General features: G+C 45.2%; 11 protein-coding genes and 1 pseudogene across 20 annotated transcripts in view; 8 read left to right on the top strand and 4 right to left on the bottom strand.

Moving 5' to 3' along the window:
- The window catches only part of LOC307091293 (adenylate cyclase type 2), a 16,597-nt gene extending 11,426 nt beyond the window's left edge, over positions 1–5,171 (bottom strand). The window contains exons 1-3 of the mRNA XM_079758240.1: positions 4,964–5,171; positions 2,476–3,993; positions 369–397 (exon numbers count right to left, since the gene is read on the bottom strand). Coding sequence (XP_079614366.1) covers positions 369–397; positions 2,476–3,153 — 707 coding nt within the window. The 5' untranslated portion in view covers positions 3,154–3,993; positions 4,964–5,171. The remainder of the gene's footprint in view (positions 1–368; positions 398–2,475; positions 3,994–4,963) is intronic.
- Positions 5,172–11,535: 6,364 nt separating this feature from the next.
- LOC307091292 lies at positions 11,536–17,004 on the top strand (annotated as a pseudogene). The gene is made up of 6 exons: positions 11,536–12,111; positions 15,423–15,568; positions 15,764–15,792; positions 15,995–16,059; positions 16,188–16,310; positions 16,624–17,004. The product of its transcript is annotated as an uncharacterized misc_RNA (transcript).
- Positions 17,005–19,196: 2,192 nt separating this feature from the next.
- On the top strand, positions 19,197–21,810 carry LOC307091408 (cerebellin-1; the record flags this gene model as incomplete). Its single annotated transcript, XM_079758374.1, has 3 exons — positions 19,197–19,505; positions 19,866–19,985; positions 21,613–21,810. The coding sequence occupies 3 exons, from the start codon at positions 19,197–19,199 to the stop codon at positions 21,808–21,810; spliced, it is 627 nt and encodes a 208-aa protein (XP_079614500.1).
- A 1,461-nt stretch (positions 21,811–23,271) lies between these two features.
- ripk3 (receptor-interacting serine-threonine kinase 3) lies at positions 23,272–29,567 on the bottom strand. Its single transcript, XM_079757637.1, has 13 exons — positions 29,436–29,567; positions 28,533–28,693; positions 27,743–27,908; positions 27,214–27,369; positions 26,943–27,091; positions 26,380–26,429; positions 26,117–26,272; positions 25,651–25,733; positions 25,252–25,315; positions 24,824–24,876; positions 24,441–24,492; positions 24,135–24,283; positions 23,272–23,852 (listed from the first exon to the last, which is right to left on the bottom strand). The coding sequence occupies exons 2-13, from the start codon at positions 28,685–28,687 to the stop codon at positions 23,649–23,651; spliced, it is 1,437 nt and encodes a 478-aa protein (XP_079613763.1). The 5' UTR covers positions 28,688–28,693; positions 29,436–29,567; the 3' UTR covers positions 23,272–23,648.
- A 454-nt stretch (positions 29,568–30,021) lies between these two features.
- On the top strand, positions 30,022–46,530 carry khnyn (KH and NYN domain containing). The gene is made up of 9 exons (XM_079758059.1): positions 30,022–30,564; positions 30,686–30,956; positions 31,667–31,801; positions 33,549–35,530; positions 36,085–36,215; positions 36,635–36,731; positions 36,958–37,065; positions 42,610–42,711; positions 45,339–46,530. The coding sequence occupies exons 2-9, from the start codon at positions 30,735–30,737 to the stop codon at positions 45,727–45,729; spliced, it is 3,168 nt and encodes a 1,055-aa protein (XP_079614185.1). The 5' UTR covers positions 30,022–30,564; positions 30,686–30,734; the 3' UTR covers positions 45,730–46,530.
- A 121-nt stretch (positions 46,531–46,651) lies between these two features.
- LOC307091239 (macrophage mannose receptor 1-like) lies at positions 46,652–65,327 on the top strand. 5 transcript variants are annotated; one of them, XR_013812722.1, is made up of 12 exons: positions 46,652–46,877; positions 47,253–55,301; positions 55,534–55,920; positions 56,038–56,391; positions 56,853–56,944; positions 57,550–57,624; positions 62,370–62,408; positions 62,656–62,734; positions 62,827–63,042; positions 63,160–63,516; positions 63,888–63,976; positions 64,673–65,327. XR_013812722.1 is itself a non-coding variant. In XM_079758179.1 (7 exons), coding segments are annotated over exons 2-7 (1,029 nt in total). In that variant the 5' UTR covers positions 46,652–46,877; positions 47,253–55,024; the 3' UTR covers positions 57,706–60,618. The 5 variants fall into 5 exon arrangements, 2 of the variants coding, with proteins under 2 accessions (XP_079614305.1, XP_079614304.1); XR_013812723.1 differs by having other exon boundaries at positions 62,656–63,042; XR_013812724.1 differs by having other exon boundaries at positions 62,656–63,053.
- A 750-nt stretch (positions 65,328–66,077) lies between these two features.
- Positions 66,078–67,939, bottom strand: LOC307091124 (G2/mitotic-specific cyclin-B2-like; the record flags this gene model as incomplete). Its single annotated transcript, XM_079758002.1, has 8 exons — positions 66,078–66,185; positions 66,271–66,381; positions 66,446–66,586; positions 66,759–66,995; positions 67,079–67,237; positions 67,314–67,577; positions 67,657–67,749; positions 67,907–67,939. 8 exons carry the CDS (start codon positions 67,937–67,939, stop codon positions 66,078–66,080), a joined length of 1,146 nt encoding a protein of 381 aa, XP_079614128.1.
- Positions 67,940–68,869: 930 nt separating this feature from the next.
- Positions 68,870–74,901, top strand: vbp1 (von Hippel-Lindau binding protein 1). The gene is made up of 6 exons (XM_079757978.1): positions 68,870–69,005; positions 69,553–69,677; positions 70,274–70,340; positions 72,268–72,366; positions 73,391–73,529; positions 73,933–74,901. Exons 1-6 carry the CDS (start codon positions 68,925–68,927, stop codon positions 74,004–74,006), a joined length of 585 nt encoding a protein of 194 aa, XP_079614104.1. The 5' UTR covers positions 68,870–68,924; the 3' UTR covers positions 74,007–74,901.
- Positions 74,902–78,397: 3,496 nt separating this feature from the next.
- rab39bb (RAB39B, member RAS oncogene family b) lies at positions 78,398–84,051 on the bottom strand (the record flags this gene model as incomplete). The annotated part of the gene is made up of 4 exons (XM_079757734.1): positions 83,896–84,051; positions 82,283–82,518; positions 79,144–79,324; positions 78,398–78,643 (listed from the first exon to the last, which is right to left on the bottom strand). The coding sequence occupies exons 2-4, from the start codon at positions 82,495–82,497 to the stop codon at positions 78,398–78,400; spliced, it is 642 nt and encodes a 213-aa protein (XP_079613860.1). The 5' UTR covers positions 82,498–82,518; positions 83,896–84,051.
- A 1,482-nt stretch (positions 84,052–85,533) lies between these two features.
- On the top strand, positions 85,534–89,301 carry LOC307090854 (ras-related protein Rab-38; the record flags this gene model as incomplete). Of its 2 annotated transcripts, XM_079757647.1 has the most annotated exons (5): positions 85,534–85,645; positions 85,876–86,078; positions 88,127–88,257; positions 88,385–88,534; positions 89,077–89,301. In XM_079757647.1, exons 2-5 carry the CDS (start codon positions 85,886–85,888, stop codon positions 89,299–89,301), a joined length of 699 nt encoding a protein of 232 aa, XP_079613773.1. In that variant the 5' UTR covers positions 85,534–85,645; positions 85,876–85,885. The 2 variants fall into 2 exon arrangements, with proteins under 2 accessions (XP_079613773.1, XP_079613772.1); XM_079757646.1 differs by having other exon boundaries at positions 85,612–86,078.
- Positions 89,302–99,776: 10,475 nt separating this feature from the next.
- LOC307091229 (phosphatidylinositol-binding clathrin assembly protein) overlaps positions 99,777–132,270 on the top strand; it is a 56,609-nt gene continuing 24,115 nt past the window's right edge. For 3 of the 4 annotated variants that reach the window (XM_079758160.1, XM_079758162.1, XM_079758161.1), the window contains exons 1-10: positions 99,777–101,152; positions 108,510–108,652; positions 122,287–122,362; positions 122,639–122,741; positions 122,888–122,981; positions 123,219–123,330; positions 124,005–124,111; positions 125,985–126,026; positions 128,304–128,386; positions 129,391–129,514. In XM_079758160.1, coding sequence (XP_079614286.1) covers positions 101,023–101,152; positions 108,510–108,652; positions 122,287–122,362; positions 122,639–122,741; positions 122,888–122,981; positions 123,219–123,330; positions 124,005–124,111; positions 125,985–126,026; positions 128,304–128,386; positions 129,391–129,514 — 1,014 coding nt within the window. In that variant the 5' untranslated portion in view covers positions 99,777–101,022. The remainder of the gene's footprint in view (positions 101,153–108,509; positions 108,653–122,286; positions 122,363–122,638; positions 122,742–122,887; positions 122,982–123,218; positions 123,331–124,004; positions 124,112–125,984; positions 126,027–128,303; positions 128,387–129,390; positions 129,515–132,270) is intronic. The other variant, XM_079758159.1, reaches the window with a different exon arrangement.
- On the top strand, positions 109,108–114,619 carry LOC307091232 (uncharacterized protein). The gene is made up of 8 exons (XM_079758167.1): positions 109,108–111,636; positions 111,725–111,781; positions 112,048–112,723; positions 112,865–113,052; positions 113,146–113,267; positions 113,359–113,587; positions 113,878–114,046; positions 114,147–114,619. Exons 4-7 carry the CDS (start codon positions 112,995–112,997, stop codon positions 114,042–114,044), a joined length of 576 nt encoding a protein of 191 aa, XP_079614293.1. The 5' UTR covers positions 109,108–111,636; positions 111,725–111,781; positions 112,048–112,723; positions 112,865–112,994; the 3' UTR covers positions 114,045–114,046; positions 114,147–114,619.

Below are 132,270 nucleotides of genomic sequence, written 5' to 3'. Positions count from 1 at the left end.
GAGAGAGAGAGAGAGAGAGAGAGAGAGAGAGAGAGAGAGAGAGAGAAGAGAGAGAGAGAGAGAGGGAGAGAGAGAGCGAGAGAGAGGGAGAGAGAGAGGGGAGAGAGAGAGAGAGAGAGAGAGTTTAAGATGCAATTGTTGTTTTTTGACAGTGAATGCAAACGACGTGCCCGTAGAAGCATGCAAATACAGTTACAGTAAGTACGGTCACAAAGACACACACACCTAACAAACACCTTATTGTTAATGTAAATGTAACAAAAAACACACACAAATAAGCTCACAAACATACACACACACACACACCACACACACACCACACATACAAACACACAAACACAACACACACACACTCCAAACCCAACTACCTCAGCTGGACGACTGGTACCCGCCATTGCTAAGAGCAAGCAAAGGTCGATCAACAAAGTCACAACGCTTCTCTATTTTGGGACCTCAGTGGAGGAACTAGCTCCCTGCCGATGTCAGGACCCGCAGAGTCGCTCACCAGCTTCCGCAAAAGACTCAAAACTCACCTGTTCAGAGTTCACCTCGACTCTGCATAGCCACCCAGCCCCTTCCGGCCACCATTGTACAGTGGGGCAAAAAAGTATTTAGTCAGCCTCCAATTGTGCAAGTTCTCCCACTTCAAAAGATGAGAGAGGCCTGTAATTTTCATCATAGGTATACCTCAGCTATGAGAGACCAAATGAAAAAAAAAAATCTAGAAAATCACATTGTCTGATTTTTAAACAATTTATTTGCAAATTCTGGTGGAAAATAAGTATTTGGTCAATAACAAAAGGTCATCTCAATACTTTGTTACATGCCCTTTGTTGGCAATGACAGAGGTCAAAAGTTTTCTGTAAGTCTTAACAAGGTTTTCACACACTGCTGCTGGTATTTTGGCCCATTCCTCCATGCAGATCTCCTCTAGAGCAGTGATGTTTTTGGGCCACACAGACTTTCAACTCCCTCCAAAGATTTTCTATGGGGTTGAGATCTGGAGACTTGCTAGGCCACTCCAGGACCTTGAAATGCTTCTTACGAAGCCACTCCTTCGTTGCCCGGGCGGTGTGTTTGGGGTCATTGTCATGCTGAAAGACCCAGCCACGTTTCATCTTCAGTGCCCTTGCTGATGGAAGGAGGTTTTCACTCAAAATCTCACGATACATGGCCCCATTCATTCTTTCCGTCACACGGATCAGACGTCCTGGTCCCATGGCAGATAAACAGCCCCAAAGCATGATGTTTCCACCCCCATGCTTCACTGTAGGTATGGTGTTCTTTGGATGCAACTCAGCATTCTTTCTCCTCCAAACACGACGAGTTGAGTTTTTACCAAAAAGTTATATTTTGGTTTCATCTGACCATATGACATTCTCCCAATTCTGTTCTGGATCATCCAAATGCTCTCTAGCAAACTTCAAACGGGCCCGGACATGCACTGGCTTTAGCAGGGGGACACGTCTGGCACTGCCGGATTTGAGTCCCTGGCGGCGTAGTGTGTTAGTGATGGTAGCCTTTGATACTTTGGTCCCAGCTCTCTGGAGGTCATTCACTAGGTCCCCCCCGTGTGGTTCTGGGATTTTTGTTCACCGTTCTTGTGATCATTTTGACCCCACAGGGTGAGATCTTGCGTGGAGCCCCAGATCGAGGGAGATTGTCAGTGGTCTTGTATGTATTCCATTTCCTAATAATTGCTCCCACAGTTGATTTCTTCACACCAAGCTGCTTACCTATTGCAGATTCAGACTTCCCAGCCTGGTGCAGGTCTACAATTGTGTTTCTGGTGTCCTTTGACAGCTCTTTGGGCTTGGTCATAGTGGAGTTTGGAGTGTGACTGTTTGAGGTTGTGGACAGGTGTATTTTATACTGATAAGGAGTTCAAACAGGTGCCATTAATACAGGTAACAAGAGGAGGACAGAGGAGCCTCTTAAAGAAGAAGTTACAGGTCTGTGACAGCCAGAAATCTTGCTGGTTTGTAGGTGACCAAATACTTATTTTCCACCATAATTTGCAAATAAATTCTTAAAAAATCAGACAATGTGATTTTCTGGATTTTTTTATTTCATTTTGTCTCTCATAGCTGAGGTTTACCTATGATGAAAATTACAGGCCTCTCTCGTCTTTTTAAGTGGGAGAACTTGCACAATTGGTGGCTGACTAAATACTTTTTTGCCCCACTGTATGTTGTAACATCCTGGCACTTAATGTACACACTTATTGTACACACTTAATCTACATTGCACTATTTCATAGTACGTCATTGTGTAGCATCTGCAGTAGCTGCTATCACTGCTGTACGCGGGGAATGGGTTAGCCTAGCGGTTGTTAGAACTTGCACTTGGCTCTATGAACGTCTTTACTGTACTGACAGCAATGTATTGTTCCACTTCTTATGACAAATGTACTTGTCGCTTTGGATAAAAGCGTCTGCTAAATGCCCAACATGTAACCCCCCCCCCCCCCCCCACCTTGCACATGGTGGGGATGAGGATGATGATGGTGATGGTGAAGAGCAGGGTGAGCAGCAGCCCGGGCAGCATGGCGGGGGTCTCCTCCAGGCACCGCAGGAAGCCTCGGCCCACCGCCCGGTAGCAGCAGCACAGGCTCAGGCTGCGCCCCGGCCAGCCGCCGCCGCCCTCCTCCGAGTCCTCGCCGCCCCGGTTGCCGTGGTTACACCGGCAGCACGTCGCCTGGTCCAGGCCGCATCGGACGCAGGAGTGGCCCCCCGAGGGCCTCCCGTTCAGCCCTCCGCCCCCGCCATCGTCCTCCGCTCGGGCCCACACGTCTTCCTTATCTTCTTCGTCTTTTCCGGCATTTCCGGCATTTCCGACTATTTTTCCGTCATCTTTGTCTTTTTCCGTGGAAGCATTGAGGTCGCCCCCGACTGGTGGGGCGACGTCCTCCGACCAATCGGACGCCTGGGTGGAGACCGGGGTTTCGTGCTCCGTGGGCGGAGTTGAGGGCGACGTCGACGACGTCTTTGGGTGGGCCTCGCGGGGTTGCGGAGCTAGCGCCGTTCTGGCCACGCCCACCTCTACGGAACTCGCCGAACCAGCGAGCCCCGGGGCGCCGGCGGGGTCGGTCGTGAGGTCCCTTCCTGGCGTAACGACGCCGAGGGGGTCCCGTCCCCCAGAGTTGTCCTGCATGGTGGGGGGGGGGGGGGGGGGGGGGTCTGTCCGTCAGTCTAGGGCGACCAACTCGCGCTGTGTCCGTCTGTCTGTCCTTGTCAGGGTCACCGGTGAAAAGGTCATTCTCTGTTCGGAGTTCTGTATGTCCGTCTGTCTGATTCTCTTTCTGTCTTCCTGTTAGCTTTGTCTGTTCATCTGTCTTTGTCTGTCTGTCAGCCTGCCTGTCTGTTTGTACATCTGCCTTTGTCTGTTTATCTGTCCTGTCTGTCTGTTTGGCAGCTTGTCCGTCTATCTGTCTGCTTGTCTCTCTCTTTCTCCCTCTTGGTCATCCTTTGTGCAGTCCTTTCAGCACACAGTAAAATCAATTATCACACTGTGAATAGAACGTCTCTCTCTCTCTCTCCCTCTCTCTCCCGCTCCTCTCTCCCTCTCTCTCTCTCCTTCTGTCTCTCCCTCTCTCTCTCTCTCTCCCTCTCTCTCCCCCTCCTCTCTGTCTCTCTCTCCCTCTCTCCCCCGCTCCTCTCTCTCTCTCTCCCTCTCTCTTTCTCCCTCTCTCTCTCTCCCTCTCTCTCCCGCTCCTCTCTCTCTCTCTCTCTCTCTCTTTCTCCCTCTCTCTCTCTCTCTCTCTCTCTCTCTCCCTCTCTCTCTCTCTTTCTCTCGTATCTTCCCAGGTCTTCAGTGCAGGTGGTCCTAGGTAGAGTGCCTCCAGACAGACCAGCTCAGGGGTCTACCGCGTTGTTGAGAAAGCCTTCTCCTTGGTGGCGTCGCGGGGCCGGGCTCCCTGACGTAGCCGTGCCGACCGGAGGGCTGGAGAATGAGTCCTCTGAAGGTTTCTCACAGGAAGGTGGCACGGCCCTGCTGTGAAAACAGAGGTGAGCTGTGCAGACAAAGAGCTCTGAACGAAATGTTAACCGCAATGCTTTTTATCCTGAAAATCACACAGAGGCACCTTATTCAAACCTGACAGCCAAACCCGAACAGGAAGTGGGATTGTATGGGAGCCTTGTTACCGCTGGAAATAAATATGCTGCGTTAAACCACAGCGGTGATGCAAACCAATAGATAACGCTGCCTCAATGCTATTGTAATGATGAATGCGTTGGGGCTCATTTCTCTTTTATGTAGAAACTTGCTCGACTGGCTTGTTAATAAACTTCTCATTAAAACACACGCGCGCGGGCACACATACAGGCACACACACACACACACACGCGCACACATAGGCAATCACACACACACACACATACACATACACCCCCCCCCCCCCCCCCCACACACACACACACACCTCAGCAGAAAGAAATGTGAGTGGCGCACCCAGACAGCATTTCTGCAAGTTCACCTTGTCTCTATAGTTCACCACATTTATCTTTCCCTCTCTACTTGAGACACATGTCACACATGACAAAAACAATACAAATACCCTAGTTTTGCTCCATATCGTATTGGCGCTACGGAAAAATAAATACAAAGACGTGCATGTGCCTATGATACACGCTTTACGCAAATCCCAGCGAAAACCCGTCCGCACGTTGTCATCGGAGCGTTGGTTTTAGTGACTTTATTCAACTTTATACGTTGAATAAAGTCACGAGTCGTTGTTTGTCTAAAGTCCCCCAACAATCTCCAACTTTATAGAAAGGCCTATTTAACAAACTTTATTCTATCACAGTTTATACTCGCATGTTACCCGGACGGATTCAGCATAACCTTACGAGATAGACTTAGAAAACGTTGTCTTATAAAAAGAATATTGTTTTCAATGGCGGTTTTAAAAGTAGGAATCGGTTATCTGAAAGTATGAACTACGAAGAAAGAGTATGACTACCTTCATCGGCGGAGCAACGGATGGAGACGTCTCCACAAACGGCCTTCCACGGCAGACTGACTTCAGACAGTGACAATTACCATCACGACAAGTCTCGTAAAAAAGAAGCCCAACCACATAACCAGTTAAAGGGTTGTTTCACGAACTAAACCAAACGTTAACACTGCCTTTACGTCTCTGGAGGTGCTCTCCGATCCGGTGCGTCATAGGCCCGTGCCGCGACTTCATTATTCACGATTCGCGCGCGAATTTCTCACGGCTTAGTGACAGGTCACGCGCATTAATAAAGCACAGAGGTCCCTGGCCGACTGTGTCTGAGATGAATGGGCGGAGGGCGCGCGCCCGATGCGGCGTCCGAGGAGGAGCGCATGTTGGTCTAGTCCGTACTATGCAAATATCAACAGAGGAGCCGCAGACGCACCAGTCAAAGGTCAAACCGCATTTATTATTTCCATTTGCAAACAGAAAGATTGGATAGAAAGGATGCCTTCTCTTCCTGTCTCCCTCCCCATACAATGCAGTGCGAAGGGTTTGCCTTTATTGGCATAGGAAACGTGCAATAATGTCCCAGCACAGAGGGTTATGAAAATAAATGTGAGTTAAACTTAAAATTAAAGATAAGTCAAAAACAACAATGATAACACATCTAAGTATCTTAATCCGACCACACACACATACACACACACACACACACACACACACACACACACACACACACACACACACACACACACACTAACTCAGTAACAGTAAGGTCTCTATTGTTATTATTCTACGCATTTGTGGGCGTGCACGCCATGTAGAGCTCCACTCAAAGAATGTTCCAGAAATAGTCGCCTTCTATTCTCCTCCATTGTCTAAGACACACCCGTTCAGCCTTATATACCGGTACACCTATTCTCAGAAACACCAATCTGATCACGATAGAGTGGCCATGGCCTCATGTACAGATGATCATTATTTGATGGCTACATAAGCAAAAGCATTGATGACAATATCAAACCACTATATAATATTGTTGTACTGGCCTGTAACAAGTAAAACTTTGCGGTGTTTCCTAGTTGTTACACCATTATCATAAACATCCATTTGTTGATGTCAAAGAATCTAACTCTACAAGATAGATAGCTAACTAACTAAACTAGCGAACTAGCTAACTAACTAACTAACTAACTAACTAACTAACTAGCCATAGCTATCTTACTAACTCACAGACAATTAAATAAACATCCCAGCCAACTGTAATCAACTAAGTACTAACTATAGGCTAAACTGAACGCGTAAAGTTTAATTCTCCCACACAATAATAAATAAGTTGACACCAATAATTAGACAATTAAAATAAATATCTGTACAGGTCAGTCCTTCACGTTGCGCTTGGAAGTTGCATAATAGCACTTTGCTCTGATTGTTTTAATAGGAAGGGTACAAAGTCCAGGTAGCCAGCATCACTAAACAGATGCTCTGGTTTCCAGACAATAGCGAGAAGAGGAGGTAATATAGAAAAGTGTTTGGTTAGTTAATATTCCCAGACTTGGGAAATATGTAATTATTATTTGAAAAATGTAGTTTTACATATTTCTTATAGCAATTTTCTATGAAGTGCAATTTAATTTAATTCAGCACATGTTACAGTTGACATAATCTCTTACCTACGATTTTTTTTTTACTCATACACGGTACACTGGTATATCTATATAGGCCTGTATACACGTATAACCATACCATAACCTAGTTGTCACAGGTAGCACTCAAATCAGCCTCTAGAGAGCGACAGAGTCAAATCCAACGACTGTTGACTTTGACGCCTGCAAAACTCCTCAACAATACTTTCCAGGAATTCGGAAACGTTCGCAGACGTTCGCAGACGTGCATGATTGCACAGTGCATGATTTAATTGAATACAGGGAGCATAATTGCTCACCTGTATTCAATTATGTTAGGGTTAATAACAGGTGTGAAATCACGAGACGGATTAGTGTTTTCAGTGAACATACTAGTGTGTAATACACTTAACTGATTGTGTGCAGTGAATACATCTTCATTGTGTGTCGTCAATATTTTATTTTTTGCTCTGGTTTGCCAAAGCCAGGGATGGAAACCAACGTAAATGGCCCCTCTTACATTTGCAAGCATCTTAAGGAATCGTTTAAACCAGGACTTGTATAAGGTATAACGGGACATAGGACATGGTTAAATGTATTGGTCTCTTTTGCCGTGTCACTCCAAAAGCACCTGACTGCAGCACGCAGATCGGGGTTGGGCTAAATGTGGCCCGGAGCTAAACGTTTGACTCCGCCTACGGACATAGTGGCGTAATATAATCTATATCAAATAGAGATTATAATCTAAATAGATTATAATATAATTATACAATCTATATCGATTATATTATAATTTCATTAAACTTCACAGGAAGAGCTATTAATTAAGTTAAATGTATTACTTGGCATTGTTTGATCAACTCTGTCCTGATATGTTACACCTCTGGTTTCAGGTCAGGATCAGGTCTGGTGGCACAATGTTGTTCTTTGGGAAAACATGTTTCTTTTTGTATCTTAAATGACAATACCAGCCCACATTATAATAGTAGTAATAATAATCAAAAAATATATATATTCACACCATAGCATTTTTTCAGAGAGTGACAAACAGTGGGCCTATATATAATGACACATGTTATTTTGTACACTCAATTATATTATCTAAGTCAAATAAACCAAAGACAGAAGACTTTGCATCATTGATTTATATTTTTACCCCATAGGCCTAAACATGTTTGATCTGTAAAGAGAAAAAATATAGATCTTATAGCCTAGTCAAGTACATTCCTGCTTCCATGAATGTTTTACAATGGCAAGTATCAAGGTATTTTGCTCTCCTGGTGGTATGATAAAACATTTAAAGGCACAAAGAGGTGTGAACAAGTTATTTTAATAAAATAATGGCAAGAAAATAGTAAAATGTTAGCAAATGCTATTAAGTAATGTCTCACCCTGACATCATTCACGCCAAGCTTCCTCCAGGGGCCGGGAGATAGGCTGTGCGGAATTAATCTGTACAAATAGTAATCTGAAGTAAATAAAAGTTAGATTGGCTTCATTAACTTCCATCAACTTTTGATTGAAAAGCATGCATAAACGCTTGGAACAAAGCTTGAACTGAATAAGGAAGGTTTTCATAACAGGCTCAAACAGAAATGCCCCACTCAAATAAGATATAGAGATCTCTTTAAGGAATCAAAATAGTTGTAATATGGAATGGAATATTTAGATCAAATAAAAACAGAACCATTGACCAGCCGAAGACCGCTCCTCCACGATGCACCGGTGTTGTGAAGAACAATGGCAGTCAGGGTATGTGGCGACTTCAAAGTCACGATTATTTCACTACTTTAGGCTGAGCAGCATGAGGTGCCATTTGTAAACCTTTGCTGCTCAAAAACGTGCTTCACTTGGTCCAGATTTAGCTCAAGTTTTGCCTAATTTTCCCGCATTTAGCAAATAAACACCCCCCTTTCAAAATGCACTGCAATTTTCCTTTCCCCTGTCAGGTACAAGGCCAGAGAGACAAATAGCCTAACTATGTTTCTTTGGTAACTTTGGTTTGACTCATCCCAGTATCGTTGATGCTTTGAATAACATCAATTATGACGTTGTCAAAACTGGTAGGCCTATAGGTGTTGTGAGTTAGATTAGATGTGTCTAATCTAACTCCGTATCCGTATGTGGTCCGACCGCATACCACCATCAGACATCCCCCCCTGCGATCAGCAGCGGTTTGGGTGATCCTGCATGCTTTCATCAGAACATTTCATCATAACTTATGAGTTCAGTGAGTGCATTTCTTATAAACGTGCTGATTAATCCTCTCCTCAGGGAATGTTCAGATGGCTTAATAGTCGCAACTCATGTCCTACAGGTTCAACCGACTGTCACTGGACAATCATGCACTATACACTGGGTTTTTGGATTGTCGGTGCCGTTAAAGTATCATTGATAATCGTTTAGCCCAGGGGTTTTCAAAGTATGACAGAGTGAGCCCCCCCTCAGAGAACAAATTTCAGCTGAGCCCCCCCCCCCAAAAAAATGTTCTAAATCCCTGTGTTTTGAAAGATCTTTTAATTATTTTAGACATTTTAAACATCTCTGATCATATCTTAAACATCTCTGATCATATTTTACACATTTTAAATATCTCTGATCATATTTTTGAAACATTTTAAAGATATTTTTGAAACATTTTAAAGATATTGTTGAAACATTCTAATCATCTTTGTGCGTTTTTAATTACATTTCTTAACACATTTTAACATCTTTATCTAAGCATGTTTTTGCTTAACGTTTTTTAAATACATTTGAACAGCTTAATCTGTAAACTGCCAGTTTAGCCTCCTTTTTAGCTCACCGCTACTTTAGTGGGAGCAATGAGTTTGCGTTTGACTTTGCGTCTTCGCGTTTTTTTCTGTTACTTTTTCTGGTTTATTTTTTCTCACGTCGCGCCCCCCAGGGGAGGCGCGCCTCACAGTTTGAAAACCACTGCTCTAGAAAGTGGCAGATTGTAATGAGCTAATACATCCTTATTAACTTTATGTTAAGATATGTCCTCAGTTGTATGTGATGTGGTTTTACATTGATATGTACTGATGTACTGTGTATATGCTTGTGCCACGGGGGGGCGCTATGGCGCAGCATCTGCCTCATTAGTTTATTGTTCCAGCTGAGATGCCGTAGTAGAACGCGGGAAAAATAGCAGCGTGACCGTGAGAATGATGTGTCCGCTGCAGTTACTAAATAAATATGCCGAAGGCTAAAGAAGACTCAACATCTTTTCTTCCGAATGCGACGTTAGCTGCAACAGTACAGTAACACAACTCAACGGGTTATGGGCCCAGGAGTCGTTCGGAAGATAAGTTTACCACCGACTAGAAAGTCGCAACCGCAACGGACTGCATGCTAACGGGACTGCTAACTAAGAAAACTAGCAAGCTAACATGGCGGAACAACGAAGGAGATTGTCTCGACTGACGTTCGACGGAGATGAGACTAAGTATGAGCTTTGGGAGACCAAAATGTTGGGACACTTTCATTTATCAGGGCTAAAGGACACTGTCAAGTTGTCCGTGTTTTTTGGTGTTTTGTACTTTTTCCCCAACTTGAAAGAGGAACTGACATCTATTGGAGGTTTTGGGAAAACTGGATTCTACTCAAAATGTAATGACTTGAGTCCCAGGTAGTGGCTACGTTTTCACTTTTCTTTCCTTTTTATTTTCAGTTAAACAGTAGCTTGCTATTTTCTCTTGCCATTAACCTTTAGTTTAAAAACCTTTAAAGATAAACAGAAACATAGAAAACACACATGAATATCAGCAATACACACCACAATAAACCGACACCAACATGTGCAAATAATTGACTTTCTCAGATATAAACTCTTGTACAAAATATACTGGAATTTTAAACTTAAAAAGTACACAAACAACGCAGAAATTACATTCTTCAATTGTGGAACATTCAATAATAAAATACTAAATGCATAAACCATCACTTATACAAAAATGGCTACTGCAGCCTCACCATCACCTTATTTCTAACAAGTGACAACTTAGTTAACAGTTTACGGTATAGGCAGACAACATTGGCATCCCCACTTGCAGCGAATGCTGCGGTTAGAAGCTATAAATAGCACAAACAACGTTACCGGAGCAGCGGCGGACTTTGATGGAAAAGATCGGAAGTAGGCTACATTCTCTTACCGGCTGCCTCTCCAGATTTCAAAGATGTTCAGTATGTACGATCCAAGAGATTTTAGTTTGCGCATTTGCTGTGGTTTTCTAACCACTCTCTTGTTCCCTCTCGTGCCTCCTTGAAGCTCAAGTGCTGCTCGTGTCTGCGTCGCGCGTATGACGTAGGTTATCTTTGCCGTTGGCCAGAACTTTGCGTCAACCATTAGTTGAGCTGGTGAGTCCTTCCGCTCCCAATTTAACATTAAATCACTATTTTTTTGTCCGTTAATTTCTTCTTTTTTTCCAGTTTATTTTCTTAAACCCCAAAGTAAAATTAAAACCACAGTTTGACTCGACAGACACTGTGTTAAGAGAACCGAGGACAGAAGTCGAGATAGCAGCAGATACAAAGAAAAATGCTGACGCTTATGCGGAGTTGATTTTGCTGTTAGATGACAAAAGCCTCTCATTAGTTATGAGGGATGCGCCCGATAATGGAAGAAAGGCTCTGCAAATATTGAGAGAGTATTATGCGGGGAGGGGAAAGCCCCGTATAATAAACTTGTACACCACGTTGACATCGCTACAGAAGGCTAACGATGAAAGTGTAATGGACTATATCATCAGAGCTCAAACCGCCATCACAGCACTGCGGAACGCGGGAGAAACGTTGGGAGACAGCCTGCTAGTTGCTATGGCTTTAAAAGGATTGCCTGAAAGTTTCAAGCCATTCGCAATACATGTGGCACATACAGACGATAACATCACGTTTGCAGATTTCAAGACTAAACTGCGTAGTTTTGAAGAGACAGAGAAGATAAAAGCAGCCGACTCCAACGATAGTGTGATGAAAACACAAGGGAAAACCGAATGGCGGCCAACCAAGACGAGCGCGCTTGGCTGGAACAAAGACGACTCAGAGATGGTGTGCTTCAAGTGTGGCACCAAAGGCCACAGAGCGAAAGCGTGTCGACAGAAAACATGGTGCAGTTTTTGCAGAAGTGACACACACAAAGACGCCACATGCAGGCGTAAGGACAAGGACAGTAAAGACAAAAAGGATGGTGTGAGTAAAGTTTCAGAAGACGCTGAGGAGAACTACATTTTCCAGGTGAGAGACGGAGGGATCCAGCGACAGCCGGCACGCCGCATCCAAGAGAGGGGCCTGATGGTGGACACGGGGGCTACCTCTCATATCGTCACAGACATCACCATGTTTAAAAGTTTCGACTGTGCGTTCAGGCCAGAGACGCACACGGTCGAGCTGGCAGATGGCACCCGGTGCAGCGGGGTCGCTCAGCGGAGGGGAAATGCTGAGGTTTCCCTCATCGACAGCAGAGGACAGCGACACAAGGCGACGCTGAGAGACGCTTTACTTGTACCGTCATACCCCCAATGCATCTTCTCGGTGAAGGCGGCGACTGCGAGTGGGGCTACAGTTGTCTTTAAAGAAGGTAAAGACGCCTTGATAACCAGAGACGGTACCAGATTTAACATTCATGTTTATGACAGGATGTATTATTTGCATACTGAAACTGAGTCTAATGATAAGTGTAATGCATGTCACGACATACAAGCATGGCATGAGATATTAGGCCACTGTAATTATGAGGATGTTCTTAAGTTACAGAATGTTGTTGAAGGTATGCAGATCAAGGGCAAAATGGGTAGGCCTGAACAAGAGTGTGAGGTGTGTATTCAGGGAAAGTTTGCCCAAACCAAAAATAGGGACCCTGATACTAGAGCAAAGGCTCCCTTACAGATGGTACACACAGACCTTGCAGGTCCTGTTGCCACAGAGTCGATATATGGCTACAAATATGCGCAGTCATTTACTGACGATTACTCAAGCGCAGTGTTTGTTTATTTTCTTAAAAAGAAAAGTGATGCATTACATGCTACGGAAAAGTTCCTAGCAGATATATCCCCTTACGGGAAAGTGAGGTGCCTGAGATCCGACAACGGAACAGAGTTTACATGCGGTGATTTTCAGGCACTGCTCAGGAAAAACAATATAAGACATGAAACGTCAGCTCCGTATTCCCCGCACCAAAACGGAACAGCAGAGAGGGGTTGGCGCACTCTTTTTGAGATGGGTAGGTGCATGATTGTTGAAAGTGCGCTACCAAAGCAGTTATGGCAATATGCAGTACAAACAGCGGCAATGGTACGCAACAGGTGTTATAACAGGCGTACAGGACAGACTCCTTATGAGCTGCTGACCGACAAGAAGCCCAATGTATCCAAAATGCAAAAGTTTGGGTCTGTATGCTACACCTACAAACAGGACAAGGGGAAACTTGATTCCAGATGTGACCAGGGGCGTTTTGTGGGTTGCGACGAGAACAGCCCGGCGTGTTTGATGTATCATCCAGATACGAACAGAGTTCAAAAGCACAGGCTAGTGAAGTTTGTGAGCAGGGCAGCTGTGGAAAAACAGACACAGACAGGTGAGCCAGATCCAAGCGATGGCGATGACAGTGTGAGACCCAGGACTAGAGAGATCACCCAGGGGATCAGTAGGAGTACAGAAAATGCTTCAGAGCCAAGTGTACGAAGTAGAAGTGCTCATGGTGATAGTCCAGGTACAGTAACACGGTCTAGTGACCATAATCACACACAGGAGAGTGCCACAAGTGGTGAACCCGAGAGTAGGAGATATCCAGCTAGAGAGAGGAGAACACCGAGTTACTTAGGTGACTTCATAACTGATGACTGTGTTCACGATGGGGTTCATATCACGGTAGACTACTGCTGCAGAGTGGTGTGTGGCATTCCACAGACATTTGGGGAAGCAATGGGGTCAGCTAACTCAAAGCAATGGGTAAAAGCCATGGATGAGGAAATTCAGTCCTTAAACGAGAACAATACCTTTACCCCGACAGCACTGCCAATAGGCAAGACAGTGGGGGGTAGGTGGGTTACGCTATTAAGACTGATGTAGACGGAAAAGACAAATACAAAGCGCGGTTTGTGGCCAAGGGTTACAGCCAGAAAATGGGAGTAGACTATGGGGAGACGTTTTCACCCACGGCAGACCTGACGAGTGTTAGAGTAGTGCTACAGAAAGCGGTACAGGAAAATTTACTCCTGCACCAAATGGACGTGAAAACGGTGTACTTGCACGCTCCCATAGACTATGAGATCTACATCAATCCACCAGAGGGTTATCAAGAGAAAGAGGATATAGTGTATAAGCTAGAGAAATCACTTTATGGTCTTAAACAATCTGGACGCACTTGGAATAGGATTTTACATAATTGTTTAACTGAGAATGGGTTCACACAAAACCTAGCTGACCACTGTGTTTATGCCCAAGAGTCAAATGAAGGGAAGGTGATCATAATCATATGGGTCGATGAGTTGATTATTGCGGTAAGCAATACAGAGAAACTGAAAAAGGTGAAAGAGATGCTGGCAGAACAGTTTAAAATGAAAGATTTAGGCAAACTAAAACATTTTCTGGGTATCGATTTCAGTCAGGCAGATGGATGTATAAAGATGTCACAGGAAAGGTATACTAACAAGATACTACAGCGTTTTAATATGCAAGACTGTAGGATCAGAGAGACACCCTGTGAGCAAAAGCTAGAGTATACTGAGGATGCAGTAAAGATGGAAGATGTCAGGCTGTACAGGGAGGCAGTAGGAAGTCTTATCTACCTAACTACTTGTACCAGACCAGATATAAGTTTTGTGGTGAGCAGGTTATCACAGTACTTTGCTGAGCCTACAGAGGAGCAGTGGGTCACTGGGAAGCACGTACTAAGATACCTCAAAGGCACTGCAGAGAAAGGGTTAAGTTTTAGGAGAGACGACAGTAAGGAGCTAGGTATACAGGCCTACAGCGATGCAGACTGGGTGGCTGATACCAGTGATAGACGCAGTACCACAGGATACTGTGTGAGTCTTAGTCAGAACAGCTCCCTAGTCTCGTGGAAGACTAGAAAGCAACCTACCGTTGCGCTATCCACATGCGAGTCAGAATACATGGCACTGGCATCCACCATACAAGAGTGTCTATACCTAGAGCAGTTATTGGGAGGCATAGATAACTACAAATACACACAAACTATAGTACATGAGGATAATCAGGGAACAATCGCTCTTGCCAAAAACCCTGTAAACAGAAAGAGGTGTAAACATATCGACATAAAGTACCACTTCATCAGATCTACTGTGAATGAGGGAAGAGTGACTTTGATGTACTGATAACATGGTTGCTGATGTGATGACCAAACCTGTGAATAAGTTGAAACTGGAGAAGTTTGCAGGTGCTCTTTTTGGGGATTGATATGTGTATGACAGGGGTTCACATTCATTCTGTTTTTATTTTGTTTTTGCTTAAGAGTATAGCAACCTGAGTTCAAGTGGGGGTGTTAAGATATGTCCTCAGTTGTATGTGCTGTGGTTTTACATTGATATGTACTGATGTACTGTGTCTATGCTTGTGCCACGGGGGGGCGCTATGGCGCAGCATCTGCCTCATTAGTTTATTGTTCCGGCTGAGATGCCGGAGTAGAACGCGGGAAAAATAGCAGCGTGACCGTGAGAATGATGTGTCCGCTGCAGTTACTAAATAAATATGCCGAAGGCTAAAGAAGACATTTTTTCTTCCGAATGCAACGTTAGCTGCAACAGTACAGTAACACAACTCAACACTTTAAAATAAGTAGTAGTAAGTCCTTACGAGTCTACTAAATCCATAACTCAGGACATTTCTCTGTCTTTCAGACTTTTCTTTCTATGCGCGACCCCCCGACCCACAGGAACTGGTCCAAGGTCCGTGTCCGTGACAACATATACGTGGGCGGGGCGAGGAGGGCCGTCGCCAAGATGGCTGACTTCTGCAGAGAGATGGAGAGGAGACTGTGCCCAAGGTAAGCCCGCTGTGTACAGATGAAACACAGCTGCAGTGTTTGGTGCTTGTTACTGTAATAATATAATGACTGTGATGATAATGGTGATTATTTACTAGCCCATTCTGAACATATTTTCAATTACAAGTGATGGGAGGGGAATTTTAACAGCTGTGCCTAATAAACAGTGACACTAAACCATGCCTTTTATGTTACAGAGATCCAAGTGATCAGCCAGTATGCAGGTGTGTTTTTATCTCTTTTTGCATGAATGCCTTAACATCTTTCACCCAGTCTGCCTGTCTATCTGAATAACTAAATGTCTGCCTGCCTGCCTGTCTGTCTGTCTGCCTGCCTGTCTGCCTGCCTGCCTGCCTGCCTGCCTGTCTGTCTGTCTGTCTGTCTGTCTGTCTGTCTGTCTGTCTGTCTGTCTGTCTGTCTGTCTAGATGATGTGATTCTAGACCCAGATACGGTGTGCTCTTTGTTGGCTCTTTCCCCTGACGAAAAGCAGGTGAGACGGATCAGATAAGAAGAGGAATGATGAGATGGTGATGGTAATGATGATGATGATGATGATGAGGAGGAGGACGATAACACAGAGATGGACACTCACAAGATAACTGCTCTGTTGTTCGTCAGGTGAGCCATAGCAACCAGAGGAACCCGAGTTGGTTGCCCAGCGACCCCCGAAGGTTCCAGTCGTGTGTGTGTGTCTTGGGAACACAGCCCATCAAGCAGGGGAGACACAGCTGGGCGGTGGAGGTACGATCGTCCTCTCATTTCTGAACATCTCCCCTCGCCTTGTCTCATCTCTTGTCTCCTCATCTCTCATCTCTCCTCCCCTCATCTAATAATAATAATAATAATAATAATAATAATAATAATAATAATAATAATAATAAAACATTGCATTTGTATAGCGCTTTTCTCGCAGTCAAAGCGCTTTACATAGGAAACAAACAACTAATAAATAAACAAAAAGAAATGCAAAGTTGATGGGGGGTGGGTGGGGGGTGGTCCAGGAGTAGGCAAAGGAGAAGAGATGGGTCTTGAGGTGGGACTGGAAGATGGTGAGGGACTGGGAATCGCGGAGTGGGACGTGGGCGTGGCCAGGGAGTCCATCAACAGGTAAGGAAGCGTCAGGGTGCTGCCCGATCACGGCTACTGGGCCATCTGCCGACACAAGGGCGGGGCCGTTGGCCCCTGCTCCGCCCCCCTCATCCAGCCCCGCCTCCAGGCTACCGCCCCACCACGGCGGGTGTGCGTGTTCGTCGACTACGAGGAGGGCTCGGTCTCCTTCTATGACGTCGACGCCCACGTGCTCGTGCACGCGTTCAGCGGCTGCCGTTTCACCGAGCCCCTCTACCCCTACTTTAACCCCTGTCTCCATGGCAACGGCAGGAACACCGTCCCCTTGGTCATCTGCCCCGTCGAGGGACAGGTGAAGGGGCAGTAGGCGGGGCCAGGGGTTGTCCCAACCTTTGCTAGCCCATGAATGACCCCATGTTTATCAGCTGCACGTTCTAGTACTGTGTTGCTAGCTAGTCATACAGCAGACGCTGTGGATGAGACATTGTGCACAACAGTTGTTCAACTGTAAGACTTGTTTGTGGCCACATTTGTTGCCAGAGAGACACAGATTATTAAACTACTAAGAACTGCCTTCGAAGCTGAAGCGCTTTGGCGGTTGTCTGTGGCCCATGCCTTGAAAGATCAGCCAAAAAGAAGATTAAGTCCCTTGGGGGAGAGATGTATCTAACAGATATGGGTGTGGTCAACCTGCCCTAGCAGACAGCAATAATATGTTTTTTCATAATGAGAATATTTCACCTCTCAGTGTTTACCCACTGTGTCATGGTTAACCTGAGCTGAGTACATTGTGGTTCATAGCTGGGTACATTATCAGGACACCAATTGAGAATACCAAGATGCATGCTACTCTGTGTAATTAACTGTTAATCATGATACTATCATGATTAAACACTTGTGATATAATATTTTACGGGGGATTATTGTGTGCTGCGTACTCATGTCTAGGTGTGTTTGTGTCTCCAAAGCTGTGACGTTTAAGGCGGAGAGGGAGAGAAGGGTAGATGGAGAAAGTGAGAGGGATTAGAGAGAGAGACAGAGGGAGGGATTGAGGGAGGGGTAGAGACGAAGGGGAGGTGTATGGTAGAGGCAGTGTATCCCTCGAGGTACAATACAACAACCTGAAGGCTTAGAGGCGCCGGAACATTAACCTGTAGAAAGGTAGGAGTTTAAATCTTGATCTTCACTTTTCCCAGCCAAAGAAATGATGTTGATTTTTCCTGTTGGATTGTACTACTGTGTTACCGTGGTTTCCCTGTGTCCTTGTATCTAATTGGTTGATTCATGTCACCTGGGATGATTAGTGATTGTGCTCACCTGTGTTCTTTGACAGTTTCTTTCCCTTATGGTCGGGTCTTCATGTTTCTGTGTGTGCGTCTGTATTCGTATGTGGGATGTTTTACTGTCATAGCACAGCAAAGCTCTGTTTTTACCCCTGCGATTTGGTTCACTCCTTACCTCGGTTGGCCAATGTGTGCATGTGTTTTAATGATTGATTGTGTATATACAGGCCGTTCAGAACTTTTCTATGGAATTTAACAAGTTATGAGGCTATTGTGAGGCCAACAACAGAAGTGCTGCATGTATTCTTATTCTGCTAAAACTATGAATTTATACTACAGTATGAATAGTAGTTTAATATAGACATAGTATAGTAGTACAGTAGTACAGGACAGCTAAATTTCTTGTGAAAAAATAAAATATATACAGTAGTTCTAGATATTGTGTGTGTGTGTAGGAATGTTTTCCCTCATGGACATGGTGAAGGGAGGGGTGGGGGGGTCTATAATGGTTACCAACAGATGGTGTCTCAGCGGTGGGCATGGTGCAGCTCTCCCTTCCCCCCCCCGGGTCCAGCTGCTCTGGTCCTCACTTTGGCCCTCTCTCCTCCAGGCTATGGCCTCAGCTCATCACTTCTTCGTCCTCTTTCTCCATCCTCCCCCTCTTCTTCTACTCTCCTTCTTCACCTTTTCTATCCACCCTTTTTATTTCCAATATACTTCATTACTATCGTGTTTGACCTTCAGATACACAGAACACATCAATGTCACTGAATGTTATCGTTTGATACTCAATGACCCTTATTGGAAGATAATGGCATCCACGGTTTGTTTTATTTCCTCTCCAGTGACTTACGGGTATCGTTAGTTAAACTACTGCCGGCAATTTTGTGGAAGTGCCAAAACCACAAAGCATCCATCTCGTATCCGGAGAAACTCAACCAACCGGTTCAACGTCAACACACCTCAATATTACTTCTCGTTGCCAAAATGCCTTCCGAGATAATGTTGTTGATGTGCACAGAGTGACAGCAGATATCTTTATCTCATCGAGCGAGCCGCAGGATTTGGAGGTTCCCAAGCACTGCGTGGTAAGCCGGTTTATGATGTTCTGTGCGAGTAGTTTTATGTCATTTTGTGTGCATTTTTCTATTGTGTATTGCCTTGTTGTACTTTCATTATATATTTTCACACTATCCTTTCTTCCTGACTGAGCAGCGCAACCGATTCCCGCCGGAGACGAATAAAGTTTTCTATATCTGAACCCGACACAGTCGCCATGGTGACCCTGGTCCCGCCTTCTCTGGCGCTTGTCCAAACCGTTCCTCTGCTCATATTGGTGCTGGGGTTCCTCCAATGGGGGCCTCCGGCGGTCGGGGCCCAGAACGACACGGAGCCACTGGTGCTGGAGGGGAAGTGTCTGGTGGTGTGTGACTCCGCCCCCTCGGCGGAACCCTCCTCCTCCGGCGGCGCCCTGGGCATGTCCGTCCGCTCGGGGTCGGGCCGCGTGGCGTTCTCCGCCGTGAGGAACACCAACCACGAGCCCTCGGAGATGAGCAACCGCACCATGACCATCTACTTTGACCAGGTGGGGGGGGTCCATGACCATCTACTTTGACCAGGTGGGGGGGGTCCATGACCATCTGGTCCATATACTCAACCAGGCGTCCCTCTCTGGTCTAGGAGTCTGTGTGTTTGCGTTTGTATGTCGGTGAGTGAGGAAGTGTTGCACGTGTGTGTTTGTGTATGTGTATGTGAGAGAGGGTGTGTATATGTGTGTGTTTATGTGTTTAGGGTGTGAGAGTAAATACTTGTAACACCTAATTGGAACACCTTTTTAGGTACAAGTAGGCTACTCGTAATTACACGTAATAACTGTCTACACTATGCTTTACCCTATTATAATACTAGTGTCCTGAGCTGCCACTCTGTCTCTCTGCCATGTTAGATCCTGGTCAACGTGGGCGGCCATTTTGACCCAGCACGGAGCATCTTTGTGGCTCCCAAGAAAGGAGTCTACAGTTTCAGCTTCCATGTGGTCAAAGTGTACAACCGACAGACGATACAGGTGAGAGGGAAGACAATTCAACCACATAGGCAGGGCTATTTGACAGCTAGAGCAAGGTTATAATAACAGAACTAAAGCAGGGCAAAATCCTAGACAGGAGATGTCACTGCAGACATGTGTCAGACTTGGCAGTGACATAATGAATCAAGTAATTAAGGGCCACACCTGACCATTAGCCTGCTCGTTGTCCTGATTGAGTTTTCCCTGTCCCTTGTTTTCTCTTTGCCAAGGATTTGTTCTCCTTCTGCTATTCAAGTTCAGCGCACCGGTTAGCCCTTTTTCAGATCGTACCACTTTCCCAGTGCTTTTCTCTTTTTGGATTTTTCATTTTGGAACTTTGCCTGGATCTTTTGTGCGTTACACTTTTGACTTCTAACTTTGACCTATTGACCTGTTTGCCCTTTTGTTCAAGTCCTGAAGAAAAGAAAAAAAATATTTGACTATATAGCATCTGGTGTGCACCTGGATCCTTAACTGCAACAGTACGATCTGACAAAGGGCTAACCGGTGCGCTGAACTTAAATAGCAGAGGGAAAACAAATCATTGGCAGAGAGAAAAGGGACAGGGAAAACTCAATCAGGACAACGAGCAGGCTAATGGTCAGGTGTGGCAGACACACAGGTGTGGGCGGGGAGTGGCACAAGGCAGGTGAGGGCGGGGTTCTAGACAAAAACAAAAGCACATAGCAAAGCAAACAAAAATATTCTATCACACTATTAATGTTTTACATCGTCTAGGAAGACAATACTGCACCTATAATATAACATGATATACTACATCACGTCGTCTAAGAATACTTAATTAGTACTATATTAGAACATATTACATCACGTGATCTAAGTAGACTTCAATAGTACTATAATATAACAGTACATCACCTGGTCTAAGTAGACTACATTGGTACTATAATATAACATAGTACATCACATGGTCATATGCCCCTTTTCCACCGACAATACCAGCTCAACTCGCCACGACTTGGTTTGGTTCCAGGCACGTCGTGTTTCCATCTAGAATGTACCTATTCGACGTGCGCGGGTCGTCATAGCACCAAGGGCGTAGGAACCGGGGGGGACGGAGGGGACGTGTCCCCTCCAATATCGGAGACAGGCGCATTTGTCCCACCTAAAAATTGTACCGATCTGGTTAGGTTTCCGATGTGTCCCCCCCAATGTTAAGCTCACTCCTACGCCCCTGCACAGCACGCATGCACATCACTGCGAAACATACGCGACCACCCGACACATAAACAGATTACGCACAGGAGCGTCTCACCCTCTGTCACGGCCCACAGCATGTTCTTGCTCACCGATCCTGCCATGTTCAATAATCAATCACTATTGTTGAATGAACGCTGATGCTAGTAATTAAAGACGCCGGGTGCCGGGTGTCAGGCTCAGACGTCGGGCTCATCTTTATTCGTCCAGTGGCGTCACTCACCCTAACCTCACGGGAGGTGAGACAAAAAAAGTACCAGGTACCTGGTACCTCATTTTGGCGATCGAAACGCAAAAAAAGGCGGGCCGAGTCAAGGCGAGTTGAGCTGGTACTGTTGGTGGAAAAAGGGGCATTAGTGACCTACATTGGTACTAGATTATACCATAGTACTACCTGATCCCCCCCCAGGTGAGCCTGGTCCTGAACAGCTGGCCGGTGCTCTCTGCCTTCGCGGGGGACCAGGATGTGACCCGGGAGGCGGCCACCAACGCCGGGCTGGTACTGATGGAGCGGGGGGACAAGACCTCCCTCAAGCTGGAGAGGGGCAACCTGATGGGGGGCTGGAAGTACTCCACCTTCTCCGGCTTCTTGGTCTTCCCTTTGTAGGGGGGGGGCTGGAGATGGATTGGGATGGTGTCGGTGGTGGACTCGGTGGACGGAAGATTTGAGGTTGACAGGGGGGCGTGGTGGTGGGATGGTTGGATGAGGGTTTGAGGTGGGGAAGGAGGTGGTGGTGGTGGGATGGTTGGATGAGGGTTTGAGGTGGGGAAGGAGGTGGTGGTGGTGGGATGGTTGGATGAGTGTTTGAGGTGGGGAAGGTGGTGGTGGTGGGATGGTTGGATGAGGGTTTGAGGTGGGGAAGGAGGTGTTGGTGGTGGGATGGTTGGATGAGGGTTTGAGGTGCGGAAGGAGGTGTTGGTGGTGGGATGGTTGGATGAGGGTTTGAGGTGGGGAAGGAGGTGTTGGTGGTGGGATGGTTGGATGAGGGTTTGAGGTGGGGAAGGAGGTGGTGGTGGGATGGTTGGATGAGGGTTTGAGGTGGGGAAGGAGGTGGGGCTGAGGGTGGATGGAGGAGTGGAGGATGTCGATGTGATGGTGACGGTGGTGGAAGTGGAGGTAGTGGTCATGGGGTGAAGGGACTCGTGGATTGGGTGGATGGAAGGGTGGTGGACGATTTAGCTTTAACCTCTGTTTACAGAACGATGAAATGTATTGATTCTGCTCTATATGGACATTATTCTGTTTTACGTCTGCTATTTATTGATCCTTCTCTTTATTTATTTTGACGCATGATTTGGTAAACAGGCTTAGTACATTCTGTGGCAATAAAAACGATATCAAATATGATATACATAATACAACCAAGTGGAAGTGTAATTTATGCTTTGAAAATAAAAACTCCATTCATCCATCAATTCCACTATTTATACATCGGCCTCTGAACCAGTCCGTCTCCGTGGTGACAGCTGTTCGTTCTACAAATAACAAGCGCCCCGCTGCTTGGAGAACAGAAAGACCTTGACTCCCCGCAATTGACTCACAGATACATCACACAAGAGGCACCCTCCCAGTACTGCCCCAAAACAACCGCACCTAAACGCAACGTACACCTATATGACACCGTCTCCAAACTCGGACCATCATGTTAGCTTATGCTTGTCGATGTCCCCCCATTAGATAGCACAGAAAGCTGACCCTTTACCACACACACAGAGCTTCCTGTCGCCGTGGCGTGTCCTGGTGCTCCTCAGGGGACTCTGTGGGGGGCTCCATTGACAGACGGATCGTGGGTGAGCGAGGGGGCAGAGCGGGAGCCGATGCCAAGTGAACCCTGGTGGCTCCAGGGAGCCCTGGTAGCTCTGTCCACTACCCTGGGGCTCGACCGACACAGTCTGTCCACACCCATCTGGCTCTAGGCCCTGAGTGCGTGGCAGAATCTTCTTAGCTAATTAGAGCGGTTCATACCAAAGTTGATTTTAGACTTGTTTTAGACTTACTTACCAAGATGAACAAACTTCAAACACAAGAAAACAAAATAATCATAAAGGTCTCACAGATAGGCAGATAGACAATTACAGCAAAGACATTTATTTAGCCTGAAAAATAACAGATCATTAGAAAAACATAAATTTACTTTTTACAGGAAAGATTTTAGCATTGTCCGGGAACCAGCCTGATAAAAACAAGTTGATGTTCGATTTACAATTAACCCTATATCATAATGTTCAGCTTGTGTAAGGCTTTTTTCTTTTAATCAGAGGTTTATTAGAGATGATTGTAAAAAATCGTAAAACATGAGAACAAGAGTGAATCCAGTCCATTGAATTGAATGAAATGCAATTAATATGCTGCAGTAAGTATCAAAAACAAATAGAACTTTTTTCCTGGCAAAATATGAGTTTCAGTGGCGTGGAAAGGTAAAGATCATCACAAGTGGCCCAGAGTCAGTGTTCTCCTGATGGTGCTCTGTGGCCCTTCGAGTTGGGACGTGTGGTGTTGAACATCGGGGGTGCTGTAGGGTGCCGCCTCCTCTCTGCTAGCCCGTCGCTGGTGCTGATGTGCATGTAGTTACCGCTGCCTTTCTGAAACCAACTCACGTGGCTGTTTTTGATATACACGGGTGTCTTCTCTGGATTGGAGACCTGGCGCTACAAACCAATCGTTGGAAACAACGAAAAACAATCAGCAACAATCAGCATGAATCACCCACTCCAGCAACATTCAGATGCAACAAAGAAGTCAAAGAACCGAAAATGATAAATGACAACCTGCAACAATAATCAGCAACGACCAACAGCATTAGACACCAATTCCGCAACAATCAGCAAACTCAACTACATCAGCTACTATGGACAAAATACAACTACAATCATTAAAAAACAAAGGCAAACATTTAACTACAACAACAAGGACCATTGTAAGCAGCTCACCTGGTATGGTGATCCTGGTGCGGTAGGTCTAGCCGTGGCTTTCGGTTGTGGGTTTGGAGCGTGGTTGAGGATCGAAGAGGACCCTGACTCCGTATTGGTAAATGTACTACGTTTGGTTTCAGAGCTCATTGGCTGAGATGAGGGCTTTTCTAGATAGCAGAGAACATCATCTAAGTGGGTTTAAACATTCTTATTATGTCTGTGATGGTTTTGTATTTTCAGTGGTTTAATATTTTGTAGTTGTCTCTCATTGCAATGGCCAGGCAGTGATTCACCAACCACGACTTCCCCTTTAAAAGTGTTTACCTGTGCCACACTTCTGGACTTGGTTCTTCCTGGTTAGATCATCAGCCGTCTCCTTAAAACCAAAATGGATGTTGAGGCATATTTCTGTCTGATTCCTGCTAGGTCAATTTGAATGCGACAAATAATGGCTCCTCTTAATTTAACACACTCTTGGTTTTCTTAAATATTCACACATGTTTAGATATTTGATGTTGATTTTTATTTTAGATGTATAAGCCAATAAACAACAAGACAAAAATCATCCAGTTGACTATTATGAGGTCCTAGTCCTTATGTGTAAACATAGGCTTCTGCATCGCATATCAATAAAATAAATAAAAGTAGTCTGCTACACAAAAAGCACAGCTTACACAAAGTTGAATGGTGCAACTGTAGGCCTATACCTGAACTGGTGGAGGGCCTGTTATGTTGTCCATTGGCACATTTATGGCTGATGCTGTGTGAAAGAAAGGAGAAGAATTTGAATTAATAATAATATTACACGATACTGCCTGAAGCCCTGTTGTGTAAAACAAAAAAACATTTAAAGAATTAAGTATATAGTTCAGTGCTATATTTGTTTGTATTAAGCGAGCCAGCTAACTATATTGCAAGCAAGCTGGCCAAATGGTTAAGCTAGCACATCAAATGAGCTAGCCAAGTATAAAAAATCAAATTGTGTGTGTTATTGTGCAACAGGCCCACAAACATGTGTATTTTGTTCACGTTTTACTTTTACTCAGGGGTGATGCTGCAAAATAAAAAACATAATTATGGTTCAGATTAAAAACTAATCTTTCATTGTGTACGATTGAACAGATATAGAACCAACATGGCTTGCTTATGTGAAGCTTTGTGAGTCCATCCGAGATCTTTCGTTCTTCTCTATTTTTGTCCTAGAAATAGGAACAGAGAAAATATAAGTGTGAGAATGGGTGGGATACAGTAAAAGCAAGAAAATAAAGAAATAAATAAAGCAAAAACAATAGCAAAAAAGAGAAGCATAGTCTAGACTCCAGGATTGAGATAATATGTGATACATGGACAAAAAGGGCAGAAAAAACCGGCAAAACAACAACAAAGGAAAATTGAAAAACAGCATTGTCAGAGACAGGAGCACACTTAAGACAGGAGTACTTAATGGCAAAATTTGTGCTGTGTCATCAACCCGGTTCCGAGGCTACAGAATAGTTGTGTGGGGTTAGAGGTTGTGTCTCGAATGCTGCATTACCAGTACGGCCTGCGTGTAGTGGATGGCACTGTTGATGCCAGACTTATGAAGGTCGTACTGTTGCTCAGTCACAGAAATGCAGTCTATAGAAAAATACAAATGAACTGAGAAATCAATGGACAAGATGGCTTAAAATTAAAATTTGTCAAGACGGAGCAGACAGAGTCTGTGTAGATGGAGTAATCAAACACAAGTTTACAACTTCAGGGGCAGCGCAATCTGTAGAGAAATCTGTGCTATTGCAAATCCAGTATGGGGATTGGTTTAAATAGATTACCTGATCACCTGGCAACAGTTCGAGCCAATCAGAAACAGAGATTCTAGTCTATACCTGATTGAAATCTTTTTATAAGCTCCAAATCAAAAAAATATACATTTATATCATTCTACAGTGTTCCATTTAGTTTAGTCTTTTATTTTATACATAGCGAGTGTGTTCAGTGTTGCACAGTGGAAGAAGCCCTACCCAGGAAGGATGGCCTTCGTTGGGGTACACTGTCCCAGCACCGGACAATCATCTCCACCAGCGACCCAAGGCCCTCGACTTGGCCTGTTTCTATATTCTCCAGGGGGGGCCGGTCCCCTTCTGGGATCCGGAAACGCACAAGGCTGGAGAGGACATCTGTAGGGCGAAGGAGACCACCAGGAGAGAGGAGAACAGTTGCGTTATCTTTCTGACTTCTATGTCTCTGTAGCAGTGATGAGCGATGGAAGAGAGATGGCACTCACGGTCGTATGGCTTTTGACCCGCCAGAATGGACCATAGCAGGATTCCATAGCTAAAACAAAAATAAACATATCTATTAACTGAGCACACGTCACCACAACGCCTTGTACCTCAACAGAAACTGTGATTTGGCACGGCACAGCGGGAATGTCTTGGTTATGAGTGCTTAAATAGGCAACTCCCAAAGTCATCAGCTAGGGAGGCCCGTTGTGTTGCCTTTTAGCATGCGTGCCTGTCTAAGGTGGGCCTACTAAATGTATTAGTGTACACGCCAAAACAAATCTAGGGATGAATGGATAGGCGTTCTGTTGCAGGATGCCCGACAAGAACTTAACGAGGACGCTGAGTTTGATGAGCTTCATGACGCCCTAAAGGGGGATATATGTACTGACAGAATGAGAAACCCTCTAATATAACAAATGAGTGGCATCACAGTCCACGCCCAACGACACGTGCCCCTCCCCCAGGTGTTGTGTGTGAGAGAGGGGGGGGGGGGAGGGGGCTCGCAGTGTGAAGGGGGGCGCAGTATGTGTGTGTCTGTTTTCATGCTAAACATCAGCTGTACCTGTACATGTCTGAGGAGCGTGAGGGCTTGTAGTCCATCTTGAAGGCCTCAGGAGGCATGTAGCTGGTGGTCCCGCCGTCCTCCGCGCTGTCCATCTTGGACTTCCGACTCATGCTTTGGGAGGTCCTTGCCAGACCGAAGTCCGTCAGCTGTGTGGGAGGACGAAGGGGTCGTTACATTACTGCTGTAATAACAAGAGCTTGAAGTTTACCGTAGCTAGCCGCTGAGTGTAGCAGGCCGCCGGGCCTTTGCCCAGGAGCCTGGGACTCGCCTTGACGGTCAGGCCAGAGTCCAGCAGCACGTTGCTGGGCTTCAGGTCCATGTGGAGCATCGGAGGAGAGAGGGTGTGGAGGAAGTTCATGCCAAGGGCCACTTGGTAAGAGAGCCTGAAGGCCAAGGGCCAGGGCGGGGGCCCACACAGGGCACCCTGTAACAAGAGGGCATTAACTACTGAATAATTAAGATACAGGGAGGAGTGCGTTATGGTTGGTTGTTTGAGAAGTTGCATTTTGCGGCTTTTTGTGAACTCGTATCGCTACAGGTACGAAAACATCCCGCCAAACGTCCCTAATTCACAAAGAAACGGAGAAACTCCTGAACTAGTTTACTAGTCTCAGGAAAGACTAAGCATTCCCTTCGTCCCCTGACGTGCAGTTTTAGATGAATATATTATCAGGAACATTCCTTGCTGATGAGGTTCAACATAATACATTTGCCTCAATTGTTTTCCGGTAAGTGAACTCGTTCCCTTGCGTCATTCACGGTGGGACAGGAAGTGACAGGGGTGTGGCCAATCTCACCTGGAGGTCTGCCAAGGAGCCCTGCTCCATGTAGTCCATGACCAGGCCCAGGGTGGAGGGTCCGCCGGAGGGCAGCCGGCCCCGGAAGACCGCGGAAATCCTCACCACGAAGGGGCTCTCCCCCCGACGCATCAGCTCTGCCTCCCGCAGCAGGGCTGAGCATGACCTGGAGGGGGAGAGGGGGAGAGAGACGGGGGAGAGGGGGAGAGAGACGGGGGAGAGGGGGAGAGGGAAGAGGGGGAGAGGGGGAGAGGGACGGGGGAGAGGGGGAGAGAGACGGGGAAGAGGGGGAGAGGGACGGGGGAGAGGGGGAGAGACGGGGGAGAGAGACGGGGGAGAGGGACGGGGAAGAGGGGGAGAGGGACGGGGGAGAGAGACGGGGAAGAGGGGGAGAGAGACGGGGGAGAGGGGGAGAGAGACGGGGGAGAGGGGGAGAGAGACGGGGGAGAGGGGGAGAGGGAAGAGGGGGAGAGAGAGGTTGGGGAGTTAGGGAGGAGAGGGAGATGGGGTGATGGGGGTAATGGAGAGAGAGAGCAACAGAGAGGGGGGGGGGGGAGTGTGTTTGAGTGAGAGATGAATAGTGAGCCTCACTCGGACCATGGTTGGTCCAAATTAGAATAGAATAGCCGGTAACACAGAGGAAAAAGATTAATTCAATGTACGTTGCATCAGTATGAAAACATATTAATGTCATTATTGAATATGATTGTGTTTAAGTGTTTAAAAATATTGTTTGTTATTTTTATTTGGTGTGAATTCAGTGCTTTATGAAACAGTGTTGTGTACATACCCGTCGTCATGGTGGAGGATCTTAATTGCAACGTCCCAAGCCCACTGAACATGCCTGGCTTTAAAGATCTGTCCGAAACCCCCAGAGCCAATCACCTCCCACCTATCCAGGCTCGCTTCACCACACACCGGAATAGGGCACACGGTTGTTTCCATGGCTCACTAATATATGGAAAAATCTCTCATGTCATGTTTGGAGAAATTATGCATTGTCAGTCGCTCTAGGCCTACATTGCCCTAGTGCTATTATTATTTGTTATTGTTGATTATTCATATTTTGAAGCAAGGGCGCCCCCATCTGTTCCAATATGGTAATATTCCGTAATTCATATTAAATTGATTTAGGCCTTCATATTAAAATGATACCACGTTAATGTTATATACTTAATCCTGATTTGCCAAAAACGTTCTAAGAGTATGCATTGTAGTTCTTAAACGACACCTCTGCCTGTTAACTTTCCGTTAAAAGCAATAATGTTTTTTATGAAAGAAACTCATATAGGTTTGAACGGAGAATAGGCCTACATCTCCGGGTTGAACTTTGGCAGTGGAAAGCAACCGAAATAGGCCGTGCATTATTTTCCAAAACCTGGAAACTCCGTGCTGGTTTAATACAATATTAAAACCAATGCGCCTCATCATGGCCTCATTGGGCTATAGGCCCATTTCAACTTGTATTTACTATTGATACCTCCAATCGAAACCAAATGCAAGAAGACAGTATAATAACAGCAACAATATGCCTGGTTGTAATCGATAGTTCATCGTTTAATTAAACCCGTCAAACAAAGAAGTGTAACTAGAGCCATACTTTTCATGTCAACTTTTTTCGATCCCCGTAAATCACAAAGTTTATAAGCCTAAATATTTTTTTCATTAATGCCGTCAACAAATCAAACCTCACCTGTAAACGGATCATCTGGGAGATTTTAGGATTCAGGCCTAAGTAGATACTTTTTGACAAGGAAAATAGGTGAGAGAACCTCACCTAATATAGGCACCATTGAATAAAACGAGAAGTGAAATTGATTAAGTCCATCCCACAACTTCCGCATCTGCATGTTTTTTATGTTTTGCACATTGCACCCCTTTCACATCACCATGATTTGAAAGGGTCATATTTGATTTAATTAATTAATTAATTTCCATTTAATTTACAAATCGATTATAATTCACTTAATAAATACTAATAACTATACTATTAATAAATAATTCACTAATTATTATTTAATAATTCTTTCTGTCGGTTCACAATACTCATTTTCCAGCCCAGCATGAAGTTCTCTCTTCGTCTGTTTCCTGGACTCTGATGACATCACAGCGCGTGCGCTGCACAAGCCCGAGGGGGAAAACAAGTTCTTGACGTTAATGGAATTCCCCTGGCCATTCTGGTTCGTGTTTTGATGTATTTTATTAGAAGGAAGAATATATACTTTATTATGATACACCTTAAATGCTGCATATGTGGTGACATTACAGTTCTTTATCTCTTAAAAGAAAACAATAAAGACACATCAAAAGACTCGTCGAACATATTGTTATTGACGTATTTAAGATGAACTATTCACTTGGTTTCCGAGATAAATATCGGGACGTAAACTGGGCGGCACAAATCTCTGTTACCAACCAATCAAGAGACCAGTCACAGTGCGTCCGGATCATTGACTGGTTGGTGACGGAGAGAAGCACCGCCCCCTGTACGCTCGGACCCTTGGATCACGGCAACCTCCATGAAGAGCCTGGGGACCCGCCCCAGTCTGGCGCGTAGTTGCCACTTTCGTTTTGTTTGGGTTTGTCTGGACTACGAAACGTTGCATTATAGTGAAATAGGAGACAGGTAAATAACAACATCAAGTTATATTGTAGAATATTCCGCGTTTATGTCGTCTTTATTATCATAATCGAGTGCCAACATTTTGGACCACTAAAGTTACGAGCAGTTCTTCCCCTGCTCGGATGAGAGAGAAGGGAAGTAAAGACGAAACTTAGAGGCAGACACGGATCAAGCCGTTCAACCGAGTAGGTAGGAGAAGGTAGGTCTAGCTCTACTTCAACAAAGTATAAAGTAGCGTGATATATGACAACTTAGCCCGAAATTGTTGACATTGACATTCCCTTTCGATGTGTCTGTCCACCCTCCCCAAAAACCAATAGGTCGTTTCAGAGAGATTGGGAGGTGGTTGGAGAGAGAGAGACTGGGTTGATGGACCCGTCGCACAGCGGTTCCGAGAGGGAGGGTGAGCTAATGGTGAAGGATGAGTTCGCCTGCGCCGGTACGTTGCGGGACTCTCTAACGTCCCAGCGCCATTCAGTGGAGAAGATATTCCGGGTTTCATTTGGGATCGGGACCGACGATGTGCCTCACAACGATGGGCAGATGTGGCTCAACTTGCGGGGTACGAGCCTCGATGTGGCCGCTGCTAAGGTCAGTCTGACTCCCATCATTTTGCCTTGAGTAAAAAGTAAAATGTATTATTGACTGTAGAGACGGCCTATTCTATAACTTTTTATTAATGCTACGTTATTGTTCCAATCAACTTCTGTATCCCTTCCCGACCCCCTGCAATGTAGTTATTTAACTGACACCTCTTCCTGTTAGCTTTCCGCTAAAAGCAATAATGTTTGCAATAAAGCTGAAGGTCCATAAACAACGCAGCTCATCAACAGATATTAAATCAACATACAAATTCTCTGAAGGACCATAAACCTCGCAACTCACCAACATATATGACACATCATTCTAGTCTTAATGTATTAGGGCGGCCTAGACCAAAACACCGCCCACCTGGGTGATTACACCGAGATGAATGCGTTGAGTCACATCGCGTCTTAAAGACCAAATGAATTTTCCAATTTGTATCAACACAAATCATTATATATACACGATGATTGACAGAGACAGATATATACTAGACAGAAAGACAGAAAGGTTGATAGATGTATCGATAGATCGACTAACTCTTGTATGAAATTTGAATCTCATAATTTATCGTTTTAACTATTTTGTATCTAAAGTTTCACCTCCTGGTTAATAGTGTTAGGTGTATGTATTATTATGGACTCCTCTCCTTGCGGTGACATTAAATTGCTCTTACTTTGAAAGTAATTTGCATTATTTTTTTCTTCTTGTGACAGCTGTTTGTCCGAGGCCTGGTCAACGAGGAACAACAACAGGAAGTGTCCTACCCAGGGTTCCTGCACTGTGTGTTCTGTGGAGCCCGAGGGTTGTTCATGGACTGCTTGATCAAAAACACATCCGCATATATTGTGGTATGCATGGAGCTATTGTTGTGGATAAAAACCCACAATCTATTACTCGAAGGTCGAGAAGGACTAGGTTTGAAAGATTAAGGCTTTATTACCACTTGCATAAAGTAACAACTGTCGTGGCAATTCCTTAACCAGATATTGCGTCTAAGACAGATGAGATTTCCAAACGGAAAAAGCACACAATACTTGTGGACAATTATGGTCATATATATTTGTTATAATACCACAAACAACGATACATCACAACATTCATCAACAAACAATAGAATAGGCATACAATACAATAATCCGAGGTCTCAGATGGGAGTTCGCCCTGCGTCTCTCTAAAGGTTTACAAGGAAGTTTCTGAGGGCAGCTGTCCCCCACCAACCCAACAACGTTTGTTAACCTGATGGTAATCTATTGATTGAAGCTCCTCAGGATGTCATAAAGGGGGTCGCGGCCATGCCAGATGGAACCCTTCACCTTTCGACGCTCCCCAGGGGGTCAAGAGAACAGGCCCAAACCAACAAAAGGCAGCTAGCGAAACGGAATGTGTAAAGAGATATTCATCACACGATCACAAAGGTTAACATTTTAGACGACCCTGAAGAAGAGCAGGGTGGCAAAACCATACAAGGAATAGTAAACAAAGCCTAAATTCATCATAACAACATGTGGATTTTCCATCACACAACAAAACCTTAGTCGGTTTGCAAAGAACTCCTGAACAGTGATCAGGCTTCGAGGTGTATCCCCTCTTATCACAACGCTATATACTACGGGCCTTGAAACTGGACACCGCTTGTGTCTCCCACTCCCGTTCCCCATTTACTTATCATACGCTTATTTTCCCGCCCTGTATTCCCAGTATATTCTAATGTAAAGACATATTAACATTACAGTAAAATAAGTTAGATCTTAATCATTACATTGTAAAGAAGTTACGTCTTAAACATCTTAGTCATTACAGTCTGAAGTTGCGTATTAAACATTACAGTTATCTCCTATGTGAGGTAGAGAAATACTCTGGGATTAAAATTCACTCGTAGTTGTTCAATAACCTGATCTTAAACAGACAGGGCTCACCACATGTGTAAGGGATGAACCTTGTATATCCAATACTGTTCAAACAATGGCTGCTCTGGTTTAATCAAAAGGATAAGGGGCTCCCAGCAGAAGCCTGTCGGGAGGTTTTATGAGTGACAAGGGGAATCCCTTGGAACAGGGCCATCTGTTAACTTGGCTTTGTTCCACACTGGCATCAAACAGATGGGCAAGATCTTCCAAATAGTTATTTAAGCCTCAATACATATTTTCTCCCATACTATTTGTTTGTTCAATTTGGAGATTAATTCGATTAGTTTTGTAGAATGAAGTCTGGATGACAGTTAAACCGCCGTACTGTGGAGATCTCCAGAGATAGAGAACCTTTTAATGAATACATTTTGACAATATAATGTTATTTTGGACACAATTATTCAGCTTGTTTCTGCCTTCGACATAAACAAATATAATTTCCCTATGTTGAGTTGTAAAAGGATCAGTGTGTAAAATGTAATAGCATCTAGCGGTGGGGTTGTAGATGGCAACCGACTTTATAACATGAATATTATATTCCATTTCTGCCAAGTCCATTACGCTTTAAGTGTAATCCGATTTGTCAGTGGTGGTAATATTTTGATCTAGAAAAGCAGGTTGAGACCGTCAATTTTATCGAGGGGCTCGACAGACTTAACTTGACATGGTTTTCTTTCACCTGATTCAGGTCGGCTCCCATGGTTGCCTGCTTATCTCTGGCCTCACAGAGCCAGTAGTACAGGCCTACTCCCTTATCACAGACCTGTTGGAAAGGTTCCAAATCACCCAGGACCAATGGCCCGAAACAGGCAGCAGGGCCTTGGGCAAGTCCCTGGATTCAAGCCGGGCCTTCAATTGTCTGGTGAGGAAATGGGAGGACAAGTATACCCCGGAACTTCTATCGCTCCCCGAGGCGGCCAAGCAGACCCTGCTGACCTTGGTGAAAGAGTCTGGTCTTTATTCCAGTCCCGGTTCTTTGGATTGTTCCTCAGAGAGTCCAGACCAACGAACAGGCCACGGTTCACCTAGCCCCATGACAGGGGCCCCCGCGAGACTAGGCTGGGAATCGGGAAACATCGCGAGCTCCCTCGCCTCCAACGCTTGCGCTTTTCAAGGGCCGGAAGGGGCCCGAGATCCTGATGGTCAGGAAACGGAGCGTCGCCGAGCCGCGCCGTATTTGGTAGCGGAGCGCCTGTCGCCAGCTACAGAGCGACCGAGTGGGGGTCTCACAGGTCCCCCGGCGGAAGACCTCCCACCCTGCGACGCGTTGGGCCCACCCGGGCACGCGGCTGTCGGAAACGGAGGAGGAGGAGGCGGGGGAGGAGAGGGAGCAGAGCAGCGCCTGGGGTTTCCCCCGCAGGAGGTGGCCGAGGAGGAGGAAGCGGTCAGGGTGGTGGCGCTCGAGGGGAAGGTGAAGGGGGAACCGGAGGAGGAGAATATGGAGGACAGCGACGAGGTGGTGCTCTCCATAGGCAGCCAGAAGGAGTTCCGGCTACTGCTGAAGTTCTTCACAGCCATGGGCTACACAGAGCAGGTGGTGAGGCAAGTCCTGGCCCGCACGGGCCCCAGGGAGGCCTCCCAGATCCTGGACCTGGTGCAGCAGGAGCAGGACTGCAGCGACAAGAACCCCGAGTGCGGACACCGGACCAGCCAAGTCAAGTTGAGTCCGAAGAGCGACCTGCCCATAATCGACTTTCTCAATAGAAGTCGCCAGGCCCAGAGAAACTACCCCACGGAGACTGAGGTCGGTGAAGGCGGTATAGATGGAAAAAGGAGGAGAAGTAAAGGAGGAGGGGCCTCGGGCATGAGACGAGAACCTTCCGGAGACGAAGGCCAGGGGGAACCGGAGGAGGACTTTGTTCTGGCGGTGGTGAAGAGGGCGGCCGCCAGCTGTGGCTACAAGGAGGAGAAGGTAGCGGAGGTCTACGGCAGCCTCCCCGACCTCTCCACCCACCAGCTGATTCTCCGGCTGCAGCGGGAGGTGGAGGTGCCGGGTGTGCCCCGGGAGGAGTTGGAAGAGGAGCTGCTGGAGCGGGAGCCGAGGAGAACGGCCACCGGAGAGGAGGAGAGAGGCAGACTAGGAGGCCACCCGACACCGCCCCAAATCGTCCCGAAAGAAAGGAAACCGAGCGTCGCACTCCGACCTCAGGAACCTCTACCCAAGCCTTCCGTTTCCACGGCGATACCGCCGCCAGAAGTCAGGGGCCCCCCGCTGCTTACCTACCCCTCCCCGGGCCTGGGTCCGGGACCTAGCCCCCACCACCTCCCCCACGCGGGTCCGAAAGCAAAAAAAACAGAAACCTCACCCCTGCTACCTAATCCCCACCAACCCCAGCCCAATGTCCCCTACATCTCCCCCCAAGCCCCGGGCCACCTCCCCCCTACTGGCCAAAACAACAAAACCTCCAATCCTTCGGCCGAGCTCCCCTACCCCTTCCCCAAGCCCGATCCAGCTCACCAACACCAACCTCCCCTCCATCCCCCCGGCCAGGTAATGAAAGAGCCGCCGCAGGGCTTCCTGGCGGCTGCCCTGTCGACAGGCGCCTTGGTCACCGGAGAGCAGCGCTTCCTGGAGGGTCTGCGGCAGACCTTTGACCTCCAGTTGCCTGCCCAACCCGGAGACCCTGGGCTGAGGATGATCATCATAGACGGGAGCAACGTGGCCATGAGGTGGACTGTTTTTATCGTATTTATAGTATTGTCGACTTCTTAACCCGAGTATGACATGTAGACATCTTAATGTGTGTGTCTGTTTGTTACCTACTTTAGTAGAAGTACATTTAAAATGTGAAAATCTTTATCAGCATATGTTGCAAGCAAAACAGTATGCTTGCTCTCCATTAACAATAAAACAGCCAACAATAACAACACAATGTGTGACAATAATAAGTAGGAGTAAGTGAAAATTAAACTGATATTAAACTGAAAGGGAACTCTATAAATACCTACAGTGGGCATTAAAGTAATGATGGCCTCAGTAGAGGCGCCGCCCCTGACAATAACATTATATTGTCATATTTTCCATATCCAAACGCTGCATGTTAGGACAGATACATATGCCATTCGCCTGAAGAGGGCCCAAACCTTTCTCTATGTATGCGGCTCGTGTTTTGCCAATGTATTCGGATTGTGAAGTCTGCATCTGTCTATTGGTTTGGCTCATTGGGTGGCGACCTGGGAAGCTTTGTATTGACATTGTGTGTGTGTGTGTGTGTGTTGTGCAGTCATGGTCTGGGCCACTTCTTTTCGTGCCGTGGCATCGCTCTGGCCGTCCAGCACTTCTGGAACCGAGGCCACCGACGGATCAGCACCTTCCTGCCCCAGTGGAGGCAGAAACGAGACCCAAAGATCAAAGGTACCAGGGTTACGCTCTAGACTTGCAATGTAATGCACTTCCTGAAGTATACGTGCACTTCCTGGACAAACGGGGAAGTAACTCTGCAACCTTTGGTTCCCCCCTCGTAAGTCCTTTTGAGCTAGGAAGAAGATAATCATTCTCCCGGGGTTTCAAATAATACAAAGAGTCTGTGTATTGTGATTTTCCTCTAGGGCTGGTGGTACCACCAGGAATGTCTTATCTAGTGTCATCACAACCACTCAGTTAATAAGTTGATTACTCCAGAAGTCTTGAGTGAGGGAAGCTGGTGATTTCTGAGTGCATTTACAGGCACGGTGGAGGCCGTCTGGAATTCCACCATTAATGGTTCAGAGTGTGGGACTGTGGCTGTGGATCATGATGTATTTGACCGTAGGTGTGTTTGTTTCGCTCTCCAGAGCAGCACTACCTGACGGAGCTTCAGGAGCTGGGGCTGCTCTCCTACACGCCCTCCCGGGAGGTGCTGGGGAAGAGGATCAACTCGTACGACGACAGGTCAGTCCAGACCAGTCCATTCTATAGAGCAGCGCTTCTGTGGTCTCGACTCCAAATGGGTCCCGATCCAGACGGAGGTGTTGTGCCTCGCTTAGCGACGCACTTAAAAAACAATATATATTGTTTAATAGGCTGTTGAAAATATTGTTCTCAACCAAGTCCGTTATGTAAATCTGTCCCAGTTGCGTACCCTCGCTGACCTCTGACCTTTGCCTGTTCCCGTCAGGTTCATGCTGCATCTGGCCCAGACGACCGACGGCGTCATCGTTACCAACGACAACCTGCGTGACCTCCTGGACGAGTCCCAGGCGTGGAAGGACATCATCAAAAAGAGGTGAAACAATGCCGTTTTATTCTGACCAACGGAGAGAAGTGTTCAGGAAGATCACACATTTTTACGACAAAGCTTGAGAATTGTGACGAAATATATTAAATTAGTTATTGGATAAAAGAAATGAATGATTGCATAAGATATGAAAGAGGTACAGGAAATCATGAAAAATAATAATTACTCGTGTAGGAATGCTGCACGCCACCCAGGTGGAATTTATTGGGCTCCCCCAGACGAAGGGCGCAGGGCGTGGGTGTGGGAAGACCGGTTTATTGTAAGATTTCATGATGCTGCATGTTGCCATGCAGGCGATCTCAGTCTGAGTGTGTGTGTGGTGATGAATGGTTTAACCTGTGCACGCTGATTACTGAATGAGTGTGCACAGGTGTGCAACCTCACCCAGCCCCAGAGTCCAATTAGACTTGGCCAGGGAGGGCTCAACGCTAAGATTTTTTTCCACTTGGCCGGTCGGGCCAGTGGGTCTGAATTCTACTTGCCCGAAGTCAATTTTCACTGGCCCCAAATATAAATAGTTTTTTTTATTAGTGGTTATCAAATAACGACAAAGATTCAGGTAAATTGTTATATTTGACCTTTATTTACAATGTATGAATGCATCTGACATTGTTGGAACATTTGTATTTTTTTTTTTGAGGTTTTATCCCATATTTTAAACTTTGGCACTCGTAATATATTACATCAAAAAAATAAAATAATAATCCCCTCACACCGGACGTGCTCTCTGACCTGCTGACGGCCATCGTCAACACGTTCCGCATTGAAGTTGGCAACTGCTGGCCCCTCGATGCTAATGTATACATGGGTATCAATCACGTGACCTTTTTGTTGTGACGGCCATCTTTAGGACCATAGCGCCAACAACCGAGTCCAGGTGAAATGGCGTTGGCTACCGTTAATCAGATGATCTCTCATCTATCTGATGAAGAAATGCAACGCTATTCCCAGAAAAATGATATTTTAAGTTTTGATCCATATTTACTTCCCAATCAATTACTGACCCCGCTGAAATCGGTCGTTATCTTGCCAAACATTTCTTTTGGCGACATTTACATATACCTTGTCCACAATCCTTCTCCATACACCGGGGAGTCCCTCAAGGCATACAAAAGCACGGAAGCTTACATGTATTTTAAATCAGGATGGGTGAATGATCCTCGAGTTTATCATCTGGAGATGAAGAAGCTGTGAGGTGTCATCACAGGGTGCCACAGGTCCAACATCATGCGTCCTTCTCTTTCTTTTGACAGCTTGGATTTGCTCAAATTTGCTGTAGCTATTTCTTTTTCTTTTGCGTTGCTCAGGTGTGAGATAATCAAACAAACTTGGCACATAGTCGGGGTGCAATGGATTCTCACTCTTGTGACCTACAGTGGTAGAATGAGATATAGTGACACATTACATAGATACATAGATAAATGTATAAATAAGCAGTATAATTGTAGTGCAAAGTAGAAATATAAGGTGCAAGTGAACAGATAAAACATATAAGGTGCTTTGAGACTGTCTTATTCTTATTATTATTATGACATGAGTTTCAGCTGTTATTGTACAGTGTGATGGCATGTGGCAGGAAAGATTTCCTGTATCTGTCCCTTAGACAGATTAATGAACCGTGTGTGAGACTAACAGGTGGGCTACGCTGTGTAAGTGAACGTTCGCAACGCGCAAAAAATAGTTTTAGAAAACTAGTTTCATCACATCTGATCATAGCAGAAGGTAATTGTTACATCAGACGCAACGCGAACAAACACTTCAGTTACGTGCCCAGTGTAGCCTTGTTACATCTCTACCAGAAATAATTAATGTTACTCGACCAAAAAAAGTGTTCATTGCACAGTCTGGAGTGTTCTGTCGGAGTCCAGTGATCCCTTTTAATGGCAGCTAACCACTTATGTCTCCTTTCTGTGTTTTTGGGAATGTTATAAAACGTATGTCCCGTTTTTTTTGACTTACTGTTATCACAGCCCACGGCACAGCAGATAGAAGGCATTTGTACCGTTTACTTTCGGTCACTGGGCGGTCCTAAAGATGGCACCGGCTTTACGCTGTGACGTCACATGATACCCGTGTATAGGAGTTTCCACAGCATATCAACTGAAAGGCTGCCACGCCAGTCAGATTTTATGCGTTTCATTGCACTGAAGCCACGCTCACAAGCAGCAGTGGAGAGTGGGAGCACGGAGCAGGTTGGAGAAGCTCTGTAGCCTGTCAGGATCTTTAAAAAAGTCTGCCCATACCTTGGTTTGTTGAGCCTGGGGCAGCGCTTTTATGACCACTTTGGCACTGGGCCACTCTTGGTGTCTTGCCTGACTCCTGTCACAGCCCGCCCTATCCAGTATCTCGGCAAAGTGTTCTGTGATCACAAGTAGATGGTCCGCTCCAAAGCTGGCCAGTTCTGCCTCCTCTGTGGGCCACTACCTTGGGTCCACCAACCTTGCAGCCACTAGAAGAATTTTGTCTGACTCCAGGCTCTTGAACTGGCTCCTCAGGCTTTGGATGACCTCGTCAAGGAGTTGGCTCTTCAATCTAACAACATAAGATGTCTTTTTAAATTTTGTTTTAAAGGCAGGGACGCAAATAAAACATTTAACACATTAAACACAACTAAATGAGCCCTTTTATGAACAACAGGCTAATTGAACTGTTAACCATGTTCTTATTTTTTTAATTTCCTACCTGTTAAATCTATCCCTGCTCTCCTGGCTAAAGCTCTGTAGCTGAACTGCATGGAACTGGCCCTCTGCTGACTCCTGAAGAAAGGTTTCAAGGGTTTCTCCAGCTGTTGTGTGCATGCTTGTAAGCATGAGCAGTGTCGTCTCAAAGGACTATAAGGCCTTTGGGAGTGTAACACCGTCTTCCTGAAGCTTCAGACTTAAACTGTAATGGATTACACACAGATCCGGAATTTCAAAATAAAAGGATGACAGCAGCAGCACTAAACTGCTCCGCTGGATTAATGAGGAGCCCAGGCTCAAACGTAGCAATACAGATATAAATAAATTCAAAACGGGCCCATTTGGATGTAGCCTCAAAAACCATGATCAAAAGTGGGCTGTAGCTATGCATTTCATAACACGGTTGCTTCTCACAGTTTATTTTTGCTGCGAATTTGACTGACTTATAACAATAGAGCAACTTTACATAAGGCTGATAAATTAACAACTTACTGTCGGCAAGCCATGTCAGTGTTGTACTGTGTACCCAGCCCAACTAGTAATGCGCGATATAAACGATATACGATATAAACGATTAAAAAACATGGCCTACGACAGAGATTTTAATTCTATCGCTTTATCGCGATAATGCATGTTGATGACGCAAAATACAATGTTCAATTTTTGGTTTGGTGCAATTCCTTTTCACATTGCAATTTTCGCAACAGTGCCAGAATTCGTCAACAAACCTGCATGTGTGCAAAGAACGTTAACCCATTTGTACCGGCTGCTGTGCGGCGCAACATGTTGCTCCGCGCAGCCGGTACAAATGGGTTAATGGTAAACACGCATTGATGCGCAATCCGGTCTTAAAGGTAAACACGCACAGATGCGTGATCCGGTCTGAATGGGTTAAATCATTGGACAAAAAGGTCTGGGGCGTTGTAAAGCGTTAAAGAAAAAGGGGGGGGGGGAAGCACCGGAGAAAGTAAACAATCATGGATATCCAGCGTGATATACATTGATCTGCGGACTGGTCCAACTCCTTCTCCCTCATCCTGACTCGGAATGTGTTAAATGCATCGGCATTTTTAAGTTATGTTTTCCAGCATACTTTTTACTTGCTTTTGTCGGACCGTCGGGTGGTGGCTCAACATGGAGCAAAGAGGAGACGGAATGTCTTTTGGATATCGATACCCAAATATAATGGGTGGTGGCTCAACATGGAGCAAAGAGGAGACGGAATGTCTTTTGGATATCGATACCCAAATATAATATATATAAAGACGTTCCGTCTCCTCTTTGCTCCATGTTGAGCAACGTCTCCGAGACCACCTCTCCGGTTGGGTCAACCTCCTTTTGATGGTTAAAAATATCACGTAATCGACAAAAATCTTAACAATCAATGATCAATCATCAATTAATCATGCCCATCCCTAATTGTCAGTACAGTGTCTGTGCCTTATCTAGAAAGACCCCCGTTTTTCCTGTTCTCTGCATCTTGGGTGGCATTTAAGAACCAAGGACTTAAACTAAGTGTAGTGCCTTTTAGAATGGTTTGCACTAAAGGAAAGAAACCCAATACTAATTTTATTTATCTGCAACATTATGTTGTATGATTACAGTGTTTCACAATAAATGTTCTCGAAATGACATACTATATTTCTCTTTTTTTTAAATACATTTAGCTGTTTGGCTTTCCTTAGGGTCTATGTAACCTGTTCTGAAACGGTTATTTTATGATTTTATATCGTGATATATATCGTTATCAATATATCGTTATGTCAAGAGGCTGCAATGTAAATCGCAATATGGATTTTAGGCCATATTGCCCATCTCTAAGCCCAACCCCGTTCTTCTGTTGAGTACTCATACTGGGGTACACGGTAAATGGTTGTCCGGTCTTCGTGACGTGATAAGCTGTGGTTATCAGCTTTGTGATAACCACATTTGCCTCCGCGTTCTGTTTAGTAAAAATAACCGGCAAGGCACCGGAGGACAGGTTATCAGCAGCCCGCTTAGCTGCCATGCGAGCTGGCAGCAACATGCTGCTTGCTCTTATCGTGACACTCAAGCATCTGCTTTCTGATAGATGACGTTCCTTTAAAAAACGAACCGCTTTTATCCGCCGTTGACGGGAACTTAAGACAAACCTCGCAGAACATAGTTGGTGATTCCTCCACATCCTTGAGTATAGCCCAGGGGAACTCCTTCTTCCAGGATGCTTGAAAAGTTTGCTTACGCTTGAGCTCGTACGCAGCCATCTCCCAGTTCTTCATCAACTGACTGCGGCGGGCCCGCTACCTGCCGGGAGTCTCGCGATCTCGATTTTGATTGGCCGAAGCCACATTCAAATAAAATCAAATAGTACACCAAGCATTACAAGCATTATCCGACGAGGCCAAGGGGAGGGGGCCCTCCCCTTGGCCAATCAGAAAAAAAAAAAAAAAATCTGATTTTTTATTTATTTATTTATTTTTTGCTTCGAGTCCTCCACTTGCCCGAACGGGCAAGCGGGTTGTCATAGTTACTTGCCCGACGTGGCGTTTTACTTGCCCCGGGACGTCGGGCAATCCTTATTGTTGAGCCCTGCCAGGGGAGGCTGCCTCAACCAGCCGTCATCCACACACACTCCCACATCGAGGCGTTATTATTAAAATGTTTTTACCATAATTCCAAAACAAATTGCCACACAATATTGCTGGGAAAATCAAGACTTACCGATAATACATGAAAAGAATCTGACATCATGAAATCATGAAGTCATGAAATGAACAGGTTTTTTTTTGTTAATATTCAAATTAGAGCCATGTTGGATCCACGTGGATGACAGTTTGTTGACAGTCCCCTGGTTGCTTTTCTCCCCATGCAGGCTCCTTCAGTACACATTTGTTGGAGATCTCTTCATGGTGCCAGATGACCCTCTTGGCCGAGGAGGGCCACACCTGGACCATTTCTTACACTCTGAGCACTGGTAAACTCACAACGCACACCGTTAACACACAGCACTGGTAAACTCACAACGCACACCGTTAACACACAGCACTGGTAAACTCACAACGCACACCGTTAACACACAGCACTGGTATCCGCACATCGTTAACACACAGCACTGGTAATGTCGCAAAACAGGTAACATACAGCACAGTTATGGCCCCAACAAACGTCCGCTCAGTGCTCAGAACACAGGTAAACGCACAAAACAGGCAAACTCACGACACCGGTGAACTGTGAGGCCGACAACAATCAAAGTGTACAAACTAATTTGGAGAAGCTACAAAGCATTATTTACATTTACATTTACATTGAGGGCATTTAGCAGACGCTTTTATCCAAAGCGACATACAATAAGTGCATTTGTTACAATAAGTACATTTGTCATAAGAAGTGAAACAATATATCGCTGTCGGTACAGTAAAGACGTTCATAGAACCAAGTGCAAGTATTACAATCGCTAGGCTAACCCATTCCCCGTGTAAAGCAGTGATAGCAGCTACTGTAGATGCTACACAATTAAGTACCTTGTACAAGTGCCAGGATGTACAACATTCAATGGTGGCTGTGCATTGGTTTCTATGCAGAGTCGAGATGAACTCTGAACAGGTGAGTTTTGAGTCTTTTGCGGAAGCTGGTGAGCGACTCTGCGGTCCTGACAACGGTAGGGACCTCGTTCCACCACTGAGGTCCCAAAACAGAGAAAAGTTGTGACTTTGCTGATCGACCTTTGCTTGCTCTTAGCGATGGCGGTACCAGACGTCCGGCTGAGGTAGTTGAGCGGAGGGATCGAGCTGGGGTGTGTGGCTTTACTAATGCTTGGAGGTAGGCAGGGGCAGTCCATCGACTGCCTTGTATGCCAGTACCATCATCTTGAATCTGATGCGAGCTATTACAGGGAGCCAGTGGAGGTCTCGGAAGAGGGGGGTTACATGTGAGAACTTTGGTAGGTTGAACACGAGGCGCGCTGCCGCATTCTGGATGCGCTGCAAGGGTTTAATCGCAGAGGCAGGGAGTCCAGCCAGGAGCGAGTTGCAGTAGTCGAGGCGGGAGATGGCCAGTGATTGGACTAGAAGCTGAGCTGCTTCCCTTGTGAGGAAGGGCCGGATCCTGCGGATGTTGTAAAGTGCAAATCTGCAGGATCGGGCCACCGCAGTGATGTTTGCGGTGCAGCATAACTGATTGTCCAACACTACACCAAGGTTTTTGGCAGTTGGAGAAGGAGATACAGTGATGTTCTCAACAGTGACCAGTAAGTCCATGTGTGGGCAATCTTTCCCTGGTATTAGGAGGAGCTCAGTCTTGTTGAGGTTAAGCCTCAGGTGATGGGCAGTTGTCCAGGTGCTGACTTCTGCCAGACATTCAGATATGCGTGTTGCAATCAGGGCTTTGTCAGATGAGGGAAAGGAGAGAAATAGCTGAGTGTCGTCAGCATAGCAGTGATAGGAAAAGCCGTGGGATGTAATTACATAGCCCAGAGATCTGGTGTAGAGGGAGAACAGAAGAGGCCCCAGTACCGAGCCTTGAGGGACACCTGTATCAAGCGTGCAAGGTTTGGACAAGGAGCCATTCCATGTTACCTGATAAGTGCGATTCATCAGGTAGGACGTGAACCAGGAAAGGGCAGATTCAAGCTCGGCGAGAGTGGCGGGGAGGATCTGGTGGTTCACAGTGTCAAATGCTGCCGACAAGTCAAGGAGAATGAGAACCGATGAGAGGGACGAGGCTCTGGCCGCCCGGAGGGACTCAGTCACCGCGAGGAGAGCCGTCTCAGTGGAGTGTGCTTTTTTGAAGCCTGACTGGTGAGGGTCAAGCAGGTTGCTAGATTAGAGATAGGAGGACAGTTGGTTAGCGACGGCACGTTCCAATGTTTTAGAGAGGAATGAAAGAAGAGATACTGGTCTGTAATTCTGGATGTCAGTGGTATCAAGGGTTGGTTTTTTGAGGAGAGGCTTTATTCTGGCAGTCTTGAAAGACGTTGGAACAATGCCAGAAGTGAGGGAGGAGTTAATAAGTGCGGTTAGAAATGGCAGGATGTCGTTTGACACAGCCTGGAGGAGGGAGGAAGGGATAGTGTCAAGGGGGCAGGTGGTGGCATGGTTAGATGTTATAATTCTGTTGACCTCGTCTGAGGTGAGAGGGATGAATTGGTAGGCATTATAGTGCTCATACCGCACAAACTCGTTGAAAAATTCGACCTGACACACGGCAAGAAAAGAAATAGGAGTCAGAAATGCAAAGTTTGTATTTGAATTGGCGGTAGTGCCAATCGTTGACATATTATACCACCAGGTGTGAGTGTGATTAGCCGCTACAAGTCGTTTTGAAGATCGGCCTCTTCTTACACCACAAGTGGGCATGTCCACCTAGATGTATGCTGGATGGATCAGTCTGCCAGCCTACCCAGTGGACTGTGGCAAACGTTGCTCATCTAGCCGTCATACATCTAGGTGGGCACGCACACTTGTGATGTCAGAAGAGGCAGATTTTCAATTTCAGATTTTCAGATTTTTTCTTGAAAAGGCTATTCACACTCACACCTGTTGGTATTATATGTCGCCTTTAACCTCCTCCTCCTCCTCCTCCTCCTCCTCCTCCTCCTTTCAGGACTCCTGACCCGGGCAGCCACTCCTTCGCTGGCGTCGCCTCCCCTTTCCCCTCTTCCAAATTCCCACGAGCCAAGACGGAAGTCCTGCAGTACCGCGACCTGACACCGGGGGGAGCGGCTCCAGAGCCAGAACCGAGGGGGATCCGGGCGGCCGGCGGGAAGAAGAAGAGCGGGCCGGGCAGAGCTGCCAGCCCAGGGAAAGTCACCCGCGGTGGGGGTCGGAAGGCAGGTCCAGAGAGGGGCGTGGATGAGACGGCCAGACTCAGGGACAGCCTGTGCCAGGTGTTCCCTGGTCAGGACGACACGGTGGGCCTGGTTCTCCAGCGACACCCCACCGAGACGGACATCAACTTCCTCTCACACTTTGTCTTAGAGCTGCAGAAAGGCTGAACGGTGTCAGTACGTTTTCAAATGCTTGCGGGGGAAGGCCCCGCAGTGCTAGACGCACAGGGACTTGGACCAATGATTGTGAAGTACTGTGTGTGTTACATTTCGACATGCACTGCACTGAATTAAGAACATTGTGTTGATGGCATTGAGCGCTGACAATATTTACAAATAACCCCAGTGGCTAAACTAGCTAAACAAATAATTAGGTAGCTTATGACCAAATTATCAAAATACACAGCACCAAACAGCTAGCCTGAGGCTAAACAACCAAATATTTAATCTTTTGCTTCTAGCAAACTAGCGTAACACAACAAACAGCCCGCTGTTAATCTAGCAAAACACCCAAAAAATAATTTGCCTGTGGCTAAACAAGGTAAACTCACCTTATATTGTCCTTTGCATATTGCAGACGATTTTATGGATATTATATGAATTTACGTAAAGCCTCAATATCAGTGAGCGCAGGATTCATGATTTTTCTTTTTTTCTAAAATGCTTAATTTTTCTGAAATGTGGAGACGGGTTCGATAATGCTACTTTATTTGAAATTCAAGTGCCTTAATTAAGTTCCTAACATAAAAAATGTGTAATGGGTCCGTTATACCAGAGCCCGTCTTCCTATTAGACATTCTCTGGTTATACGAAGGGACCACTGCAGCAGTGAGAACTTGCTGTATTCCACCGTCCGATTTGACCACATGTCAAATCACATGGATCATTTTATTTTTCTAAGAATAAATACAGCGATATATATTTTTTTATTTTCTCTAAAGAGCAATAAATACATGAAGTAAAACATAACAGATGACTTTATGTTTTTGTTTACTTTGCGACGTACCAGGAGTAAATTGAGTGTGGCTGTGAAGGTGAGCAGAGCAGTTCTCCCGAGTTAACGTCCATGGCTGTGGGAGGGTTGCTGATCATCAGTTGCTGTCTTAGCCGACTGGGTTCCATTTATTCAAAACCATTTTATCTTGATAGTCTCTCACCTCCCTACACAGAAACTCTTAACAAATAATGATTTAGTATTGTTGACATAAGGGAACTACTTTTCTCAGCGTATCAACACATCTACTGAGCACTCTGGTCTCCATCCACATCTACAGGAGCAGCAGCTGCCAGCAACAACTACTTAAATCGCAGGCCAGGTGAGTCCAGAACAGTCCATTTAAAACTTGTCTAGTTTATATGAAAAAATTAACTGGACACGACGTAAAACATGTCTTCAAATATAAACTAGACACGTTTAGTTAATATTTGAAGACATGTTTCATGTGTATGTCATTGTCAAACAATACTCTCATGTTTATTACATATATGTATGCGTTTCCGTTGTTGCTAGCCAGCTAATGCTACATGCTTTTCGCTGTCAGCGTCGGCAACTTTTTGAGTGCAATATTGAGACGCTATTTTTGCTTATGCACACAATGGCCTTCCCGCTCGAAGGAAACTTGTCTTTATTAACCGAGATCAATTTCGAACAATCGTTCTTGTCTCTTAACGCGGATCGTCGTTCTTTTCAGGTGCAGTGAGAGATGGTCTGCATGGAGCCCTGAGTCCGGCGGGGCTTCATGTGGTGCTCGGGCCAGGCTGGTTGGTGTCTCCCGTGTTTGAATGTTTCAAATTGAAGGTCGTTGGTGTCCTTCCTTGTCTTGCTTTAAAATAATCGTAGAATTATCTGACATTCAGGCCTACGCTTTTTTTTTAAATTAAATCTCATCGTGTTCGAATTCCCGCTGAAACAGTTTGACCGGTTGCCTTGGTAATCTCCGTGTGGTTAATTTGCAGTTGCGGTGTTGCCAGCTTGCTGTTACATTAAACTGTAATCAGACAACGCGGTTATATGCTATAGATCCTAGAGTATCTGTGGTATAAAGGCTGAGACGAATTTCGAATTATAAATATGTAAAATCCATAACGTTAGCTATCTGGCTCATAGCTCAGCGGACTAGAATACCTCATAGAATCATTGCTTGTTGGCCTGAAACGGAAAGGGGGGCTGTTCACGTTTGGTTGTAGTTGCTCGATTCTCCGTCTCATCAGTAGAGCTACAATCGAGCGAAAAAACTACAACCAAACGTGAACACCCCGCTTTTCCGTTTCCGGCCAACGAGCAATGAGTCTTCCAACAGAAATCAATGGGATTTACAAAATGCGCTAAATGTGCAATAAAACACGATAAAAACTGTATTAAGCTACGATACTTGATTCAACCACTCTATTTCATCCTAGACAAACCTCAAAGTGGGCTCAATGTTCAAAATACCGGAAAAAACGAATAGCTCACAGCAACATATTGAAAAAAAGAACTATGAACTAGTTCAATTTTTGGAACTGTGAACGTAGTTCAAAATTTTGAATTATGAACGTTTAACTGAACTAGTTCATTTTCAAATTTGTGAACTGAACTTTGAACTAGTTCATGTAGAAAGTGAACTTTCCCAACACTGCCTACGGCGACAAACGGCCCATGGGAACCGTGTTGGCTACCCCTGATTTACTTAGCCTATGTAGCACCCTTTACTGACCTGAAGGGGGAAGCAAAGTGTTGGTCACTGTTACACTTCTAATGGCATGTTATGCCTAGAAACTGAATTGAATCACGCACACACTGAGAGCCAAGTTTAACCGTACTTTACTTCAAGGTGTCTCCGTCAAGAAAGAACGTTACAACGTTGACGTGCTGACGTCATCAGTACATGACATCCCCCCCTTTCTTGGATTAAAACTCTAATATTCCCTTCACATAAACATTCAGTTTGGCTACTTGAACACTAACCATATAATGAATCTAATCAACATATTCTCTGTCAGAATAAACCTTTGGTTCTTTTCCAATAAACATTTATGTCCTCTAGCATTGTGCATTAATTTTCATTGAACATAAACATGAACATATGCATTACTATAACACATTCACTTCATAACAAAGCTTGTGAATCTCTGGGGCATTTTCACTTCTCGGCGCGGTCGCTCCGTCTGCACTGTAAGAGGTCGGCATGGTGTTGACCCCTGAGCGAGCGTCTCTGGTGTGGACGTCACAACATGTTCTGGTGGCGTGTTTACTGTCTCACTCACTGTCTTTGGTTCACTTCCACCGGGTGGGGGTGTCTGCTGAGCTGGTGTGTACACTTTGAGATGTGTGGTGTTTCTGGAGTACTGAGCTCCTGTGGGTGACTCAACTACCACACAGTTACCGTTCTTACTAACTACCGTGTGAGGTGTCTGGTTAAATGTTGTTGTGAATTTATCTGTCTTGTCCTGTTTCAAAAGCACCTTGTCTCCCACCTGCACTGGGGACAGTCTGGCTCCGCGCCGCTCGTCAGCATACATTTTGGACTTGCCCTTGTGCTCAGCATCAGTGTCTCTGGCCTCGAGGTCACTCCTTGGTGTACTGATGTCTGGCAACTTTCCCCTGAGCTTCCGTTTGAACAGGAGTTCGGCGGGGCTCCTGCCCGTGGTGGAGTGGTCGATGGATCTGTAGATGCTGATGTATCGGCGTAGTTCCTTCTGCCAATCCAGTCCCTCTGCCTGTGCGATGCGGATCCGTTTCATGATCGACGCATTTTGCCTCTCGACTTCTCCATTCGCTTGTGCCCACCTAGGCGTCGTCTTCACGTGTTGTATGCCGTTCTCCTGACAGAAGTCCTGGAACTGTGATGACAAGAACTGTGGCCCACAGTCAGATCTGATAGAGACAGGCGGACCGTGGCGGCTGAAGATGTTCTCTAAACAGTCTATCACTTTGTCTGTCGTGGTGGATCGCATGATCTCGTATTCATAATAACGGCTGTAATAGTCTACAACTACCAGGATGGAGTGTCCTGTTGGCAATGGACCTAACAAGTCTGTGGCAATGTCCTGCCATGGTCCATCAGGGAGAGTTGTTGGCCGCAATGGCTCTGGTACGTCAGGCCGTGCCACTAGTTGGCACCCATGGCATGATTTGACATGTTTTTCTGTCGCCCCATACATTCCTGGCCACCACACCTTTCCCCTCAAATGTTGTTTTGTCCCTACAATGCCTAAGTGTCCTTCATGAGCTAAGGCTAACGCTCTGTTCTGTAGAGCATGTGGTAGGACAATCCGTGTCCCCCTCAGCACTAATTGCCCAATGGTACACAGTTCATTTGCAATACGGGCATAAGCTGAGCACTTATCAAATCGGCCCGTCTGTATTGCTTTTCTCACCTCAGACAGTACTTCATCCTCTGCGGAGGCTCTCTCTACCTCCCTCGTAGTCAGTGCCCTGGGCGTCGCCTGCACCGCCACGAAGCGCACGTATTCCTCTGCTCCGTGTGCATGTGTCGTCTTCTTCGCCGTCTCCCCCAGGAGACGAGACAGAGGATCAGCAATGTTGTATTTCCCGGCTATGTGTATTACTTGAAAGTCATAAGGTTGGAGGCGGAGCACCCAACGCTCAATCCGCGCACATGGCTTTGATCTGGGGCTATAGATCACCTCCAGGGCCTTATGATCTGTTACCAGGTCGAACCTCTTGCCATATATGTACGGATGTAGGCGTTCACATGCCCAAACCAGTGCCAGGGCTTCACGCTCCGTTTGGGAATATCTCTTTTCACAGTCTGTCAGGCTCCTGCTCACGTAGCATATAGGCACCATAGCTCCCTGCTGCTCCTGTATCAGAACTGCTCCTATGCCCACTGGCCCTGCATCAGCTATCACTTTTGTGGGGGCATCTTTGTCAAAGTATGCCAGCGTGCTCGCCTCGGCTAACTTATTCTTGAGTGACTCGAATGCCACTTTCTGTTCAGGGCCGAAGACAAATGGCACATCTTTCTTGGTCAGTCTCCGCAGCGGCTCTGAGATGGCAGCGAACTGGGGTATGAATCTGCTACTGTACCCAGCCAAACCCAGAAAACTGCGGACCTCTGATGCATTCTCTGGCTCGCGTGCCTCCACCAGTGCTCTCACTCTCTCATTTGTGGGTCCTATTCCCTTTTCTGACAACAGTATGCCCATGAAAACTAATTTGTCCATCTCAAACTGACACTTCTCACCATTTAAGGTTAGGCCGCATTTCTCTAGTCTCTCCAGTACGGCGTGTAGTCGCTTGTTGTGTGTCTCACAGTCGGGTGCATGGACGATGATGTCGTCTGATATGTTGGCCACTCCTTCGATGCCAGCCAGTGCCGTCGCCACTTCGTGTTGGTACTGCTCACTCGCTGATGAGACCCCGAATATGAGTCTTTTGTAGCGGTATGTTCCACTGTGCACGGCGAACGTCGTTATAGCTCTTGACTGTTCTGTGAGCTCCATCTGGTGGTAGCCCCATTTTAGATCGAGCTTACTAAACACAACTGAGCCATTCATATCGTGTAGCAGTTCATCAACTGTCGGGATCGGATATCTTCCTCTGATAATAGCTCTGTTTGCCCTTCTCATGTCTAGGCATAGACGAATGTCAGTGTCTTTTGCTTTTGGAACTACTACGACTGGGTTTACCCACGGTGTTGGACCCTCAACCTTCTCGATAATGTCCATTCTCAGCAGCTCCTCTATTTTCTTGTCAACCGCCTCTCTCAGGTGGAATGGTATCCGTCTCAGTGGTTGTGCAATGGGTTCCACATTGTCGTCGATGTGCAGTCTGATTTGCTTGGTATTGAGTTTACCCACCCCTGTGAAGAGCTTTGGGTACTTCCCTCTAACCTCTGCCTTTACATCAGTAACCGCTGCTACATCTACACCCACCTTTAGCACACCTAGCTTTGTAGCTGTCTCTCGGCCTAATAGCGGTACTCCCTGACCTGCTATTACTGTAAATTCTGCTTTTGTTTCCCTTTTCCCTATCCTCATTTCACATGTGAATACTCCCTTCACTAGTAGTGGTTCATTTGATGAGTATGTGTATAGTTTTTTATCTGACTTGAATGACTTACACTGTATCTTTTCTTTCTTTAATCCTTCCCATGTATTTTCATCTACTATGTTGGTCGTAGCCCCTGAGTCAATTAACATCACTAGGTCTACACCTCCCACATTAAATGTTAGTCTGTCAATGCAGCTATTGTCACATACTACAAATGCAAAATCATTATCCTGCTTTTCTTCCTTTCTTGAGTCTACATATTTCACTGACCCCTTGCTAGCTTTAGATTTGCACATTTTGGCGTAGTGGTCTTTACCATTGCATTTTCTGCAGGTTTGTCCACGTGCTGGGCATTTCTCATCTTTTGCAAAGTGGTCTCCGTGCCCACATCTAAAGCACACTTTCTCTTTCCCTTTTTCCTCTCCATCACGTTTTCGGCTCTTATTCGCCCATTTTCCTTTGGCTATCTGGTTTACAGTCCCAGTGCCTTTAGCCTCCGTGCTACTCACACGCATGGCCGCCATTTGCTGTTCAACACGTTCACATTGTGCAGCGATCTCCAGCGCTCTTGCCAGAGTCAATGCCGAGCCCTCCTCGAGCAACTTTCTCCGCACATATTCTGAAGTGCATCTACTCAGTACAGCATCCATTAGCTGGTTAGCCATGTCAGCCCCAAAAGCACAGTCTTTGGCTGTCTGCCGCAAACGCGTTACAAACTGCTGTACAGTCTCCCCATTGTTCTGTGATATTTGATAGAAAGATTGGCGCGCGAACGCGGTATTCACCTGAGGCACGAAGTAGTTGTTCAGAGCATCCACTGCCTTGACATAGTCCTCTGAACCTCCCGTGTCCTCAAGAGTGGAAAAGACATCCTGCACATCTGTCCCAGCGTGATGCAAGAGTAATGCCCTTCTCCGAATTTTAGTGTTATCGCTCACATTTTCCGCCATAATCAATCCTTTGCCGTCTGCGAACAGCTCAAACGCTGTCAGCCACCGTGTCCAGCGAGGTCCTAGCGTAGCAGGCTCATTGTAGCACTCAAACTTCGGCACGTTAGAATTATTGTTCTCCATCTCGTAGACAAACTAAACTCACTTCAGATTTAACTAGTACCGAGCTTGGTCATCCTCGTCGCCAATGTTACACTTCTAATGGCATGTTATGCCTAGAAACTGAATTGAATCACGCACACACTGAGAGCCAAGTTTTACCGTACTTTACTTCAAGGTGTCTCCGTCAAGAAAGAACGTTACAACGTTGACGTGCTGACGTCATCAGTACATGACAGTCACCTGTCAGAAAGCCTTTGATCAGGTAAAGCCCTTGTTATGATCAACCCAGTGCTTGCTGATCCCTTTTTAAAACCACCTTTTAAGTTGCAGGTTGATGTAATAGACGTAGGCGCAAGTGCGTTCATGTTGCAAGCCGAGACCGGGATGTAACAACCAGTGAGTTTCTTTTCTAAAAAGTTGAGGCACTACCACACTTTGATGTGTATATTAGTTAGTACACAGATCACAACACGTTGACATTCTTGCAATTCGGTCAGGAATCACTCATGTCATAGATCTGACCATTTGTTTCATGAAATGGTAATACAATTTAGTTGTGCGCTGGTTCCACTCTTTACTGGTGCACCCTGCTGTAGGGTTTAAAGCATGACATACAGATACAGAATACCAACAGCATTCCAACATTTGACAGGGAGCACGGTACAACCCCCATGGGGTACATCAGACATCTCAATATTACATCGTAATATTATTGATTCTATATATGTAATTCCATATCAGATATTAGTTATTATTAGATGTTATTTTTTATCGATTAGTTATTATTGATAGGACATTAGTGAGACGTTATAAGATATAAGTGCTCAGTTAATAGATGCTAGTTCTTATTTATTAGAATTAGATGTGTTTTGAGATATGAATGATAAGTTTTAGATGTCTGTTATCATTTATTGGATATTAGATGTTAGTTATTAGATATGAATGATTCAATATTTGTTTTTAGATATAAGTGATTATTAGGTTAGTTATTATCGACTAGTTATCATTGATCATACATTATTGATTAGATATTAATGATTAGATATTTGTGAATACTTAGGGGATATCAGTCATGATCCATTAGATATTAGTTATTAGATAGGTATTTATTTAGCAAGGGTTCCTGACCACTTCCTCTCCTTAGAGGAACTTTATTGGTCATTTAGCTTTGCATGAACACAAATTAAACTCGTTTCCATGTGTTTTGCATTCTCATACTGTTCAAGAGCTAAATCAGCCATGGGCTCTGGGTCCGACACAACTTCTGCTATAAACAATACAGTCAAACAAAAGATCCCAGCCTGTTATGACACACCAGTTGTCATGACTAATCAATTTACATAGTTACAATAATACCACATAGTATTTTTATAATAGTACATACTATTGTGTGTTTTTACTGTATCGTAGCCTGAATTTAGGTAGTTTTTCCGGCAGATGCTTTTATGCAAAGGGCCTTACAGTAGATACAGAGACTGGTCATTAAGGAGAAGGTAGGGGTTAGGGGTCATCTTGCTCAGGGATGACTACAGGTAAACTGAGGACATTGGTGATCAAACAGCCAAACCACTTGCCTGTTATGACACACCAGTTGTCATGACTAATCAATTTACATAGTTACAATAATACAACACGTTATTTTCATAATAGTACATAGTTATGGAAAATCTGTGTTTTTACAGTATCGTAGCCTGAATTAAGGTAGTTATACTTTTGTGTATGTGGAAGATCGTGTGAGATTTCTTTTTTTGTTCAGATACTTTTATGCAAAGGGCCTTACAGTAAGTACAGAGACAGGTCATGAAATGGTTGGATTAGTTTGGATTTGAATTTGGAAATGTTTTAAAGATCCCATGGCATGCTACTTTATGAATGCTTTTATATAGCTGTTAGTGGGCCCCTATACAGTAGGCTACTTGAAGACATTCAAGAAATTCAGCCTTGGTGCAGAGTTCCAGCCACTACTTTCTAAACATGGGTAGGGATGGGGCAGAGCGGCTGTGGAGTGGTTGGCTGCTCCAGAGTTGGGGAGCCTTGGCAGAGAATGCCCTGTCTCCAAAGGTCAGCAATCTAGTGCGGGGGATGGCCAGCAGGTCCTGGTCAGAGCGTGACTGAGTGTACCATGCAAATGTGTCCATAGGACATATTTTTTTAAGCTACTCCAACTTTGGTTATGGGCAAACCCATCCTCCTCCATAGTCAAACTCATGTCTGAGACAGATGATACTGGCGGAGGGAGGATAGGGGTACCTTGAACCATGCGGTTTGAGACACAGGAAGACTTTGCATGACTTCCAGTCTAAGTATTGCCTGTATTAACAGAAAGAGAAAAGAGTGAGAGACAGAGAGAGATTATTCCAGATAATCAGATCGGACACATTTGACGGGTTGGGTCCTCTCCAGCTCACCGGCAAGTAGGTACTTCAAGAACTGGTATTTAATTAGCCAACACATTTATAGAGTATGTATATTGATTCTACTGCGTGTCTCAGTCAGTTAATTATTTTTTTCAACGTGATATTTGTATTCTATATTAATAAGAAATGCATAAAAACGATGAATGAATCTATTCATGTTTGATATTGGCATGTGTGATTGGTTCATTTTTTTGAAATTATCCTTATTGAATACAACATTTATTTTTTCCGCAGTGATTGAAGGGAGCATGATATACTTTCTGCTGTTTCCAGGTTTGTGAGTGTTTACACTGCATGAAATGATATATGATTAATTTCTCCTTCTTATGTCTAATCACCTGTTCTACTTGTGTTTGACATGTGTTCTACCTGTGTTCCTGTTTTACTTGTGTTTGACATGCATTTGTTTTACCGGTTTACCTGTATTTCACCGGTGGTCACCGTATTGCGCCTTGTGTTTTACCTGGTTGCCATTGCGGTAACCTGTGTTCAAATGTGTTCCCAGGTGTCTGTTCAGCCATTCATCAATACTATTTTGTCGATAAGCGCCTGACCTGGAGCGACGCCCAGAGCCACTGCAGGCAGTACGGTGGTGACCTGGCCACCATACATGGCCCAGAGAACCAGACAAGGCTGGTGGAATTAGGTGGCAAGTACAACTCCCATCTCTGGATAGGGCTGTACGACAATGTTGAATCCTGGACATGGTCGCTGTCGGAGAACGCTAATTATAGCGGCGGAGAGGTGGAGCCGTGGAGCTGGCCCTGGAGGGGACACGAGCCAAACAACGTTAATGGCAGGGAAGGATGCGTCTCAATAAACATTACAACATGGCTCGATACCAATTGTAATAAGGAATTGTTCTTCTTTTGCTTCGACAACGACACAAAAGGTGAGGCCCTGATATAAGCTTTAGTAGCAGTAGGATAATTACAACTTGCCACTGGAGAAGGCCAATAAAACTTGTATTATTTAGTGAGTTGACTCTTTTTCTTTTCCTTAATTGCAGACGCTACGCTCAGTGATTCCGGTATCGTCTACATCAACATAAGGAAGAGTTGGTGGGATGCCCAGTCGTACTGCCGGGAACACCACACAGACCTGCCCAGCATAAGGAATTTGGAGGAGAACAGTTTGTTCTCACAAATTAATAAACCGATACAAAAGAAGTGGATTGGACTGCACCGGAACATTTGGAGTACGTGGTCGGATGGGAGCAACTCCTTGTACAGAGACTGGAAGGCCGGAATGCCCAAGAACATTGGGAAGACCATGACTAACTGCGCTTTGGCTGTAACCAGCTATGGTTGGCAATGGAGAGATTATCCCTGTCAAAACAAGTACAGATTCATTTGTAGCGTGGGTAAGATTTGCGCTTAATATTTTGTTTCAATAATCAACTAATCTGTCTATCTTTTTGAATTCATGTCTGTCTGTCTCTGTCTGTCTTGTTTACTGTTGTTTGTTAACTTTGCATAATAAATTGCATATTATTCTGAATTGGAACTTTGCAATCAGCAATTAGCTAATCTTGATAGTCGCAATTTATGTATATAAACAAACACAAAAATTACTAACATTTCCAAAGACATAACATACAAACCGTTACAACTTACAAGCAATTGTTATTTTGTTATTTTATTATAATTGCTGTTTATATACAGCAGGCACCACATAATATTCCTTGATTTGCTAATCTATCACAATGAAATAATCACAATAACAATATCAGGTAAAATAATCGCTAATAAGATAATTGTTGTCATAATTGCAGCTCTTCTGTCTTGTTGACTGTTTAAATGCTCTACAACATTGTGCTTTCAGTTCCAGCCATAAAGCAGTCGTTAGGAATAAAGCTCAGCTTGGCAGACATCGACCCCAATGACCGTGAACTGACAGAGGCAATCCTGAAACAGGTCAAAGTTCAACTAAATTACTGTTGGTAGGCTTAAGCCTAGTGAATGAAAAAATAAAGTTATATCAAAGTGCAGAGCATCCACTGGAAGTATTGTAGAATACAGTCCACATTCATTGTATACTTAGGTCTATGCTGTCTTAAACTGTATGTAGTCTCAATAGACGCAATCTGCCAGCCCAGACAAAATCTCGGAGTCATGACAAAATCTTTCCCCGGCTGCCTTCGAGCGGTCAATATCACAGGTCTATTTGAGAGAAAGACACATGTCATTTTCTTGTTTGGTGAATTAAACAAAATACAGAAAATAAAGGAAAAATATTTTGTTTTTGTCTTATTTCTTGCAAACTTTCTCCAAAAATGAGATTTTTAGCAACTTTTTTATCTATCTTACTTTAAAATCTAAAATTAAAAACTATATTACTAAATGTATCGTTAATAACTATGGAAATGACCTCATTTAGCTGACTTCCTATTGTTAACTTTGTTTGGATATAATAATAAAGCCCAACATTATATGGCAAACATATTTATATCTTTATATGGCTAACTTCATATAGTAATTTAGGTAACATTCTGTAACTAACTTTGACTGTCTTATTGCAGTTGCACGGGAAGCTGAAGGAAAAGATGGTGAACAAAGACTTCAATCTGACTTGGACGAAGGCCCCGGACGGAGAGGTCTTCCACAACACACGCAAAGACGAGAAACAACAACATCCTGAATTTGCAGATGAAAGATGTCTTCTAAAGATTGAATAGCCTAGCTTTGACGATAACAGTCAGTTAGCACCTTGTTCTACAGCAACCTCTTCAACTAACCCAGTGGTTCCCACTCTGTTTTTCCCCCTAACCTAATTTTAGGGTTGTTTTACCCAACATCTGCTCAAAATATCAGTGTCTCAGGGTTGGGACCTGAACTCCACTAAGTGGTTTGGAGTAGCCTAGCTTACTTGTGTCTATGAAGGCGGGTCTTTTGGGACCTGTGTGAGACCTCCAAATTGTTATCAATATTTTTTGTAATACGAAAGATATCATTGCATATCTCTCGCTCATAAATCAGCAAGGTCCCCCGACCTCATATCCGGCCAACCCCAGTGGGGTCCCGACCCATAGATAGGGAACGATTGAACTCCCTATACTATACTATACTATACTATACTATACTATACTATACTATACTATACTATACTATACTTTATTACACGGGTCTTCTCAATGTCGTGCAACGCTCCGTTCACATGCATGGGCCCATCACAACTTCCGGCGGTGAATTATATTACATAATTCACCATTGCCAAGTATAATTGACCGCTGTCAAGGTAAACAAAGGATTTTTTGCATCTAATGACGTATTTGGTATCAATACAGGACACCTCTGCTGCGCGTCGGTGTCCTGTTCGCCCTGTCGGGGCTTATTTTCCCGTTATACCACAGTCTGGGAGAATGTTCGATTCTGATTGGCTGCAGGGTGTGCATTAACTCCTCATATATGGACACCTGCTAAGTAGTTCCAGTCAAATTGTCTGATGACCGTTCTCAATTAATGCGCTAGCTGGCGTATTGTATCAGCCTGTCTCAAAAATGAGTAACCATAGCAACGGGAACGCAGTCAAAGCCGACGGACTAGAATACCGCCCGTTGCCAAGTCGTAGCTAAGGTCCGTCCTAATCACTGGAGTAGTGAACAACGATCCGTTGCATAAGAACCTTACGGGAGGGTAATGGTTGTTCCAGGAATTAGTCAAACCCTCAGGCGTTACCAGGGAAACAAAGTCGTGGCTTGTGAAAAACTTTATATTTGGATTGTAAAACGCATGAAAATATAAATGAATGGTCTTAATTTATTTTCTTTCGCAAGTGACCGTGGTACAAGCGGGATAATGCTTGTGCCCTGTGGACGACGCGGAGGCGTGAACGGTTGCCTCCGCGTCGTCCATTAATTCCTGATAATGGACACCTCGTCGGGCATTATCCCTTACATAATGACCCGCGTTCTATACATTATCCCTTATATGTCGCATGGCGTAACGTAGGTCTGAAAACTAGCAATTACAGATAAAACTGATGAAACAGCTGAAACAGCTATAGAATCGCCCAGTTTTATATTATTAATAAATAACGATGAGAATAGTGAGCTGGATTGGACCCAAAACAATTTAAAGATATTTCTGAAACATTTTAAAGATATTTTTGAAACATTTTAAACACATTTTTGAAACATTCTAATCATCTTTGTGAGTTTTTAATTACATTTCTTAACACATTTTAACATCTTTATCCAAGCATGGTTTGCTTAACTTTTTTTAAATACATTTGAACAGCTTAATCTGTAAACTGCCAGTTTAGCCTCCTTTTTAGCTCACCGCTACTTTAGCGGGAGCAATGAGTTTGCGTTTGACTTTGCGTCTTCGCGTTTTTTTCTGTTACTTTTTCTGGTTTATTTTTTCTCACGTCGCATCCCCCCTGAGGAACTCTGGCGCCCCCCCAGGGGAGGCGCGCCTCACAGTTTGAAAACCACTTGATTAGATATAGGTGATTAATTATTAGATGTTAATTGTTATAAAATATAGATTAGATGTTAGTAATTCGATATAAGTGATAGTTATTTGATGATGATAGTTATTATTGATTGAATGTTAGTTATCAATTATTGAGTCAGAATAAGTTATTACTTAATAAGTGATAAATTGAATTGATGAGATATCCGATTTTCATTTTTGTCATAACCTATTATTGATTCGATATATGTAATTAGATATTAGATGTTCGCTTTTATACAATGTTAGTTATTATCAATTAGTTATTATTGCTCAAACATAAGTTATTATCGACTTGCTATTATTGATTATACATTAAAATGTGTCCAATCTGATCAAATGTTATATATTTCTCCCTGTCTCCACAAAGAACAATGTTTAATTCTTGCAGCCAATGCAAAGTCTTCCTTTGACTCAAACTGCGCGGTTCAAGATAACCCTCCCATCCTTCCCCCTGTCTCGTCTGTCTCAGCGTTAGTTGGACTATGGAGGAGGACTTGGTTTTGATTTGCCCATAACCAAACTTCAAAACCTAATGCAAACAAAGATATTGGCATGTACAGCCAAGAGATTGAATTGCAAATCATAATCCAATTCAATCCAAGTTTATTAGAACATAATTGAACATACATATATTTATATCCGTATGTACATGGTGAAGGATAGTGCAGTGGTTAGGGTGTTGGGTGTTGGGTTCTGGGTTCAATGTCCACAGTTCTACTGTAGGGCTACTAGATCAAGATACTCCCCAACCTCTACCTCATGATATGTAACCGAATAAACTCACTGTAAGTGAATGTTTTATGTGATTACAAGTAGAGTTAATTATTTATTAAAACAGATAGTACTAGTCCTTGATTCTGATTGACATGTAGCAGTTAAAATGCTCTGTAAACATAGACCTGTGACTGCATAACAATTAATTTTAGATTGAATGCACAGCCAATCTTCAAGTAAGCTAGCCTGTGTTGCTTGGCAACCATATACTGTCTTGAGGAACTATATCGCTGTGCGGAAGAACAAGTCTGTTTTGTTTTCAATTATTGTTCACCTTTTATGTTGCTGTGTTTATTTGGTTAAATCCCACAAAGTAGTAACTGTTTTACTAGCCATTTAATGAAAGCAATAAACCTACCGTGATCTATTGCATTAATCGGTTTTTCAATATTAGATATTAGTTATTTCTCACATATCATTGATTTGAATTTAGTGATGAGCTATTAGATTTTATTAATTTATTAGCCAGTATAACTTTATTATATATTTTACTTATAATTGATTATATATAAGTGATTGGTGTCAATATTATTATTGATTAGATATGAGTGATTCATTATTAGATGTTAGTTGTTATTAAATATTTATTAGATGTTATTAATTCGATATAAGTGGTAGTTCTTAGATGATTATAGTTATTATTGAGTCAGAATAAGTTATTACTTAATAGTTATAAGTGATAAGTTATAAGATGTAAGTTATTGTTGAGATATACGATTTTCCTTTTTAGTAATAACCTATTATTGATTCGATATGTGATTAGATATTAGAATTTCGCTTTTATACAATGTTAGTTATTATCAATAAGTTAATATTGATCAGACATAAGTAATAAGTCATTAGATATAAGTGCTAAGTTATTAACGATTTGTTATTATTGATTATACAGTGATTAGATATTAATGATTCTATATTAGTGAATAGTAGTTATCATCCATTGGATATTAGGTATAAGATGTTAGTTGGTTATTTAACAGTGGTTCCTGACCACTTACTCTCCTTAGAGAAACTTTATTGGTCATTTAGCTTTGCATGAACACAAATTAAACTCGTTTCCATGTGTTTTGCATTCTCAGAACCCTTCAAGAGCCAAATCAGCCATGGGCTCTCGGTCCGACACAACTTCTGCTATAAACAATACAGTCAAACAAAAGATCCCAGCCTGTTATGACACACCAGTTGTCATGACTAATCAATTTACATAGTTACAATAATACCATAGTATTTTCATAATAGTACATACTATTGTGTGTTTTTACAGTATTGTAGCCTGAATTTAGGTAGTTTTTCCGGCAGATGCTTTTATGCAAAGGGCCTTACAGTAGATACAGAGACAGGTCATTAAGGAGAAGGTAGGGGTTAGGGGTCATCTTGCTCAGGGATGACTACAGGTAAGCTGAGGACATTGGTGATCAAACAGCCAAACCACTCTCCTGCCGCTCTAATACATAACTAATATATCTGTATATGATGCTCAATTATGTTCTGCTGAAATGGTTGGATTAAGTTCACCTTTTGATTTGAATCTGCAAATGTTTTCAACGTCTCTGTTTTTACCATGCAAATGTATATATAGGAACGTATTTTTTTAAATACTCCAAGTTTGGTTATGGGCAAATCAAAACTGAACGTAAACCCATCCTCCTCCATAGTCAAACTAATGTCTGAGACAGATGACACGAGTAGGGGTACCTTGAACCATGTGGTTTGAGACACAGGAAGACTTAGCATGACTTCCAGTATATACATATTTCATTCTTTTAAAACAGAAAGAGAAGAGAGTGAGAGACAGAGAGAGATATTCCAGATTATCAGATCGGTCACATTTGACGGGTTGGGTCCTCTCCAGCTCACTGACAAGTAGGTACTTCAAGAACTGGTATTTAATTAGCCAACACGTTTATAGATTATGTATATTGATTATACTGCATGTCTCAGTGTAGGCTATCTCAGTTAGTTCATTATTTTTTCAACAAGAAATGTTTACTCTATATTTATAAGAAATGCATAAAATTGGAATGAATCTGTTCATGTTTGATATTGGCATGTATAATTGGTTAATATTTGTGATATTATCTTTCTTGAATGCATATTTTTATTTTTTTCACAGTGATTAAAGGGAGCATGATATACTTTCTGCTGTTTCCAGGTCTGTGAGTGTTTAAACTGTATCAAATTATGTAAGATTCATTAACTCTTTCTTCTAATCTCCTGTTCTACCTGTGTTACTATTTGACTTGTGTTTGACATGCAATTGATTTAATGGTTTCCCTGTGTTTACCTTCGTTTAACCTGTCGTACCTGTCGTTACCTGTATTCTAGCTGTGTTTTACCTGTCGTTACCCGAGGTTACCAGATTGTACCCTGTGTTTACCTGTGTTCAACTGTGTTCCCAGGTGTCCATTCAGCCCTTCATCAATACTATTTTGTCGATAAGAGCCTGTCCTGGAGCGAAGCCCAGAGCCACTGCAGGCAGTACGGTGATGAGCTGGCCACAATACACGGCCCCGAGTACCAGGAGAGGCAGGTGGAAGTAGCTCGCAAGTACAACTCCCATCTCTGGATAGGGCTGTACGACGATGTCAAATCCTTGACATGGTCGCTGTCGGAGAACGCTAATTATAGCGGCGGAGAGGTGGAGCCCTGGAGCTGGCCCTGGAGGGGACACGAGCCAATCAACGGTAGAGACATGGAAGGATGCGTCAGAACACGCTCCGGAGAATGGGACCTAACTGATTGTAATGCGATCCATTACTTCTTCTGCTTCGACAACAACATAAATGGTGAGGCCCAGGTAGAAGCTTCAGAAGTAGTAGGAAAATTACAACTAGCCACTGGAGAAGGCCAATAAGACTTGTATTATGTAGAAAGACCACTCTTTTCCTTTTCCTTAATTGCAGACGCTACGCTCAGTGGTTCAAGTATCGTCTTTATCCGAAAATTGAAGAGTTGGTGGGATGCCCAGTCGTACTGCCGGGAACATCATACAGACCTGCCAAACATAAGGAACATGGAGGAGAACACATTGGTGTACCAAATCCATATTCTCTCGACATGGAAGTGGATTGGACTGCACCGGAACCTTTGGAGTACGTGGTCGGATGGGAGCAACTCCTCGTACAGAAACTGGAAGAACAACAGCCCACCAAACCGCCCTGCCTGGACCGAGAATAGCTGCACTTTGGCTTTATCTAACTTTGGTTGGCAATGGGCCGTTAGATGATGTAACTCCAAGTTCAAATTCCTTTGCAACGGGGGTAAGATTTGCTCTATTTTGTTTCAATAAAATATTATGTATTTCTGTCTGGCATCTGTCTGTCTTTTTGACCTCATATGTCTGTCCTTGTATCTTTCTTGTTGACTATTGTAGTCTTAGATTTGAAAAAAATGATACTGACATAACCTAAAACAAACTGTTACAACACAGCAATTCCTGTATTGATATTGAAATTATTGTTTATATACAGCAGGCGTCACAGAATATTAATTTAATTGATAATTTGTTAATCGCAATGAAATAATCACAATAACAATTTCAGGCAAGATAATCACCATAATATTATGATCTAATATTGCAGCCCTTCTGTCTTGTTGACTGTTCAAATGCTCTACAACATTTTGCTTTCAGTTCGAGGCAAGCAGTCGTTCAGAATAATGCTCAGCTCAGCAGACATCGACCCCAATGACCCTGAATTGAGCGAGGCAATCCTGAAACAGGTCAGAGGTCAACTCAATTGCTGTTGGTAGGCTTAAGCCTGGTGAATGAGAATAAAGTTTTCTCAAGGTGCAGAGCCTCAGCTGGAAGTTTTGAAGAATACAGTCCACATTCACTGTATGCTGAACTTAGCTCTCAGCTGTCTCAGACTGTATGTAGTCTCAATAGACGCAGTCTGTTAGTCCAGACAAGATCTCGGAGTCATGGCAAAATCTTTCCCATGGTCGTCGAAGGTCAGCTGACTTTGAGGGGTCAATATCGCAGGTATATTTGAGAGAAAGGCACACATGTCATTTGTTATTAGGTGAATTAAACACAATAGAGAAAATAAGGGAAACGGAAATATTTTGTTTTGGTCTTATTTCCTACCTTCTTTCTCAAATATTGAGAATTTGGACTGCAGTACCCATTTTGAACGATCTGTGTCGATTGTTACATATTGTATCTTTCAGCCAAAATCTAATGTTATTGTTTACAAACAGAAAAAAGGGTCTATAACTCTTTATATAGCTAACATTATAGCTAAAATCTAAAATTAATAACTTTATAGAACTAACTATCTAACATGATATGTAAGTAACTTTATGGAGGTAACAAACTATTAGAAGCTCAACATTATTATATAACATATGACATATTTATATGGCTAACTTTATATAACTACCATTCTGTAACTAACTTTGACTGTCTTATTGCAGTTGCACGGGAAGCTGAAGGAGAAGATGGTGAACAAAGACTTCAATCTGACTTGGACGAAGGCCCCAGACGGAGAGATCTTCCACAACACACGCAAAGACGAAAAACATCCTGAATTTGCAGATGAAATATGTCCTCTAAAGATTGAATAGCCTAGCTTTGACGATAACAGTCAGTTGTTCTAAAGCAACCTCTTCAACTAACCCACTGGTTCCCACCCTGTTTTGCCCCATGACCTGACTTTAGGGTGGTTTTAACCAACATCTGCCCAAATATATCAGTGTGCCAGGGAAGGGACATGCACTCCACTAAGTGGTTATGATAGCCTAGCTTACTTGTGTCTATGAATGCAGGTATTTTGGGACCTGTGTGAAACCTCTAATGTAATATAAAATGTATCAATGCATATCTCTCGCTTACAAATCAGCAATGTCCCCCGACCCCATATGTGGCGGTCCCGTATGCGGTCCCGACCCATAGGTTGGGGACCATTGAACTCCCTATACTATACTATGTAGCATGGCGTAACGTAGGCCTGAAAACTAGAAATTACAGATAAAACTGATGACACAGCTGAATCAGCTCTAGAATAGCCGTTCTATATTATTTATTATTAATTGTTTAAGGGTATGAACGCAAGACTTTCAACAGTGCCTAAGGGGGATGTCCTTGATGGGCCGTCAAGTTATAGATTAATGGATTCTCTGAAACGGACTCGTGATGATTGAATAATGGCGTGTTGATTTACCATGCACATGATTTGCATAAATTAAAGTTAAATTTAAGTGGTGACCATTGATTTAATATATTCAGACGCTTCATTAGCAAACTCATGAAAAATGATACCAGGATGCTTGTAACAATTTGTCTTCCTATGTTAATTTGTGTTTGAGCAGATAGGCAGCGAAAAAGATGAATTAAGTAGAAACAGTGTGGCTTGCTTTGCCATCACACCAATAAGAGACATTACCGTGTGCCTTGTTCTGCACTTATTGGCTACCAGGTAAAAGAAAAAGCCCGCCAAACTCACCCAAACCCTGTACGTCTTCCCTTTCATACCGGCCCTGACAGAACCCACAAGCGCTCAGTACATGGCCTGACTTGCAGTGATTTCACAGCTTTTGACACTTGTCCTCATCTCTCAAAAACCGCATCGTGTTAGAAATGGACATGCTCTGTATTAAATGATCGAGTTCAGTTGTAGCAGTAAAGCAACGGCAAATACGACACTGAATGATATTACATGAGGTAATTCCTTAGTATGTTATGTCAAGCCCTTTAATAGGCCAAAAAATAACTGAGAAAAAAAAAATCGTTTTTGAAAACATTTATTAAAAGTCAACCCATCCCCAAAGTAGTTAAATAAAGTGCCACTAAAAGCTCTGTATTTTAAAAAATAAAATGCAATCAGTGATTTAGCAAAGGAGCAGCCATAGCCATAAGGGTTGATGACCTAAGGTGAGGGATCAGGCTGATCTTCATTAACTTGCTGCTTGAGTACTTGTTCTTGACAGCCTGTTGGAAGGGAAACAAATCAGCATCAACAGTGACCTAGAGTCTTCCATAACACGTTTCCAATTATACTGCCTGCTTTTCTAACCTGAAACTTTGTTTTGCCTATATTGACGGTCACTACATTCTTGGCCATGTGCTGCATGATTGGCTTCAGGTGGCCCTCGTCATAGGTAGCATAGTGGTGCTGCGTGGGCGACTGCAGGAGAAACACAGGCTTTAGAACGGTAAATTCCGGAGAACTAGACAACCATTGATCATACCCATGGCAGGTCCTCCAGAAGGAGCTGAGAGAGGCACAGGGAAGCAGCGGCGATCTCGGAGGGCCGGTAGTGCACCATGGCGTAATCCACCAGGGTCAGCTCCATAAGATACTTGGCAAGGGTATGCTTCTCCACATTGGACTGAAACAAAATGGCTGGTGACATTGTTTCCACTCTGTTGTGAATGGCAAGCAGTCATTGAGCCTATGCCTTTAATACACCACCTTTAAGTGATAGTCCACTTGGTATACTGAATAACTAACCAGACATGCTAATTCACAATATGGCTGGTAATGAATTCACCCCAACTTACATTTGCAGCCTTTGAGGCTCTCCTGAGAAAGTGTAAAGGCAGAGGACGTCCAAGGTTGAAGTTGAGGCCCCTGAGAATCATCTGCTCCATTAGCAAAATCTGGGCCTTGGTGAAGGCGTTGTCAGTGATGTACGCAAAGTCTGCCACCTCGGGACTGTACATCTCCTCATACTTTGAAGCCACCAACATGGCCGTCACACCTACAAGCTGGAGTTTCTTGCGAGACACAGGCTGAACCTGCAAGTGCCAAGGAAGGGATAGGCATCTAGTAGACTAAGGGCAACCAAAGCACTGACAACATAAGACCCCACTACACCCACCTGTAGAAAACGATCCAGAATAGCCACTGTGAGATACAGAGTCTCTTGCAGCAGCTGGAACCTAGAGTGAACCTGGATCAGCCAGTCGACTAGGAGGGCCCTCATCCTTTCATTGATTTCATAGCCTTGCATGTAATTGGGTCGCACACTTTGTTTTTGCTATAGGAGGGAAAGCTGGTTTGAATAATACAGAGCCAACGGATGAAAAAAAAAAGGGAATACATTCATTATTTACCTCAAGAGCCATTAGATAGGCATAAATGTCCTTCACATATTCAGCACACAAATGTGGCATCTCCACATCCGGGTCATCGATATCTTCAATAGTAAGGATGGCGTGCGAGAACGCCTCGCAGAGATCCTCTTCCTTCATGGAGATGTCACCCTCAGGTAGGGTGGGCGGGGGGCTTTCTGGAGCATGAAATGGCTGTACTGCAACACATTTCTGATGGATCTTCTGGTTCAAAGCTGGTTTGGCGGTATATTTGAGTGGTATACCCTGGAATTCGTTTTGACCCACATTAGAAAAAAAGTGAAATCAATAACGGAAGCAAAACAGGGACGTTTAGTGGCATTACCTTTGTGTTTACAGCTACACTGGGAACGTTAGTTAGCTCTCCAAGCACTGCTCGCCTTGTTGCGCCAGTGGCTTTTTTTCCTACAACAGCCACCTGTAGAATATCAATCCTTTATTGTAAACAGGGTTCTCGAGAAGACTTAATCACCCGTACCCTACGTGTTACATTAACTATCCAGAATTAATCGAGCTGTTTTTTCTGTGTCAAGAGAGGACCTAGCCTACTTGAAATTACATGAACAAATACTTACGGATACGGACGCATACAATCCCAGCGAAGACATTCTTGACTCGTTTGCAATTCTGTTGCCCCCCGATGTAAAATGTTGTGGTGCGCTCCCACCATTCATGAAGGGCGCATTCTGCTCTCATTGGTTGGCGCTGAGCTGAGCGCACGTGTGTAATTGGTTCCCGGTGGATGAATGATACGTGAATGACAATCGTTCCTTTCCGCAGTAGTTTTTGACGCATCGATTTTAACACAAAAGTAGTTGTATGGAATTACACTTTAGTCAAACAATTACAAAAAAAACACAAATCGTTTAAGTCAAACACACGTAAGAGGAGGGGCGAACACACGTGTTTCTCATTACTATGATCATGGGCACTAGCATGCCTACAGAACATGCCTAAAGATCGATAATTATCCATGTGTTTGCCCTTGCACCTGTGTTGAGCCAGGTAAATATGGCAAAGCTACATGGGCTTAATAGGAACACTTACCCTACAACTGCGTGTCATGGAATAATTAAGTACTTATTATTTAAGCACTTTCATTTAATTTAAGCGTTTTCGTCGGAGAATCATAGTCGTCGTGCAGCAGCTTATGTGAGCAGGATGTCCCCTTATAACGACGAAAACTCATGTTATAACAAGAATGACACAGAATGACTGTAGTTGCTTTATTTAATTGTATTACATACATTGCACATACTGCACCGCTGAAATCAGCAATATAGACGTTATAATACGATATCAAAATATGTTCCCCGTATTCTAACTGTGTACATGGAGTGAGTAGTGTATATGTATTCATCTATGCGTCTAAAGCATGGACCTATAAAGAAAGCCTAAACCTCTGCTCTAGGTCTGCCAGGCTATACTCAAGGCCAGCTGGTGGCGGTAATGCCACATTGAGCCTTTTGGTCTTAGTAGAAGAAGTAGCGGCAGTGCCCTAACTCGCCTCTAGGGGGGCCGTGGAGCAGCACTCGCCGACACACCCCAACTTTTACGTGAGGGTAGACTTGAGGTAGTGGTTTTGTTTCCAACATGGCGGCGACCATAGATGACAGCAATGCAGTGCAAGCAACCAAGAAAAAGCACCTCGGCATCCCTGAAGCAATCTTTGTGGTGCGTGAACCGTGAAATGCTTAGTTTAAAAACAATAGCGTTTGTCGCCTATAAGTTCCCTATTGGCGGGGCGGGGGTGGTTGCTCCGCGGTTAGCCCAGCATGCTAACATGCTACCAGGCGTTCTGGGTGCTGGTTCGCAGCCGGCGTCTCGCTGCCATGTTCAAGTATGGTTATGTGTACTCGGATGATATACATGGCTGTAACCTAGTTGGTTACCTAGTATAACTAGAAGCCGTCAGTGGGTGAGTAGGGCAGCTACCCGGCTGTTTAGATTATTCCTGACAGCGGATTTCTTGTTCCCTTGGACGGCTTCCAGAGAGCCAGGACAACGCGCCCCACACCGCACGCTCGCTCGCTTTATTTAGCAACGGCGCGCCGCCGAAGGAAGAAGAGCCCGTATTTCACCTCGATTAGTATCTGAACCATTAGGCAATGGCATTGTTGGTGTACTGTTGTAGAATACACGTTACTGTGAGACAAGGGAAGGGTTTCCTGGTTGCTGAATAAGATTTAAGTTTGCATTGGTTTTGTCTTGCGCTTTTCAGGAGGACGTGGAGTCGTTTATGAAGCTGCCGGAAAATGAGTCTGCAGACGCAGTGCTGAGGAAACTGGACGAGCAGTACCAGAAATACAAGTACATGGAAGTAAACCTGGCGCAGAAGAAACTCCGGTAAATGCCCACTCGTTCAAGTTGTCTTCTCAAGTAATGGCTGTTGGCAATATTCCCCCCTTCTTTCCTTCTTATAGGTTTACATCGTTTCCTCGAGTGCGGAAAGGGTTAAACATCAATTTTCGCTATCTAATAGGGTGAAATATTGTCCCAATGTCCAGTCTCTAGACAAAGAATAATCTAAAATAAACCTGTCCTATTTTAACAAGGTATTACATATTGCAAGCAGATAAAGTCATACTAAAATTGCCTCTTTGCGCTTCCATCCAAGCCTTTTATTACCCTTTCTAATTAGGCTTATATGATATGAAGAGCGAATAATGACAAATTTAGCTCCACATACTCCACGTGCATTCCGATGCATTTCAGACGCAAGAACGCACAATTTATTGCTCTTATGTGCTGTTGCTCACCGTAAATAACTTTTAATTAGTTTATCAGAGTCTGGGTCCAATCTGCTTCTAGCCATCCATGAGCACGGTGTCGCTTGGATGAAAGCATCTGCTAAAAGACTAGACACAGTCTAAAAATAGGACCGTGACCGACTGACTCTCATTCTTGCTGGACTGGGTTTGTTTTTTTTGCTCCTTCCTCAGGCTGAAAAGCCAAATTCCTCAGATCAAGCAGACGCTAGAGATCCTACGGCACATGCAGAAGAAGAAGGTGAACCTTCATTATATCACCATGCATATCACTGTAGACCATCTTTTGTGTTCTCTAATATTTATTATGTTATGCGTTTATCATATTGGAAAGGAGAATGACACAATATAACATCTCTATAGACGATAAAGGTGGCCTTTGTTTGCATTACGGAAAATCCATTTGTGCATTAGTGAATTAGTCTAAATCCAGGTTATACAATGGGCCTTCTTAATAACTGTTGCCTATTTTGACCTTAACTTCATCTTTCTTCATGTAAAGTTTATGATGTATAATGTCTGCATTTAATGAAGTACAGATAATCAAACAAGAGAGATATGAACAGGATATTGTCCTTAATGATACGTAAATATGCTGAATTCCACCTGTTTGTAGTTAAGTGTGCGTTAATGAGTTAAGCGGAATTGACCCCCTAAACAACGCTATATAAAGAGGCACCACCCCATTTCTGCAGAAGTTTCAATCATTTAAATGAGGACAGATATCTGTTTTTTGTAAAGCGCTAAGTTTGCAGGTAGATAATAAAAAGTAAAATGGGTACATTTGAATATATTAGATTAGATTGGAAAAACTTTATTGGGATGAATAAAGTTTTTCTAATCTAATGTATTCAACTGTACCCATTTTATATCGGCAATTACATAGTCACACAATTACCCAAGACAGTGTGCTTCCTTAAAGGTCCCATGGCATGCTACTTTATGAATGCGTTAATGTAGACATTAGTCGGCCCCTATCACAGTATTTGAAGACGTTCCCAAAATTCAGCCGTGGTGCAGAATTACAGCCACTACGAGCCAGTCGCTTATCGAGTTTTCCCCAAACGCGCCGTTTCGGTGTCTGTAGCTTTGATGCAAATGAGGAGGAGAGAGGCGGGTCAAGGAGGAGGGTGGGGGTGTGGCCCTGAGCAGCTTGCGGCCATGGTACCATGCGCTCTGTTTACAGTGGATGTATCGCAATGGCGAGCCGCACACAGCCTTTGGCCGTGTTCTATAAATATTCTAGAACACTCCGGGTGATCCGGCGGGAGCCCTGGAGCTCTATATCTAAATAATATCATACTATACATAGATATCTATATCATATAATATATATTATCACGGCCAAAAGGTGTGTGTGCCTCCAGACGATATTATGAATCTCAAACGACTGGGTCGGGTTCTCCGACGTCTCTGGCTCTTCCACGTCCACATCAATCTGAAGTAGATTGAACCTTGACATGGAGGAGAAATGGATTGTTGCCCCCGATTGTTGACCGCGATTGTTTCCTTCCCTTTCTCCTCCATGTCGTGGGTCATGTACGTCAGGGAGTCAAATCCAAAGTTCCTTTTCCCCAATTCCTTCTCAACCATGGCTGAGATAACCCCCACTACAGTCTCATTGTGGAAATACCAGAGACGTCAGAGAACCTGACGTGTTATGTGCCATAACACCAACAGCAGAACGGTTATCCAAATAACAAAGAAGTGTACAACACTTGCGTTACAGTGTTTGTATTCACACATACACACACACGTGGTGCTCGCAGGGTCGTAGCTCATTGGGCAAAGCAAAGAAAGGGGAGTAACATGTCCCCGTATGACGACATACGGGGAAAAATTCCAAATCGGCGCGTCTGAGCTTTTTCTTTTCAGGCAGAGCAGGATAGCTAGTGCTCGTTTTACACCTAGCACCATTCCTAGCTATGGGGGTACATAGGCAGGCTAGGGGAACTCATATTAATGTTAGAACACCTCATAAAGTGATATTTTCATGCCATGGGACCTTTTTAATATGACAATATTTCCATCATAAAACGGAAATGTGGGAAGGATTATTACAGTATTTGAATCACAGAAGTGCTTTAGGTGTAATATATATGGTGTGTGGTTGGAATGACTTGGTGATGTCACTTGACTGTAACACCAGTCTGCTTCTATTCTTTCAGGAGACGACGGAACCCATGCAGACCCATTTCCTATTGGCTGATAACGTTTACTGCAAGGCATCTGTCCCGCCCACTGATAAAGTCTGCCTGTGGCTAGGGGTGAGTGACATCATCCACCTGTATTCAAAAATAAGTGTCTTGGCAAATGAGCTCAGTCCTGAAATGCAAATAATTACGGATGTCTGGTCTTGGTGGGTAAATGTATCAACAAACTAGTTTGGACATTTATTTTTCTTAACCACCGAACCACGGAAGGTTAAGAAAACAAAAGTTTTAACAGACTTGGTGAATAAACTGCCAAGATGTATCCCAACATTCCACAACATCCCCCCGTTGGGCAGGACAATCTCCTGGGACAGGACAGAAATCAGCCGACTAAACAGGTTTATTTTCTGATTACAGGACACTTCAGAGTGGGTTATTCCCCTTCTAAAACAGAAGTGATAAAAGTGTCACTGACCATCATTTAGAGAACCAGAGTGGAAATTTATTTATCTTCTTAGCAGCAGTAAAATACTAGGTTTCACCAATCTTTTCCTGCCAGTTTATGAACATTCCACTCTGCTCCGAAGCTTTCTTCCCCTGACACCGAAGATTTCCGATTGGCTGTTAAGCTTCTCCGACACTGATAGTTTAACGCCATGGTGTGCTTGTGCGGATGCGTTGAGCAAGTTCAGGCTGGCTGTTGATTTTGATGTTCACGTGCATCAACGTTCCCTACACTTTAACTGACGTCACTTGCGGCTATTTCACAAGAATGAAAAAACTTGATAACACTTTCATATATTATTCTGTACTGTCCACGCACATGATTTCTGCCTGAGTCACGTCCGATCGATTTTCACTGGGAATAGTGGTGAAGAAAACTACTCCAAAGAGACAGCTGATCCTACGCTGATGTCATCAATCAGCGTCTTTTGTTATTCCCCCCCCTCCTCCTCGTGGCGGAAATATGATGCTATGCCTTTCATAAGCTGAAATTTAAATATATTGTTCTTAGTGTTGAATTCATAGTGCACTGATTTTGAACTGTTAAAAGGCGGGCAATCTTGCAACGTTACTGGCCAGAGTACTGACCGACGCTGTGGTGTAACCTCCGACATTATGCCCCGGTCGCCCCCAGGCTAACGTCATGCTGGAGTACGACATCGACGAGGCCCAGGCCCTGCTCGAGAAGAACCTGTCCACCGCGTCTCGCAACCTGGACTCCCTGGAGGACGACCTGGACTTCCTGCGCGACCAGTTCACCACCACCGAAGTCAGTATCCTTCCGCCGTCGGCCCGATGGCTGGCCGTGAGCTAGTCCCAATGGCGGACTGACACGATTCCCTTTTGTTGTGGTTCGCTCGCAGTGAAGAATGTAGCCACATTCGTTTGCTAGTAAGTGTTAGTAAGGGGGAGCGTCGCGCTCAAGGACGCCCACAGGTAAGGCTGGGGACTTTGGGAAGAGTCGATAATAGATCAGGGAGCTCTTAACCCTTAGAGCAGGGGTAGTAAAGCCCTACCCGCTGCAACCACTATAAACTTAGCGATAACTGTCTGTGTTGGTTTGTGTGTGTGTGTGTGTGTGTGTGTGTGTGTGTGTGTGTGTGTGTCTATAAAGCTGTTAATCACTGAAGCTGCATAGCTGTGGTTGTGATGTTCCTTCACCCAGTTCTCCCCCAGACATGGCGCGTGTCTACAACTGGGACGTGAAGAGGAGGAGCAAAGAGAACCAGCGCAAGGCAGTGGAGTCCTAATCACTAGCCCCTCCCCCTCCCAGCGCCCCCTCCTTGGCGCAAAACAAAACGCTCCTCTATGTGTGTACCCGTCCGGATTGGGGCCGCACGAAAGGCACGCTCGAAACCCGTTACCCCAGCCCTAAGCCCCCCCGAGGTATGTTTGACCTGAGCCCAGTGGTCGGCCAATCAGAAACGTCCACCCACGTGTGTTCTCGCGTTGCGTCTCAAACGTGCCTTCCATCCGGACCCTTCTCCGGCTCTTCCCCCACTGTCGGCGTGTTTCTGTTATTTTGTTACTTTTTAAAAGTATTTTTTCAAGTAAAAAAAACTTAACGAAAACAAAAAAGCACCGTTGCCGTTTTTTTGTATTGGATTTCTTCATTATTTATCTTTCTGTATCCGTCATCTGGTTTACGGGGGTGCGGAGGATGTTGAGACGGAAATGGATATGCTCTGTCGGTCAGCGTCATTTCAAGCCACAGCCTAAAAGGTCGTCCCTCTTTTTTTCTTTAACATCTTACCAGTGTCCTAGACGAGCTTAGAACACTTGTGGCAGGTTACCATGACTACGGGAACCGGTATGTGATGTAACCAAACCGGGCTGTTCCTCACCGGCTTCTCCTCTTTGCATACCGCTCGTTAAAGATGTGTTCCTACTTTTGTAGCCGTCTTAAACACTGCTGTGTGTGTGTGTGTGTGTGTGTGTGCGCCCCTGCCTCCTATGTTTTAGCGCACCTCTCCGTTGGTCTCCTCCATGCCTCCCTCCGTCCTTCCTCCTTCTCCTCTGCTACTGCGACCGCTGGTGTCTCTGTATTTATTTGCCTGCTACTGTACGCATTTCAAAGTAAACAAAGACCACGTTGTCTAAGGAAAGAGATTGACACCCCACTATTTGGCTCCGTGTGTTCTTTCATGTCTGGGGTTCCCCCGTCTCGAACTGCCCCGTTTATATACGTCAATCTGTAGCCCGGTGACGAAGGTCACAATAAGGACAGTTGACATTCCTCTACTTCCTTTCCTATTCTTCTTCACAGCTGTGTTCGCAGTCAGAATATTACGATGTTTAATATGCTATTAAAGGTAATATTGAGTTAAATCGGTTTTCCCCACATTTACTACGTCAATAAGGGAGAATATTATCTTTGTAATTAAAACTAAGGCAGTTTATTGTGTGCCTCTGCTTATGTGGCTTTCTGCTGATGCAGGGTTCTAGTGGAGGGATTCTTAACCGCACACAAGTAAATATTTTAACATTCACTCGGCCGTTCAGACTTGCTGCGTCATCAACCACTTTCCTGACTACGTTCTCCAATGAAGCGTTGGGAATACTTTTGTTTGAGTATTAGAATAGAAGAATAATCTGTCAAAATGGATCATTTTGGTTTTAGATTGGTTGGGCGATGGTTAAAGTTCAGGCTAGGATATGGTATTAGTCATGAGTTTATAATGTTTCAGGAGATTGCACATGAAAACTAGAAAAGTCTACAGTCGCACACATTCTCAAGCAGTTATTTTTACCAGTCATTTTATTTTGTTTTAAAATGTACATTTCTAGTTGATGGATAGATAAGTTGTAGAGCAGAGAGAGGGAGGATGACATATTGACGGCCGTGGAAATCGAGAACCAAAGCACGTTCCTCTTGGAGAACAAAAGTCTACAAGTGTATCACAGACCACAACCAGACCAGCAACACACAGCATCAAACCAAACACGGTCAATTCCAGGCATTGCTCGGGTTTAAAGTGAGGTCATAAACTTTCAGCAGTGAGGTCAAAAACTGAATGGGATCAGTTTGAAAAACATGGTGACTCATTATGCTGACGTCGGACTACACCCTCAAAGTGTACCGGGCCAAATGGGATAAAGCAACGTGTGAAAACGGGTCTTCAGAAGGCCTTAACGTTTTTACCAAACGTCCCTGTCAAAGTACAAAGGCGAGTCGGGAACATTGGATTAACCTTGGAAGGCAGGAAGCTCGGGAACACTAGAGATTAAAACAAAACCCATCAATGACCGGACGTTAAGACCGAAATCAGTTCCTGTGTGACATCCTAATAAAAGGGTGTACACCAGCCGGGAGGTTTCCATTGGTGCACTTTATGTATGCTGGTCGAGCCATCCGTCATCCGTCTGGGTGGACACTGCTTGGGACGTCAGAAACAGATTTGATTTTGATTTGATGTCTTGTAATGGCTCATCAACATGACACCTGGGGTTTGAATAGGCACCCTGTTCAGTGAAATGTCCTACAAGAGGAATTAAAACGGTTCAGGTACAGCAGACTTCTAGAGGAACTGCCTACACTCATTTTAGTGCTTCTTCACCAACGCATAGACTCGTCAAGAACCGTCAACCTTTTCAAAAGTCAGTCTTTAACGTGTATTAACATGGGATAAAAAACATCCTTATCTACCATGATATATAGTCAACAGTTCTGCTGTATAACTGTCCGGAACATTACAGAGCATGTACCGAAACCGTTGCCGCTTAATTCCCCTTTGAATCATGGATATCACAAAGATTTAATGCAGATGCTCCAAATCAATCTATCCGATAGCATTTGATCTATCTAGGAGGTGGCACACCAATCATATCCAAGCATATTGCATGTGTGTTTGTAATGATAAAATAGAAATAAGCCACATGACCCAAGTACACTAGGGAATCAGTTTCCCCTGAATCCCAAAATATTAAACGCAGCATCAAAACTGACCACCAGATGGTGCTGAATGCTCCTCCCCAGCCAGTACCGGCATGGCTTGGTACTTCCCAGGTCAGACTGGAGATGACCTTGTGCTCCCATGTAAAGCTATCCCATCCTCCTCCTCGGACACAAACGTTCCCAGTAGTTATGATACCACGGTTATTATGAGTGTGGTGTGCAACCTTGATTTTTGCTATGCTATCGTGGTCGAGACTTCAGAAGTGCAATGGAAACGCAGGTCATTGCCTTCATGTTATATTACAAACACGCAGTCTTGTGTCTAATTCACGTTAAACTAAAATCCTCCAGCTCCGCCTTGCAGCTGTGGTTGTCTCAAGTAGGGGCCAGTTTGTCTTTAAAGCCCCCGGGCGCAGGGCCAGTAGGGGCTAACCCTTTACGTAACTGTAGTGTTGGTTGCTTTCCATTTTGTATGCGTTTTCAGAGCGTCCATGTTGGAGAGGGCATCCCTCCCCTTCTCTGGAGGATACCTCCCAGGACAGTTCCCTTTCCTTTTGAGAGATATGCCTCCACCCGGGGGGGGGGGGGGGGTTCCCACACCTGTAGTCCAGTAACATCTGGAGCTCAGGTGCGTATGAACATTCCAACAATGACACCCAGCCCCTCCTCCCAATCCCTCCTCCAGCAGCGAAAGGTAACTTCAAGGGTAGTTCCGTCAGGATAAGTCCCGTGGAGTTTATTTCAGGACCTATTGGGGAGGGGGGGGACCATTTGGTCGTAAAATTGCGCTCAACTTGGGGCATCCAATTGCGCTCAACTTGGGGCATCCATGGCATTGTTCAAAATGAGTACGTGTCGTCTGGTGTGAATGGCTGAATGGTTTCATAACAAGGAATGGCGGGTTTCGTGGGGGGTGAATCCTAGTAAACGGAGAGTATATAGTTCCGTGGTTCGATGGCTTGTTAAAATGGTCACACACCAACGTTCATTCGTACAAGGACCTCCTCTCGGGGAGTGTGATTGCATAAAAGGAAGAGAGGAGCCCGATCGGGAGGAGGAGGCAAGCGATGGAGGAGGAGAAGAAACGGATCCGACCCAAGCAATAGTTGTAACAGGTAGGGTCTGAACAACTCAGAACTAACCGTTTTTTATGGCTCAGCTGCTTCTGGCCAGAAACTTCCAGCCAGCCAACAAACTAAATGATCTCCTGAATGATAAAACAACCTGGTAACACGAAGCCTCCAAGCAAATAAAATCCTACATCCCTTGCTCTGTGTGAAGAGGCAGCAGGCACCACCAAGATCTGCTCTGGAGCTGGGTGCTGTTCCGTTCCCTTCTTCCCCTCATGCTCTGTCAATCATCCTCCTCAACGTCCAATCAGAAAACAGGAGGAAGCAGGGGAAATAGTGGGTAGGGTAGTGCAAATCCAGCCAATCGGTGTCATCGGAATCCTCCGGTGTTGTCCTGATGTCAATCAGCATGTCCTCTCCCCCCCCTTTACCTGTCATGCTCCCCAACGTCCAATCGGAACACAGGAGGCGACGAGGCTGGCCAATAGTAGGCAAGGGGAAAAAAAACACAGTCCACGTCATCCACCAATGAGGCGTCCATCCTCGTCTGTCCCCTCCTCCTCCACCTTCTCCTCCACCTCTTCCCCTTCCTCCCCGTCCCGCGGATCAACAACAACCCATCCCCCTTCCTCCTCCTCCTCCTCCTCCTCCTCCTCTGCCCTCCTCTCTCCCGGGATCAGCAGAGGCAGCGGCGGTCGCTCTTGGTCACCTCCTCGGAGGAGTGGACCACGTTGGGCACGAAGCCGCTCTTGACGCCCTCCCAGCCCTCCTGGATGGTGATGTCGCCCGAGCGCACCAGGGCGAAGATGTCCCGCGTCAGCTCGGTGAAGGCGTGCTCCACGTTGATGGCGTCCCGCGCCGAGGTCTCCACGTAGCGCATGCCGTACGCGCCCGCCAGCTTCTCCGCCTCCTGCCGCGTCACCTGGGAGACGCGGAGACGGTTGGTTTACGGAGGTTATTCAAAAAACATGGGGTTAGGGCCGCTCGATTATGGACATAAAGCATAATTACGATTAGTTTGGTCAATTTTTAAGTCAGGGTTAGGGTTATTTTTGAGTTTGAAATCAGGATGCATTTATGCAGCTTTTCTCTCCAAAAAAATACTTTGTAACTGAGTACTTTCCCCTTAAAAGAAATACACAAAATGTTCCAAGAGAAAATGTTCAAATCGAAAATAATGTACAAATATATATCCAGCTGTTATTTTAATGAATAAAATAAATATACTAAAACATAAGATAAAATAAAAATCGTTTCAACTCGATTATATTAGTTTGACATAAAGGCGATAAAATGTGATTAATTAGTGGGGGTATGATATGACTGGGGGGGTCACAGGAAGATGGGTGAGTTATAAGCCCAAGATATTTGGTTAAATATCTGATTGAATGATTATTGTTTATTATTGTATTAAAGCCCCACCTGACGCTGGGCCTCCAGGTCGCACTTGTGGCCGACCAATAGGAAGACGATGCTGTGGGGCTGCACGTGGCTACGGGCCTCCTCCAGCCAATCGTGGACGTTCTGGAAGGAGCGGCGGTTGGTGATGTCGAAGAGGAGGAGCCCGCCCACCGAGTTGCGGTAGTAGGCCCTGGTGATGGACCTGCAGTGGGGGTCGGGGGGCAGAGAGGGGAGGCATGAGAGGGCCTCCTGTGTATCCGTGAGGTTGAACGCCGACACAAGCCGTTACTAAATCTATCCTTGGGAGTGGACAGTGTTCACCAATAAGATCCCCCCCCCCCCCCGAGTCGGGCAAACCCCACCACCTTAACTAAGGTAAGGCAAGGAAAGGCAACTTTATTTATAGTTTCACTTTTCATACACGAGGCAGACTCTAAGTGCCTCACATAGAAACATTGTCATAAAATAAAATAATGGATAAGTAAAATAAATCAAAGGCAAAGTTTAAAAAATACATTGTCATGTATAAACGGTCTCTATGGTATCAGATCATGTATTAACAGTCTCTCTGGTATCAGATCATGTATTAAGAGTAATAATATAAAATAGATGGATAAAAAAAGCATTTTAGAAAGTGCAATGTATTTAAGATTTAGCAGAAAGCTAAAGCAAACATAAAAGTCTTAAGTCTTGTTATAAAAGTCTTAAATCCTCAGGAAGTTAACTCCAGCTATTTGTATAGTAACTAAATCCTGCTTTCTCATGTTTCCTGTTTACTCTGGGGATAATTAACAGAATGGTCTCAGAAGATCTTAGTGGTCTAGAAGGGTTATGTAGTGGAAGCATATCAGTTGAATATTTTGGCCCTAAACCATGCAGGGATTTATAGGTTAGCAAAATGATTTTAAAATCAATTCTGACATACAGGGAGCCAATGTAACGATTTAAGAATTGGTTTAATATGTTCAAAGCGACGTCGGGGTCACACCTGCGATCAAGGAAGGGCCCTTCAAGACAGGTCTGTAGAACGCCTGAAAGTAATGTTGGGAGGGTGTAAACAGCCCCCAATGCAGAGGTCAAAGGTCGTTTGAGGTTTCATGTTGTGTTAAAGACCGCTAGGTATGCAGTACAGAAGAAGATGCAGATGAGCTCATCAAACAAATGACCTGACACTGAGGCAGGAAGGTGAAGACATGAGAGGAGGTGAGGCAATGAAACGAGAAAGTCACAAGGACAGACTTGTTAGACAACAGACGCTCAGAGATATATTCACCAGGAGGAGATCCAAAACCGGCTGAGTTAACAGGGAGATGAGAGAGAGATGAGAGGGTGTGTGAGAGGAGTGGAGGAGGAACAGATGAGTGATTTGTTGGTTGAAGGAGGAGGGGGAGAGAGAGCATGCCATAGAGGAAGAGAGAGAGTATGCAAGAGAGAGATAGAGAGCAATGGACCTTTTTTATCTAGTGGCCATCTTGATTTTGCATTCCGTTCCCCTCCTCAGCCAGCGTTTAGAACCAAGATGGCAGCTGGGTAAACAAGGCCCATGGCGCCAAGATAATACATTCAGGGGCTCACTGCCTTCAAATCTAATGAGTTGTATACTTGAGGACATTCTGTGAAGCATTATACTTGCACATCCAACACAAATTGAGACCCCCTGAATATGTAATTATTTCCATAAATGAGGTGTAATTTCAGAGCGATGAGTGAGAAATAACAGTTTCAGGAAAGATTCTACGGAAGAATCTTTCATAAGAATCTTCCCTAAGGAAGAATAGACAAGTCCGATTTCAAGTTTATGCATAAAATCTTTCACTGTAAAGATTAGGCTCTGTTTTGGAACGATGTGATCCCAAGCAGCTCAACATCACAGCTAGCCTCGCACAGAGAGGGGCCGTTCACCAGAGACACAAGCTTCACAGATGAAGGTGTCCCGCGGAGAGCTTGTCACGACTTCTAAACTGAGCATCCCCGTCTGGGAGGAATATAAGCGCTTGTGATTGGCCGCGGGGTGCCGGAGGCTGCGGTTGCCGTGGAGATGCAGAACGCGCTGACAGGTGAGGTGGCTTGCCTCCTCTCAGGAGGAAGGAGGGCAGCCAGATGTGATAAAGTGTCTTGTCAGTCTGAAAGTTTGAGAGTGAGAGGGTGGGGGGGATTCTTTCCCTTAAGTATGCAAGGGTGTATGCGTGTATTTGAGTGTTGGAAACCTGCTCTAATCTCCCGAGACTGCGTGCGTGTGTATTACTGAACACTAGGGCGTGTTACTCTTACTAATTGCATATTGAAATGACCCACATAATTACACGCAAGTCATTTAGCTCTTGACTCTTTTATCCAACGCCACTAAGTGGGAATTTGCTTTCAGGTGCGTGCCGTTAAGGAGGAGGTATAGGGGTCAGGGGGCATCTTGCTCTAGGAATGCTTACTGGTTTACGGTGCAGACTTTGGGGATGGAACCCACAACCTTCGGGCTGGGAGTGAAGCATCCAAACCACTACTAGACTATCTCGGGACTGGGATCAACCGCTGGGACTCTCTGAGGTGGAGCCTGCCTGACTAGTACCCAAAGCAGTAGTCTCTGGGCTATTTTTCCTATTTCTAGACAACAGAATCGACAGTGTTTAATGTTAAGCGTAGTTCGCCTTGCTTCAACAACCCGGGGCTCCTCGTGGTCCGTGCCCGTCCCACAAAAACGTACTAATGGTGAAGTTGACATGCTAACGTGCTGTAGGTAGCCTGTGGCTCGCTGCGTTAGCTTAGTGGTCAGGTTGTTAAACTGGCAGGCAGGATACTGGGTTAATTGTAACCTGGAGGCATCCTATCACCTACCTGCTCTTTCATGACATTCATCTGCATGTGCACACATGCACATTGCCTTCTCTCTCACTTTTTCTCCATCTTATTGGTAGACTGAACTGACTCAAATGAACTAAAACCAGTTGTAGGAAACACCTGTTGCCTAGAATGAACTCTTCCTCTGAAACACATCAGCTATTGTTACACCACACACGCACTTAACACACTCACACACGCACGCACGCAAGCACACGCACACACACACACACACACACACACACACAAACCGAAACACTACTCCACACACAGACATTAAAGTAAGGACAACACCCTCACTACATATATACACACAAGCACACTCTACCTGAAGCGCTCCTGCCCCGCGGTGTCCCAGATCTGCAGTTTGATCCTCTTGCCAGGCTCTATCTCCACGAGGCGCGAGAAGAAGTCCACGCCGACCGTGGGGTCCGACACCTGAGCGAAGCGTCCCTCGGTGAAGCGGCGGATGAGGCACGACTTGCCCACGGTCGAGTCCCCGATGACGATCAGCCGGAACTGGTACAACCATATCGCCTCCATGGCCGCCTCGTCTATCGATATCTGGTGACGATATAGCGAGCGAGAAAGTGTATGTTAAACGATAGCGCTCTGTCGCCGAGCGGATATTGTTGAAAATAACTTGCTCTCCAGTCTCTTCCCTCCCCCCACGTCTCTTCCAGACGACGCTGGTGTGGTTTACAACAAAAACATTAAAAGTGAGAACTCACGAGAACCCTTTGTTTGGAGTGGGTCACAAAAAGAATGGCATCTTCAAATTAATCTCATTTTTGATTCGTCTCAGTAAAGTGTGACTGCACACACGCGCACACACGCACGCAAGCGCAAACAAACGCAAACACACACACGCGCACAAACACACACACACACACACACACCAAAAATATGCGCCTGTTGTCGACTATTCAGAAATGTGTGATTCAATTATCACCACGTGACGGGCGCCAGACGCGAATAGCCCGCTGCCTCCACACGGGTCGACTGATGTTTGAACGCAGAGCTATTTAGAAATAATCTCCAAACGGCTGTTTTAATGAGGCGGACTTTTCCAAACGTTCGCGGTGACCTAAATCCTATTGGCCTCGTCCTCAATAAAGGGCTAATTATTAAACTTGCATGTCCTCCCTTAACCTCAGCCTCACGTGGTCTCACTGAAACATGTCAAACTGCTAGTGCGCCCTGACTGGCGCAAAGGGCCACTGCAATCTGCGGACAATGAATTGCCCCCCTCGCTGTTGGTGGGCTGTAAAACCAGCGGTGTTTGCTTTACTGCAAGGGCTATTTTTCCCCCAACCCCACCAGCACATCTCCTCCACCCACACACGGGGGGGGGGGCGGGGGGTGCGATTGCGTAGTTGGGTTGGTATGCGATCAGAGTCCAGATCCCCGGCGGACAGGACAGAGACACAGGGCCTGCTGTCGCCTCAACCCCGCGTCGCCACACCGGGTGCACTTAACTAATCGAATATGACTAAAATGTCTAATATGTCTAATATGGCCTTCATAGGTGTTGGTTTGTAAAGTTCTCCGTGTTTTTGTGAGTCAAAGTCTGCGTGACATACAGGTCAGTTTGAACAGCCCCCTTGGCACAGGGACCGAGTCCTATGAAGCGGATCATTCTAGTGGGATCGTAGTACACAATCACACCCCACACCACCACCCCACACCAAACTCAAACCACCAGACGGAAAAACAAACCAAAGCAGCCGATATAACATGAAGGTTCTGATGTCCACCAGCGTCCCTGATTAAAACGTGCCTGCCTGCTCTCCTTCTGCCCTAAAGGAGATGGATTTATTTGGGTGATTTTGCTATAACAACCCAGAAAAACGTCCGACTAAACACAGATATAGGCCTGCGACGCTAAAACCAGAGGATCCAGAGCCTGAACCATGCTGGTGTCACCCACCACCTCCTTACGTTATAGCGCCGTTCCGGAGCGGGCTTTAACAGGCGCTCAGCTCCATGGCGCAGAGACCCTCAGGAAACACCAAATCCTCCGGAGGGACCCCCAGCAGCGACCTCCAACCCGGGAGCAGTGTGATCAACCGCGGTCTGAAGCGGTGGATCTCCTCGTAGGGAGACGGGCCCTGTGTGCGATGGCAGGGAGACGAGGCAGGCGCAGCACGAATCACTTTGCGCGTTCACACCGCCCCCCGCGCGATCACGATCCACAGCCGCCACATTGCGCGCGGAACCGAAATGGCTCAGATTCCGGTGTAAAATACACTGTCTTTTTCTCTCCTTTAAGAGAAGCTCCGTGGCTGTGCTGGTGTGGGGAAAAGGCTACGCATCGCGTAGTGTGTGTGTGTGTGTGTGTGTGTGTGTGTGTGTGTGTGTGTGTGTGTGTGTGCGTGTGCATGCGTGTGTATGTGTGTGTGTGTTTGTGCGTGTATGTGTGTGTGTAGTGTTCGCTTATGATGAAATGGCAGCGGCTTCAGATAGCCTGACTCATCCCGCATCAGCACCACTGCCGTAATGTGCCGTGTGAACGCGCAGAAATAAACCGTAAACGCTTGTGTTCTTGGTAAAAAGCGCACGGCAGACAGACGCGGCCACGGTATTTTATGGTTTTAATGTCTCTGGCTATTATATGTTAGGCTATATGACCTGACAATAAAAAAATAGAGATGCTGGTAGGTGTTGTTTTTCATTTTGTTAGTGAATTGGAGTCTTCATCACGGGTGTGATGATGATTGTGTTTGGTTCAAACAGGGCGGCAGATGGCGACAAAACGCGCTGACTCCGTGCAGGGCAGCTCGTGGAACTGTTGGTCTGCACCATACATATAGATACTAGAGTATGTGAACTTCACCCTCAACCAGTGGCGTGTTGGGTCATTCTGGCACCCTTAGCAAGTTCCCCTACCCTCCACCCCCTCCTCCCCTCGTTAAAAAACGTAATCTTCAGGCGAAATAACAGTTCTTTCCTTTTTTATAATATAGTAGCCTACAATAAAAAAGTTGTTTTTCCCCTGAAAATGGCGCCCCCGCCACCTCCCTGCAGGGCGGGGGGGGGGGGCACTTCTAGGCATAGCCTGGCAGGCTATGCCTAGAAGTGCCCTTGCCTTAAACAGACATGTTATCAACTTCGTTTTGCGTCCCGATAGATAACAGTATTCTCTCATGAATGTGTCACAGACAAGAGAAAGAAAAAACGAGAAAGAGAGACACGTTTTCACTACAGACATGCTTTTGTCATGCCATCAAACCACAACTATACAGAGAGAGAGAGAGAGAGAGAGAGAGAGAGAGAGAGAGAGAGAGAGAGAGAGAGAGAGAGAGAGAGAGAGAGAGAGAGAGAGAGAGAGAGAGAGAGAGAGAGAGAGCCTGTCAGTATTTGGAGAGATAAAGAGACAGACAGGATTGAGTGAGATACAGGCGGTGTGTGTTCAGGGAGGAGGAGGAAGGAAGGAGGAGTAGGGAGGGGGCGTCCCTGGGAGAGATGGCACCACAGAAAACAAACAAACCGCAGGCGTCTCATTCAGAGAGAGAGAGAGAGAGGTAGAGAGAGAGAGAGAGAGAGAGAGAGAGAGAGAGACACACACACACACACACACACACACACACACACACGCACACGCGACGCACAAACACAGAGAGAGACCCAAAGGGAGGGAGAGAGCGGTGTGACGCGGGTCGAGCACACAGAGCAGAGACCAAACCTGTTGGTGAGTTGGTTGTCGCTGTACTTTGCGATGGCAATTGTTTGTTTTGGTGTGAAATAAGTTTTAAACTCGATTGAATGAATTGGATTTCGATCTGTACACTTTGCCAACGCGGGAACCAAAACGCAAACAGACTTTGTTCGAAGGTGAAACACGTTCTAGGACCGATGCTGAAATAATCTTCCATAAAACAATAATCTCCTTTTTTTGGGATCGTTTTTACCAAACCCCAGTCCGGACGTCATGCAGCAGGAGCGGCTGCTCAAGGTGCTGGTGATCGGGGACCTGGGGGTGGGGAAGACCTCGGTCATCAAGCGCTACGTCCACCAGGTCTTCTCCCAGCACTACCAGGCCACAATCGGGGTGGACTTCGCCCTGAAGGTCCTCAAATGGGACCACAAGACGGTGATCCGGCTGCAGCTCTGGGACATAGCCGGTGCGTTCAAGTCCGTGGTCAGAAGTTGGAACTAGTCTTTACCTCAGTCTGCAATGAGATTGGGCCGTCGTGTTTTAGCGTGACTTCGTAGGTATAGATGTTTTGAATGTTTCTTTAACTTTATGTCGTGTCATGCAACCTCTGCTTGAGAAGGTCCACTTTTGACCTTCTCAAGCAGAGGTTGCATGACATAAAATATATAATATTCCCACCTTTAGTATATCTAGTGTGTGTTCTGGCACTCACTCACCTACTCACTTACAATAGGCGTCTATTGTAACACACACACACACACACACACACACACACACACACACACACACACACACACACACACACACACACACACACACACACACACACACTGACAGACACAGTGGACCTTACACTGTCGTGAAAACATACAGGGGCAGACTGTGTGCGAGTGTATTTGCGTGGCACTGGAAGCGTGCTGTCAAATTAGGACCGGAGTGGCTCCACTGTGACCACATAATTGAAGGAATTGTGTGCGTGTTTGCATGTTTCGTGTTTATTATGTGAAGTCCCTCTGTCTCTCTTGTGTCTGAATGTGTCCCTCTCTCTCTGGATTACATCTGTCAAACACAGCAAAGGAATGTGCTTATACTACAATATTGTGTGTTTGTCTGTGTTTATGTGTGTGTATCGTATGTGAGTGTCTGTGTACGTGAGACATTTTCCACGTTGTATAAATAGGGCAGTATCCTCAAAGCTAACTTCTCTCACATGAGTCGGATATACCAGCATGAACTGGAACAAACCACACACACACAGATATACACAGACACACACAGTGTAATTGTAAAAATCACGGGTTTGCATGCAGGTTTGAAATTAAAGGTGTGCAGTGAGACACACACACGCACACACATGCACGTGAACTCAGACACACACACAAATGCACATATACATATGAACTCACACACGACACATGCACGTGAACTCAGACACACACACACACACACACACAAACACACACACACACACACACACACACACACACACACACACACACACACATTTTATCAGTTCAGGATTACATAAAAATAAAGGAGATCACCCACTCCATAACAGAGGCATGAACACAGTGTTCCATGTCTTTTCATTCAGATGAACATAGATGATCTAATTTACTCTCCATGTCAAGAGCCCTGAATGCTTCTGTATGAACTATCATCTTTATTGACATCGGCACATCCTATTTATTTATAAGAAGGAATACTATCAAACAACCGGTGGGAAGTAACAAAGTACAAATTCTTTGTTACTACTTTAGTACAGTTTTCTGGTATCTATACTTTTCTTGAGTATTTATTTCCTGAAAGTTTTCAACTTTTACTCACTACATTCAAAACAGGCTTGGTAATTTAGTTTTAATACATTTGAGGGGAATAAACGATTATTATTTTAATTTGCATCATTGCTCTCCTTCTCAACATCAAGGCCGATTTCCATCTAAACGGACGGGACAATAACACATAGAAAAGATGGTCCCTTGGTGTATCCATCAGTACAAAGCACGCACGACAGATGTAACAAGACGAAAACTACGTAGAAGAACAAGACGAGAGAACTCATAGTGTCGATTTGCAAGTTAATTATAAGTTAATTATTGTTAAGTTAAGTTAAGTTTTGTTCATTATTTTTAGTGTATAGTTTATTTTATTAGAAGTAAGAATGGTTTAACTTTAACATTCTTCAAATTATATTAACATGATAAGAGGTTCAGTTAGCCTTGCACAAAAGCAGCCAGTATAAAAATAAGAGGGCTATTGTTTACTTTTATACTTACATGTAAGTAAGTACATTTTAGAGCCTGTACTTTTACACTTCTACTTAAGTATTGGAATCATACTTCTACTTTAACAAGCATAAAAGTAGAAGTATTTTACCTCGGCAACAACCGAAGATCCAAGATCATAGTGATTCTCCCTCTCACTGCTACCTCACTCTTCGTCCAACCCTTCGATTCTCCTCTCCTCACCCTCTCACCTCCCTCTCTCCCCCGTTCCACCTGCTGCCCCCTGCAGGCCAGGAGCGCTACGGCAACATGACGCGGGTGTACTACCGGGAAGCGGTGGGGGCCCTGGTGGTGTTCGACATGACGCGCCTCTCCACCTTCCAGGCCGTCCTTCGCTGGAAGGGAGACCTGGACTCCAAGGTGGGTCAACGGGTCATTTTACGTTTTCAATAAAAGGAGGAAAATGTAACACAAAAATATATATTAAAAGTAATTATTGTTTATTCATTGTTTCGTTGCCTCTATATCTACTTCCGGTTTGTGGCAGGTCGCCCTGGGCAACGGTCGGCCGGTTCCAGCTGTCCTGTTGGCCAACAAGTGTGACCAGCGCGGGCAGGGCCTGTGCTCCAAGCTGCCTAAACTGGAGAACTTTTCCAAAGACCACGGCTTCGTCGGCTGGTACGAGACCTCCGCTAAGGTGAGCCCACAGCTGTGTTAGCTCGGCGGCCTCTAGCTTGACCTTTTGCTTAGCCGTAAGATAATTTGAATTACTTAGCTGTTGGCTTTGCCTGTAGATTAGCCATGTTATCGTGGCTATTATCTCACCTATCAGCTTAGCTACGGTGCTAACCCTGCCATAGATGACCCTGGTATTGGCCAATGCTGTTAGCGCTGAGAGGAAAAGAAGAGGGAAGGAAAACATTTGCTGCAAAGCTTTATTGACAGTCCACACTTAATAGCAGAGGTAACCTTATCCCACTTCACCTTTTATTGCATCAGTTCTGCTGTATCTGTGTGTGTGTGTGTGTGTGTGTGTGTGTACTTCAGTTCATCCTTTCACTCTTTTTCTGCCTCCGACACTCTTCAACCAATCATTCTGTCTGTGTACTCTCTCTTTCTCCCTCTCTCAACTCTCCATCTTCCTCTCTTGACCAATCAACTCCTTCCCTCTCTCTCCTTACTCCTCCTCCACATTGCATCGCTCAAAATCCGTTTCCATGGCGTCCGCCCCGTTGCCAGGACAACACCAACATTGACGCGGCCATGACCTGTCTGGTGGAGAGCATCATGGCGGTGGAGGAAGAGCTGGCGGCTGCCGCCGGCAACGGCATAGTGAGCGACCAGCCGGACTCCGGCGTGCTGGTGCTGCCCCGCCTCCATCACCACGACGCCCCTGAGAGGGAACTCCCAGGATGCACTGGGTGCCCCACCCTACGGCCCAAGAAGCACCACGCCTACGACTGAGAGCAGGAGGGTGGGAGGGAGAAGGGGGGAGGGAGGTGGGGGGGGGAGATGGGAGAGATGGTGAGAGGGATTGGGGGGAGAGAGAGAGAGAGAGAGAGAGAGAGAAACATTGATAGAGGCATTGATAGAGGCAGAGGAAAAGGGAGAAGGGAGAGAGTGAGAGAGAGGTGGAAGAAAGTGGGAGGGATGAAGGAGAATGAAAAGGTGTTATGGGACATCTTGCTCTATGACAGGGTTCCTTAACCTTTTTATTACTGATGCCCGGTATTTATTCCTAAGTCTATGCAGCCCGGTGACCAATGCTCAACTGCCCGGTACAGGTCCACGCATCGGTGGTTGAGAACCCCTGCTCTAGGATCTGTGCAGGTTGACTGCAGGTATTGCTGGATCAAAGCCAGATCTATTGGGCTGGGGTCCAGCACCAATCCCGTCTCCCATGATGTACATAACGTCGGAAGCTTCCAGAACTTGTCTGTATGAAGACATTGTGAGCCACTGGAGAGAGGTTACGAACCGCTGCACTTGCGTTGTTCTCTTTGTATATACAAAAAGATTACATTTAAGTAAATCACATATTATGTTTCAACTTTCTGAGCTCCTCTGAAAGTATTTTGAGTTTCATGGTTAGTCTTTATATGTTAAAGTGACTCTGATTGCAATTGTACTGCAATTTGTTAGTAGTAGGTGAGGGTTCAACATAACACTAAAGGCAATTCAATGTAAAAAAATGTTTAAATGTATAAAATACATGAAAACCATTGGATAACTAGAAAATGCATTTCCTGCAGAAAATGCGGTGAGTGCTGTAGTGCAAAGTGAGGTTGAAAATATTTTTTAAAGGGGACATATTATGAAAACAACACTTTTCCTGGGATTTGGGGTGTTGTTTTGGGTCTCTGATGCTCCCACACACAGACAAACTTTGAAAAAAGTCTGTCCATGATTTTTTGAGTGTGATATGCATTTCTGAAAGTACCCCGCCTATAGTTACCAAACGAGCGAGTCAGTTTCGGAGCCCCCTCCTACGTGGGAAGGGGGTACAGTTGAATATAACCTCCCTATTCCCCACTCCCCTCCAATCAGAGCATTGCTAAGATTTTGTGGACCAGCGGACGAGCAGCTCCGGCGGGGGGAACGCCCGGCAGCTCAGCTCCGGGAGTACAATCCCCTTCTCTGCCGGACTGCCACCGAGCTCCCCCCGGCTGAGCTGCCGGACTGTCGCCGAAGCTTTGGCGGCAGTCCGGAGGAGGAGACATGGAGGAGAGAGGGATTGTACTCCGGGAGCTGAGCAGCCGGACTGCCGCCGAGCTACCCTCGCCGGACTGTCCCCGAAGCTTCGGCGGCAGTCCGGCCGCCGTCGAAGCCGTCCGGTCGCCGCCGAAGCTTCGGCGGCAGTCCAGCAGCTCCGGCGGTGTACTCCGGGAGCTGAACTGCCGCCAAAGCTTTCCGGTTGCTCCGGCGGGTGTACTCCGGGAGCTGAACTGCCGCCGAAGCTGGCAGGTCCGGCGGGGGGAGGTCGGCGGCAGTCAGGCAGCTCAGCTCCCGGAGTACAATCCCTCTCTTCTCCATGACGCGGTTCATGGACTTCAGAGAGTCAAGGCCAAAGTTCCCTTCCCCCAATTCTTCTCAACCATGGCCGAGATATTCCCCACTACGAGTCTTTACTTGTTGTGGAAGTCCCAGAGACGTCAGACGCAGTCTTTATGATTCATAATATCATCCGAAGCACACATAGCTTTTTGTCGTGATATTAGATATAATATTATATAAATACCCATATATAATATTATTATTATTATATTATATTAAATAGATATAGAGCTCCAGGAGTCTGCAAACGGCAACAATCCCTTCTCCTCCATGCTATGGTTCAGTCTGACAGCTCATTGGTCAATTGGTAGCAGCTCATTTGCATTAAAGCTACAGACACCAGAAACAGTGCATCCTGAAGGGACTGAAACAGAGGGGAATAGCGGTAGGTGAGTTGTTTTTTTCTCAGAATGATATACAGCACAATATTCATTGTCTTTTAACATGAAACCTGAGTAAACTTATTTTCAAAGATCTGTATTCATCAGAGTGCAAACATTTCTGAAAGAGCATCACAAGAATTAGGCCCAGGCCTACTTCCTGATTAACTTTTTTTTTCTCACTGCAGTCTATTTGCTGCTGCTGGCTCCTGAAACTTTGCATCTTTTAGCCTTTACGAGTGCATCAATATCAGGTGTCAAATCCTGAGTAGCAGCACATTTCACAATGTCATTCAAGTGTGTGTTTGTTAACCTTGAGCGGTGCTTTGTTTTATTTAGGTTCATTACAGAGAACACCTGTTCAGAAAGATAGATAGTCCCAAACATGGATAAAACCTTTGCAGCCAGGGATGTTAATTTTGGGTACCCTGGCAAGAGATATTGATAAAATGTGTCCAAGCCCACCGACTCAAATTTCTCCTTCATATTGGTATCCCACTTCAAGTCAATTATCTCGAGTTGGATGTCTGCTGGCATGTCAGAAGGCTTGACTGTAAATGGCGAGCGAAAAAACTGCAAATTCCTTCTCTAGTTCACTTAAGAACTGAAACCTCTGCTTGAACTCCTGCAGCAAATCCTGCTATCTTGCCTTTGTATTGATCCATATCAGCATTATGTCGGGTCGCACGCACAGCGGTTAGACATGGGAAATGGGCGGTGTCACCGCTAGATAGCTGCGTCTCCCAGAGTGACAGTTTTAACTTGAATGCGCATATGCTGTCGTTATACTGAGTGAAAAAATTTTTGCGGCCCTGCAACATTTTGTTAAGATTATTCATTTAATAATCTTAACAAAATGTTGGGCTCTCCTTTTTCTCCATGAACTGTCCAATTTCCTCTCGTAGCTCAAAGAAACGCTGGAGCACGGCACTTCGGCTTAACCCCCGTACTTCAGTGTGGTATAGTAGGCCAGCCTGAATGTCATTATCTCTGAGAAAAGTGTCAAACTGACGGTGATTCAGACTTCGCTCTCTAATGAATTTTACAGTTTTTACAACCACACTCATAACATGATCCATTTTTAGTGTTTTGCAACAGAACGCTTCTTGATTCAAAATACAGTGACATGCCCTAAAATCTTGTCCCCCATTTGCGGCACGGGACCAGTCCACTCCGACCTTGTCACGCGCTCCAACGAGAGAGCTGAATATGTCATTCGCTGTTGTAGTGTCCTTCATAGTGACCAACTCAAGGAACTCCTCTGTGATTGTCAAAGTCTCTTCAACACCCCGAATAAATATGGCCAGTTGAGTAATATCTGTTACATCAGTGCTCTCATCAATTGCAACCGAAAAAGCAATAAATGACTTGATTTTGTCATTCATTTGGCTGCCCAAGTCTCCTGAGAGCTCTGTTACCCTATCTGCGACAGTGTTCCTCGACAGACTAATGTTGGCAAAGGCAGATCGCTTTTCAGGGAACACGACTTCTGCAGCCTTCAGCATGTATGTTTTCACGAACTCACCATCAGAAAATGGCTTGGATGCTTGCACTATCTCGTGAGCAATAAGATAGCTGGCTTTCACTGCTGCGTCACTGACCTCGCGGCTGAAAGTAAAAGTAGACTGCTGTTTCTTCAGACCAGCTAACAATTTGTCTGTCTCCTCTTTTTTTGGTTGTCCTTTCAAATGGTGATATTTTTCTTTATGATGAGTCTCATAACGGCGCCGAATATTATATTCTTTGAGCACTGAAACTTGCTGATTACATACCAAACACACTGCTTTTGTATTCACCTCTGTGAATAAATAACACTTTCAGTCCATTTTTCCTGGAAAACTCTGCACTCTGTGTCCACTTCTTTTTGACAAAGACATTTTGGTAATCGGACGTCACCCTTGATAACTTCTTAATTGTGATGAAACAAGGACAAGTGTGAAATTCCTTCCTTTTTTTTTTTATTTTGGCTGCCCCCTAGCGGCTGGAGTGAGCATTTTGGTAATTTCTTTAAAAAATCATAACTCATCACAGGAATGGGCTAGAGACGTACTTTTTTTTTGACATACTCATGATCAAATCATCTCACGGGCCGGATCCGGCTCGTTTGTTTGACACCCCTGGCTTAAAACAAGTGAAGGGATTTGAACAAAAGTTCAAAAGTCTAAATGGGGTAAACAATGTAAACATGCACACGGTTTAAGAAAATGTAAATGGTTGGCAACATATAAAGTGACAGCTGAATGAAAAGCACAAAGCATTGCTAAAAATGCAGAAATGTAAAATGAATTGAACTGAAGAATCTGAAAGGTCAAATGTATTGCCCTGCACTGCTGGTGTGTGCGTGTGTGTGTGTGTGTGTGTGTGTGTGTGTGTGTGTGTGTGTGTCTTTAAGAGAATGGCGAGACGATGGCGGGAAAAACTGCCCAATCGGGCAACACATCTGAACGGCCTCACGCTCCAGCGTCAACGTAAATCAATGAGACCAACTGAAAACGAAGCCGGTGTGGGTAGTGTACCAGATTGACTCGACTTGCAGATCGACTCGGGGTCCTGCGCTTACAGATGACGTATTGACACTTGACGTATCGACACAAGCCAACGGACAAAACCCGGAAGGGTTGTTTATAAACGGGGCTCAATCATGGACATAAAAAAAGGCTCAATCCGTTTTAGTTTTGATTTCATTGAACGCAGCGTTCTTTCGCACAAACAAAGCCATTGGAAACACGTCTAAAAGCACTGATGAATGCATATGTTACCCAGTTCCTGTTAGGGACTCTTATTCTGAAGGAGGAGAATTGAAGTGTCTGCGTGTGGGTCGCTGTTTTGACTCTGTGTTGGGAGCGCTGGAAATAAAGTGGATTGCCCCGTTCAGTGAATGGAGTTAATCGATTCTTCTTTCATATATTACCCAAGTATAGGCAACAATAAAACGCTCGGTAATGCATATATTTTTGTTTCACATATGTTAAAGTAATTATCACCTACAAAGCTAATCCTATATTGATGAAAGCCCCCCCCCCCCTAACGTTTATTAGCTCACGGTAGCCATCAATCTAAAGCCACAAATATTATCTGATCAATCTTTGTACATTAAATTATTATTCATAGATTAGAAAACAAAAGGAGATCGTTAATACTTGGGAATAACATGGGATTGAATGAAACGTGCATGCCCATTTAAAAGACAGCGTTTACAGGAAGTGCGTCATTATTGCGCATCTAGGACCCCGAGTCAATCTGGTACCCACACCGCTATGAATCTAAAACTGCGATTCTGAATAAAGTTTAAATGTTATCGAAATTTCGCTTAGATATTATTGAAGATACAAGTGTGTAGATTTGTCAGATGGTTTGAACCAAGATAAATGGTTGACAATTTATTTAGTTACTGCCCAGGGACGGCTGGTATCAATGGGCTATCTTTTAGAATAAACATGAGAACACTATTAAATTAATGAAAATATTAAAAGATAATAATTACTACAACTTAGAATTGGTTGATTTTGGTGCAACGGAGAAGCAACAGCACCAAACTATCACAAAAACGCAGGAGATACATATAGATATGGTGTTTGGGCTTAAGAAAATCAGCATCCAATCGGTGTCGTCCAATCGTGATTGACAGGTGTTATGACATACCCCCTTGATTTAGAGACCAATTGGGCTAAATTAATATAGCCCAGACCAATAGTGACAGTGACGGTCACTGTTAGAGGCGGGAGAAAAAAGTGAAAAAAAAAACTGACCACAATGGCGAGCGCTAATTTACCTAACGAAGTGGACTATCTACTGACTCATCCGTTTTCGTTGATGTCTTTAGAAGAAAAAAAAGAAATAAAAAGACTGGGGGCACATCGGCCAAACGATGTTCCGATAAAACAAAAGGACACTTGACAAAATCGTTCATTTTGCACCTCTTGGTTCGAAAGGAAAGACTGGCTAACGGCTAGCTTAGCTAGGAGCGTTCTCTTCTGTTTCCCTTGCGTGCTGTTCGGAGGAGACACAGCTTGGACCCAACGAGGGGTTGCGGATTTAAAACGTGTCCTGTAAAGTAAAGAAACACGAATGCAGTGCAACTCACATTTGAAACTGAAGCTTTCAATGTTGGGCAAAGTAAATATTGCCTGTCAGCTGGATGACGGCCACCGCATCTCCGTACACAGAGACACAACGAGCAGGTAAAGAAAAACACATTCGCTGTCACGGATTGTGGACTGCATTAGGTTCTGTGGGGCACACGAGCTAGCTCTCAGGGGCTCTGAGGAACCGGCAACTTCACTCCAGCGGGCCGTGTTTTTGGACCTCGTTGACCAGTTCTCTTTTTTTTAAGACATTCAGGTAGCAGATCACCTGTCAAACGCACATGTTGCCAAGTACACGTCTAAGACAAGCCCAAACGAGTTGCAACCCCTGTGTCATCGGCAGAGTCAAGAGAGGTGCTCCAGTACACAGAAGAGGATCGAAACATTTCTCCGAAGTGCCATTGCCCTAGCGATGCTGTCTGCTGAGCGGGACCTCATCCAATCACCGGACTTCAATGACATGGTGATTAACCTGGTTGCGACTCAGAAAGGCCGTCGATGTGAGCTTCTCTTCAAATAAGGTAGGCCAAGCTGCCCTGATATTGATTGTATTCGGGACATGATGCTTGCTTCATAATGTTTGTGATAAAAACAGTGCAGTTGGCAGTCGTTACAGTGCGAACACGTTGTGTGTGTGTGTGTGTGTGTGTGTGTGTGTGTGTGTGTGTGTGAGAAACGTTTGCCATCAGAACATGTTTGTAGCCTACTTATCTAATTGTTTATAGAGCATTATTAATTGCTGTAACTTGGTGCTGTATCTCTGGACTGTACCTCGGATGTGATTTTGGAAAATCATTTAGTTTCTCCATTGCCTGCTGTCTCCCTGCATTCTATTTGTTGTGATTCGAAGCCTGATATTGAATTTATTCGGGACATGGTGCTTGCTTCATGTTTGTGATAAAAACAGTGCAGTTGGCAGTCGTTACAGTGCGAACACGTCTAATGTAGTCTCTCTCTCTCTGTCTCTCACTCTCTGCCCCCCACCCCCCCTTCCCGTGAGGATGGACACTGGGTTACAGCGGCCCTCACAACCCCACACCACCACCCCACCTCTTCAGTGTGTATATTGTATATAGTTCTCTGCAAACCTATGGTGGCATCATGCCTTCAGTGTGTATATTGTATATAGTTCTCTGCAAACCTATGGTGGCATCATGCCTTCAGTGTGTCTTGAACAACCACGCATAAAAGGTTGCACATATTATATTGATATTTTATCGTATTTGTCTAAATGCATACTTGACTGTAGATAGATTTATGAGTGAAGTTACCAACACAATAGGTTGGCCGTAACTCACCCATTTTAGAATCACATTCTCTCGTGTATAATTCCCAATTATTATTGATGTATTTGCACTTTTAATCTTGCTGAATTCTACAAGGCAAATCAATTAAGTTAAAACTTAGTTCCCCGGCTCCATTCGTCTTTGTAAGAAAATGTTCTCTTTTGTCTTTATTATTGTCAGAATGCACCAGAATGCTTAGTTTGTCTGTGAAAATCACCAAAAAATCTTCGGGGGAAGGATGCCCACAGTCCCCCCTACAGGGGTTTGGTTTACAAACTTTTAGCCCCCCCTAAAATAAAATCCACCAGCCGCCGCTGTTACTGCCGTGTCCTTTTGGAAAAAGGTCGCCGAGTCAGGATCGCTTGTGACTCACTTTATTTGGTAAAGGTTTGTTCTAGTCTCTATGAAGCAAAAGGATGGGAATTGTATAGGCACGCGTGGAGATACGCTTCGCTGGGCATGCGTGGATGCCCTGCCTGGAGCGTTCTGGCCCCGTGGGGCTATGTGTTGTGACTTTAATAATGGGCAGGCGTGGACTCAGTTATGTGCTCTGATTGGCTAAGCATGGTTCTGAACTCCCGCCTCCTGGATACCCGTATGTTTAGGCTACTCTGTGCTGATCCCTTGTGGCTAGGTGTTGGCATTGCAACTTGGTTTGTGGCTTGGCGCTGACCTCTTGTGGCTATGTGCGGGAATTACACTTGTTTTTGTGGCCTTGAGCGTCTGAGTTTCTCGGAATACCTGGGCCGCTCGTATCTCTAGAATTGATACATGAATGAATGGCTTCTTGTATGAGCCGGACGCCTCCGTAGGCTCTTCACTTGAGAAAAAAGCCTCTGCCGTTGCCAAGGACATATGTGGCCTGTTGGTATGAATGTTTGAATTATGTCACATTACGTCCTCCCAACCAAACGCATGACATCAGTTTAAACAGGGCTAAACGGTAAAGACGGCTTTTGAGGCAGGCAGACTAGCATCGGATGCGAGTTGGGTGTTTTGATTGTGATTTCATGGTTTAAGATGGGGAAAAGAAGACTGCTCAAATATGTTTTCCTATTAAAATATACCTTATTTAGACCATTTGTACCACAAGGGGGCGCCTCTAGCAGTGCTAACATACTATTCTCTTATGTAATTTCCTAATTTTCTCGCCCCAATCCATCTCCATAATGTATAGTTGTGATGGTTGTGGGTTCGAAACCCATACACTCAGTCCACCTGTTGTCGTATTGAAGCAAGAAGTGTCTGCATAGCCTACCTGCTATTTGATGCTGTATAGCTGAATTCACTGTGAATTAATTTGTTTGTTTATAAATGCAGTCCATAAGACAAACTGACCCTGGAGGAAGATCTGTTTGGGTCAATAAAGGAACCAGCAGCCCAATGGAGAGCTGCGAAGGGCAGAGTTCTCCAATTAGACTTCATCCCTGGCATAATATAACAGTTTTGTCTCCCTTTAGAGCGGGAGAGCAGAATAAACAAACACACTGCTCATATTAAATATCAATTAAATATGCTTTCCATCTGTGGCCTTGATCTCCCAATGCCGGCTTTTATCAGTTCACTCAAATATTCCAGTATTCTGCCTTCAATCTGTTCTCCTTGAAGTGATGTTTTTAAGGATGTTTATGATTGTAGTTCATAAACTTTAGTCAAGTGTGTATGCGGTTGTGGGTCTGCCACGACATAGGGTAAAGAGAGATTGTATTATTTTTTAAACTATTTTGTTTCATACAACGTACATAGGCCTACTTTATGTTGGTTTTCAGCGTAAATTGCTTACATGTGATTGACAGGTGTTATGAGAGACCACCGTTGCCCGGGATCTCCCCCTTTTAGTTGCCATGGAAATAGTGGAAAATTCCCTTTTATCCTACCTGCAGATGGCGCTGAACTCAACCAAAGGCTAACCAAACTCAAACTCTTGAACGTTATAAAAACTCCTTCAACTTTTGAAATTGCTCTATAATAATTATTATATATTTTTTTGAAACCATTAAAACGGATTAAATTATAAATCGAATGGTTTGTTGGGTTGTTGGATCTGTGTGCCAAATTCTTTTTTATTGTGTTCTTCTCTGACGATTTGTTAAACACCATATATAGCGATTATTTTGCAGTATCTTAGTAAATGAGTCAGTTCCTCTTACAACGTCAATGGACCAAATGTTGCATTCCAAATCCCCCCCTCACACACACACACACACACACACACACACACACACACACACACACACACACACACACACGTTAATGAGTAATCGCCGGCAAGTGTTTCTGGCCCAATGCCAGAACGTTATCATTCCACTATGTGTTTGTGTGTGTATGTGTGTGTGTACCGCCCGCCCGTGCGTTTATATTTGCGCGTGTGTGTCAACCTTGTGGATATTTAAACAGAACACAGACAGGGACAACAAGCTCTAACCAACAAAGAAACAACGCGCGCGCGTGCATACACGCAAACACACACACACACACACACACACGGTGTGTGTGTGTGTGTTGTCTACACACCGGGACTTGCTTCTCCTCCTCGGTTTGTCTCTGTCATAAATCCACGTATAGGCGACCAGATCTGGTTTTGCCTCATTCCGCTGTTGCCTGTTGTGACCCAATTCCTTGCAAGTAGCCAACAAAACACACGGAACAAGCAGGATTTAAATGACGCCTGGCTATTGTCTGGGCACATTGCAAAGAATCTAAATGCAGCACATCACATGAGTGAAATGTTTTATTTGTGTTAAACTCACGATATATATTATATACACACACAATTCAGGTCTGGTGAAATAAAATATTGGTGCTGTGCTGGTGGATTTTCTGCACATCTGTTGTACTAAATGCTCTGTTTCACAGCTCGAGTCAAACAAGGACACCATTTATTATTAAATAATTACGACCTTAAATTCAGATGTTTTAATCTATCCTCCAGTGGGATGAATAGAGACCGGTCGCGCCTTACAATAGATCCCGTTATTTGTTGGTAGTCAAATCAGATAGGCGAGCCTATAATCCCCTCACCCCACAACAGTCTTGTTTGAATAATTTCCTACATACATTCCTTTGCAACGCCAATCCGAGACACCTTAAAACCCTGCTCACAGTCTGGAGCTCTCGTCCAATAGACTTGGAGCGAGATCAGCTGATTTTTTCACGCTGCCATTTTGTCCGGCGGAGCAGCAGCCAGTCAGTCGGCGTTGTAAAGCGGTGCCGAAAGCCACGACTTGGGAAAGACTTCCACGCACACACATATACACGCATACACACACACAGACACATACACACGCCAACCCTAACCCGGAGAGCGCCAGGGGATCCAACCGACCGAACATGTGTAAAAACGATCCGATCTTCATGGCGGAAGACAAAAGTTGTTGAGACTCGGGGGCGCAGGAGGAAGAGCGATCCGCGAACAAACCTGTCACTCGGATCACGGCGGCGGGCCACAGACTCGGGATTTTCGGACTGTCAGACCCCAGAGGCTTGGCTGTCTGGGCTGCATTCCCCACTAGCATTGTGGTGGCTAACCCAGCGAGCTAAAAGAGGAATATACTCTTCATTCGTTTCGTTTCTGGTGGAAAAGCAACCCGGACACAATTGCCCAACCCCCGAGCTAACCGGACCCGTTCAGTCTAAACGAGTCCCTTCTTCGAGTCCACACCACTTTTCCCTCGTCGCTCGGGGGAGCTGAGAGCGAACACTCCCTGCGGTACCAGGGCCAGGGTTCATGTGGACCAGTGGACGTGGAGGACCCGGGATGTCCGGTTCAGAGCTGGGCTCAATACTCTGATTTATAACGGACCCTCTTCGTTACTCGGTGATTGATCGGACTTGTAAATCGCTTATTTGAACCAAGGACAGGACGTACAAGTCGGGCCAGCTATGTGCATTTGTGGCCAGAAAGTGATTTTCAGTGTTTACAACTTCCACCGTGGGACTGTGTCCGCCGGGTTCGAGTCCTGCAACACTAACATTAGCTAACGTTCATACAAACCCCTTTTTAGACTAGACTCGTTTGTTTATCAGTCCATAGGTGAAGTTAGTGTGGGGGAAAAAAAGTGTCGGCCTACCGCTGAGCACCCGGTCAGGACAGGCTTGAGATTTGAATGTTGGGGTTTAATACCGAGCTTATTCGACACATTCTTTGCCTTTTGGATTATTGCGACCTGTGACCTGTCACACACGGCGATCACACGGCACATACTTCCCTGCGTTAACCTTAACGTGGCCGAAACGACCTCACCCGGAGGTGTATTTGCCCACCGCTGGTACTTGTACTTGTGAGTGGAGTCACGTAACGATCCCCGAGGGAGCGATCAATCGATTTGATCATTATTGGGCTATTTTAGCTGAGTGGAAGAAAGGAGCTTAGAGAGAGGAATGTCGGGCCAATCCATCACGGACCGGATCGCCGCCGCTCAGCACAGCATGACCGGCTCAGGGATCAGCAAGGCGGTGTGCAAGGCGACCACGCATGAAGTCAGTGGACCAAAGAAGAAACATCTGGATTGTGAGTATGGGATTACATATAGGCTTTGTCTTATTTTGATCGTCAGCCAACAGCGGCTTTCATGAGCGTAACACACCGAACCCGGACGCTCGCTGCCCCAAGTTCCGCAACGCACATTCCAGCGGACCGCTCTAGTGGTTAGCGAGAATCTCAGTGGTTTGATCAGAGGAATACCAGCGCGATATGCGGGAAGGGGGGCGGCGAAAGAGATTATTTTTCAACCTGGTAGGCGCATGAAAAACTACAGCCTTGAGTTATGCAGTGGTTTCCAACAAATATTAGACTCGTCAGGTTGTCAACGATCTTCGTCCACCACTCACAATAGGGTGGGATATAATTAAGATGTATTGTGACGTCAGTATGATATGTTGTGACGTCAAAACAACGTGTGATGATGAGTTGCTGATTCCCACCTGATTTTGAAGTGGTCCTCTAAAACCAGACAATCCACTATTGTCAGGTGGCCTAGGGGTCGCCACAGAATTGAATCCTAGCCTACAGTTCGTGTTTGTGTGGTATGCAACAACACGCGCACCTATAATGAGCAATAGAAGTGAGGTGATGCTTGGGATGGTGCACCATGCGTGTCTAAGCCGTTGGGATTCATTTAGCGCTACACACATTCGTCTTTGATTTAATCAGCGTCCACTCTACAGATAATGGTACAAATAAAAAAAAAGAGACCGGCGACGTTTAACCTCCCCGCCCGGTCAACTTTTCCTCGGAGCCACTTTGCGTCCCCAGTAGCTTAATCATTAGCAGGCATCGATCTCTCCGCGGCGGCTAGCCGTGTGTTTACCGGCGGGCCAGGCCAGGGGCCTGCGTGGCTGAACGCAACATGTAGGCCTACGTGTGTTGGCGCGTGATCGCTACCCAAGTTCAGCAAGCCAGTGACCTCACGGTGAGGTCACGAGAAGTCCTCGGAAACACTCTCCCTCGCCGTCTCTCTCTCCCCCTCTCTCTCCCTCTCTTGAGTTTGGTTTTTCCTTGGCGCTGGTCCATTTCGGTCGTCTTGGCAGCAGTGTGTGTAGTCTATGACATCACCAGGACTGGCATTTGCATGCAGACATAATAAGCGAGAGGTCCCACTCTGTCAGACCCACTGGCACCCAGCAGTGGGCTTTGGTAGTGCTGGGCGTACAAAAGAGTGTGTGTTTGTGTGTCTGGTTTTGGTATGTATGGATGTATGTATGGATGTATGCATGTATGCATGTACGTATTAATGTTTGTATGTGTGTAGTTGTGTATCAAGGTGGAGGGAGGCGTGTGTGTGTGTGTGTGTGTTCAGAGCCAAGTTGTGACATCATCATCACTTGAGCCCTTCGCTCAAGGCTTCCGCCAGGCCCTCGGTTTGACCGTTGTCATGGTTACCTACACAAGCGGCCACGAGGCGAGGAAGTTCACTCTGAAAGGAAAGCGGTTTGAGTGACGGGAACAGCAGGCGGCCATTTTGCTGCAAATCAGTAAAAAAGCGAGGGGTTGTTGATAGAAACAATTATTTCCTCTATTTGTTTGTTTTTTTTGGTTAGGTTCTGTTTTTTTAATTGGCGGTTGGGCCTTTTTTAATCATGGCCTCTATACAAAAGCCAAGAGGAGCCTGGCTTTCATTCAGACAGCTTAAGAATAAACTGCAGTTATTTAGAGGGGGGCTGTTAGAAGCTGTTAGAGATGCGGAATGACACTCACTCTCTCTCACTCTTACACTCTCACTCTCATTCTTACACTCTCACTCTCACTCTTACACTCTCACAATCAAACTGAAAGGCTCAGTTTCGAACACGAGAATCAGTATTAAATGAACCGCCGTCCGGATATGCCAAATTAAAAGGAAGTAAAAGTGCGGTACAGACAGACAGTCAGTCAGTCAGACACGTCTCCCTCTCCACTGGTTGTGTGGGGAGAGGGTGGGGTTGGTTGGAGGTGCAGCCAGATAAAGGGGATGAACCTTCCCCTAACTGCATGCAGACCACTGATTGTGTGCCCGTGTGTGTGTGTGTGTGTGTGTGTGTGTGTGTGTGTGTGTGTGTGTGGGAGATAGGGGTTTCAGTGTTTAAAATGAGACCGTTGAAAAGTGTGTGGGTGCGTTCCAAATCAACACTTTAATAATCTCAGCTCATATACTCAGGTGTACCTAACCATTTGAACTTATTAATACATCACAACCAAATAAACAGCGATGATTCATTGTGTTGATCATTAATTTTACTGTAAACCATGATGAAGTGCGTATAAAAAACCTGATGTATAAACTACATCAGGGTTCTCTGTGTATGGTTGGAAGGCGAGCCGCAGGGTCAGATCATCATGGAGGTGCGGTGGTGCATACTGCTGACACGTGGCCCGCGTTCGGTGTACACGTCAGAGATTGGGTGTGTGCGTGGGCGTGTGAAAGAGAGCTGGTTTGAGGACAAGGGAAGTATGTGGGTAAATAGAGGCTGATACTGTCCCAAGGTGTCTCTTGAGGTGTGCATTGTTGTCAGGTTATTTTTAGACGTGCTCTTTTGGAGCCTCTGGTTGACTTCAAATGCGAATGTGTTCGACACTCGCACTCATACAAGACAGCGTTACCACTTTCATAGGCCAGACATTATCACACAGAATTTATAATTAATTAATGCATTGTTAAATTACAGCGGGCATTTTGTTAGCCTAAAATAATTAGAAAGGGAGAGACACAATGGCAGAATTCTGTTGATGTAGCTTTATCGTGTAATGCCTCTAGCAATATGTTATGCTGTTAACTCAAGGATGTATTGCAGTTTCATGGGAAACAGTTGGGACAGAGACAGACAGGCAGGCAGGCAGACTCAGACAGACAGACAGACAAGCAGACTCAGACAGACAGATAAAGAGAGAGAGACAGGCATGGAGGAAGGTCGATTGACACTTCTGAAGTAAAATTCTGAAGATGTCTAATAACAAATCAATTTGTTCATAACCTCACAACAGTGAAGTGAAAGCAAAAGATCTAATACTAATATTAGTATTCGAGAACAGACAGTTCTCAAATGTGGATGTTACTTCAAACGAATTTCTGTAGTTTGAGGTGCTGTGGCCTTCAGTAGTGCTACTATTGTCCCAGACTGAACTGCGCTGGGTGTCTGTTGGGTACTTAATCTGAGACAGATTAAAATGGCCTACTCCCTCTCCTGCTGTCCATACTAGGGCTTGTACTCCCTTCTGGAATAATCAATCCCAGACAGACACACATGTATGCACAGTAAAACACACGTGTATGCATACACAATGCTAACCTAAACCCAAGTGTATGTTTTGATACGTTTACGACGTTCCGTCTGACTCAAACCCAGAGCCAGCTATTTCACTGCTGAAACAGATTTCCTTGTTTGGCATCTTGGTAGCCAAACAGGAACCCCTCCATCTTCTACATACAATAAAGTTAAACTATTTGGATACCCTTCAAAAATATACTTTATATATTGAAATGTTCCATAAACAATAAATAACCAAGAAGCTCAATCCGTGCAATTAAATGTAATAAACTGCTGTACATTGAAACAAGGGATATACAGGAAATAGAGGTATTAAAAACAGAACAACCAAAAGACTTGTGTATTTACTTTGATAAGGGTGTAAAGGCAAACCATAAACAAGAGTACTTATACAAAGCTCACTGATTGGCTGAGATCCAGCAAGTACTTGTTTTACTTCCTCGCTGTGACGTATTTCCAAGTCAAACGGATGTAAGCATGGGAGCACTGTGAGATGATTGATCGCTCTAAAAAACCGGCAGGCCAGCCAGTGGTGTGTTAGCATGCTGTTTGTTAAAATGCAGAAGGCTTCAACGAAGAGGGAACAGAGTTGTTTGATTGGTTTAAATGTTAGGCCTTTTTGCGTGGGCAAGTTAAGTTAACATTGTCGAATTCTTTCAACTTGAGGATACACTAACTCTATAATCAATAAATGGGGACACAAGATGCCATAATAAGCGGGATGCACAGTAACAATGGAAACACAACTGTGACTCACATATACCAAATACATACAGTACATTGGTTAATCAGTAGTATCTATCCCTTTGTGACATCACAAGTCGGCGTGTCCAATCACGACGGAGAGATCAGCTCTAGCCTGCCTATACCGTCCACTAAACAGCTCCTCCCGGCCGTCTGGACACGCCCACAGTGTGATGTCAGCAATGGATGGTTCTTAAATACCTCGTGATGTTCCGTTGTGTGAAGCCGAACGAAATGGTGTGAAAAACAGAAACCCTATTTGAAAACACATTACACAGGTTTAAGGGGTTCCCTGTTGTGTGAGGATTTGACGGACGGTGCGGTATGGAAGTTCCTCCCCGCAGTGTGAGCGGAGGGGAACAGGACAGCAGTGAATTCAGGAACGTAATGTCGTGGTGTCGGATGCTGAGAAGAAGCAACGGCTCATTAATCAGATGAGTTTATCCGGGGTCGGTTGGTTGGAGATGCCTGCTGTGCAGCAGCAGGGTGGAGGAGGAGGAGGAGGAGGAGGAGGAGGAGGAGGGTTGTCTGATGCTGAGAGCTCTGTACCTGGGGTTGATGGAGCATCCCTGTCTCTGAGGGAGGGGGGAGAGGGGAGGAGAGGGACATGGATTGAATTCAGAGGAGTGAAAGATAGATTTGCGCGAGAGAGGGTGGGAGAGATGTCCTTCGGAGGAGCGTTGGAGAGGGTGAATACCGAAAAGAAGGGGACGGATTGAAGTCAGAAAGGTGGGAGGTGGAATTTAAGGGAGCTGGGAGGGGGAGGGGAAACAAGAGATAGATTGGCTTCAGAATAGAGAGAGAATCCCGAGGAGGGAGAGAAAGATATTATTCATAAGAGAAAGAGATATAGAAATCAGAGGAAAGAGAAAGATAGAATTCAGAGGAGGGAATTCAGAGATGGCGACAGTAAGAGAGGAGAGACTGACAGAATTCAGAGGAGAGGAGCGCTGGAGATGACTCTCCGAGGGAGGGAGGGTGGAGGAGAGGGCGGGAGAGGTGGACCTCAGAGAGAGAGAGTGATGGAATTTAAGGGAAGACGTGATGGATGCACTTCAAAGGCCAAACGGACAGACAGAATGGAGGAGATGGATCGTCTGGCAAAGAGAGCCCAGCCACGCTGGGTAGACGGACGGATATGGATGTTTGATATAGCTGGCTAGGGGATATAGTACCATGATATGTACTATAGTAAAGTAAAGCGACGGGAGTGCCCTGGCCTAGTTTCTGTGGTAAGTTGGAGAGGAGGAGAAGGAGAAGAGGGTGCTGGGAGAATTCTTGGCTTTTGTTGACGAGGAGAGAGAGAGACACAAACACGCACACAAATTCCCAACAGAGCGAATCAGTTATTTTATTATGTTCTGTTTCTCTTTCTCTCTTGCTCTCTGTCTCTGTCTCTCTATCTCCGTCTCCTCCTTTACCCTCTCAGAGAGAGGGGGTGGAGGGAGAGAAAGACGAGATGGTGAGGGAGAGAGAGAGAGAGAGGGATGGAGAAGAGAAAGAGAAGGCATGATAAAGGTAGAGGGACATTGAAAAATGGGGAGAAAGAGAGATTAGTCCGTCCATCTGCATTAAGAATCCCGTAGACAGACGGTAGAGAGTGAGGGTTTCAAAAAAGGAAACGAGGGAAGGATAGAAATTAGGAGAGAGAGATGTTTGAGGGCAATGTATTAAACTGAGCCAGCTGTCTCTGTCTGTCTACTGCATTAATAACCCACACTTTACTTAATAACACACCCTGTACACTCTCTCCAGAACCAATACCTTTAATGGTGTGTTTATATATCCACAGTACCTTTGGCACAGTACTCTGGAGGCACAAGCGCTGTGTATCATATTGTAGTAGCATAGCATAGTGTAGCGTAGCAAAGCGTAGTGTAACGTTGAGTAGCATAGCTTAGGCCTCAGGGTATCTTAGCATAATGTAGCATAGCATGATATAGCATAGCTTTATGTAGCAAAGCATAATCTAGCATAGCATGATGCAGCATAGCTTTATGTAGCATAGCATGATGTAGTGTAGTGTAGCTGGCGTCCTTTATTGGGTCGTGTTCTTGGAAAAGACACAAGGAGGATCTCCCAAGATTTCAAGTGCTGTAGGGAGTTGTAAGTAAGTTGTAAGGATGGTTGTTGTGGGTAAATTAATCAGGTTAATGGCTTTATGTAATCATTCGGTTTGTGCCATTGCATTGTTAATAGTTTCCAAGAAAGTATTCATTGTTTAAGGTGTTTTTTCACCCTGGTTTTTAATTGTTAAAAGCCATTGGCCAAGGTAATTGTTAACTGTTGTAGGTAATTATTCTCGATCTTTTGGAGGCTGTATTTCGGTTGAACTCTGGTACCTATCATGCAACGCTGGCGTACTTGGCAGCCTCTGGCCCTAGTTAGCCTAATGGAGGGTATTATACAATAATGTCAAAACACATTACTCCAGTTTGCCTGGTAATATTAATGTGGTCTGGTGGTCGCTTCTAGACACATTGAGGAGGCCGAAGACTTTAGGAGTGTGTGTGTGTGTGTGTGTGTGTGTGAGATTGTGGGTTTGTTTATGCGCCCTTGTGCGTGATTGCACACGCTCTTAAGAGGGTAATTCTCTGACTCAAGCAAAATAGTTGAAATATGTGGTAGACTGTGTGTGTGTGTGTGATTGTGATTGCCTCCAGTCTAGCAGAGCTCTAATGAGAACGTGTTACCGTAGTTACCATGTGGGAGGACCAACAGCCTACAATATCTTGTCGTGAGAATCCATGAGGGAAGGGGAGGGAAAGTGTGTGTGTGTGTGTGTGTGTGTGTGTGTGTGTACACAAACGTCACGGTGTGTCTGTCCAGGCAGGTGTGTACCCAACGTTGGTACGATGGTGTACAGAACACCACTTGCCGACGCAATCACCCTCCTCTTCCTCAGCCCTTTCCGTTGTCATGGCGCCAGCCACGCATTAGCGATGACGCTAAGGAAAAGGCTTCCATTGTCCCCAGTCTGAAAACATGGTGTTGATTAACCTACCCTCTAGTGATATCACAAGTGGGAGTGGTCACCAGCCAGATGTAGGATGGTTAGATCAGTTGGTACATTCCAGTGGGGAGGCTGGGAGAGGTCTGAAAGGAGAACTATTGCATTAGATGATTGGCACACAGGAAGTGACAACACCGTTAGAATGGCGCAATTGTCGCAGTGTTTGAGGCTGGGGTAATTGTTATTCGTGGTCGTGGCATGTTAACCGTTAACCATCACTCTTACATGTAACTAAACCAAAAAGGTTTGACCTTTGCCAATTTGGCACGTGTGTGTGCGTGTGCGTGTGTGTGCACGCGTGATGGAGGCACATTAGTAATGAAAATGTTTTCCTAACCAATGCCTTCTGTGTGTGTGTGTGTACCAGACTTGATCCACTGCACCAATGAGATGAACGTGAGCATCCCCCAGCTGGCCGACACGCTGTTCGAGAGGACCGCCAACTCCAGCTGGGTGGTGGTCTTCAAGGCCCTCATCACCACACACCACCTCATGATGTACGGCAATGAGGTGAGGACACACACACACACCACTTCATGATATGCGGCAACAAGGTAAGTGTGCACACGTACGAGCAGACACACATGCACGCAACCCCAAATGATATATGGCAACTAGGGAAGGACACAGGCGCACACACACACACACACACACACACACACACACACACACACACACACACACACACACACACACACACACACACACACACACACACACACACACACACACACACACACACACACACACACACACACACACACACACACACACGACATCCACTTGAACTGGAGTGGACCTGAATAAATACTGAAGAAGCACTTCATGTCCAAGTTCCCCATTACACAAGCCTTCCTGTTGTGGTTCCTCTTCTGCCGCATCATCCGGATCCTTATCTCCTATTGGGGGACAGTGGGCTAGAGGGGGGCGGAGTCATGTTTTTTTTTTGCTGACTCAGAGGAATGTGTCACATAGTCACTGAGCTGCACTTAGAGTAGTTCACATGCACGTCTAACATGTGAACTAACCAACATTGACACAAGGCGATCCAATGGGAATACATCCGGTAACCCATAGCAACCGCGGAGACCCCGTCCTGTTGAGCGAAACACTCAAAGGTCCCGGCCCTTCGTGTTTCCTCTGCAGTCTGAGGACCTGTGAGAGACCAAGGCGACTCTAACCAGCGGTGAAGTCATTTGCCGACACAAGTGGCCGACACAATGTGTTTGTCTCACACGCCACACCCGCCACACACACACACACACACACACACACACACACACACACACACACACACACACACACACACACACACACACACACACACACACACACACACACACACACACACACACGCACATGCACACGCGCACGCACGCACGCACACACACTTTTCACTTCTGTTGAGCAACGAGACACTTAAATTGCGTAAATAAATGTGAGTGTGTGCAAATGTGAGTGAGAGGTGATTCAGCCGGACATTCCAGTATTATCGATTCTCTCTCCCTCTCTCTAAGACCCACTTGTGTCTCACACACACACACACACACACACACACACACACACACACACACACACACACACACACACACACACTGCATACACACAATTTTGTAGCGTGTCTTTGTGTTTTGTTTTGTTTTGTGCCAGAAAACACCAGTTTAGCAGGAAGCTAAGAAGAGCAATGGTATCGGACAATGTGAAATATGTTGCTATCTCATGTGGTTAAGCTAACCGGGTTAGCATGCCTCCCCAGTGGTATAACAATATATATATGGAAATCAACCCAGAACGTTCCTTCAGTTCATAAAGTCACAATCACTGAATCACAGTTGCAATGCTATTTTATCGGCATTAAAGGGGTAGTTCGGAATATTGGACATAGGGCCTGATTCCCAAGTCAGCCTTGATGTTCTTTATCAGTGAAGACAGTTTTCAACACATTTCATTCAGTCCTTCTAGTTGCAGAGTTCGCTCGTGCTAGGCTAGCGCACGGCAACGGGCAATGCTAGCTTGCTATTAAAAACAGTCTTACCCACTCCAGAGTACACCCGAGGTAAATCATTTATAACAACAGACTATAGATTTAAATGTCTGTGTTGATAGAATAATGTTAGAAATAAAACTAACCACGCATCGCATGAATCATCGAGGGACTACTTTCTCAGCAGCAGCGGAATTTTACTTTGCTCCGGTTAGATGTGTAACCGAATCACTACAGCAGAAAGTAAACAGAGAAGCGTGGGACAGAAGCGGATTGAACGACTCGGCAACATGGTGGTTCAGTGTGCATTTAGCAATTGTAGAAATAAACGCTACAGATGGGCACCACAAAGTTTCCACCAATTTCCATTGCGAGATCCAGAAAGGACTCAACTGTGGCTTGTTGCTGCTGGCTTGGACATCAAAACACCGGCGGAAACTGCTCGCAATTGGAAAATTTGTAGCGATCATTTCAGACCGGACGACTTTGAGAAACCAAGCAATCTAAAGAGCAAGGCATCGCTGAAATCGAATGCGGTGCCATCCGTCTTTTCAAATGCACCAACAGCCACTGATGAACAGGTAATAACTTTTGGTTGGCTACTCTAGCTAATAAAGCATGCCCCTTTCATAATGTTAGCCTACTGATAGATTCATGATGACAACGTTAGTGGACATAGCGGTATAGTTACAGTTCAATGCATTTTGGAGAGTGACAACGTTAGCTAATGGTATAGCTACACACTTGGTACCTGAATGGCTAATTGCTAACTTTAGGTAATTGCTGATAGAAAAGTAATGTAAGCTCGTAAAGTGTACATGCAAACTTCCCTGGCAGAGAGTTCACATCAGGACAAAAGCGATTGTGTGTGTGTGTGTGTGTGTGTGTGTGTGTGTGTGTGTGTGTGTGTGTCTCTCAGGGCCAGGGCCAGGGCCTGTGTGGGTGTCAGAGGGAGAGGGGGAGAGAGAATCTTTTAAACATATAGGATATATTCCAGAACAAGAGCATGAGTTTATGCTAACCTTTTGTACTGTAACTTTGGGGCAAAACATATTGCATTGGCAACAGAAGAGGCTTCTGTGCATGGCCTACAGGCAACAATCATGGATGCAGCCATCGATTAGCAACTTTGAAGTGTAGTGGTTTATGAATTGGTCCAACAGTCTCTCAAACCTCGTAGGCCTACTGTACAGCTGTACTGGAATTTGATCGACTTTAAAATCCATGAAAGTTGTTTATTTGTCTTTATGTTGTGTGTTGTAATACATTTAATTTTTATATCTTATTGTTATCTGAAAAGGAAACACATGAGGTGTGCACTGTACCACAGTCCACCCCTAAAAAGGACTCCTCCGGACCAGTATCATCCAAGGACTCAACTGAGTGTTCTGGTGCACTGAAGATGTTCATCTCCACTCCAGAACAGGCTTCGCCACGCCCGCAGAAACTGCGTTCTTCATCTGGTTTCTATTTTGCCTTCCGTCCTCTCAGAAATTGGAGGTCAATTGAGGTAATTTTGTGATTTATATGATCGTTTCATTCATATTGTGATCTGTGACAACAACTGTATTTTCATTGCATTCATGTTTTTTGTATAGGTGACCCCCAGTGCAGCATCAGGCCAGCCAAAGGAAATCCAAATGCCATCAGCACTAGTAAGAGATTGAACTCAAATAAATACTGCTAGTTGTTTGACATTTATGACTTCAATCACTGATGACATTGATTATACGCTCTTATAAAAGGACAATGCAGTATCTTAAAAATGTAACAATAACTTGTCTAATTCATGTTCACAGTTACATTTAATACGGTCTCTCTGCTCTTAGGCTCACCGGCAATAGACATCTGTTGTCCACTACACTATTGAAACAGTAGATATATTTGCATATTCATTTGAATTTTGTTGTTTCTAAATTAGGAAAAAACAGTAGCGGAAGATGACAACCCACTAGACCAGAGTATGAGCTCAATTGAGGCCTCTTCAAGTCATCCAGTTGACAGGAGCTTTGTTCCACTGTGCAGCACATCAAGCTCCTTCAGCTCTGACATACTCTCGGCTGCAGGAGCCAAGAACTGGTCAGAAAAAAAAGTGGATAGTCAACGAGTCCAAGCTAATGCAGCTCTTCACAACATGCCACCAGTGTGGAGTTTTAATTGAAGAGGAAGACAAGCAAGTGACCACTAGTGGGACCCGCATACACATCAAGTGGAGCTGTATGAAAGGACACTCGGGTGAATGGGAGTCATGTTCTCAACTGCGTGGAATGCCCGAAAACAACCTGCTGGTTGCCTCATTCATCCTGTTCACAGGTTCAACTTACACAGAAATCTTTGATTGGGCTGAACTACTGAATCTCCAAATTCCAAAGAAGGCTACATTTTACACCCTGCAATCCACCTACCTCATACCAGTGATTGAGTGCATACCGTGACCATCACGAAGAGATAATGCGCAATCTACAAGTACAGTTTGTAGAGGGATTTCAATCTGCGGTGATGGTCGTTCGGATTCACCTGGATTTAGTGCCAAGTATACTACATACAGTTTCATGAGTAATGAAACACAGGAAATCATCACGGTTGATTTAATTCAGGTAAATAGACAGAAATGTATATAATGTCTACTTTCATTGCAGTTGTACGTGTTTGGGGGTGGGCGCGGGGGGGGGGGCAATTGAGTGATTGGTGGAATGTGAAGTAGTTGCTCATAACATACACTGATTGTCATTACAAAGGTTACAGAGGCGACCAGTTCACCAGCCATGGAGACACTGGGGTTTCGAAGGGGGTCTGGACCGTTTGCTTCAGGCAGGAGTTTGAGTGGATGTCATCACTACAGACCGCTCTCCTTCTATCAGGAAGCTTATGAGAGAGACCTACTCTGACATCCAGCATCAGTTTGACCCGTGGCATGTTGCGAAAGGTAAGCTTTTTACTAAATGCGATCAGACTCTGTTGAAACCTCCCCCACCCCCTCTTCTCTCATCCCTGCCCTCATTGTCCTTTTAATTCTTAGGACTGAGGAAGAAGTTGACTGCGGCTGCAAACAACAAAAAAAACAACGATCTGCAGCCTTGGCTAAAGGCAATTACTAATCACCTGTGGTGGTCTTGCCAGTCATGCGGGGGTGATGTAGAGGCAAGTTCATTAGATGTTTTTATTTGTTTTCTGTACTTCAGGTTTTTTGTATAATGTCTGTGTTTGTCCCTGAAAAACGGTGGTTTGGCAGGAGTTGAAACGCCGCTGGACGTCCGTTCTCCATCACATTTGTGGCATACATTGCTGGGAGGAAGACGGACAGGAGAGGACTTGCTACCACCAGGACCTCACTGAAGAGCAGCAGAGACGGAAGAAATGGCTGCAAACCGACTCTGCTGCATTCAAGACACTGTCAGACCACGTCCTGAACAAGAACCTGTTGAAAGACCTCAACCACATCAATCTCTTCCAACATACAGGTATGTTTGCTGCTATCAATTAGTTGAGCATTCACACAACTTGAATTATCGAATAAAATATATTTTTGTAATGCTCTACTTAAAATAGTAGAGCATTAATATCTAAAGCACTCATGCTGCCATGAGTGCTTTAGATATTAGCACATCTGCCATTGAGAGTTTCTACTGTGTAACTGTTTGATTGAATGAATAAAGGCATAGACTGTCCAACATCGGTATACAAACTATTTTTGAATATAAACCTTCTGGATACCATTCACAAGGTAATAACCAACTAATATAAACTGCAGGAGCCCTGGAAGTGTACCACAGTGCAATGCTGAAGTACACTGAGAAGAGGCTTCACTTCGCCTACAGCTCTATGAAGGCACGCACCCTACTCTCTGTGATGGACAACAACGAGAATGTTGGCCGACAACAACGAGAATGTTGGCCGTCAACAAGCAACGACCAGTGATGGTAAGCCTACACATAATAGATAACAGCAAAATTGTAAGCCTTGTAAGCCTAAGTACACTGTAAATTTACTGTGTGTTGTTGTGCATTTTGTCTCCCTCAGGGACTCCGAGATACAATTTGGTTTTTCCCAAACAAACTAAAAGATGGGTTGCCAAGAAGAGGTACGAGCCAACCACGCAGACATTCAGGAAGGATTTGGTGGAGCGGGTCCTGGAAAGGCGCACGGGTCCTACTGCGAAGTTTGCAGATCCACATTTTTATATCCAGCAACCAGCTACTATATCCGACAACATAGCCACCACTCCAAGACCGGACAAAGATCAGAGTATTGCAGAGCACGTCTCCCGTTTTAAAAACTGATTAAAAGGGGAAAATGAAAGTAGTTTAACTAACTAAATGTAGTTTACTGTGGTGCTAAATACTGTCTGCAAACAGACAAATATTAGAGATATTAGTAAAATAGTAAAAAGACAAAAGGTCAACAGCAAACTTATTTTTTTAATAACGTACATTGTTATTAAAATGTTACTGTAAACATTAGAACTCTGTTGAAATCTCCTCTTCGGTGCAATTGTTTATATAAAAAAGTAAAATTATACAAAGTATCTTCACAATCGTATTGTGTCATCTGTAACCAAATGTATGTGTTCTTTCTGTGTTTGAAATAAAGGATTTGGTGCAGTAGCAAATGTTTTCTAGTAGCCTACAGTAGTGTTGTGTTCAGAACAATCTTAGAGCATCTTGTGCTTCCCTGAAGCCAACATATTGTCCAGTGGCCGAAGGGTATTTGTTTCGGATGCTGGTCACTACACAGGATGGAAGAACACGTCGGTTTCCTCTTCCCAGCTGTGTTCCTGTCAACCCCCACTCAAGAACGATTCTGTAAGCCACCAATCGGTACTGCCTAAAACAAGAAGGAAAACAAGTTAGCTCTTACCAAAGACAGCTACACTATGGTAATAGACCACATAGAGACAATGGCCCTACTGCTGTTCATGGTGGTAGACTGATTTGCTGAATTGATCAGGCTAAAAGCCTACGGCCTATGCCTATACAGTAAAAACGTTTTTTTTTGTCCAAGTAAGTCACGCTTGTGTGTTTTTTTTTTTTTTCCTTTAGTCCTGGTGGGACCTTTTGAACCAGATCAGTATTGTCAATAAGAAACTGTTTTAGTTAATAAAAAATAATAGCTGGCTAGTTATTCTAAGCTTTCTCCATCAGCCTCAGCATCTTTAGACGGAGGCTGTGGTAGTAGGCCTACATCAAGGGTAAAGAGTAGGCCTAGCCTATAATAAAGCAGACTTGAAGTCCATGTATGAATATACCATATATAATATTTGATTGATTGATTGGACTTTAATAAATCAATTAAATTATTATATATGGTATGTTCATGCATGGCAACACATAATTACATTTTGTTGAGGATTGCACACTTACAACATTGACAACTGGCCGTTGGGACCAGCTTCTTTTCCAATTTATTTTATCAAAGGAGAAGAATGTTTCCAGCACTCCTCGATTTAGAAGGGGAAAGTCCTGGTGGAAGGGCCTGGTGGTCCGTAATGCAGATTGCTCTGTCTCGGGAGGCGCTATGCCCAGACACATCGAGATCCTGAAAACTAGTGTCCAGCTCCAGCTCTTGCATCTGTGGGATGACTAAGTCCCACTCCTTGCAGCAAAAACATTCGTCCTCTGTCGGCATTTGAATACATTTTCTGCACTGGCACCACCAGTCTCCCGTTGTTCTTTCCAGGTTCTCTACTGCAGCTCCAGCGGGGGCTGTCTCTAAAGACGCTCTTTCTCGTTCTGCCCTTTGAGCATCCATCTCTCTCAGTTCTTCATCCGTGTATTCCGGCTCGTACATGTACGGTTCGTTGGATACAACGAATTCCTCATAATCGTCTTCAAAAGCAGACGCATCGCTAAGTCCTCCAAACGTGGCCATATTTTGTTAATTGAATACGATAATAGAATTCCTTCGTTCACTGTACTCTGCGTCTGTAGCAATGACAGCGGCAGGTAAAAAAAAATTAGAGCCAGTAACCTAGGTATCAGTCCGCCGCTGCCGTAGCCTTCTACCAGGAATATAACACTGCTGCTGAGACCCAGCAATTCCCTCAAAATGCAATGCAATGCAAAGTTGGTTTTATTTCTAACACTATTCTATAAACAGACATTTAAATCTATAGTCTGTCGTTATAATTAATTTACCTCGGGTGTACTCTGGAGTGGGTAAGACTGTTTTTAATAGCAGGCTAGCATTGCCCGTTGCCGTGCGCTAGCCTAGCACTTGCGAACTCTGCAACCAGAAGGACTGAATGAAATGTGTTGAAAACTGTCTCCACTGATAAAGAACACCAAGGCTCACTTGGGAATCAGGCCCTATGTACAAAATTCCGAACTACCCCTTTAATGGCGAAATATTGAAAAGAAATCATGCTCCAAAACAACAGTTTTGTTATTCATGAAGCGACCACAGTGAATATCTCCTAAGCAGCACCCTCTGCAGTAATGTATTCAGCATCCATCTTCGTCCTCACTCTGTGCATCGCTTTATTTATGGGCCTTAAGATTTTATATGCTGGATCTCTCAGAATGTCAGTGGCGTCGGCTTCTCCCCAGGGTGCCAAGTCACTCCCAGCACATTAAGATCTCTGCACCTCACACCCTCTGATATGGATATAGATGGAGATGTGTTCACGACCCAGCCGCTGCTAGCATTTGACTATCCGAGCTGCCTTTTTTGAGGGAAAGTGATGCAGTGGTTCTGTCTCATGGTTTGTTGAGCCCTGACATGAGATGCTTAAATGGAGGAGGAGGGAGAGGAAGAGGGCGAGTGAAAAAGGAGATGAAGAGCAGGATGAGAGAACAGGAGAGGTGTGTGTGTGTGTGTGTGTGTGGGGGGGGGAGCTGATCGTATGTATGAATATGTGTTTGCACTAGAGAACGAGAGAGGTATGTCCCACTAACGGGCAACGGGACAACCTGTGATTGGTTGCCGGTGGTGACGTATTGCCGGATGAGTCACTGGTGCATTGTGGATCATCCTGGTTCCGTACCATTGCCCCCTCTGGTCATGTGTGCGGGACTCGAGCGTGATTGGCTGTGGGTGACGTCACTCAATAGGCTGGCTAATTAACAATAGGGGAGGCGGGACCAGAGAAAATATGTGATGATTGGCAGCTTGAGTGATGGAGGAGGAAGAAATAAAAGGGAAAGTAGAGTAGGTGGAGAGGAAGGGACAAAGTATAAATTAAAGGAAGTCTGAAAGAAGAGAATGAATTATGAAAGAATGAAAAAATGACACCATGACGATGAATTGGTTGAGGATGTGATTGGCGGCCATGTTGGCGCCTCAACGCTGACCTTTAAAGGTCCCGTACCGGGGGAGTACAGCTCTGTCCGGACACCGCCGGTTGCCATGGCTACGGAGCCCACCCCAGATATATATATATATAGGAGAGAGAGAGAGAATCTGAAAAAGTGCTGACTCTTGGGTTCTGTCAAAGAGAACGGGGACAAGGTGTGTGTGTTCTCAAGGTCTGTGGATGATTAAGGCGAGTAACCCCTATTAGAGTATGTGTGACCTCACACAAACACACACACACACACACACACACACAGACCCAGAGTCTGTAGACGGATCACGTGGGGGTGTGGTGGGGTGGGAGGAGCTGTTCTTAAAGAACTCCCGCTTATCTCTTTGACACCAGAATCCTATCTTTAACGTTCTGCTCAGCAGCATGAAACTACTCACGCGCACACACACACACACACACACACACACACACACACACACACACACACACACAATCACACACACACACACACATACCCTTCAGAGAGGTGAAAAGTTTCCCCCTAAAGCAAGTGGAGTACAGCCAAGCAATCAATATCAGAAGACAGCAGGAGAGGGTGTGTTTGTAGGAAATTACAGAGGTGTGTCTGTATGTATATCTGACTTTTCACATTAAGGGATCTGTGTGTTTGAGATGTATTGAGTATACTAGTTCTACTTATACTGTGTGTGTTTGTTCACATTACCCTTTTGTTTTTATTTTTTTAACAGCCTTTATACGTCATTAAGGAGCAGGTAGGGGTAAGACAGTGAATACAGAGACAGGTCATTAAGGAGAATGCAGGGTTAGATAGTGAATACAGATACAGGTCATTAAGGAGCAGGTAGGGGTTAGACAGTGAATATAGAGACAGGTCATTAAGGAGCAGGTAGGGGTTAGACAGGGAATACAGAGACAGGTCATTAAGGAGCAATTAGGGGTTAGACAGTGAATACAGAGACAGGTCATTAAGGAGCAGGTAGGGGTAAGACAGTGAATACAGAGACAGGTCATTAAGGAGCAGGTAGGGGTTAGACAGGGCATTAAGAAGCAAGTAGGGGTTAGATAGTGAATACAGAGACAGGTCATTAAGGAGCAGGTAGGGGTAAGACAGTAAATAAAGAGACAGGTCATTAAGGAGCAGGTAGGGGTAAGACAGTGAATACAGAGACAGGGCATTAAGGAGCAGGTAGGGGTTAGACAGTGAATACAGAGACAGGTCATTAAGGAGCAGGTAGGGGTAAGACAGTAAATAAAGAGACAGGTCATTAAGGAGCAAGTAGGGGTTAGACAGTGAATACAGAGACAGGTCATTAAGGAGCAGGTAGGGGTTAGACAGTACAGAGACTGGCCATTAAGGAGCAGGTATTGGTTAGATAGTAGAAAGACGGGTACTAAAGGAGGAGGTAGGGGTTAGACAGTACAGTGATTTAGGGAATCTTGCTTTTTGAGGCCTACTGGTAGTTGGAAGAAATTGGATCACCTAACCTGAAACCTTTTTGACCAGACATCAAACACCCTAACCATGTTGCCCGTCTCATCAACCTGGCATCTTACCTGATATGTAAAGATTTCAGGTAAGGTGATGTTATTAATGATGTTTGGCATCAGAGTTAAAAATATGTCGGGTACAGCCTGCTGTGGTGTGACAGTCTGACTGCTGAACCCCGTTTCGGGTGCACTCATCAGGTGACGGTCCGTAACGAGGCAGGAGGCAAACAGAAAAAGACTTGTGGCTGGCGTCTGAACCCGAGATGTCCCACCTTCACCCACTCACTCCACCCAAGGGGACGGTCCCGATGGCAGACGAGATATTTAGAGCCAGAGTTATTTTTAGATATTGAAAGAATTGTTCAGGTTTAGCGAGATGTGGGGAAAGAGCATTCTTTCAAAGGTTAGCGTTTCCTGCTCTCCCCGGTTTGTTTATCCACTTATCCAAAGAGACAAAGTGTTTTCAATAGTTACCAGCATATCACGCCGTTGAACAGACCTTAGTCTTTGAACGTTTGTGATGAACCTATTTATTTCAGTTTCAAAAAACAACAACAACTAGGAGAATCAAACGAGAGAAGATAGAACGGGAGTGGTTTCATGATGGAGTCTGTTTCTTCAGACATAGAGGCAGACAGAGAGGGCTCATGGCAGTCGGTGGTTCTGGTCATGTGACCTGCTGGTTCTGGTCGCTCCTCTGGGAAGGACCAGCCGCTTCAGACCAGCGGGCCAAAGGCTGAGGGTTTGGTGCCTTGCCCAGAGGAAAATCGAGCAGTGCAGATGCCTGGAATGTAAGGCGGGTCGCCGACACCTTCTTCAGAACGGGCGAACCATGAACATTACTGATATGTCTTGGGTGGTTAAACCTTATTTCTTGGAAGTAAGGTTGTTTATGTCTTCTTAAGTCAGTTTATGTCTTAGTCCGGTAGCTTGAATGATGTCTGACATAAGGTAGTTTAAGTCTTAGTTGGCTAGACCAACTTATGTCTGGAAAAAAGGGGGACGCAAACCTTATGTCTGCAATAAGGTAGTTTATGTGTTCATAAGGTAGCTAAAGCTATGTCTGCAATAACGTAGTTTGTGTGTTCATAAGGTAGCTAAAGCTATGTCTGCCATAAGGTGGTTTATGTGATCATAAGGTAGCTAAAGTTATGCTGCATTAAGGTAGTTTATCTCTTTGTAAAGACCTATCTGAGATAAGGTAGTTAATGTCTTCGTATGGTAGCTAAAAGAATATTGGAAATCTGGTAGTTTAAGTCCTCGTAAGGTAGTTAATACATTTCTGGCTAAAGTTATGTCTGGAATAAGGTTGTTTACGTCTGCGTAAGGTAGCTTATAGTTGGAAATAGTTTACTCTTGTTTAGGAAACACAAGTTGGTGTGTACATAACAGACCTTTAGCCTTAACCTCCACCAGGGGCCACTGCTCTGCAGGGCGGTGTAGTGCTGATGGTGATCCATTAGTGCCTTGTCATATCCCTCTGGTGTACGTGGTAAAGTCATCCAGCTGTCTCTGCTAAGGACATCCTTCAAGCTCCGGAGAGCTGATGTTTTAAAAGATACGGTTACTATGGAAACAACCTCTTCCTGAAATGATGACGGGGAGGAGGCAACAGAAAGAATGGCAGGGGAGTTGGGTGGGGGGGGGGAGGACAGGATGAAATTGAGGGAGAGGGGCAGAGGGAGAGAGAGAGAGTATGAGGGGGGGAGGGCAATTTGGTTTGCGATACAGACAACACAATGAAAAGGGCAATCAGTGGCAAGGAGGTGAAGATTGCGGCGAGTACCAGACAGAGTGAGACGGTTGGAACAGACAGACAGACTGCACTGTCTCTCCTCCGTTGTAGCTCATCAGGGTTGTGAAACCAAACGGGTGGGGAGTTCGTCAAGCCAGTCCCCTCGTATGCATATCGTCTCTTGGCTGATTGACAACATGAAGGCACATGGATATAAAATCCTAATAATAAGATCAGTAAACTGAGACAGGCCGCTGATAGCACTTTAATGCACAACATAAAATGTCGTCAGATCACATCCGTCACACACCCTGACCTTGTCCAAGCGACCAAGCGCTCTGATTGGCTAGCTGGACATAATGGATTTTAAATAAGAAGTGACTATCCATAAAACAGAAATCCCTCACTGCTGATCCACCATGTTTTACCGTATTATCGCTGTATTGGAGATATCTAACCCGATTTTACTGTATTTTATTCTATGGGCATCTGTGTTAGTCAATAGAGCAGATGCACCTTATTTTGTGTAGTGGAGGATTGTAGGATTGTTCACTGGTTAGGAAGTTTGATTCCCAGCAGAAAGGTTCTGGGTTCGCTCCCCAATGTCGAAGTATACCTCTATGCATCCTAGAACAAAATGCCCCCTCACTCCTACCTGCTCCTTGAAGGGATACGATGAAATATCTGCAAATTGGCGTCAGCCGGTCTAACCCAGAAGTTGATTTAGTTCCATATGCATCGTTCTGCGTCCAGAAGGGGAGTTCACTGGTTAGCATTTCCTTTCCGTTACCCGCCTCCATTGACTTGCAGGGTTACAGTAGCCTAGCTCCTGTTCATGTTAGGGGAGTACACTTGAATGTCTTTCCAAAGAGTTTCAATGTGTTCGAAATATTCACGTACTCAGAACAGAGATATTGAACTTCATCCTAGTGGATTATCCCATAGATAAGCTGTCTTCTATCCTGCCTACTGTGGATGTTACTGATTCAGTGGGAAGAGATTCAACCCATCAATAAAATATGAGCTAGAAAGAACGGCCATGCTGCACGCTGTTCTCTCACCCCAGCTCCTCCTCCTCTCCTCCCTGCCCCCACCACTTCACCTCCTTTTCACCTCTATCTCCTCCACCACCTCCTCCTCCCTCTCCTCAACCACCACCTCCTCCTCCTCCTCCTCTCCTCCCTGCCCCCACCACTTCACCTCCTTTTCACCTCTCTCTCCTTCCACCTCCGCTCCCCACCTCCTCCTCTCCTCATCCCGCCTCCTGCTCCTCTTCTCCTCTCCACCTCTCCCTACACCTCCTCTCACCTCAACCCCCCCTCTCCCCTTCATCCTGCCTCTTCCTCCACCTCCTCTCCCTCACTTCCTCCATGTTCCTCCCTTCCCCTCCCTTCTCCTCCTCTCTCCTTCCCTGATCCTGCCTCTCTCTCTCTGTCTCCTCAGTGTGTGTACCTCTGTGTTGTGAGCACAGAATCAGTTTTTTTTGTGTCCAGGTTTCCGTTTCATCTGATGGTACACAGACAAACCATCTGCTTCTGGCACAAACATTTACACTGCTGTAGCACTCTCTCACTGTCCCAGTTCACAGTCCGGTCATTAACCCAGACCCTGTGTGTGTGTGTGTGTGTGTGTGTGTGTGTGTGTGTGTGTGTGTGTGTGTGTGTGTGGTGCAGCGTTTAATTCAGTACTTGGCGTCCAGAAACACCCTCTTCAATCTCAACAACTTCCTGGATAAAGGAGCCCTTCAAGGTACAATATAACACACACACAACTGCACACTCACACACACACGGATGCACACATCTTGCACACACACACACACACACACACACACACACACACATCCTGCGTGCACACACACACACACGCACACACACTTATAACAAACATAAATACATGCATACATGCATACACACTGTACACACGCACACCTTGCAAGCATGCGCGCACACACACTCATTACGCATTCACACACAGCTAATACGTAGGTGTAATGCATGTGCGCTCCCTGTGTGTGTTTCCTAGGTTACGACATGTCTACCTTCATCCGGCGGTACAGCCGCTACCTGAACGAGAAGGCCATGTCCTACCGGCTGGTGGCTGTGGACTTCACCAAGATGAAGAGAGGGTAGGGGCCACACCCGCACGCACACACACGCACACAAGCACACACTCCATCAATCTGGTTGTCGGTCCGTCTCTATCTCATGTTCGTGAATACAGTGGAGGGCGGGTCTGTGTCTGTGTTCTACATGAGTGTGTGTGTTTGTCCAGGATCGATGGTGTGATGCGCACCATGAACATCGAGAAGCTGATCAAGACCCTGCCCATCATACAGAACCAGCTGGACGCTCTGCTGGACTTTCAGGTACTGGAACGCTCCCCCCATAGCCCTCAGTCCAGTCCTAACCAGTCGCTCTCCCAGACCGGTCCTAACCAGCTTTCTGTCTGTCTCTCTTTCTTTCTCACCCTCTATGTCTCTCTATGACTCTGTCTGTCTGTCTGTCTGTGTGTTTCTCTCTCGCTCTCTCTTTCGCTCTCTCTCTGTCTTTCTATGTCTCTTTCTCTCTCTCTCTCTCTATCTCTCTCTCTTCCCCCCCCCCAGGCCAGTCCCAACGAGCTCTCTAACGGTGTGATCAACGCAGGCTTCATGCTGCTCTTCAAAGACTCCATCCGTCTGTTCGCCGCCTACAATGAGGGAGTCATCAACCTACTAGGTACACACCCACACACACACACACGCACACGCACACGCACACACCAGCATATGTGCTGATGCAGGATAATAGGGGCTATATTTCATGTCAAGAGATGTGAAGCACTTTCTCATTTTCATGCACACACAGCGGGCTTCTGTGATCTCATGCCGGTTGTCAGGGCAACAGAGTAGTTTGTGACAGGTCATCATGTGGCTGCTGAGTGTTTCTGTTCGATTCCCTCAATCCAACTCTAATTATCCGCCCTCTCTCTCGGCCTCTGTCTCGCTCTTTCTCTCTCACTCTGTCTCGCTCTGCTGTGTGGCTCTCTCACTCATTTCCCTCTCCCCCTGCTGTCTCTCGCTCTCTTTTTTTCTCCCTCTCTATGCCTTTCTCTCCTCTCTCCTCCCCCCACATTCCCCTTCTCCCCCCTCCTCCCCCTGCTCTTCTCTCATCCCCTCCTCTTTCCTCCCCTTCTTCTCCCCCCCTCCTCTCTCCTTCCTCCTCCTCCTCTTCCTCTCTCCCCCTCCTCCTTCTCCACCTCCTCCTCCTTATACTCCTCCTCCTCCTCTCTCCCCCTCCTCCTCCTCCTCCTCCTCCTCTCTCCCCCTCCTCTTCCTCCTCCTCTCTTCACCTCCTCCTCCTCCTCCTCTCTCCCCCTCCTCCGCCTCCTCCTCCTCCTCCTCCTCCTGTAGAAAAGTACTTTGACATGAAGAAGAATCAGTGTAAAGACGCGCTGGATATCTACAAGAAGTTCCTCTGTCGCATGACCAAGCTGTCCGAGTTCCTCAAAGTGGCCGAGGTACACACACGCGCACGCACGCACGCACGCGCGCACACACGCACACACGCATACGGACACACGCACCAAGATGTCAATCAAAGTGTCGCCTGGTTTTTAATTAGTCAGCGTTCTTTTCCCCCCCATCACCTGACATTTGCATTAAGCTGAATTGTGAATAAGCCTCCGACACCTTCCCCTGTGCCATACGTCAAAGCTTATATTAAATATTTGATGGATGATTTTCCCACAATCCTTGACAAATACTTTGACGCCAGTCCACATATTTAACTAAGCCCCGAGGGATGAGGCTTTGACAACGCTGTAGACTTAGACCGTCAGAGGTAAATACACCCTTCTTATATATGGGGCAGCAAGTAAACATGAATCAAATGAGTATTGATTCATTAATGTGTTTGATCAACAGTTCCCGAGAATGAAAACAAAACCCGGCCCACTTAAAGGCGTAAGAAACAAGTTGTACTGCTTCAGTGGGGCTGTCGCATTCCCTCGTATTTTGGGTCCACTTTTTAAATCGACTGTCGATCAGAGATCGCAATCGGGAAAATGTGATGACGCACTTGTGTAACTGCGACGGAGTTACTTCAAAACAATCAAACGTAAGTTTCCCTGTGAGCAGCGCAGTCGCGATAAGACACGACACGCCCAGAACCGACACACCTGGGTGAACGGGACAGAGTTTGATCCGAACCCAGAGCTGAATCCATGAGGGTGGGTTCAACCTAGCTAGCTAGCGACTAGTGCGCTAGCTAGCTAACTTGCGCCCTACTTCATTTCTGCTGACCAACCAACACACAGACACAGCCAGACGACCACACCTGGGCCTGCCCTGACTGGCCCACTTAAGCTGTTGACACACACACACACGCACATACATAAACAAACACAAACAAACACACAAAATATACCCTAAGATGGTATCTCTCTCTCTCTCACTGTCTCTCTTACTGTCTCACTCTCTCTCTCTCTTCTGTCTGCCTATCCACACGCACCCCCCCACCGGGTGAATTAGCATACAGAACGTTACAATTAGAGTAATGACCTATGAATTAAATAAGTCTCCTTCTGCTTCCTGATAATTAAACATTTCTCCTGTCGACTCACTTTCACAATCCTGCGAAATTTAGTGTGCGTTTTTATTGAGGACATTTTGTCTGCAACAAGATGAAAAAAGAGACTTTAGAACAGGATTCAGCTGTCAAGCATAAAATAATTCACGATTCAGGAATAGATATATTTAGAAAATATAAGTTTGGAAAAATGTGTTGTGAATAAACTTTGAACTAATAACTATGTTATTTATGAATAATTGGAATTTATGGTAAAATACGATTTGTGTCTGTCTGTACACCAGGGGCAACCAATTGAACTTTAAAAGGAGTTTAAAAACTGTTTAAAATAGTTTTCGTACTTAATCAACAACTATTCAGTGATGACAATTAAAACCTTACTTACTTGTTACAGTTAATTTTGCTAAATGTCGTTCAGTGTGTTTTATATGTGTCGTATCGAACATTATCACACTCAATATAAATGTTAGTCTAACATACGTGTTCGGAAGACGGCCTCTTGTTTTCCAAAACGTTTTTTAAGTGTTCAGAAATCCGTCTTAATCACTGCCATTCATCAGCCAACTCTTCCTCATTGGTCACACATCGTCCAATCATCATCCAGTCCAGAGTTTTCTTCACTTGGTTATTTCAGTTGTTTCTGTTGAGTTCCACCACCACCGCCACATGAAGTAATAACTTATTTTCTTTCATTTGATCCCCCTCTTTCTTTTTGTTTTCCTCTTCATCCCCCTGTTCCTTCCTTCTTCTGTTGTTTTGTTCTTGTTTGTTTTTTGTTTGTTTTGTTTTTTTGGTGATAACAGCAAGTTGGAATAGATCAGGGTGACATCCCCGATCTCTCACAGGTCAGTGTACATCTCACCATACTCTCTCTACATCTCACCGCCTTTCTCTCACTATACCCTCAATACTTCTCTAACGCACCCCCTCAACATACTCTGTCTTTCTACTTCTCCCTCACTCTCTCTCCCTTTACCTCTCTCAACCTCTACCTCTGCCCCTCTCTCTCTCTCGCTCTCTCTCTCTCTCTCTCGCTCTCTCTCTTCTCTCTACCTCTACCTCTACCTCTCTCTCCATCCTCCTCATCTAACCTTAGCCTTTTATGTGGTCCATCCGTTCATGGCCTCATGTGTTTTCATCCACTCATCCATTCATAGCCTACGACTCTCCATCCAGCCCTCCTCGAGATGCCTTCCTGGCTCTACCTCTTTCATTCACTTCCTCTCTCTCTCCCTCCTTTCTCACTTTCATGAATCCTTCCATCGAACCTAACCAGACCTATGACTTGCTGTTGTGTTTTATTAACACACTCGTGATGATATTGAGATCACAAATGGCATGTTGAACGCTACAAACCTGTTCTAAGGTTAGTCAAGAAGGCTTTGAGGAAGAGATACGCACGCATGCAGGCACACGCGCACACACACACAAACACACACACACACACAGGCACAGCGTGTGTTATGAAGGTGAGCTGACTGTTGCCCTGTCGCCATGGCAACAGCCTGATCTGAAGACGTTGCTGCAGGTTCCTTGACCATCAGACTGTGACTTATTAAACTGCTTTAACTCGGCGCCTAGCATCCATAGGGCATCCTCATCGCCTAGCAACAAAGGGGCTTCCTCATCACCTAGCGACCAAGGGGCTTCCTTCTCGCTTAGCAACCAAGGGGCTTCCTCATCGCCTAGCAACAATAGGGCAGAGAGAGTAGAGATCCGCCCTGACACACACAAAAAAAGTGTGTTCACATTCCTGCGGGTTTGGCGAGAGAACTGACCCGGCCATATATATTTATAAAGTGAGAGAATGTATCGCTCCCTGCCAAAAGCAACTCCTGCTGCAAGCCGTTCCCCTTCTCCACTCTGGACCCTGATTGGTCCAGCAGGCGCTTGTAGTTTATTTTCCAATAAATACTCAATAATACTCAAAACAATCATAAGGTGTACACCTATAGGACACTGTGGTATTGGTCTTTGTTGTATTCAATTAATATTTTTAAAATTGAAAGATTATTTTTTTATTCATATATAAATTAAATGATATATATCTAGAAACGGTTCAAGAGTTTTAACACAATGTTATTGGCGCGATGGTGCCAGTGCCAATCAACCGACCATGAAAGCATGATCTTATAATTGAGGAATGAATTCATTAAGATTACTTTGGTTCGATTAATTAATATTCAAAAACACGCCATGATTGGATTTCCATGGTAGCGTAGCAACAGTGCTTAGTGGCGCTAGCGTAGCACGTACGGCCCGGTGGCTCGCTCTATTTTACAGCCTAAGGCTTGTTGAATGACGCCTGCTCCTTCTACCTACTGCTCCTATTCCTGCTCCTCGTCTCTGGTCTCTTCTCTACCGCCTCCTCATCTTACTCCTCCTTCTCCATGTATCTCTTTACTCCAAGTCTCCTCTCCTCCTCTCGCCTCCTTGTCCAGTCTGGTCTCGAACTGAAAGTGAGAATGTTTGATGCTTGTTGCCATGGTTACCCCCCGGAGCCCAACGCCCTCTGCTGCCTTCTACTGAGACTGGCGAAGTCAAGTGTGTGTGCGTGCGTGCATGCGTGTGTGCTTGTGGTTTGAACGTTAGGTCTGTGAGGTGGCAAACAACAGTCATTTGTTTGAAACAACATATATTCTTGTTGAAATGCTGACTGCTTCTTTTACCTCCTCCCTGGTTCACCTCCTCCTCCTCTATATCTCTTGTCCAACTCCTCCCTCCCTCTACCCCCTATTTCTCCTCCTACTCCTCTTCCTATCTGGTCTTACCCCTCCTCCTCCTCCACCTCCTCCATCTCCATCCCCCCTTACTCCTCCTCCTCTCCCTCCCTCCATCCCCCTTCCCACCTCCCTTCTTCCTCCTCCTCTTCCTCCCTTCCCCCCCTTCTCCTCCTCCCTTTCTCCCTCCTCCTCCTCCATCTCTCCCTCCTCCTCCTTCTCCTCCTCCTCCCTCTCTTCCTCCTCCTTCTCCTCCTCCTCCCTCTCTTCCTCCTCCTCCTCTCCCTCCTCCTCCTCCTCCCTCTCTCCCTCCTCCTCCTCCTCCTTCTCTCCCTCCTCCTCCTCCTCCCTCTCTCCCTCCTCCCTCTCTCCCTCCTCCTCCTCCTCCTCCTCCTCCTCCAGGCCCCCAGTAGTCTCCTGGATGCTCTGGAGCAGCACCTGGCCTCCCTGGAGGGGAGGAAGACCAAGGAGCTCAGCGCAGATAGGTACACACACACGTGCACACAGACACACGCACACAGGCACAGGTACACACACACACAAAGGCCTACAAACGCAGGCACACACAGGGACACACACATAGGAGCACACACACACACCGACACACACACACTCAAACACAAACGCACGTGCACACAGGCCCACACACACAGGCACACACACAGGCACAGGCACACACACGGGCACAAACAGGGGCACACACACACACACACACCCCGCCCCCTGAAGCTGGGCTCGGTGTACCCCACTAGGTACACAAACGTTCCCGACTGGGGGAATCACGGCGTCGGCAAAACAGCAGGGTGAACTCCAGACAGAGGGACCTGGAATACTCTCCACTGGGAAGTGAGGGGAGCAGCATAGTCTCACTGTTAGGGTGCTGGAGGAGATCATCTGAAAGAAAACAATGATTAGTTACATGGTGAACTGATTTAACGCACTGTTAACGCACTGTATCGAGTACGTTAGTACCACACCCCCCCCCCCCCCCAATGCGCTGTCCTCTGTTGACGTCATGGTCAGGTGGCTACTCACCCGCTCACAGACCGGGCACTGGTGTTTAACAACCCCACCTCGCCTGTCGCCCTGGTTCAATATTTAATAGGAGCGTTAGGAGGGCCCTGTTTACCTGTTGTCAAACACTCCCAGCACTGAATTACAGCAGAGACACAGAGGCTGAATACTTTATAGAAGAGTGTCGTGGAACAACCCATCTACTCAAATATCTAATGTCAACAGTTCCCTTGTCTATTATTCATGGTGCCTCTGTTTGCATTCTGATTCCTACTGCTCAGATACTAAACTTAGACTGTATTCTCCTTATATTCCGGCTGTCATCAGACTTTAACCCCCTTATAATCCTCCCACAACCCGACTGTAATCCCTTTATATTCTGACTGCAATCCCTTTATATTCTGACTGTATCCCCTTATACTCCGCCCTTAACCCGACGGAGACTCCGCCCCTAACCCTGTGACTCCGCCCCCAGGGCCTCCACGCTGTCCAGCGCTGTGTCGTCCCTGGCCACCACGGGGATGAGCTTCAGCCGCATGGACGAGAAGGAGAAGCAGCAGGCACTGGAGGAGGAGCAGGCCAGGCTGCAGGCCCTGAAGGTGACCACACACCCCCACCCTACCACCCTACTGCCCTACTACCCCCACCCCACTCTACTACCCCCACCCCCACCCGACTACACAGGGGAGGCTGTAGCAGCCAACACACGATGAGCTTTCAGCGTCGGGTGTCGCTGTTGTGTTACTACAGAGTTGAGCGCGCACACCCAACCTACCCCTCTTTTTCTTTTCTTTTCGATTTTTCATTCATTTTTATGCTTTATGAGAGAGTGGGGTAGACAGGAAGGTATGGGAGAGAGAGGGGAAGACCTGCAGCAAAGGACCACAGGCAGGAATCGAACCCGGGTCGCTGCGTTCAAGACTGCCTTGACGGTACGTGCTCTACGCGGTGAACCCCCCAGATGCCCCGGCCTTCTTTTTCTTAGTTATTAAATGAACGCAATAAGTATTACCAAGAAGTGCCACACAAAATAATATACCCAATTCCGCTTCCATAGTACCAGTAGACAAACACACAAACAAAGTAAAGGACAACGTGGGGAACTAACTCCAGATTCTGGGCTCTGCTGCCAGCTGGTTATGTTTTAAATACCTTGGCACTTCCAGCGCCTGCAGGAATCCAAGTCGCTCCCAGCCCCAGTTTTAAGTCTTTAATCAACTCAACTTAATTCAACAAACCTTGGAGGGGTTTTTCTTTTTTTAAGGAGAGAGAGAGCGCGAGAGAGTGTTAACACCCAGGGCACCAAGATCGTTAGAGTACAAATCACCGAGCTCCATTGGCTTGGTCGCTACTCAACTATCTATGTTCTCTTTTTATATGCCACTGTCAAAGGTTATTCTCGAAATGGCAGCTTTTTCAGAATGTCGTGCTACTCGCTAGCAAGGACCCAGTCGAGGGCTTAGCACGGCTAGCATGTTGCTATGGGTACGCTGGAGACGGCAGTAGAAGCAGTTTGCGTCTGCATAGAGAGTGGCGGAGCATTATGCAAGGTGAGAGCACTCGTATAAGCAGGTTATTAATGCATTATTTATTGAATTTATTTATAGCTTCTGCTTCTGCAGACAGGGAATCCTTGGAAACAGTATTTGGAAGCGAGTGAACAACCTTAACCGAGTGCACGTACCCAAAGCAACCGGGTGAAGTAACAGTAAACATAAAACAAGTTTGGACATAATATTAATAGAACAAAGTTTAACTATTTTGTATGATTTAGAAGCCACAGTATCTGAGAGTGTCAGAATGTAGATGGTGAGAAAAATCTATAAGCAATTAGTTTTATGAGCGCAGAACTATTGGTAAAACCCCTCTGGGAAATAGGTATGGAATTCATACCAGCTCGGATCATGAGGGCTGAATCATATGGGTAGCTTTTATACCCTGATCAGTAGGCTGACAAAGTCTCTGGCTTTGTCAGAAACGTTCCGAGCCCTGATTTAATCTTTTAATAAAGTGTTGAGGCAAGACCTCAAATGGCCGTTTGTTCTGGAAGTTTGTTCCAGATACGTGGTGGTAGATAAAACTGAAAGCCTTCAGCCTGCTTGGTGTGAACCTGGGGGGGGGGGAGTAGGCAGTCCACGGTGACCTGAGAGGTGTTCAAGAACAGTGAGAGCTTTGTCTTAGGTAATGTTCAAGACGACTGGAGTAGTAAAAGAACAAGATGGCAGAGGATCTGTTATCGTGGAAGATTGTGGCCCTGGCTGTGGTGTTTGGAGGTATTCCCAGCAGCCTCTGGTCTTGGTTTATGGGAAAGGAATTTTATGAATTTTCTGGCCACTGTGCTGGCATGTTATTGGGTGTCCAGGTGCACTTCTTCTGCAGAAAGAACTGAAACTATAAAGAACTGTAACTGGAAAGAACTGCAGCTATCAAGTACGACAACTATAAAGAACTACAGCTGTCCAGAACAACAGCTATAAAGACCTACAACTAGAAGTTACCACTAGAAAGAACTATAAGTAGACAGAACTACAATTAGAAAGAACTACAGCAAGGAAGCACTAAAGCTAGAACGAACTACAGCTAGAATGAACTACAACTAGAACAAACTACAAATAGAAAGAACTACAACTAGACCGAACTTCAACTAGACAGAAATTCAACTAGAACAAACCATGACTACTAGAACTAACATTTAGTTATTGTAGTTGAAGTAGTTCAATTTTGTGTTGCGGTAGTTGAAGTCGAGTTTGAGGTTAAGTTAAGGTTAGTTAAGGTTACAGTGGGTTGTTTTGGTTGAACAGATTTAGCAGCGTGTTTTCCTGTGAGAGCTTACTGATATCTTATCAGGAGGTCCTGGCTGCTTCCTGAGTCAAGCTCAGTCTGGCAGCCCACTGCCCGAAAGTCAAGTGGGAAATATCTTTGCGTGTGTGTGTGTGTGTCCAGTTGAGTGCATCAGGTTGATTTAAAATACAAACACGTCTCCTGTCCTACATGCTTTCCTGGTTGTGTGTCTGTGTGTGTGTGTGTGTGTGTGTGTGTGAGAGAGATAAAGAGATGATTATTTACTGTGTGCTCTCAGTTGAGAGAGAGAGAGAGAGAGAGAGAGAGAGAGATGTGCGCAGAGGTCGTCCAAATACTTTACCCCAGCTGTCTGTGTGCTCTGTTCTCCGTATGGACCTCACACACACACACACCCAGGCGGAGCCCAGCTGGGACTCAGACAGTGACACTGGTTCCATTAGCACCTGAGGACGCGGACCGAGTGTAGATGCTCTGGCAGAGCCCCACCGCCGATGCACTCCACACTCCTCTTAAGAAATCCATCTCCTAAAACAACCTTTCTCTGACGGCGCCG

The sequence above is a fragment of the Pollachius pollachius genome, assembly GCF_949987615.1.
Source record: "Pollachius pollachius genome assembly, chromosome: 20".
NCBI classification, from domain to species: Eukaryota; Metazoa; Chordata; class Actinopteri; order Gadiformes; family Gadidae; genus Pollachius; species Pollachius pollachius.
This window is presented reverse-complemented; position numbering and strand designations above follow the sequence as displayed.

Excerpts from the sequence above, each read along its gene's own strand:
- khnyn (XM_079758059.1), top strand. The coding sequence starts at position 30,735 with ATGGACCCGTCGCACAGCGGTTCCGAGAGGGAGGGTGAGCTAATGGTG. Across the intron at positions 36,732-36,957 it reads ATCAACTCGTACGACGACAG|GTTCATGCTGCATCTGGCCC; the intron begins GTCAGTCCAGAC and ends TGTTCCCGTCAG. Across the intron at positions 42,712-45,338 it reads TTCTTACACTCTGAGCACTG|GACTCCTGACCCGGGCAGCC; the intron begins GTAAACTCACAA and ends TCCTCCTTTCAG.
- ripk3 (XM_079757637.1), bottom strand. The coding sequence starts at position 28,687 with ATGGAAACAACCGTGTGCCCTATTCCGGTGTGTGGTGAAGCGAGCCTG. Across the intron at positions 26,430-26,942 it reads CGCTCCTCAGACATGTACAG|CTATGGAATCCTGCTATGGT; the intron begins GTACAGCTGATG and ends TTTTTGTTTTAG. Across the intron at positions 24,493-24,823 it reads CAGGCCCTCCACCAGTTCAG|GAGACGGCTGATGATCTAAC; the intron begins GTATAGGCCTAC and ends TTTGGTTTTAAG.
- vbp1 (XM_079757978.1), top strand. The coding sequence starts at position 68,925 with ATGGCGGCGACCATAGATGACAGCAATGCAGTGCAAGCAACCAAGAAA. Across the intron at positions 69,006-69,552 it reads TCCCTGAAGCAATCTTTGTG|GAGGACGTGGAGTCGTTTAT; the intron begins GTGCGTGAACCG and ends TGCGCTTTTCAG. Across the intron at positions 69,678-70,273 it reads CTGGCGCAGAAGAAACTCCG|GCTGAAAAGCCAAATTCCTC; the intron begins GTAAATGCCCAC and ends CTCCTTCCTCAG.
- LOC307091239 (XM_079758178.1), top strand. The coding sequence starts at position 55,172 with ATGAATCTATTCATGTTTGATATTGGCATGTGTGATTGGTTCATTTTT. Across the intron at positions 55,302-55,533 it reads ATACTTTCTGCTGTTTCCAG|GTGTCTGTTCAGCCATTCAT; the intron begins GTTTGTGAGTGT and ends ATGTGTTCCCAG. Across the intron at positions 56,392-56,852 it reads CAGATTCATTTGTAGCGTGG|TTCCAGCCATAAAGCAGTCG; the intron begins GTAAGATTTGCG and ends TTGTGCTTTCAG.
- LOC307091232 (XM_079758167.1), top strand. The coding sequence starts at position 112,995 with ATGAGAGAGACCTACTCTGACATCCAGCATCAGTTTGACCCGTGGCAT. Across the intron at positions 113,053-113,145 it reads CCCGTGGCATGTTGCGAAAG|GACTGAGGAAGAAGTTGACT; the intron begins GTAAGCTTTTTA and ends TTTAATTCTTAG. Across the intron at positions 113,588-113,877 it reads CAATCTCTTCCAACATACAG|GAGCCCTGGAAGTGTACCAC; the intron begins GTATGTTTGCTG and ends TATAAACTGCAG.